This window comes from Primulina tabacum, chromosome 18 (assembly GCF_025594145.1).
Source record: "Primulina tabacum isolate GXHZ01 chromosome 18, ASM2559414v2, whole genome shotgun sequence".
Classification (NCBI taxonomy): Eukaryota; Viridiplantae; Streptophyta; class Magnoliopsida; order Lamiales; family Gesneriaceae; genus Primulina; species Primulina tabacum.
This window is the reverse complement of record NC_134567.1, coordinates 30154447-30269563: the sequence shown is the minus strand read 5'-3', so window position 1 is coordinate 30269563 and position 115117 is coordinate 30154447. Positions and strand designations below refer to the sequence as shown.

General features: G+C 34.3%; 10 protein-coding genes, 1 long non-coding RNA gene and 4 pseudogenes across 14 annotated transcripts; 9 read left to right on the top strand and 6 right to left on the bottom strand.

Moving 5' to 3' along the window:
• Positions 1–9884: 9884 nt before the first annotated feature.
• LOC142533355 (dolichyl-diphosphooligosaccharide--protein glycosyltransferase subunit DAD1) lies at positions 9885–13528 on the top strand. 4 transcript variants are annotated; one of them, XM_075640095.1, is made up of 6 exons: positions 9885–10006; positions 11220–11328; positions 11459–11506; positions 12658–12745; positions 12944–12987; positions 13053–13528. In XM_075640095.1, the coding sequence occupies exons 2-6, from the start codon at positions 11242–11244 to the stop codon at positions 13134–13136; spliced, it is 351 nt and encodes a 116-aa protein (XP_075496210.1). In that variant the 5' UTR covers positions 9885–10006; positions 11220–11241; the 3' UTR covers positions 13137–13528. The 4 variants fall into 4 exon arrangements, with proteins under 4 accessions (XP_075496210.1, XP_075496209.1, XP_075496212.1 ...); XM_075640094.1 differs by having other exon boundaries at positions 9902–10011; XM_075640097.1 differs by having other exon boundaries at positions 9930–9997.
• Positions 13529–14108: 580 nt separating this feature from the next.
• Positions 14109–17826, bottom strand: LOC142532758 (E3 ubiquitin-protein ligase WAV3-like). The gene is made up of 2 exons (XM_075639184.1): positions 17174–17826; positions 14109–16453 (listed from the first exon to the last, which is right to left on the bottom strand). The coding sequence occupies exons 1-2, from the start codon at positions 17402–17404 to the stop codon at positions 14516–14518; spliced, it is 2169 nt and encodes a 722-aa protein (XP_075495299.1). The 5' UTR covers positions 17405–17826; the 3' UTR covers positions 14109–14515.
• A 12620-nt stretch (positions 17827–30446) lies between these two features.
• LOC142533942 (uncharacterized) lies at positions 30447–31187 on the top strand. The gene is made up of 2 exons (XM_075640877.1): positions 30447–30593; positions 30749–31187. Exons 1-2 carry the CDS (start codon positions 30465–30467, stop codon positions 31160–31162), a joined length of 543 nt encoding a protein of 180 aa, XP_075496992.1. The 5' UTR covers positions 30447–30464; the 3' UTR covers positions 31163–31187.
• A 365-nt stretch (positions 31188–31552) lies between these two features.
• Positions 31553–36284, top strand: LOC142533304 (ATPase GET3B-like). The gene is made up of 12 exons (XM_075640030.1): positions 31553–31839; positions 32667–32878; positions 32965–33027; positions 33143–33253; positions 33955–34029; positions 34115–34183; positions 34258–34323; positions 34486–34560; positions 34638–34736; positions 34990–35124; positions 35599–35764; positions 35874–36284. Exons 1-11 carry the CDS (start codon positions 31635–31637, stop codon positions 35734–35736), a joined length of 1248 nt encoding a protein of 415 aa, XP_075496145.1. The 5' UTR covers positions 31553–31634; the 3' UTR covers positions 35737–35764; positions 35874–36284.
• A 456-nt stretch (positions 36285–36740) lies between these two features.
• Positions 36741–43327, bottom strand: LOC142533943 (ABC transporter G family member 24-like). Its single transcript, XM_075640878.1, has 14 exons — positions 42899–43327; positions 42490–42566; positions 41760–42020; positions 41437–41500; positions 41195–41341; positions 41048–41082; positions 40790–40863; positions 39738–40633; positions 39152–39448; positions 38431–38916; positions 38079–38227; positions 37569–37858; positions 37346–37479; positions 36741–37266 (listed from the first exon to the last, which is right to left on the bottom strand). Exons 1-14 carry the CDS (start codon positions 43129–43131, stop codon positions 37110–37112), a joined length of 3300 nt encoding a protein of 1099 aa, XP_075496993.1. The 5' UTR covers positions 43132–43327; the 3' UTR covers positions 36741–37109.
• A 3342-nt stretch (positions 43328–46669) lies between these two features.
• Positions 46670–47878, top strand: LOC142532479 (leucine--tRNA ligase, cytoplasmic-like; annotated as a pseudogene).
• A 148-nt stretch (positions 47879–48026) lies between these two features.
• Positions 48027–48550, top strand: LOC142532478 (leucine--tRNA ligase, cytoplasmic-like; annotated as a pseudogene).
• Positions 48551–52249: 3699 nt separating this feature from the next.
• On the top strand, positions 52250–53831 carry LOC142533077 (uncharacterized). Its single transcript, XM_075639690.1, has 2 exons — positions 52250–52483; positions 52610–53831. The coding sequence occupies exons 1-2, from the start codon at positions 52433–52435 to the stop codon at positions 53153–53155; spliced, it is 597 nt and encodes a 198-aa protein (XP_075495805.1). The 5' UTR covers positions 52250–52432; the 3' UTR covers positions 53156–53831.
• Positions 53832–54225: 394 nt separating this feature from the next.
• On the bottom strand, positions 54226–54666 carry LOC142532476 (S-protein homolog 2-like). Its single transcript, XM_075638767.1, has one exon. It carries the CDS (start codon positions 54664–54666, stop codon positions 54226–54228), a length of 441 nt encoding a protein of 146 aa, XP_075494882.1.
• A 15247-nt stretch (positions 54667–69913) lies between these two features.
• LOC142533181 (zinc finger protein ZAT5-like) lies at positions 69914–70951 on the top strand (annotated as a pseudogene).
• Positions 70952–93827: 22876 nt separating this feature from the next.
• Positions 93828–97329, top strand: LOC142533578 (NAC domain containing protein 50-like). Its single transcript, XM_075640405.1, has 4 exons — positions 93828–94407; positions 95015–95292; positions 95409–95594; positions 96644–97329. The coding sequence occupies exons 1-4, from the start codon at positions 94212–94214 to the stop codon at positions 97157–97159; spliced, it is 1176 nt and encodes a 391-aa protein (XP_075496520.1). The 5' UTR covers positions 93828–94211; the 3' UTR covers positions 97160–97329.
• Positions 97330–97849: 520 nt separating this feature from the next.
• LOC142533579 (histone H2B.1-like) lies at positions 97850–100015 on the top strand (annotated as a pseudogene).
• A 3686-nt stretch (positions 100016–103701) lies between these two features.
• Positions 103702–104417, bottom strand: LOC142532876 (histone H2B.3). Its single transcript, XM_075639402.1, has one exon. The coding sequence runs from the start codon at positions 104370–104372 to the stop codon at positions 103932–103934; it is 441 nt and encodes a 146-aa protein (XP_075495517.1). The 5' UTR covers positions 104373–104417; the 3' UTR covers positions 103702–103931.
• Positions 104418–106498: 2081 nt separating this feature from the next.
• LOC142532475 (uncharacterized) lies at positions 106499–106858 on the bottom strand. Its single transcript, XM_075638766.1, has one exon. It carries the CDS (start codon positions 106856–106858, stop codon positions 106499–106501), a length of 360 nt encoding a protein of 119 aa, XP_075494881.1.
• A 2302-nt stretch (positions 106859–109160) lies between these two features.
• On the bottom strand, positions 109161–112647 carry LOC142533034 (uncharacterized). Its single transcript, XR_012816661.1, has 3 exons — positions 112473–112647; positions 110812–110982; positions 109161–110016 (listed from the first exon to the last, which is right to left on the bottom strand). It is a non-coding gene; the product is annotated as an uncharacterized LOC142533034 (long non-coding RNA).
• Positions 112648–115117: the final 2470 nt, after the last annotated feature.

The following is a 115117-nucleotide window of genomic DNA, read 5'->3' as shown; positions in this document are numbered from 1 at the left end:
TATTAAAGTATTTATTCCATCCCAAGTACTTCAAATATTTAGGCAAATCAATTATTGCTCTACGGACCAGAAGTTGGATGTTTTCGTGATGCATGGTACTCGAAACATTTTCTACCCTCGATGGTTTATTTTATTTGATTTGACACGGATTTCATTTTTATTGTAAAAATTGTATTATTTTTTTATATAAAATATAAAATGCGGCGAGACATAATTGCTTGCTTGTTGGTGGACTCGCAAGTGCAAGTATGTGATAGACAAAAATTGTATTTAATTGTTTGGATAAATTTTAAGTTAATTTAATTGTTAATTTGCTCATATATAATTATACTTGTAAAGAATTTAATTACAAATTCATTATTGAATAATTCCCAATTCAAATATATATCTTTGCCCACTGGATTTATACATGTGTAGCGTTATGTATGCATCATAAAGATTTATTTTTAACTATTATTGACACACGACTTTAACATTTTAGTTAAAAATAATTGAAGCTTTAGGAACTCCTAAATGAGCAAACACAATCGAAAAGAAAACCAAGGATTTGAGTAGCAACAAAAAATATATGCCGGTCCAGAAGTTGAATCGAAAAGAAAAGGATGCAACATTTGGAAATTAGATTATTAAACCAAACACAAATTTTTTTTTAGAAGATTTTACGAATCAATTTTTCGAGACTGATAGCTTATTTTGATCATTCATGTTAAAAATATTACTTATTAATATAAATAAGAGTAGAATTAACTCGTCTTATATCGAGAGTTCACATTATCTATGACTTGTATATATAGGTTTCTTTAAATTAAAATAAATTAAATTAATTTAATATCATATTTCCAGATAAAAATATATTTATCGAGGTGCTGCTTAATGTTAGGACAGATATAACCTCGACAAAAGGATATTAAGACAAAACCACCCTTCCACCACACCAGCATCACTTGAACTCATTCATACCCCATCTCAGATCACATTGATTGCGGCGGTACATATTGCGGCAAGGGTCCCACATGGCACGTTAAGCGCGTCGGTGCGATCTTGTCGTTAGATTAAGACACGTGGTAAGATCCTGATCTCAGCGGGACCCACATCAGAGGGTCGTATTTGATAAAATAAGCAAAATTTTTTATAATTTTTTGTTTAATGTTTGATCAAATAATTTTAAAAACTAATATAAAAATACACGAAAATTAAAATTTACGTAAATTATTTTATATTTCAAATAATATATATTCTATACATAGACATACAACGTATGTACTACTTTCGTTTGTACAATAGAGTAGATATGAAGTGTAGATATCTCTGTTTTATTTTATTTTTTGAATGATTATTTTTATTTTCAGTTTTCACGCATCTTCTGACAGAGTCACATGATATGGAGTTGGGGATCTGAGCCTAACATTCTATTAATTACTTAGATTTTGTCTGTTAAGATAATTTAGTTTACAATATGGTGGTATCGTTTGATTTTATATATTATTTATTTATCTTCTATTGTCACGTTTGTTGTGTCATATTATTTATCTATTTATCAATCATTTATCTTAAATCAGTTATTTAATTCACGTCAATCAAATCATTGAAATGAAATTATAATATTATTTTGAATAAATAATATTATAAATATTTTATTAATATTTAAAAAAAACAAAACGGTAATATAACATTATCCTCAAATTTAATTAAATTAATCAATCAAATCAGATATTACTTATCTTCATACTATTTATCTCATACCACGAACTAAACTATCACAAAAACTCTTGTGAGACGGTCTCACGTATCAATTTTGTGGGCCTAATATCTTATTTGGGTTATTAATTAAAAATATGACTTTTTATGCTAAAAGTATTACTTTTTATTGTGAATATCAATAGGGTTGACCCGTCTCACAAATAAAAATCTTGTAAGACCGTCTCACAAGAGACTTACTCATTGGTAAAAACTTGTGTGAGACGGTCTCATGAGTCGTATTTTGTGAGATAGATCTATTATTTGGGTTATCCATGAAAAATATTATTTTTTATGCTAAGAGTATTACTTTTTATTGTGAATATCGGCAGGGTTGACCCGTCTCATATATAAATATTAATGAGATCGTCTCACAAGAGACCTATTATTTTTTAATTGAGAAAAAAAAAGGGTTTACTCTGATTGTTGTTGAATGGTGGAAAACTGATATCTATATAATTTTTTTAAAATAAAATAATTATCTGTGTACCCCAAATGAAAAAAAATGTTGGAGAAAATGGGTTTGAGGCCCATTAAGCTTCCAAAATTAATCAAGGATTATTCTTCCGATGAAATCCATCACTGACTTGAAATTAGAATCTATATTTCAAGTAGATAATCTTGAAATGTTAATTTGCTCAGAATCGATTTGTTGTAAATGAGAAATTATTTACAAAAGTTAGACAATGAAGGGCAATTAATATGTGTAGGAGGTGGAATGAGACTTCTCCCACATGAGAAGTTTAAGACTTTAATTTCTTCCTTCCATATTATTATGTTTATTGGACTGTTATTATGTTAAAATCAAGTCGTACCAATTCAACCGGGGGTGAGGGAGATGCAACGCACCAACCAAACCCAAGTCCGCCCGCGCCCGAGCAAACGACCCATTGATGGCGCACTTTGCACTTCGGCCATTGGATGAGATCGGATGAACTAGATTGATCTACATTGAGGAAATCAAATTTGGACCATTGGATTAAGATGGACAGTTGAGATCTGATGATATCTAGGGTTGCAACCAAGGGATGTGATCATCTGAAGAGATGCGATCTGGATCGTCCAATTCAAAATGAACGCACCAAATTGATTCTGATAACGTTAGCGGTGACTTACCAAATGAGATACAATCTACACCATCATATCAAGATCTGAAGACATTAAGATATTATACTTTCGATAAAATATTAGATTCAAGATTCAATTGTAACAAACATATATGTTCGTACCACAAAAAATTTATATTTTACTACACAATCAATTATTTATATTTTATATACACCCGTGGAAGTGTAAATAATCGTCATCTATTAGAATGAAAAATGTTCATGTATGAAAAATGCTTGAAAGTTCAATTATATAATATTTTCATATACTTGCAAGATGAATATCATTGCATATTCACCACAAATTAGTTTCTACGACGCTTTTCTTGGTTGTAAGTCACTTGCATACCTCACCCACGGAACTCGAATAATTCACCAAGTTAATACGTATATAAAATTAAGGTTCCGACAAGAGAAATGCCGGTTTATTTTAAATACAAAAAAGTTTAAAATTATACTTTTAAAAAATTCAAACTTTAAGTGTTATTTACTCTATATATATTAACCCATCCCCCCAATAAATTAGTCCCGGTCTACGATGACCGAGCTGGTTTGCTCACATTTCTTTAAAATTTTGTTTTTTTTATCAAATACAAGTCAATATTAATATATTTCCTTGCTTTCTCTATATTTCTACATATTCATGATCTCATCTATTTTTTTTTAAATAAATTGTTTAATATAAACTTCTAAGTCATATTTAATTAAAAGTAAGTAAAAAACTTAATCGAACACCACTAACTTTGTAGGTCTAAAATCTACCTGCAATCACGGGGCAGATAAACCTCTCGCTAGGTCAAGCTGAACTCATGATCATTTAATCTCGCTTTCATTTATTTTACCAACTTAGCACTTAAAAAAAACTTAGTTTCGAAATCAAAGTTCTATTAGCTTGGTTTTTGGAAGCGGTTCTAAAACAATTATTAAAGTTCTATTAGCTTAGTATAATCTATATTATCTATATATAAATAAAAACAAATTTTTTTCCATATTTAAAAAGTTCCCGTCAAAATAATATGCTATAAAAAAGAATTATTTATCAGTATTAATGTATTATCCACGATATTAATAAACATTTGAAAATAAATAAGAAATAAATAGGTAATCAAATGTAAAGTCTTTTTATTTCTTTTTAAATTTCAAATTTGAATTTGATGTTTTTTAAAAATATAAACTACATTTAAGTGTATGCATTGGTTTATATAATTTTATTTAACTTTGATTATGGTTTTGAGTTATTTTTATATATTTAATCTCACTAAATAAAATATAATTTTATGTTTTCAAACTTTTTACAAGAGTGTCATCGTGATTTTTTAGTATATTGTCTATCTGTAAATTATTATTATTATTATTATTATTATTAGTATTATGTATCTTAATCATAATTGAATTTGGTGGTCTCGTTTCCAATTACAGCGTTGAGTTTATTCACTTGTTTACAGATGGAAGCAACATTATTAATGTCGATCGATAACAACTGCTTTATATTTTATTTAAATATTATTTAGAATGAATATTTTTTTTTGGTTGCAATTTCTCTGTAGTTCGATTAATTATTTGTTATGCATGTCGCAATCCACTTATCGGGCAATAAATACTCCAAACTCTAACTCGATCGTTTGCATAATCAATATTTTCATTATTTGGTAAATACAGTCTATCAAGTTTAAAAGCCACTTCAAAATAATGCATGGTAAAGTACAATTCCGAGGTATCAAATTTGACTCGGTATTTCGTGAGACGATCTAATTACAATTTATATTGGTAAGATGGATCATCCTGATTCATATATACATTGAAAAATAACATTTTGATATAAAAATTAAACTTTTTCGTTAGTAGTCGGAAATATGTTTCACAAAATTAACTCATGATACGATCTCACATAAGTTTTTGTTATCCAACAATTTTATCTCACTAATTTCATGTATCCGAGTTAATTATGTTTTTAGCTTCTGAAATTAATTTTACTTGTTAATTAGTAAATATCAAAAGTTAATCGAGTAATTGGAGTCATGATAATAAAATGTAGATATTCTGTAAGATAATCTCTGAATTTATATCTGTATCTATACAATTCCTAATTATTATGAAAAGTGAATTTTTTTGATTAAATGATAAATGAAAATTTTGGATACAAATGACTCAGTATCATGTTAAATATCTTTTTCACAAAATTAACTTGTAAAATGATCTTACAAAAGATTTTAGCATAAAAAATTATTTTTTCTCAAGAAAGATTTTTTTATTAATTTTTTAATACATTTTAAATCGTATTTTTAACTATAGATAGATTTTTTTTATTATTATTATTTTCAAAAAACAAAATCATGTCCATATATATCTATATCTATATCTATACTATATATTAAGGCTGGGCCTAATAGAGACAAAATAGACACCAACTTTTTTTTTTCCATTTTGCCCTTGTGTTATATTAATATTATAATTTTGGTTTTTTTAAAAAAAAAAATTTTAAAAACCTTTTATTTTTATTTTTTAAAATTCCAACAATTCAAATAGCACTTTCGTCCTTCGATATTTATCAAATTTCACTTTAATCTCTCGATAATTGGAGAGTAACTAATATTTATAATCAAAGAATGATCGTTTACAGCAAGGGTTTTGACATGTGCCGCACGTCGGTACCGACACTTGCGCACAACAGAAATATCACCGGCTGAATCAGGTGACAAAGCTTAAATTTTTTTTTTAAAAAAAAACCAAAATTGTAATATTGATATGATATAAGGGCAAAATGGGATATATATATATATTTATTTATTTAATCGATTGTAAAAATAATAAATTAATTTTTTTAAGTAACCTTATTTGTCAAATTAAAATTTAACGCAAAAAGGTAAAAAAAGAGTCGGGAGTAGGCCTCTTGCGAGACGGTCTCACGAATCTTTATATGTGAGACGGGTCAACTTTACCGATACTCACAATAAAAAATAATATTTTTTTATGAATGACTCAAATAAGATATCCGTCTCACAAAATACGGTACGTGAGACCGTCTCATATAACTTTTTGCCAAAAAATCGGATGGTACAACCATGCTTGACAAATTGAGAAAGCTAGGGATGGCAAGGCCAGGAAGGGGAGAGACCCATTTCGTAATCCTCTTGTTGAACAGTGAGATAATATCTCGATGGATAAATTTTTATTTTGTGGAAGCTTTCAAAACATGACAAAAATTTATGTGAGACGGTATAATGAGTCGTATTTGTGAGACGAATCTCTTATTTGAGTCATCCATGAAAAAATATTACTTTTTATGCTAACAGTATTACTTTTTATTGTCATATCAGTAGGATTGATTCGTCTCTCAGATAAAGATCCGTGAGACCGTCTCACAGAGACCTACTCTCAAAACATATATTAAATTTGGTTGAGACATGTCGATTTTTAAATCATCTTTGTTGTACATTGCAAATAAATTGAAACAGTTCTTCGTTAATATAAACAAATCCAAAACAAAACAAAAAAACATTTCAAATCTCTTTTTGACAAATATTTTAAAGTTTATAGAGTGAAAAAATTTAAAATAAGTATTTTTAGATTTTTTTCATTAAAAAGTGTTATCAAACTATAATTTTTCAAAAACAATTGAGAAATGTTATTTGATGTTTTTAGAATAACAAAATTTCTCATCAACTCTAAAAATATTTTAACAGAATAATTGTTCAAATACATATTTATTTTTAAAATACTTTATAAAAAATTTGTTAAAAAAAACAATTTTATAAGAATATTTTATAAATTTTTTTATCCAAACGGAGCTCAAGTCATTGTCTCATTATCGACACAGGAACATGTTCTTTAATTTGTCTAGATTTAGATTGAGTGTAGAAAATCATAATAAACTCGATTTTATTTTAATTATAATTATAATATTTGTATATGTGAATTTTTTTATTTGTATGTATTAGTTAACTATTTAATCTAACCCTAAAATCGTCTATGAAATAGCCCCTTTTAAATGTGTCAGTAAATTTACGTATGAGCTTCAGTCCAATAATATTATATTTAAAATTATAATTTAGTAACTTTATGTGTTAATAACATTATAATATTTAAAAAAAAAAAAAACTAATTATTAAAATATTCGGGTCTGATCGAGAACCCCGTCGAGTAGATAGTATTTTCCCGATCCCTCTCTCAACATTGATCGGGATGAAATCATGAATCTCAAAAATCTAGGTCGTGATATTTTTGAGACAAGAATGAAGTAGGATTTAGGATGGTTCGAGATTTTAGGGGATTTTGCTTCCGATCCCTTGGACTGAAATTAAAAAATTTATAATAATTTTCAAATAAATATAATGCAGTACCCCAATAACATGTAAGAAATTTTTGTAAAACTCAACAAAAATTAATTATAATAAAACCTTAAATAAGTAACAACAATAAATTTTGGATTACATTCGTCACGTCACGTCTCGAGCTAACCTCAAATTCAGGGATCAAATTTTTTATGTCCAACATTTCACATGCACGATAACTGTTATATAAATGATGGAGAATTTCGTGGTCTGTCATTAATATTTTTTCTTAATTATGTTAGAAAAATAATACAAACGCAATTCATAAACCAATTAAGACACCGATTCGTATTGGTCGGATACATGATAAAAAATATATTGTTTTTACATTTTATTCTTGATGATACCCTGTAAGAGCCCGGATCATGGATGACCCGAGATATTAAATGGATTTTCAAAACAGGGTCAATATGCAGAGTGCTTTCTTCAGCAGCCAGGCAGGGAGATGTCCGAGCTCTACTCCACAGGCAACCAGAAGCCCGGGCTTTCATGTAAACTCTCGGATGATTTCTACCCGGGCTATCTCGATAACAGTACCGCACTCGAGTGATTCAGAAGATAAGATATTTTCTCGAAAAACGTACATGACATAATCCTATTGATGTGACATGATTGAATAGTAGTTTCGTGACAGGAAGTCAACATCTAGAATGATCAAGTGGCAAGTATGCACTGAAAACAAGATACTCATCACATTTTTTCCTGTAAATAGCAGGTATACTTCTCATTTAAAAGAGGATTCTGGATCCCTCTCTGGTTTTCTAGAGAATTCACCTACACATATGTTAACACACATATTTACACCAGTAGTCTTTAATTCTGAAAAAGCTACACTGGTTATCATCTTCACCTGCTGACTTAAGCATCGGAGTGACCACGTCGTACACCCCTCCGGCGCCTATTCACGAGTTCATCTCCTTGTCTGCGGGTCACAGTGAAGCTATAGCTCACAGATTCATCTCCTCACTCATTTCCTTAAACAAAACACAAATCAGATCCGATAGATTGCCCCGACTCTGCTCACTCGATTCACCCAGATCGCATCATTGTTCATCGTCTTTCTCGAATTTTAAAATTTTGAAGTTACTTACCCTTATGTTATCCACATAGATCTTTCGATTAAGTTGTGATCGCCTTAATATATATTTTATTATTTCATCTTATGAATCAAGCGGTGCTTAAATATCAAAGAAAATAAAATTGTACGTATTTGAAACTTTTTTATTTAATATTTTTATATAGTTAGGTGTTCATTATCATAATTGATTTATCTTTTAAAAAAAGAATTTATTTTCCGCAAAATATAATAGTATCCAGTACTACATGTGCATGTGATATAATTATTCAAAGGTTGAGTTAATAAATCCAATCATAATGTAAAAACGCACCCGACTTGTTAGACATTTATTTATGCATAATATAAATATAAATGGAATGCATTTACATGAAATAAAATTTAGTTTTTCGATGTAAAAAGAAGAGTTTCCCAATATTTAACGTGAATTAATTTCACATGGGACATTTTGCCCCATACGTGCACGTGGGTTGGTTCGTAAAATAAGGTAAATCGAACTTGCAATGCCGCAAAATGATTTTTGGATTTTTTTGTTCCACGTGGTAAAAATTAAAATGAGTTTATAATAAATTATAAAGATTTCTATAGTAATTTGAATTAATTATTTCGTAAAGCGAATATGAATACGATGTATTTGATATAAAGGGTCATGTTTATTTAAAAGTGAACCAGACACTAAATTCTTTCGAACATTATACACATACAACACAATGTTGAGAGTCGGTTATTTCCCAGATGTTATATTCAAGATCATTGTCCATGTCTCTTGATATATGAGGTAATATAGTTATTCATAAATAGTTTTTCACAATTCTCTTATTTATGCAGAGTTGCAAATATGTCTTTATATGAACAAATATGACGAGCGACACCAGTATCGTTCCATCACTAGTCTTGGATTCGAGTTAATCATATTCACTTCAGAAATGACATCGCAAAGATTCATATTCGAAATCTCTTTAGATATGTCTTCCACGAGATTAGCCTCACGGTTCATTTTCAACTTCTTGAATTAGGAAGACTTGTGATCTAGATCACCACAATTGTAGCACTTACTCGAAAACTTTTTCTTGAACATATATTTCTTAGATCCCAAGTTGGAACCTCCACCCATAAATTTATTTTCCATCGATTTTTGTCTGTGCTCGACAATATTGGCATCAGCCATATCAGGATTGAGAAACCTTCTTAGATACCTTGTTGTTTTCTTCACTACGAAGCCTGACAACCAGTTCCCCCAATTTATCTCCTTTTATTTGTGCTTTAGATAATTTTTGAAATCAATCTAAGCCGGATAAAAGCTTTTCAATGATAGCCGCAATTTGGAAAGTTTCATTCGGCACCATGCCGGATCACTTGAAGTTCCTAAACTTGTCTGATCATCATTTTAGAGTCGAACATCTTGCAGTCCAAGAATCCACCGACTATAAATTTCTAGGCAAATTATATTATATTATATCAATTTATATAACTGTTATAGAATTTGACACTGGAAAATTAAAAAAAAAATATTTTAAATTCATACTCGATCACATATTTTCAATAATAATAATTATTATTACTATTGAAAAGCAACAAGACCATAATAGGCCTAAAGCCCAAAGTAGAATAAATTTTTTTGACCGGGCTGACACACTAAAAGGGCCCAATTAGAAAATTCGTTGTTTACTTCATGATATCCAATTAGAAGTCACTCCCAGTCAAATCTCCCCGGCTAGCTGGTGCGTCGTCCGCCGCTGAGATCTGCCGTACGACTCGTGAGGTCTTTCTTCTTCTAATTTCCCGTTGATTTCAAACTGTAAATGTCGATTACGGGTTAGTGATTAAGAATCGAGGATGGTTTCGGGCTATATGTGTAAATTATACTTCAAAATGGTTTTTATTTGAGTTTTCAAGACTTTGTTTTTCATCTCCGATCCGAGGTGTAGCAATAGATCTCTGATCTCATTTCTCACCCTTCAGTGTTATCTATTTCTGTGTCCTAATATTCAGTGATTCGTTGATTCTTAATATCTTGTGTCTCACTGTTTATGAACGCCCCCACCCCACTGTCTGTTTCGGCTTTTTTATTCACTTGTTGTAGAGTAGGTGGTCGTGGGTTGCAGGGAAAATAATTTATTTCCTTGACTTTTTGGAGATTAATTCTCTCGATTGTTTCATTATTTAGTGAATGCTTGTTGCAATTGATTACTCGAGGTTCTTGCCAGCCTCGGATGAAAGATTGTAGCTTCAGATTTTGTTTTGGACGCTTTGGAGATCGTATGAGATAAATTTAGTTATTTTGACAAACTAAATCCCCCATTGGTTGTCCACGGAAGTTTTATTCTTACAGTCACTACGCGTGGAATTTTCTCTATGATCCCAAATCCACGTTTCCATCTTCCTTTTCTTGCTGTGATATGGTTGCTGTCAATTATTTTTTTATATTTTCTCGTCAAAGCTTATGTATTTACCAAACCTTTAGCTATTTTTCAAGAAAACGTTGATTCCAATCATTCATGGTTACCAACCTCTATAATATTTGGGAAGATAAGGCAGTGATCACAGCGAATAAAATACCTATTTTTTCTCAGAGAAGTAACAATAAGGTATTACTTTAAGCTGCATTGACCTCGATGTAGTTGATATTTAATCCGAGGAAACATGGCTATGATTACATCAAAAGCTTAATGGGTGGGATGTGTATTTGTTGATTGATATTGCCTGTGTCAGTTATTTTGCGCTACACAAGTTTTCAAAAAAGCTATGAAGATTGGACCTTGAGCTAGAGCCACAAAATTGATACTTATGTTGATTAATTTCAAACATAATGATCCAAGCTCGAGCTCATTTAGTCAAACTCCAAATAAAACGTAGCAAGTGATTTATAATTTGAGCTTGAGCCTGATTTTAAGAATGTTAGTAAATTTTTGAATTGACCATATTCTTGACATTCAAAATTCCACATGCCCCATTGTTGCATTCACGCAGATATAAATTAAGAGTGTAGAAGATGGGGAAATCGGCAGCTACAAACGATGCCCGAGCTCTTTTTCGATCTCTTCTATCTGCATACTCAGCTACGCCCGCCAACCTGAAGGTGCTCTCTCTCTCTATATATATATATATCTCTTTTTATAACAATCTGCCTTTACAACGATGTTGTATTTGCATATTTGAATATTTTTATTTAGAGAATCTATGAGTTATAGTACTATAACTATTTACAGATCATCGACATCTACATTGTGTTCGCAGTCGCCACTGCTGTGATTCAGGTGACATTTCGTGTTCGTATATAAATTTATGTCCGGTATTTGAATTTTGAGAAGCTTTATTAAATCTTGTAGATTTCATGACTGACCACCCGTGATTGGAAGTGGTATTTTATTCATGAACTTATTTGTGTCTAGCTTTTCAATCAGTGTTGATTGATAAGGTTGTTACAGCCTCTTGATTTATGATCACCTCAGAAATTGGAGCATCTGTGAGAATTAATCTAAAAGATTTATTCGTGCTGGTGTTTTTGGCAATTTTGTGGTCAAATGGTTAGTAGTGATTAAAAGCCATCACTCAACTGCTCTTCAAGCCATAATCTGACAGTTTCTATAGAGTTTCTCAAATTTGGTAAATTTAGTTGGTGTTTGAAAAAATAATTAATAATGTGGAAAAGTAGAGAAAGTTTGTTTGGTACCAGATGTTATAGTTGCCCAAAACTAATCATATTAATTTTTTAATTTGATGTTCACTGAGTTGTGAGAACTGTTGATTTACTTAGAAAGCAGAATATAGTCTATCTTTTTTGTTAATTTATTAGTCCAAAGGTTTCTTGTATAATTTGGTGTTCGTACCTGACTTAGTAAAATTGCTTGTTTTGAATCCTAATTTGACTATTGGCCTTCAGGTCATAGTTACCTGCTTAATTTTTCATCTCTTGTTTACATTTTTCATGAGATCCCCGATTCCCAACTATGTTTATTGACCCTCTACTGGCATGGCTTGCTAATATTAATACACACAATGGTTACTTTTTCTAGCATAATCTTTGTAAGAAGATTCTTTTGTAGTCCTTGCCTAGCTGGTTTACTTGGCCATGTGGTCTGAAACAAGTCACATTGTCCTTTTTCTGGGATTAAAATTTTTTTTGGATGCAACGTGCTCATATTAGATATAAAAAAAAAAAATCGCTACAACTGGCTCCATGTAAGAAGCGTTGTGTGTGCAACGTAATCATACTAAGGAATCCATCGAAAGAGTCACACGTTAATATCCTTTAATTACATCGTAATATTTGATGTCTGATTCTTCACTTCTGCATTTCCTCATGGAAAACATCGTCATCACATTTCTGTTTATCTGGTTTGTCTATCATTTCCCACTTCCAATAAGGAAGAAAGCCGTCACTCTATTTTGTGGATTCTGATTTTAGGTGGTTTACATGGCTGTTGTCGGATCATTCCCATTCAACTCCTTTCTTTCTGGTGTGCTTTCATGTGTAGGAACTGCAGTCCTTGCCGGTAAGTTGAACTTGCTGCGTCCTTTTTATTGCATTAGATTTACTAGTTTTTGGGTAACCTTGGTGTGTGATTTTGGGACTTGCGTGAATTTACATGGGTCCCCACAGTTCAAATACCAACTCTCCTGCTCCCCATGCTGATACGTATATCAACATTTAAGGAGATGTACAACTGACTGTTGGCATTTTCTGGTAACAGTTAGTCTTCGAATTCAAGTGAACAAAGAAAACAAGGAATTCAAGGTAAAATCTCTCAAGAAACGCTCCTCTTTCATTTCCATTATTTACACTCTGTCTGAAACTTGCAGGATTTACCTCCAGAACGGGCTTTTGCTGATTTTGTACTCTGTAACTTGGTACTTCATCTGGTGATCATGAACTTCCTAGGATAATTATAGGTTCACTGAAATCCCTATACTTTACAGTTGCCTGCAATACTGAGCTAGATTTTCCTACTTATAGTCTGGGAAACGTCTTCCATGGAACGTTTTTCCGATTCTGGATCCATTCTGCCTTTGGTCGGGGACGGTTTTAGTTTTGACTTTACTGAGGATTTTAGAAATATGGAGCGTCATTTCTTATTCGGTGTTCTATTTAACCCTGTACAAGAGAAGGATTAAAATTATATGGCATGTTTTTGTGAAATTTCAAAAATCCCGTCGGCAGGAAAAACTCAGTGGATCAATTTTTTTTCTTTTTTTTGTTCCTCTCTCGAGCATATTTTACCCTGAGTCGGGTTGTGTTGAGCGTTATGTTTTGATAAACAATAGTCGCTTGGACTCAACCAGGGTCTTTATCGACTCTAAATTGTTGAAAACAAAAAGAAAAAAAAAAGTAACAATTACAGTAAATCTTCATGTTTTTAATATTGTACGCATGACAAGTAGAACTATCATTGTCCGTTCATCTCATCAATACGCTTTACATAAAGAGTGATGATTGTGTTGATTCAAATGATTTGCACGAACAAGTAAATATATCATATAAAAATCCAACTACTGGAAACCTCCAGCTGCGGAAGACATGGTTAAGGGCAATTTTTTTTTTTTTTTTATAGAAAACAAAAATTCGATCGGTGTAAACTTTGGAACCCGTCTCTGCGTACACAAGTTGTGGGTACTAATAATCGACTCGGCTGTTTCCTGTCAGCTTATAGCAGAGACACTATTACATTCTTGTATCTATCTTAGCATGCTGTTGATTAGCATTTTCGTGACAATTTGGCTACCATTTGACGGTAGTGAAATTTTTGGGTACTTGTTGATTTTGATGAAATGATTGTTGGATCGTTCGTCTCACTCTCGATCTACACACCGAAATATCATATATTTATCATACAAAAAGCACACTATATTAATTACTAGTATCTTATCAGCTCTTTTTTCAAATCACATTGCAAGGTAAACCATGCAATGACTCACATTGCAGTGTTTCTTATGATCAATACAATGATATGCATCCTCACAAATACCAACTAGAACCCATTTATCTCATAAAACGTATGTCCTTGTATCATCTACATCACACCCCAATGACGACACGACAAACAAAAAAGCTGTGAACTAATTCCCATATTTACCCCAATATATATTACATTCTACAACGTTTATTTCTTTACACAAGTAGAGCACAAAAAGTAAGACGGACAAAAATATCCTTGGTTTCCTACCAGACCCACCCAAAACAAGACCCAAAGAGCCACATATGAGACTAAGAAAAGCCTGACACTTTAGGGATGCTTAGCAGTGATTGACGAACGCTTCCCATGGCATTACCTTGGTTTTGGTTGTGCTGCAAATGACCACGATGGTCGTAGAATCCTTTGGGTCGAAGGGCTAGCCAACAATGTAGCCTGAGAACGAGTAAGCATTTCTACCATTGATGGGGTTTGATAAGCCTGGAGTAGGGTCGAACCATTTGTAGAATCACCTCTAGCTGTTGCTCGTTGCCAGGAATGAGAGCTCAATCCTGACAGAATATATGCCCTTCCTGATGCCTCATACACATGTCTACTAGCCATTCTCTCTTGCATTTCTTTAAGCTCGGCATCAAGAGCAACACACAGCTTGTCTTGAGATTTAGCTGATGCAGTTTCTGACAAAGCTTTTCGGCAGTTCTCAAGCATAGAGACAGCACCAGTCAAATCCCCACTTTCAGCTGCAGTTCGTGCTTGTGCCATTGCTTCTGCCGCTTGGACCCTGTTTTGCTGCCTTTCCACTTCAATTGTGACGTTCTCTTGTATGACAGCTTCAGTTCTCTTGATTCTGACTTCTTCACCTTCCAAGGTCATCATTTCTTTGGTCAAGGGGTCAGTGTACGTACACATTACCCTCAGCAATGATGTTTCGTTGCTTGACACCTCAGCAGGGACATTTATTGAAACGAGAAAGTCTCTCTCCTCATCAGCGCATAGATCTCCGATGTCAATACTTCCAGTATGTTTATTGGGCAACACACGGTGAGGGTAGCTTCCAGCTTTTAGAGAGTCAAGATAGATTCTTGGGTCCACAGAATCTATCTTTACCTGCAAATTTTTTACCAAGACGCTCAAAAGACCACCAATGCACTGTGCAAAAGCATCCTGGATAACCCCTTCAGTTTCGATAAAAGAAAACGTCCCTCCGGTAATCTCAGCAATTGAATGCATTGATGATGCATCATGATCAGCACCAAAGCCAAATGTATGAACTGGAATCTTGAAACCTGAGCTCTCTTCATGGAGAAGAGATGAAGGAAGGAGCAACTCGTAATTTGGTTGATTTTGATTGCCATCGCCATTAGTAACTGTATATGTATCCTGCCCATCAGATAATAGTATTATACTGGCAACTGGGTTCTTTTCTCTTCGGTCTTCCATTATTTTGGCCCCCTTTCTCAAACCGTCAGCAATGTTCGTTCCTCCATTGGCAACCAGAGAATTAACAGCTTGAAGGGCAAGCTGCCGCCCTGTTTCAGACATCCTACGAAGAGGAAATAGGCGTCTAGCCGTTGAAGAGAAGGCAGTGACTGCCAATCTATCACTTGGACCAAGATTCTGAATCACAAAACCCATTGCCCGTTTTAGCAAGGCAAGCTTCGTACCTGCCATACTACCACTAATGTCAAGAACCGTGACAAGATCAACCGAAGCACGAGGTGTGTGAGATATTTGGGGCAAATAAGCATCGTTCTTGCCAAAATTGAGCCAACTATTTGAACAAGGAGCTTTAATATGAACTAAGACGGTAAAGCTTTCAAAAGCACTTGACTGTGGAGCTGCTGGAACTTCTGTGTATGTTTTAATTGACACTTTTGTTAGAACATCACTATATATGGGACGCTTGTTTGATGTGTTTTTCTCAGAAGAATGAATTTCATGATCAAGTGCCTCGTCATCATTGAGGAGTGATGGCTCAAGGGCCTGGAACAATGGCCCAACATGTCGTGTGGAATTGGAACGACGCAGTGGCAACCGGCGGAGAACTGTCATTGCAACATTATTCTGGGGCCAGTCTACTGGATTTACTCTCGCTTTTCCCACCCGTGTGTCTAAGTTGAGGCCTCGTACAGGAATTTCTTTCCACTTTGCTCTGCAGACTGGGCAAATTAGGTTCCCATGTTTCACATTTGAAGCGATGCAGTGAAAGTGAAAGGAATGTGAACATTCCGCAGTAAATATAGCATGGCCATCCCCACGTCTCATTGATGCCAAACATATAGAGCAGGTCTTCTGGAAAGTGGAAAAAAAATTTGGATGAGACCCGTTACGATGAATAAAGGCATTTTATAAACATATCTAAAGAAACAATTACTAATTTCAGTTCCAAATACAATACCAAACAATAGAATCCATTTAGAGAACTGATTTTTAATACACGGATTGTGCAACAACCAGAGGTTGTATCAGATTAACTTCAGATCACGTACAAATCAATGGTGAAGAACAACTAATTGGAACTTCAGAATTCCTTGCTGCTATTCCCAAGATCGAAACTTAAAACATAGGTTTTTAAATATGTCACACAATTCAAAATAACATGACAAAAGACATGATCTTTCTGTCTTTGTTGAAAACCAAATGGTCTTGGACTTGTGTATTATCTCCTGCACAATCACTCGCAACCAACACCGCCTAAATGCAGCAACGTGGAAAAAATCACATAGAAATCAGTCTCGCGAAGGGCTCAAAGACTTCGGTTGACCCAAATTTTCCATTCTTTCAGTTACCTATACGTCAATCTACACAATCCCTCCCATTTAACTACAAATTCTTTATAATATCAGCAATCAAATACAAATACAGCAAGAAACGTAAGACGTTGAGATGTAAACCTCCACCCCAACACACACACACACACACACACACAGAGAGAAAACATACCAACACAAGAATTTACACAATCTTATAAAAAATTAAAGAAACAAAATAATCCACAGAAACTAGCCAAACCTTAGAAGAAGATCTACTCAAGCTCTTGGAAAACCTCAGCCTATTCGAACTTGGCGTAGATGGCGCAGTGGCCCAGTCTCCTGGAGGCGACAGCAAGGCGGCGTCCGACCGCCTCTCAGACGGCGGTGGAAAATCTTCATCATCATCATTGTCAGCTACATGATTTCTCGAACTATAAACACACATATTCAATCCAAGGGCTAGCTTTACTTTCCTCCAATTACTCCCCATTACAAATTATAATAGAATGCACAGCACAACCCAGTAAAACAAGGCAATCCAAGCCCAAAAGTGAAACTTTTCAAGAAAAACGATGACAAAGGCAAGCACCTGAAACGGAATTACCCTAAACAAACACTGAAAATAGAAAATCACAGAAACGAAAGAAATGGCTGGTTCTTAGAATGGGATTCGCCTAAAAAAAGCATTAAAATATAAAATAACTCGAAACGAGGAAGAACAAAAAAAGTGGGTCGAACTTTTCCACGCTTTCTGAAGAAAATAACACCCATGTAGCTATATAACAAAGATCGAAGGGGAGTGGATCTTGGGCTTGCTGGTGATGCAAAAGTAAGGAAAAGCGGCGGGGGGCGCGTGGGGTTGAAGTTGAATAACATCCATATCCAAGAAATGAAATCAACGAGCTGACCTTTGCTGTTTTAGCTTTGTTGCGACTTTTATTTGATTGCGGTGTGTGGACCTGATTTTGACCTTGCATATGCTTTTTCTCTTACAAGTCTCTTTCATTTTAAATTCGTAATTTACAATAAAATTAGATGATGTTATAATTTTTACGAGATCATCTCACGTATAGATTTTACCGAGTTTTTTTTTTTCTCTAACTTTGGTTAACCATTTTTTTAAAAAAAAGACATCCCCAAATACACTTAGAAATGTCATTTTTAAAAATCAAATGGTTGATCAAATTTATTTTCCTAACTTTATCTGATTTTTCTGATACAAATTAAATCACAAGTGCTATGTGTGCTTTGTGGCTTAATATTTTTAATAAGTCTCTTATGACACGATATCACGAATCTTTATCTGTGAAACGAGTCAACCCTACCGATATTCTTAACATAAAAAGTAATACTCTTAACATAAAAAGTAATATTTTTTCATGGATGACCTAAATAAGAGATCCGTCTCATAAAATACGATCCGTGACCGTATCATACAAGTTTGTGGCTTAATATTTTATTGATCGCCCACTTATCTGATTAATATTACATTCCATATCTTCCAAGTGGATTGTGAAATAATTCTACACAAGAAATGCTCACTTTCATCATCACATGGTGGAAAAATGGGTTATATATTTTTTCAAGCTTCATCAGATTTCATTAGTTCGTGACACTAGACGCATTTATGGAGTGAACAGAAAGATTTTTTTTAATCGATTAAATAAATAAATTTAAAATCACAGTATAATTAACAGAGCTTAAATTTTATGATTTTATGTATTTGTATTGTTGAAATTATTTATTGGTTTTGGTCGAAATTTCATTGGAACCATTTTTCTATTTTGTGAAAGTTGCTATGATGGAGTTGCTTCACACGTGCACATCATCACACTAATGACCATTTTCTTTATCGAGTGGTCAAAAGTAATAATGAATATGTTTGTTTTTTCAGTGTAACGTTGTTCACAGAAATTTGTGTGAGACGATCTCACATGTTGTATTTTGTGAGACATATCTCTTATTTGGATAATCCATGAAAATTTATTACTTTTTATGCTAAGAGTATTACTTTTTATTGTAAATATCGGTAGGATTGACCCGTCTCATAGATAAAGATTCGTGAGACCGTCTCACAAGAGACCTACTCCATGTTGTTTACGTTAGACTGGGAAACATGATTCTTTTCTACGTTTGAATCTAGTTACATGTATGAATTAATATAATGTAGTATCAATAGGTGAAGGTGATAAAATTAATAAAATGCTAATGATATTCTGAATCCCAACTCGATCTCGAACTTGAACTCAATCAATTTTTCGGCTTAAAGGATAATATATTAAGTCGAGATTGTAGGATGATCGATTTGAAACAAAAGTTATAGATTGGCTTGGCCAAGTTAAAATTAGCTCTGGCGCAAAAACTTGGTTAATTTTTTGTTTGGCTTATTTGTCAATAAAGATAGCACAATCTTCACCTTCACCGAGAATCGAGTTTCATCACGGAACTCATATTTGATCGAACTATGCCGCACTTGTTAATTCATAATTGTAATATCCGAAGTAAACATCACAATTTATTGATTTAATAACTGTGAGATTAATAATAATTAATGATTTTAAAAAAAATGATATATGACATATTTTGGTCATATGAAGTCTTAATGATTTGAAATTTTCATTCACAAAAAGTTTCAACAGAGAGGTGGAAAGAAAAAGAAAGAACGTGGTTTTGATTTTCTTTTCGATCTTGCGACTTATCGGTTATCCAATTGAAGAACCGACGAATCGCCCATCTAATAGCCATTCGGCTTTAACATTCTTACCGATTGGGTATAGGTAGTTTACGGAAAAATGTTTTCAGTTTTGGGATCGTTGACACGAGGTCTTCGATTTGATGTATAAAGTTTATATTTTTTGTGATGTTTGAAATTCGTTGATTTCTAAAATAAATCCGATAGATTGTTAAATCATACAGAAATTGAATATTGTTGAATATTGTATGATTTTAACAAAGAAAAGAATATTATAATGATGTTGTTTTGAATTATTCCTAATTTATTATAATTAGTGATTCTAATCGTTCAATTGAAACTGGAGAGTTGTTTGTCAGTTATTATTAATTCTGATTATATATTCGAAGTCTACAAAGTATATGCTATCCGTTGATATGAAATTTTTGTAGTTCACAGATGTTTGTATATAGCCTATTATTTGAAGTTAATTGATTAAGGTGTCTTTGATGTTAGTACTGTGAATTAAATACACCGAAATATTAATGGTTGAACGATGAAGATATATAATCGAGTTTTATATTTTGTTGAATTAATTGTCATTGGGTTATTTGATTTTGTGCATATTGAAAGGATATCAAAAAACTTGAAAAAGGTTCACAACCATTCATAAAACAGGCCTTCGGGCATTGGGGTGCAACTTTCTGTGTTCCCTTTTTTGGCCACCCTAGCGCCTCTCTCACTGTCTGGGAACTCCTCGTGCAGCTGTTGGAGTGCTAATTTTTCCTCCAACTTTTCGTTTGGTGTTTTTATATTCTTCTTTGCTTGATTTCAATTCATTAAACCTAAATTTCAACAAACAATTCTTTCCTTGATACCTGAAAGTTGAATGAAATTATGCTGACATATTCAATAAAGTTGATGTGAGAAATAACAATAATGAAATAAAAATCTATTCTATCTATATCTATATAAATATATGAATGTGAATTGTGAATTTATATAAATATCCTTACCTTCATTTTCTTTTTCATATATTCTTTTAATAATAATCATTAATACATTTTTATTTTTAAATTTAAAATTTACATAAATTAATACATGTTTTCTTTTTCATATATTTTTTTAATAATAATCTATATCTATATAAATATATGAATGTGAATTGTGAATCTAAATATATCTACAATTCACATTCGAGATCAAATTCACAGAAAATCACTATCATAATGTTATAAATTGTTAGTATTACGAACATTAAGGTAATAATGAGAAGACGAATAGAGATGAGTGTGATTAAATTAAATTAAATTATTAATAAATATTAAGGTCATATAACACATTTTTTCCCATTTAGAATGTAGATATATTTAGATTACTTATGTATCAACAAAAATACGTGATTGATAGAAAATATTTGTATGTAAGTGATTTAATTGCAAACATTTAAGTTATTTAATCAATTTTCAATATATGATGCTAAATACATATTACTAAATAATATATTATCTATTAATCTATTAAATATATGACTTTCATTTGTGAGCTTACTATTATATTATTTTTTTTGTTTCACAATTTGTCATGTTAATGGTGTTATTTAAGTCATTTTTTATCTTAGTTTAATAAGATCATTAATAGTGTATTTAACTCAATCAAACTAATTTAATTTTAATTACTTAAATTTATACATTGCCAGTCAAATAATAATAGGAAGACAAAGGGAGATGAGTCGGATTGAATAAAAATAAATTATTAATAAATATTTAGTCAATTTTTTATAAATGATGCTAAATAAATATTACTAAATAATATGCTCCATTTGACCATTTTGTATTCTTGCAATGAGAGGATTTTTTTACCCTAGCGTTAACATGTTTGATTGTTATATGTCATTTGTATTGATCATGTAATTGTGTTTGGATTGTTTATGTGATTTGTTTGTTTGCACAAAGAAAAGAGAGAACAAAATCAAATATCCAACAAAAATGGTTATTTTTCAATTTTTTATTGTTGAGATATTTTGTTAATTTTTAAACACATAATGCATGTTTTCTGTTTGCTTAGATTACTTGGTTTGAAGTGACGTAGAAAATATTAAAAAAATTGAAATATTTCTTCGTTTTTACCTTATGTATCAGAATATCAAGAGATAATATTTTTTATTTATTGGGGCAATTGCAATTAGAGGAGTTTTTTTACCATAGCGTTAACATGTTTGATTGTTATATGTCATTTGTATTGATCATGTAATTGTGTTTGGATTGTTTATGTGATTTGTTTGTTTGTACAAAGAAAAGAGAAAACAAAATCAAATATCCAACAAAAATGGTTATTTTTCAATTTTTTATTGTTGAGATATTTTGTTAATTTTTAAACACATAATGCATGTTTTCTGTTTGCTTAGATTACCTGGTTTGAAGTGACGTAGAAAATATTAAAAAAATTGAAATATTTTTTCGTTTTTACCTTATGTCTCAGAATATCAAGATATAATATTTTTTATTTATTGGGGCAAATGTATTTCCAAACTTCTGTCTATAAATCAATATTTAAAATTTTTACGACATTATTATATTTTCTAATCAATTTGTTTTACTTAGATTGATAGAAGGCATTTTAGTTTGAGTTTTTATGTATTTGCTTATATTATTTTTGTAATATTATTTATTATGAAAATAATAGGTGAACTACAAAATTTGGTAGGATCTAAGAGTCCTCTGGTGAACGACAAATATGGATAAATTATTAAAATATATAATATCCAGTAGATTTTTGGCATGCGATTTTGTTCTAATTCAATGATTATGCATGATTCTAAATTTTTATTAAATCACAAGTTAACACATGCCTAATATTTTTCTATGGTTTAAGAAAAATTGTGTGACTTCCTCCAATATTATCTCGATATATTTCGAGGTGACAACAAGATTGTTTTTGTCTCTTTTTTTAGTCAAAGTGTCTAACCAGCTAATTGATAACATATATGATGGTAGCATAGAAAACCCCTCGTCAAATAAATTCACTTAGCCAAATATTGAAATTCAAATAAAATTCTACAATATTTCATCAAATTAATTTTGACTATCATAAAATGCTCATGAAATCTAAATGGTTATATTATTAGATGAGAATCATGAGATATTGAATGAGACAAATACTTTGACATATATTTGAATGATATCTCATATGCATATCTTAATTACATTATTCGCATCTCTTCTCAAGATTTTTAAAATACAATAATTAATTTTATATATCGTTCCACAAGATATAAAATATTATAAAACAAAATATAAACTCGATAGAAGAAAATTTGTTTAGTTTCAATGAATAATATAATATTATGTTCTAAACGCAACAAATGAGATTGAAACTATATCATCCTCATGACATGATGCACGCAATCATTATTTCAAAGCTTCCAAAAAATGACGATCAAGATGACTTTTCTTCAATTGCGTCAAATTAAATGAGGATACAATTCTAAGATATAGTCATTTGAAGAGATTTCAAGTATTTTTCTCACAGTGATTGAGAAATAGTTGTTAAAATTTTATTAACCTTATAGCTATATGTTGATAATATTGATACTAAATATATAAAAATGATATCACAAATATCACAATATTTGAAGAAGGTGCAACATCATTCATTGGTTATGTTGTTGAAGAATATATAAGTTATACATATTTTTAGTCACAAGTGAAAACTTATCACGAGTAAAAGCATTTTTTCTTAAGAGTTATAGGTTGATGATTGTCAAAAGCGGAAAAATCATTTAACAATAAAAAAATAGTCGGGAAAATAAGATTATCAGATAAAAACAATGTAGAAAACAGAAAAAATGGCGTGATAAAGAAGCAAACTACGAGCATGTCAGATCCCCGATAAAGATTGTAAATAACATAATAGATGTTAAAGACGATCAGATACTTGCTGAACATACCAAAATAGTTATATGCATATTATAACAAACTACGACAAAGAGTTGTTGAATTGTTAAAATCAACCAAGAAGCATATTGAAAAATGTGTCAAGTGGATAAGATAATTTATCTGATTCATATACCGTCTATGGTCATGATTTTTTATTTTTTATGGCTTAGTTTGTTTCAGTTGATAAATGTTATTAACCATGTTTTAATTCATTTAAATATTATCAAAATTTCGTACATATATTTTCAACTGTTTAGATTTTTACGTGCAACACACGTACATTTTTCTAGTTCAAATAAAATATATAAAAAATTTCAAATGAAGATTAGACGTTGAAACTTCATAACAAAATGACTTCAATTCGTTTCAGTTGATATAATATATATCTCGTGATATGAGTTCAAATAGGTGTTTGAGTTGGTGGAGTCAATGAATAATTTGTTAATGATCAGAAGTTTAATTATATTATTCATATCAAAATTATTATCGGAATGTCGCACGTAATTTTTCGATCAGTTTACTTGGATAGAACGATTTGCAAATTGTGGTATTAGTAGTTTATTTAATGTACATTAAATAATAACGTCCGCAAATTCCCACATTATAAAAAAGAAAAAATATATTCGGATGAATTTTCGAGAATGTACATAAAAAAAATTGTCCATTTACGTGCGTCGTAAATGGAGAATCTCGAGCAATAACTTGTCATGTTCTCAAGTGCAGAATATGGCACAAATCGAAAACAATTTATTCCTTTCTGGTAAATAAACACATAAATTAGTGGAACGAGTGGGATTCTCTATTCCCACTTTAAGCTTTATTTACTTTTTACTTCCGCAAAGGACAACCTTTTAAAAGGGAAAAATACTCTTATCATTTTAGGGCGAAAATAACTAACTTTAATTTTATTCCCTTTTCCCCACAAAGACAACATCAACTTGTGACTCCTTTTGAGCGCACACGACAGACATCTTGATTGTTTAGTACAAACAATATTATTATTATTATTATGTAATGAGCTAGCTCCCTGAGACAGTCTCACGAATCTTTGTGTGTGAGACGGGTCAATCCTATCGATATTCACAATAAAAAGTAATACTCTTAGCATAAAAAGTAATAATTTTTCATGGATGACGCAAATAAGATATCTGTATCACAAAATACGACCTGTGAGACCGTCTCACATAAGTTTTTGTCTTCTGTAATTTTTCATCACTATATAGTACAAATTAAGCCACGGTATTCTAACATGTGTTAGTGTGTGTGTGTGTTTTTTTTTTTTTTGGTTAATTATATGGTTTCATAGGATAAAAAATAGAAACCCGTCTTCTATAATTACATTTAGATAAATGTATTTTTATTCTTACATTGTAACAATATATAAAATCTTAAATATTTATCTTACTTATTTAGACATTAGATACACAAAATATGATGGATTTCAAATAATTTCATCATCTGATAAGCTTGAAATCAATTCTAATTGTCATGAAATTTTATATAAACATAGAAGAAGTGAATTTGAATTTTATGATATTTATTATATGAAATTACAAAAAATATATTTTAACATATGTGAAATTCATAGATTTGAAATTCGTCGATCTACACATAACTTTATTAATATTTATTGAATGTGGGGGTGTGTGTGATGGGTGTAGAGATCTTTAACAAAGGGAATCGTTTCATAACTCCAACTTTCGGTAAAGGTGTAGGATTGATTCCTTTAAAATTTGACAGACTTTATGGGGCAAGTCAACCAGAAAGCTCACTTTTCCTCTATTTATTCTTCTATTCTTCCCTCAAAATTAAATTGAATATAATTAATATATATATATATATATATATATATATATAGTGTATATATATATATAGTGTATATATATATATAACACTGCTTGACTCAATATTTATTATAATCAACGATTTGTAAGTTTTAAAACTGCCATGATCGATACATATGATAAATTATTATTGCTGGTACACATAATATTGGTATGCAAAAAATGTGGAGACCCATGCTCCTGATTAACGTTTAATGACCAAACAACTAGGATTTATTAATGTAAACAGCGAAAGCGATTAAAATTTTTCCATTTTGGGCCTACAGAAATTTCGGCATGAACTATTCGTAAATAGGACATCCCAAAAATTTCCAAACAACACAAACAACATTTATATACTCGAAATAAAGCCATAACATCAATTCACAACCCTATAGCCGCACTGGCAAGGACTAAACACATATAGAGTCGGCAAGGCTCGATCACACAACTATCAATTCAAAACATCGTAAAAATAACAGTACAGCTACACGGAGCATCTCCCCGGTAAATGTATAACTCCATAATATAGTATATATATATTTGGGAACTCTCAACCATGACTCGACGACTGGGCACCACTACCTGACGCTCCATTAGACGCGCCAAATCCTCCTGGATAACCTGCTATTGCATCAAAAACAACCACAACATAAAAAGAAACGAGGGGTCGGGCCCCAATACGACGAACTAGTAATATTACGACAAATATAACTGACATGAAATAACATCAAGTAAAATGCGATGCAATGCAATGTAATGCAATGCGTGAAAGGTAACAATCGATAACGGATACCAAACGGAGTCCAAATGAATCGCATCAACAACAGTAACAGTGGCCACCCGTGCCAGGAACGTAGCAACGCAACATCAAGTCGCCACTCATCCATGCACGTAGCATCGAGGGTACGGGAGCTACCCGCTCAGCCCTCATGCAAGTCATCATGAGTGCTATTCCTACCCACCCGCTCCATCGATGACGCAACAACTCGATAGATCAATATCAATAGCAATCAAAGGAGTCAAGGCTCGAAATGCTATGCACTAATAGTATCAACTCAAATAAATGCATGAGTGCAATCACGTATTCACAGAAGTACATAAGGCACGCTACAACTCATTACAAAGTACTTAACGTCATTTCATATCAAACTGACTTTAATTTACCACAAAATATCTTAAATATTTCTCGAAACTCCAATCCTGTGGCAAAATTATTTATTGCACATCAATTACTATCTTAGTTAAATAATCAAGGAATTTATCGAAAGTAACTCCAAAATTCACACAAAATTTCCAGAACTTATAATTTCAATTTACAATATCTTAACGGTGTCCGACTAGCGCATGTTCAGCTCAAAAGTCGAAATATCCCAATTTATAAATCTGAAAATTCGAAATTCATTAAACTAAATTCTGAAAAAGTCGATAAATAACTCGAATCGACTCAATAATTCATCTACAATCAATAATACAACGGATATCAATTGTTGGAATTCAAATTATTCAAAATACCCAAAATTTCGAAACCCTAAATACCTCAAGGCTTCGAAGTAAAGCTCTAGGAAACTTAAACCGAGAGTTTCCTCACAAATTCCGGCGAAAACGAGCGGCGGTTTCCGACAGGCTCGAAAAGTATCGTGAGATTTCTGCACAAAATGGGTATCAATGCGTAGCTTGCAACGAGAGCTATCCGAAAATATATTTCATTAAATTTTTCGGCGACCGGAGCGAGTAGAATCGAAGGTCAAAGCTTCGAAATTGAAAGAAGAAAAATGAAGATTTCGGTGCTGGAGATGGATACGGGCAGAGAGAGAGCTTAACGTTTATCCTTTTTATTTTCTTGTTTTTTCACTCTTGCCAATGAGCGTGAATCATATATCAGTGGCCCGCTTCATCACTTCCCCGTGATCTGCCTTGGCTTCATTCAGTCTGTTTCTTGTTAATATCAAATTGGCTTTTATGGTTTGCAAAGTTAGATCCTTAATTTCGATGCTCTCCATGGCCTGAACTACATTAAGCAATGATTCATAGAGATTGAAATCTACACCCCTGCCTAGGCTCTCTCAGTAGAAATTCTCGAGTTTCTTCTCATGATGTCTTGAATAGTGTTGTTTCTCCTTGAGTAACTGTTTTTGGAACCAATGTAAGAGAACTGCAAAGTTGTTGATGGCTCCTAATACTTCGATATCTGAGGCTTTCTCGATTGCATTGAACCAGTCATAGCAACGACAGTTGGTGCTCCAAGGCTGGTGCAAGGACTTGAAGAGTTTTCATCTGTTGTTTCCTCTGATTCTCAATATGACATTTTTATATCAGCCAATTCTTTAAAAGCTCTACAAATGCTTTATGTATTCTGATCCAATCAGAAAAGATTGTTCCTAGCTTTAGAATCTCCGCTTCTAGTTTCCTAGCTGCCCTCATGCTTGAATTGTTGGTCATGCAAGATAATTCAACAATAACTTTTGCCTCCACGCACTACAAGAAAAATACAAATCAACAACACTCATAAGACAACGGTTTTTATTAAAACCGTTGTGTTTTTAACTTTTAACAACGGAACCGTTGTCGCAGCCTAAAAAACCCGCTGATAGACAATGGTTTTATAAAAACCGTTGTCTTTGATGTGTCTACGACAACGGTTTTTAAAAATCGTTGTCTATGAGCGTTTTTTTTTTTGCTACAACAACGGTTTTAACAACTATTGTCTATGAGCGCTTTTTTTAGGTTACAACAACGATTTTTAAAAACCGTTGTCTTTCGGATGGTTTTTTTGGTCTACAACAACGTTTTTTCAAAAACCGTTGTCTATATAAGATTCTGTCAAGGGTCAAAGACAACGGTTTATGTGTAAACCGTTGTCTTTCGATGGTTTTTTAATTACGACAACGGTTTTTTAAAACGTTGTCGTTTTTTAGTGTTTTATTTGGTTAATGACAACGGTTTTTGAAAAAACGTTGTCGTAGTTTATAATTTTTTAAACAAAATCGAGTAAAAGTAGCGACGGTTTCTCATAAACCGTAGCTAACTTTAGCGACGGTTTAAGAACAACCGTCGCTAATTTTAAATCGACGACAGTCTGAGATAAACCATCGCTACATTTAGCGACGGTTTTCAAAATAACTGTCACAAATATAAATTAGCGACAGTTAACAAAACTGTCGCATTGTTAAATTCATGACATTTTAAAAAAACCCGTCGCTTAATTTAGCGACAGTTTCAATAAAAATGTCGCAATTTTAAATTAGCGACGACACACCCGTCGCTAATTTGAATTTTGCGACGGTTATTTATAAATCTGTCGCTAATAGCGACGGATTATATGAACCGTTGCTCATGGCGACGATTTGGATATCTCCGTCGCTTTTAGCGACGATTTATTAGAATACCGTCGCTATTTGCAAATTGCCTATAAATACCGCTTCTTTAGTCATTTCTTCTCACACCAAATTCTTCTCTCTTTAGCTATTTTCAGTTTTAAGTGTAAATTCTAAGTGTAAGATTTTAAATATTATTTTAATTTAAAAAAAGCTATTTTAAGTTTTAAGTTTAAGATTATAAATCTTATTAATTTAGTAAGATTGTAAGTTTTTTTTGTAGGTTTATTAAATTATAAAATTAATTTTTTTTATTTTACGTAAAAATTTAGTGACGGAAAGCATATGATAAACTGTCGCTAAGTAGAGACGGAATTAATATAAACACCATCGCCTATTAGCGACGGAACTTTAGTAACCGTCGCTGATTTGCGACGGACGTCATATTATAAACTGTCTAATAGCGACGGGTTTATAAAAACCGTTGCAAAATTTAGTTTAACAACTAATTTTCAATGCTACGACAACGGTTTTTCACCATCGTCTTTAGACGTCTACAACAACGATTTTTCACCGTTGTCTTTGAGCACACCCTTTAACCACATGGCCTTTAACAATGGTTTTACAAGACCTACGACAACGGTTTTTCACCGTCGTCTTTGACGTCTACGACAACGGTTTTTCACCGTTGTCTTTGAGCACACCCTTTAACCGCAGGGGCTTTAACTACGGTTTTATTTCACCTACGACAACGGTGAAAAACCGTTGTCTTTCGCCCTTTTTTGTAGTGGCGATTACTTGAACTTGCTTCTCGTGGCACTCAAACTATATTTTAAACAGTTGATGCAATCTGGAAATGGATTGAAGAAGAAGAATTTTACTCACAAACAGAATGATGAACGAGTAATAATGGATGCTGACAGTACTATACAACCTTCATCACAGATTGAATATGATTACTTCCTTCTAGTATGACATGAATTACAGCTTATTTCATAAAACGAGTACAGTATTTCTAAAAAGCAACCATTCTATAAGTAATAATGTGATGCCCACTGGTGCACAACCCCTATAATTTCATTTTTACATCTAAATGATCATCTATACTCTATGCCATTTGAAAATCTGCACAATCGATCGACTTAAAGATGGAGTAAGCATGCACTCCCACAGGCACACAAGAAATAGTTTAGTCAATAGGTCAACATTCATTTGTAGTTGCGATCATAGCGAACTTAACATCCATAAGTAGTTGATTAACTTCGAAAGTGAAAAAATATAAAAAGAAACCTATCTTAGATTACCTTCACTCCCTCAAGAAGTTTACTCTCCCAAATGAACAACTTCTCTAGAGTCAACAACACGTTGCATGCTGCATCATTTTTGTATTTATGATCTTCACTGCCAGCGTTTTCTCTCTTTGGTATTGTATAAGCTGGTCTTCTGAACATCCCGCTTGTGCATGAGGAGCCATGGGTATCATTCTCTCATGCTTGATATAGTTTGGTAGTATAGAGATAACTAGTGGTTCAAAAATAATTTTTTTTATTTTTAGCTCAACTCATTCTCTCCTGCCATTCTGTAAGATTGTGAAAATCATTTTTTTTCGAGTATATTTGATAGAATGATGATACAAGCAGTATCAATTGCAACTTATTTTGCTTGTGATGGAATATTATTGATATCTAATTCACAACAAACCTAGTTGTTATTGAGCTGATATCAAGTGTACTTGCTTCATTTACCCTCAGGCATTACTGATTTCAAATGTACCGTAGGTTCAACTGCAAAACCTGAGGATATGTACCGAATCATAGAGCATTTTGCTCTTGGACGAAGGAGGCTTGAGCTTTTTGGTGGGGACCATAACATTCGTTCTGGATGGTTGACAGTTGGCAAAGAATTGTCGTCTTCAAATTTCAATTCTGAGGTATGTTTTTTCCCTATTAAATCAGAAATAGATCTTTCTAGATGTCCTAATCACAAAGTATTGATGCTACATATTTCGTAAACTTGCACCATTTTCTTCCTTGCCATGCTGGAGCTTCTACCGATTACATAACCAGTAGATCTTGGAAATTTCAGGCATATGTCAAGAATTTTGCAGACAAGGATGGAAAATTTTGGGTGGGCTTGGGAGGAAGAAATCCACCCCAGGAGGCACCACACCTTATCCTAATCACCCCAGAAATAGAGTCTCTTCGTCCCAAATCACCGATGAAGAATCAGCAGCAACAGTCATCGGCATCCATCACCTCGACAAACATAAATTCTGGGAACATATGGCCTACTGGAATGTCACCCCAGAATCATAATACGAATCAAGAAATTTATGGCTCGAACGTGCAGTCTGCAGCTCCATGGTCTTCAACGATGGAAATGTTCAAAGGACGAGAAGTCGGCCATCTGCCTTCTGAAGATAAGGCGTTTGACATGTCTGGGTACAACAAATCACTTGGTACACGTAATGGTAACCTTTTAGATTCCGAATTTCACTGAGGAATGAACATGATGTAGCAAACACACATAATTAACATTCTTTCATTCTTTTCTTGGTGTCTCACCTTTTTATCTTTTACCGGAATAAGGTTGATCCGTTTTACAGATAAAGATTCGTGAGATCGTAAGAAAAGTGACCTACTCTAATATGAAAGATATTCTGATATAAGATTTATAAAAAAAAGGAAATTTTCATGCTTCCAAACAAAATGATACCATGAAAAAAAAAAGAAAAAAGAGAGAGAATGGAAATTTTTACTGTAAAAAAAAAAGAGAGAAAAAAAAAGAACGAGAAAAAAATATCATACATCATTTAAGCTAATCTTTGAAACTCAAAAGAAATTATAAAATAATGATAATTTTGGTCTTTAAAAGACCCAAAGGTGAACGGGTCGGGTCACCATAGCAACGGGTTGATCTCTAACATTTACCATCGTCGAGTGTCGACGCATAGTTTTTCGTGACGATTCTAATGGCTTCTTGTTCTTTCACTTCGAATTCCATTGCTAATTACGCAAATCTAAAGCCTGTGACGATTATGATTAGCTATGACTATCGTCATTCTTACTTATTCAAGACACCCCTTTTTACGTCTTTCTCGAAATTCAAGTCCAGTGGTAGCTCCAGCTTTGTGACTATTTCTATTGCCAGAAAGATGCCCCGGGGAAAATTTCAAGGTGAAAATTTATTGTTTTTCAGTTGGATTGTAGATGGGTAGTCGATGAAATTCCAGTTTTGTTGTGTATTGGTAGTGTCTTTTATGTTATAACTTTATGTGTCTTTGTTTCTCTTGCTATATGGAGCAACATTTATATATACGTATATATATTGGATTATCACACACTTGAATGGCCCAAAAAGGCTTTTTGAATTGATGAATACGAGTAGCAACACAGCGAAGAGGTTAAGCCGAGGATGTTAAGGCTGTCCTTGGCTGGAACCATTCGGGGAAGAACTTGGTAGATGGGTCCCCAATGACTCCTAAGTGAGTGGACTACTGAAAGAATACAAAGTCAAAATTGAATTTTTTCAATCCAATTAAGCCAACTAATTTGAAATCACGGATTAAAAATAAATCTATTGTTTCATATCCATTTTTTTGTTACTTGAATTGACGATTCTGCTTAGCAACCCGGACATTTCGTCTTTGTCAAGGGAATTAGTTATGTATTTGGTTAAAATTTACATTATTCTATACAAAATGTGTTTAATGGAAGTAGTTTAGCTTATAAACATGAAGAAGATTGAAAGCTGCAGATAAGTGGATGACAAATGACTAAGTGATTGTATTCCATTTATTTTTATCTGTTAAATCGTTGGAGAGTGTTTTAACTGAGCTAAAGGAGTGTTTGAGAAATCTATTAGATGTGATTCGGTGTAGAAAGTAAAAAGGCTGGAATTGTGAAACGAGGATTAATCTTGGTCAATAATAACTTGCCAGTGTTTCCTTTTTTGGTTAATTGAGGGGGTACAGCCGCTTATCACTTAAATTATCTTTTGGCAGTTAGATCAGTTGCTGCTCCCACAGAATCTGTTGCTGGCTTTGACGAAATGGTCTCTGGAACACAACGCAAATATTACATGCTTGGTGGAAAAGGAGGAGTTGGAAAGACCAGCTGTGCTGCATCACTTGCTGTTAAATTTGCAAATAATGGTCATCCCACCCTAGTTGTTTCAACTGATCCTGCACATTCCTTGAGTGATTCCTTCGCTCAGGTTATAAGTGTCTTCATATTTATTTCAAAACAGTAGGATTTCATCGATGAGGTTTGAATGTGAATTCTTTTGGGCTTCTTTTTCAGGATTTAACTGGAGGGACGTTAGTGCCTGTTGAGGGTCCCAATTCTCCGCTTTTTGCACTTGAGGTGAGAGGGGCAGTTTTTCTCTAGCTATGATAATCTTGATAAACTGCAGTTCTTTTTGAGAAAATCCTTTTAGTCTTGTGCACAATTAGCAAAATTCAATGCATCGCTGTGGCAGATAAACCCTGAAAAAGCAAGGGAAGAATTTCGAAGTGCCAGTCAGAAAAATGGTGGAAGTGGAGTAAAAGATTTCATGGACGGAATGGGGCTTGGTATCATTGCAGACCAGGTAATCCGTGACCCTGGTCAAAATATCTCTTTCTCTGAGTAAATGTTGATCATTAAAGTTATGGAAATTCTGCAATCAGTTTGATGAGCAAGGTATTATATTAATTTGTTTTCATGTGTTTATGCCACTTTGACTAGAACTCTGCCAAGCATCGATGTTCTTTGCGAATGCATTGCTCATCGATGAACTACTTCTGAGTGCTGTTGGAATCGCACCTTTTGAATTTATGGACAAAGCCAATGCCTTTTCCATGTCTTTCATTTTTATCAATCTTACTGGATAAGACTAGTTGTTTCAAGCATTTTATCCAAGTCTATCACTTACGTGGGTTAAAGAAGCATTTAGCTCGAAAAAACGGTTCATATATGTTACTTCAAATAAAAAAGAAAAACAGAAGGTGTTTTATGTTTTTAGATTTAATAATGTAACATAGTTTTTTTTATCTTTAAAGAGAAGCTCAAGAGGAATCTCGAAAAGTCACATTTTCTGATTTTGTTTTTCTAACCGTTTGTTTAAACTTTAAACAATATAAAAATCTGATCCAACTTTAATTGTTTCTAAAGAAAAGCATTTTAGAACAACTTCTACATCAAATGGACTTTTGGTTTGAAGTGTTCTCAAGAACTTGGAAAGGGAAAAATTCCTTGCTTTCATTTCATCCCTCTGGTGGTTTGTTAACTTCACAATTTCTGTGGGAATAGCTTGGGAAACTGAAGCTTGGAGAGTTGCTGGATACACCACCTCCTGGTCTAGATGAAGCTATTGCAATTTCCAAGGCATGTGTTAAATTAGAAAATATTGCTGACTTTGATAGGTATAACACTTTTTTTTAACTGTTGTTAATATAATAAATACTTACAGGTTATTCAATTTCTTGAATCACCAGAGTACAGTATGTTTACTCGAATAGTGTTTGATACTGCCCCCACGGTGAGAGAAACAAGATTTCAGTTCATTTTATTATTCTGATAAAAATCTATTCATGCTCAGCGGCTATGCTACAGGGTCATACATTGCGCCTCTTGTCATTGCCAGACTTTTTGGATGCTTCTATCGGAAAGATTTTGAAGGTAAAACTATTTAGGATGGTAATTGTAATGTATGTAATTTGTACCCAATGGCGAAAAACCTAGATGTGTCTTATAGCATAAAATTTTTTATTAAGCTATTTTTTCCCTCTTTTATTTATCAACTTTTTTACCCTATATTTTTATCGTTCATGCTTGTTACAGTTGAGGCAGAAAATAACTTCAGCTACTTCGGCTATAAAATCTCTCTTTGTCCAGGAAGAAAACCGGCAAGATGCTGTAAGTTCAATTTATTTAAATGCTCCCAACATGCTGTCTATCTTGTTGAATTTCTGATTTCAGCCTTTATTTTCCAGGCTGACAAATTGGAGAAATTAAGGGAGAGAATGATAAAAGTGAGAGAGCTTTTCCGTGATACCAACTCAACAGAGTTTGTCATTGTAACGATTCCTACGGTATTGACAAGTTTGAACACATTCGGAGGTTTTGTACTAATGCTATGAAAATCTATAAAGAATTATGTTAAAACTCTTATCCTACAGAAAGCAAAATCATGTGTTCTCTGAATTTATGGGTAGTGAAACACATTTTTTATAACTGTAAATCTTTTCTAATCAAGGGAGAGGCATGGGTATGAAGCCACGATAGAATATCCCTCCCCTAAATTGTACAGAAAGATAAAAATAAACCAAGGTTACTGTGGTTTAGGTGATGGCCATCAGTGAATCATCAAGATTATGTGCGTCCTTGAAGAAAGAAAGTGTTCCAGTTAAGAGACTGGTTGTTAACCAAATTCTGCCTCCATCTGCCTCTGACTGCAAGTTCTGTGCAATGAAGAGAAAGGTACGAAAACTTTTGAACTTTCTTTTTTACAGTAATCTCTTTGGTAGAAGTCATGCACACTAATGTATGGTTTATTGAATTGAATTTGAGTTTGGCCTTTGTCACTATTCAGTTCAACTGTATTAAAATGTCAACTGTTCTAACAATTTGTCCTTCAGCAACCTCTAACTCATGATTGTAGCTTGACTGATTAGCACAGAATAGTAAATGTGTACGCACTGAAAATTCGTTTGAGAAATTAATTTTTTGTACCTCTAACTTATGATTGTAGCTGGATTGATTAGTACAGAAGGGTAATTGTGTACTCACTGAACGTTCATTTATGAAATTAAACTTGTTTCGTATATTTAGAAAGCCCCTTTTTTGCTTCCCGGGCTTAGGCATGTATTTATGTTATGAAAAATCGCTAGCAACTTGTACTTCTTTCGACCACTTATCTTGTCATATTGAATAAACAATCTACATTTTTTTCAGGATCAAACACGTGCTTTAAATGTGATTCAGAACGATCCAGAGCTCTCTAGCTTGAAACTGATCCAGGCGCCTCTCGTTGATATAGAAATCAGAGGTGTTCCTGCTCTTCGGTTTCTTGGGGAAGCTGTTTGGAAATGAAAACCTCCTGATGCTGACATCTATTTGGGTAGCGTCACTCTTTTCCCTAAGATACATCTAATCACACAATCGTTTCCGAAAATTTAAAATTACATTACTAGATGGGTTACCAGCTCACCATGAAGTATAATTTATAGGGGTGGGATAGCTCATGCTAGAGGTCCCGAATCTCAATCAATATGGCCTTTCAGTACAAAGTCGTTGCACTGTCCCAATTCAATTACCTTGTCAAACCGGAAATGGGCTTGTTGGAAGCATTTGAATCGAGCTTTGGCTCTTGCTTTTGGAAAAACTGCCATGGTGGTACCAGTTTTCGTGCCTCATCATGTTGCTAGGAAGATGAATGTAGTTTTACTTTTAAGCGTTCCATACCGGACAAATTTTCTTCTTCTATGTTTTTATTTTTATTTTTTGAACACAGGAATTTGTAGGACAGATGAGGAAAATAACGTGAATATTCAACTTGTATCTCTTTAGAAGACCGACTGTTGTAATGAATTTGATTGTTCAGTTAGTGTAGTTAATTTCATCTTTAGTTCCGAAGATCACTTTCCTTTTCCTTGGTGATATACTTCAAGCCTTGTGTTTTGTTTTCTGCAACCTTTAGTTTTCCAGGATTGACAACATACTTTTGCTACGTCTATTTGGGTGACGTGGGTGGATTGATACATCATTACCATATTAGCAGTGTATTTTATATTAGAGTTTTATGTGACGATTGTCGGTAAACAACGTGACAAAATTGTCCAGAGGAACCGATTAATACAACAGGGGAATGAAAACACCAAGAAATAAGAAAGAAAGGGTACGTGAGGTGAATCTGATGAGAAATACTCGCTGACTAGCAGATAGTATAGAGTAGATGTAAGAGGTCACAGGAGCACAGTGTGGAAATTTTTAGTAGAGATGAGTAGACAGATTTTGATTTAAAAGTATGAATACTCAAGTGTGATCATCAATTTTGTGTATGTAACGGATAAAACAGAATCGTTCAGGAAAAATAATTCTACACAGAGCCAATCTCAAACATCATAACCTACAAAAATTAACATTTGTACTTTCACAGTGTCATCTATCATAAGCTCATCCATACACGATAGTCGAACAGTTTAGGTACAGTCTCGTGGCTTGGCTTGGGGGGTGTGCTGCTGTTGATAAAGATTGCCTCCAAGTATCAATTTTGTGGCAACCAGTTAATCCATTAATTGAAGCAGTTCGTTTTATTTACACACTGTGTTGTCTCTTAGCATGAATGAACGTTCGTATGCAGGTCTATCAAACTCATCAACATTTGGCTTTTGCAACCAAGGTGGATGTAAATTATTAAACCAAAAAACACTGAAGATCATCCCAGGAATGCTCAATGCTTCGACTCACTTTTTTTGGAGTGTCACCATACCAATGAAAGCGATGGCACGACAGATTAGGCCAGCAAGAATTAGTGTGCATAAACGAAAAATCCAATGATGAACATTGTACCCATACTTGAGTAATGAACCACAACGGGTTAATAGCCACACACCATAGTATCTGAAATTCAAATATACGAGTAAGAAAAGCCAGTCTAAATATCAGAAAATTAAGGACACTAGTACATGTTGCAAATTACCGTTCTGCGTTTGCTATAACAAATGCTTCTAAGGCCCACTTTGGATAACAAAAATCTGCTAAAATTTTCACGAATTTGCTCCCGTTCGACTGAGTCGCGATGAGAGTCAGAACAACAGGAAGTAATACCGAGCACTGCATGAATTAAAAGATTCAAATTCTTCATTCTTATAGAAGATCAAACTATAATGATCATAGTTATTTAGATAAAGCTATCAATTTACCAGCTGAGAGGGACCAGGTTCAAGAAAGATGGCCAGCACATATCCAATACCAGTAACACAGTAAACAAGGCAGAGCAAGACAATGTAGTTATATGTAAAGGTTGATCTTGGATTGCTGAAGAAGTAAAACATTGAGAGATAGACCACAGGTTTTATCAGGGTATTGAATAGGTCGACGGTGTCTTTGGACGAAAAATGGGCCAGGCTGCTAATGCCAGAAGCACTCTCCCTCCAGTATTGTAATTTGTCGAGAGAAAATGATCTTAAAGCTGCGATCTTGCACAACAAAGCTGAAATTTGGCGAGTTAGAAACACCACGAAGCAATAATGGAAAATTACTGACGAAGAAAAGTAGGTGAATGTTGAGCAAGTCATGTCATGAGAAGGAAGCCAACAAACAATTTTGTAGCTTTTGAACCAGGGGACAAGAAAATGCCGACGTTGGTACATAAAAAAGATGAACAATTCATTAAAATAGTACAAGTGAGCCCAAAAATTTAATGAACTTACAAACAGCAATTATTGTATATGTATAAGCACCGAATCCAAAGGTCATATCATTTGCCTCGGTCAGTGATCCCAAGCATGCACCTGCAATTAACAGGATGAGATAATCTACTGCTTGCGTTTTAGCTTCTCGCAGCCGTTGCTTGCCGACCCTGAGATATAATAAGATTAGAAAACTAAATAATGATTTTGTTCGGAAAAAAAGTACATAAATAAAGAATATCAACATATAATAACCCCCAATTATATGACGAACATTTCCCATTTTTGTTTTCGGTTTTCAGCCCCTCTTAAACAGCAACTGAAATTAAGTCAAATGGCATTTCTGATCAAGATCATCTTTGAAATCATGTACCTTCCAAGGAAATACTTGTATTGCACAAAAGTACTTGGGGTTCTTCGATTTGACAAGTCAATCGACCTAAGGAAGTTGTGCCGTATCATGTCACGCTGCCGCTCCACATTGCATTTAACATCTTGCCATACTTCCCCAGCAAACGATTGCTCCTCCGGGACAGAACAAGGAATCTCATGACCACGATCACCATTCAGTGGGGATGTATCAGGTCCTGCATATTTTCTCAGATCTGGGGGCACAGGATAACCATTATGTAGCATCCATCTAACAGGAAGTTCTGTATAACTCACGCCTGAGCTTGAGCTAGTTTTAACCATTCCTTCCAAAATATCGATGAAGTAATCTGGAGGATTAGTACGGTCTGGTATATTGATGCCAAGACTCGAAAAATAATCTTCAACATTTTTTACAGGTCCGTGATAGACAGTGAGACCTCCTCTTGCCAAAAGTATTAAATCATCAAACATCTGGAACAATGTATAGCTGCAAAAAGAAAGTGAAAAGGAAGTATCAATTCAAAGGCTTGTCCTTGAGAAAAATATTAGAATACCATCACATGAAAATTTCGATTTATTGCTATTCATCTAAATGACAATAGTTCTGTAATTTCTAACAATAGGTGCACTCACAAACAAAAATAGCAATGTTTAGCTGCATACATTGGCAATGATCAGCCTTTTTCAAAAGCCCAAAGCATAAAATGGGTAGTTACTGTTACCTTGGTTGATGGACAACCATGCAGATATTAACCCCTTCCAGAGCTTCTCGTCGAAGTGATCTTAGAAGTAGCTGAGATGATGAGCTATCCAACCCCGAAGTTGGTTCATCCAAGAATAATAATGACGGTTCCATTACTAACTCTAGACCAACATTTACTCGTTTTCTCTGACCTCCAGAGATACCACGTTTCTCCACTGTTCCAACTAATGAACCCCGTATTGGCTGTAATCCCAAGGCGTCAATGACACGCTCAACAATAAGAACTTTCTCCGGCTTTTGTAAATCTGCAGACAGTCTTGAAAATTTTAAAATATAAATGCCATTGCATTTTGTGATGAAAAGATTTCATTAGTACAAGGGGGAAATAGGGCAAAAGATCAAGAACCTGAAAAGTTTATAAAGAGTGAATTGTAAGGACAATTATGTTTTCATTCTACTTTGTCACAAACACAGTTCCACATGCACATACCCCACTCTAATATCCAATAAAGGTCTAGATTACAGATCAATTGTCATGTTTTGTTGTTGTCCACAGCCCCTGTCCCCCTGCATCTATAAAATATTCAGTACTAAACATCACGTACCTGCATCTTGCACTAAACCATAGATTCTCTTCCACAGTCAAATTCCCATGCACAATATCATCTTGCGGCACAAAACCAATGATTTTTCTGTATGAATGAATAGATATCGCCTTCCCATTAATGAATATCATTCCGCTTACTGTGCATCCAACTGTTTTTCCTGCAAGAGCTGAAAGAAATGTCGTTTTTCCAGCACCTGATGGGCCCATAATAGCAGTAATACGACCAGGTCTTATCTTCCCTGTAACGGACCTCAAAAGATCTTTATGTTTGCCCTTTAGAGTGACAGTTAAGTCTCTGAAAGAAATCTCAATTAGAGGCCGTTTAATAGGCTCTCTGTTCATTGCCATTGAAATGACACCCGAGAACGTAAGGTCCTTGTCGCGCTGCTGTTGAGCTTTCTCTTTCTCAAGTTGTGCGTAAGCGTACTTGAAAATCTGACTGTGAGTATGAATATCCTTTTCTTTCGAGATTATTTTCTTGCCATTCATTTCTCTTGACTCTAGATCAAAACTCTCAAAACTAGCGGAATCACCTTCAATTTCATATATCATGTTCATAAGATGGACGGGTTCGGTTTTCTTAGCTTGAGATGCAGTAGGTGACAAAGATGGATACAAATCGCACGTAGTTTCACTTTCTGTTTGATTAAAAATTATAACTTGATCAGAATTTGGAATATTCTTCTTCGAAAATCTGCCAGAAAATTGTGACCGAAATTCTTGAGAATGCTTTTTGGCAGCCTCTTTAGCAGCTTTCCACCTCGCACGGGCTCGCGTCTTCTCCCTGACAGTTCTTGCCGCTGCTTCTCTGGATTTGGCGTATCTCCTTTCTCTTGTGGTAAGTATTTGGTCGGAGCAGTTATATATTATGATCAGAAGGGTACTTAGTGCAGCCTGCGACATTAGTTGGTTATAATTTATCAACTATTCCCGCATACATTAAACTAGATACTCAAGATGTGAGTAAAAACACGACGGGTCACATTAGCAACGGATAATACATGTCAAGAAAACTTGGAAACACTGTCAAATTCGAGTTTAATTACTTACAATTAGTATAATACCATACGCATGAATATCTTGACTTGCTGTTTTGGCATTGCATGTAGTCAACTTGAAGCATCCTGACATAGTCGCCATTAAGATGGGTTGAAAGATGTCAGTATAATAAATAATTTTAACAGAGTATCCAGTTAATAATCTATTCCAAATACAAGCTTTTCACGTGCAACAATGGCAAGCCAAGGACAGAGAAAGAGCAAGGAAAGAAAGAGACAATAATATGGTGTGCTTTAACTCGAAACTCACGTTGTTCATCTGTAGAACCCATTGGACAGTAATTTCTGAAAGTTAGAAAACAAGGAAATAAAACGGTGCGGTTAAAATTGAAAGTCTAGAAATATTCAAATAACAAAAAATCGTTTTTTCGACAGTTTTTGAGATATGAATCACTACCCACTGCTGCAAGGCTTTGTCTCAGTACTTGAGGGGCAATAAGAACCCGCCAAACAAAATAACTCATTACTTGAATGAGCATCTGTCCACACATTTGCACCACCACAAGTGTGACTTGAATCTCCTGGAGGTGGTTTGTAAGAATATCTGTAGATTCCTACTAATGAATAAGTTGTGCACATTACATGATGGAAAAACACTAAGTTTAAAGAAGCATCATCACATGTATAAATCGTACTTACGGTGCACACATGCTTGTATTAGGATGGAAGGTTGCAAGTGGACAGTAGGAACCCAATGGACACGCTTCAATTTGGGAAAAATACCGAAATACTTAGGATGTCTTTATCAAATATTGAACGAGAATAAGACTTAAAACCTCAAAACCACAATGCATGAATCACATATATAATACTGATCAATAGTCTTGTGAGGCATACTGTAATAAAAAAAACATTTTTTAACTTTGGAACAGACTCATATAGAACACCCTAAGAAGACTACATGTAGGTTCAAATATAGAACTAACTAAATTTAAAGTTGATAAATTTTCTTGATAACTTACGCATCATGCAAGTGATACCATATGGGCAGAAGAAACCTTCACAGCAAGACTGGCAATTAGACTGCCTCATAGGTATTTGATGAGGGTTCTTAAAGTTGGTAGGCTCGTCAGAGCCAGTGCCACAAGCCCATCCTGGCTCGCAACCAGCAACCCAATGTGTAGAGTTACAGTTCCTATTAGGCTTAATGTGATTCCAACCATGCTTCAAGCTATTAAAGTAAACTTCCATCTCTGCCGCATTACATAATCTTGGAGTAACATCTGTGGTTGAAAAACTAAGAGGTTCAAAGATGGAAGTGCTAAATTAAAAGCTGAATAGATTTGAAACTGTGCAATTTATAAAGGTCATAAATTTAAATATAATCCACATTCGGTGGGGTTTGTCTAATAATTTACTTTGTCTGTAATTCCAATGATCGAATTTCAAAGGTGGTTAGTTATTCCCAGCTGAAAAGATGAAGTCAAACTACAGTAACTTTTAGTCGATTCCATATCAAACTGACTCCAAATTTTGATTCGATTTACGATAATCATGTGTCATGAATACAAACCTACAATGTTAGGATGGAAAACGTTTGGAAAAAAATTTCCAATTTTACTCGCGCACTAACTCGAGATATTTGTAACGAAATCTGGATCATTAAAACAATTTAAGTGAATCCATGGACCCCTGTCCGTGTTTATGACGAGTTTTTCAACAAAACGGGGACATGAACTCGGTACGTATTACCTCCAGTTTTGGCCAGGCAAGCAGCTACAAAACTCAAATCTGAAGAAAAATTAAAAGCCGTGTTCCATTCAGCTTCCCTGCACATGAATATATGATATAAAGTAACATGTTACACATTCTGATCGAATAATTTATCATCTTTAAAACCCGCCATCAACCAATAAAACACCCCAAAAAGCTTTTCTTTTTTTTTTTTAAATTTAAAAAAAGAACATTTTTGCTAGTTTCTGTAATTTTCTCGAAACATGAAAGAAAATTGAGCTATTAAATCTCAATACACGTTTTTTTTTTGTTGTTGTAAATTTCAGCATTTTATGGGAATCCTCCACCGAACACACGCACCAAATATTTCAGGATATATATATATATATATAAAAACAAAGCTGGAAATGAGAGTCGAAACTCCTACGGGTCCTCAATGCAAAAGCTGTAGTCTTGAATAAGTTTACTGGAAAGAATATCAGAGGTCAGATTATTGAGCCCATTGTACGCTAATTGTGTCAACAAATCAAGATTTTCTGGAATGGGTGGACTGAATTCACCCACTTGACAGCGCACAAGCTGCAGGAAATGTGACCGGAGCAGCACAATACAGATAAAGAAAGCAAACAGTGTGGATGAACCCAGCTTCCTTCTACTCATTATTTTGCCAGACTGAACACCACAAACTCGTGGGTGGATCCCAAAGGAGATGGTGCAAATATTGGTTTTTCCGCTGCTTAATATAATGTGTTAGAATCTCTTTGTATACCAGACTGTAACGTGATATTGTCCGGGAGAGTTCTTGAAAGCTGATCGCTTGGAATTGGTTTGCCTACGGTTGGTGTTTCTATATAACGGACTGTACATACATATATTTACACGGTTATAAAATATTTTCCGAACGAATACACGATAGGTTTGGCATGCGATCCTATCTCTTCACGTCGGCACTATTTGATTATTTTATTTTAATTAAAAATTGACTGCATCGTCTATCACTGTTCGTCTCGATTACAAGAGCTAATTATTGATATCTTTCTCTCAATAAATGAACTTCCTGTAATAAATAAAAATCAAATATGTGATATGACTTTAATAAACGTTTTTCGTTTTATCAAAAGTTATAATATGCAGTAATTGTACAATTCAAATTTTTCAAATCGTACAACAGCTCAAACATCATGTTTCAATTGTTCTCTAAGCAAAGACAATTATTGTAACTCAATAAACTCGTTGAATAAGACGAGGCTTTCAAAATTTAAAGTTTATGTCTTTAGAGAATTTAACTAAACAAAAATTTATTTCAAATCTTTATGGTTATAATTTTAACTGGTTAACTTAAATTCACAGCGGGAGCAAACATTGATTAATTATTATTATTATTTTTTAAAGTGTGTTTTCTTCGTAATTGCCAAAGTTGGAGGGAAGGGCGCTATAGAAAAATGAAGTCAAACGGGATTAAGTCTTAGGAAGCGACGACATGCCGGCAACGAGGACAGAAGGCACTTTCTTCTTTCTCTCTTGTGCCGGACGACGATGCTTCAATCTCATACATAAGTTATTTTAATTTCACTACAAAACAAAATTAAATAGCTTTACTTTGAGGAAACGAAAACAAGAATTTTAGTTATGCTCATCACAAAGCAGAGGTGACCTAGGGTCACAAATTACATAATTTCAATTCTTGAAATCTCTTTTTAAATTATTTATCAAAATTTTGGGAGTTTTTTTTTTCCAGATTTACAAGAAATTAGGCATAGAACTCTAACGGTTCAAGGTGGTTGGGATATCCCGACTCGTGGAATCCGGCCGTGGTAGGCCTATGATGAAGTTAATAATCTAGAGTAGGTCTTTGTGAGACGGTCTCACGAATCTTTATCTGTAAGACTGGTCAACCCTACCGATATTTACAATAGAAAGTAATATTCTTAGCATAAAAAATAATATTTTTTTATGTATGACCCAAATAAGAGAGCCGTTTCACTAATTACGATACGTGAGATCGTCACACACAAATTTTTGCCAATAATATATGGACTGAAAATTTGATAATTCATGGATTTAAAATGATTGAATAATATAGTCTTAATCAATTGAAAATATGGAAAATGAAAGTCTAGATCAATTAAAATGATAGTCTCTTTTGTGCCTCCCGACGTCGTCCATATCACACTAACAAGGGGATGTTAACTTGACAATTCGTTCAATCAATTAAAGTGTAATGCTATAATATCCTAATATTGTCTTATTATATCAACATATCATAAGATTTTAAAATTTTGAATTTTGTTATTGGTTTTTTTATTATTTGATTTGATAAAAGCAGCAAATGGCAACGGCCATGTGCCGATGGCCGCCCGAAATTTATGCCAATACGTTAATGAAATTATAATTGAATTTATTAATAAAGTTGACCAAAACTCATAATAAATAATATATATATAATTTTGTTACGTTGTTCACCACTCATATTTATTTTTATGTCTCACCAATGAAATAATACTCATATTGGATGTGATAATATATTAAATTTATATTTCAAACATGCGAATGGCATCTCATTGATGAAAAATCATAGGAAAACCATATATATATATATATATATATATATATATATATATACATATAACAATTGTAATGCTTTGCACGTCTTAGATTTAATATTTTGAAAACTAGGGTAGTATTATATCTTTTTCTTTTTGAGTGGATAGGGGAATGAGAAAGAATGCCCTCTAAAGCATATATAATATCGAAGTCAAGTAATTATATTGGATAATGTTAAACAATTTATTTGAATATATCTTGTATGATAATATTTTTCGATTTTTCTTATGTATTTAATTTTATATTATACATCGGACGATTGAGAAATTAAAATTCAGTATCAAATCATTTTAAGTATTAATGGTGGGGCTAAATCTGAGTTTTCTAGTCCCTCGGTTGCCTGCTTTGGATTGCTGAAACCATGGTTGAGATAAGTTCGATCGTAGAATTTGAGAAGTAAGAAAAAATGCAGAGGTGAGCCTTTGGTTATTCAATTTAATCGATTTTTTTAAAGCTAATCGAACCGAATTTTGTTATGAAAACCGATTTAGTTATTTAAATCGATAATCAAGTTAAGTGATTTTTTTAAATATAAAAAATATGAACGAAATTAATAATTGAAATTTGATATCTACATCATAATAAAAAAAACTATGCCTAAAAAATTGAAAATAACAAAAATTAATACAATATTAATATAAAAATATTATAAATTATATGTAAAGCACGGTAAAAAAATTATTCACGGTTATCAGATTTTTTTTTTTTTTTTGCGAAAACCAATAAACCCAATTGATATTTTCTAGTGGCAGTCAGTACCTCAATTAAAATTTTAATCATGCAACTCAAAATATACAATCATTTAAATATCATGTTTTTTAGTTGCAGAAAGGTTTATTAGAGACTTATAATTGAGAGCCAAGACATCGTCCCAACATATCGGCGAACACAGCAGATCCGTGACTAGGTCTCTTGTGAGACGGTTTCACGGATCTTTATCTGCGAGACGGGTACCAACCGATATTCACAGTAAAAATTAATACTCTTAGTATAAAAAAGTAATATTTTTTCATTGATGACCCAAATAAGAGATCCGTATCACAAATACGACCCGTGAGACCGTCTCACACAAGTTTTTGTCTTTCCTCGACGCTAATTCTCCAGTTAAATGAAATTATTTCTACAATAAAACATTTATTAATTACTACAAAGTATAAGAGGCCATATCACAAAGTTAGATTATTGTATACCGCATCTGAGTATTTTTCCAATGTGATGTGGTTAAATGTTAGTTCTTGGATAATCAAGATATATTTGAACTTCCATAAATTTGATAGAGACTCAAATGATAGGATGATGTTGAAACAAGGGAATAAACACTCTCAATATTAAAAATGAGAGAGACTCACGTTATCTGATCATAAGAAACCGAATAGGTTTTTGACCTCCCAAGGAAAAGTATCACGATTCATTACAGTAAAATTTTCGATTTTGAGTGTTGTATTCCTAAGTTTCATGTCACCATTCTACCATTTCTACATAGATCGCCAAGCCCGGAGTATCCCAACAAAGTTAATTTACATCTTTAACCCTCATCGCCAATTAATCTATTTTTTAATTAACATTTTCTTTACGAAGATGTAAATTAGCATGCATGGATAATCCGAGCAATCTGCGGATAATTGTATTAATGGCGTACATATGCACGCTGCGGATAATAATATTAACAGCGGATAATCTTGAACTTTCAACAGCTTGCAGTTGTGCAGTGTGCAATGAGCGCCGCGGAAATAGAATTTGCGCGCTGCGAAAAACTATTTTTATTGTAGTGGTATCTTGAAGTGTTTATCTTAACAAGAAGGGTTGCTCTAAATTTGGCGTATCAAAACCAGTCCCGTTTTCCAGATAAGCCAACTTGTTTGGTTGAGTCGACTGGTCGAGATCTAACAGGTCTTCCTTTTAAATCTCCTTAGCGTTTTATGATACTATATATACTATGCCCATGTCACAGTTCTCATGAACATGGGCACAGGAGTTGTTGCTAGTGTTCCTAGTGATTCTCCAGATGACTACATGGCCCTCCATTATTTGAAAGCAAAGCCAGGATTAAGAGCAATGCAGAGTGTGAAGGACGATTGGGTAGATCCATTCGAGATCATACCCATCATCCACTACGCTGAAATTGGAGACAAGCCCACGGAGAGAATATGCGTGGAGAAGAAGATCAAGAGTCATAATGAAAGAGAAAAGCTTGACGTTGCCAAGCGAATAGCGTACAAGGGAGGGTTCTATGAAGGAACCATGCTTGTTGGTGAGTTTACTAGAATGAAAGTTCGGGATGCCAGAAGTTTGACAAGGCACAAGCCTTATAAAGCTTCTAGATCAGGGGCTAGCAGTGGCCTATAGAGAGCCTGAAAAAGTAGAAGTGTCAAGATCAGGGAATATATGTGTTGCAACGGTCCTGCTAAGGGACGTAGCCAGAAAATATTTTTATCCTAGGCTGAATGAATCCATAAACAACATTAAATAATATAAATTAAATATATAAAAATTCCTTCACGTGAGATTTCCAACCAGTAGGAGACTAGCAGTCTTTCATCCTCTTGTTTCCATTTTGGGGGATGGTTGTGAAAGAAAACCCTCAGAAATGGGCTAAATATTGGACTAAAAATTGGGCTAAAATTAAAAATACAAAGCTAAAATTTAAAAAAAAAAAACTCAATCCATATTCCTATTAGACCCAAAAAAATAGACCGGGCTAGAGCCCACCCCATCCTTTGGGGTGGCTACGTCGGATTGTTTCACCCTGTCCGTGCAGGCAGTGCCTGCATGGGCAATGAACGGCCCGGATCACTCCACATGAGTGATCAGGGCCCACCTCCATGTAAAAAAAAAAAAAAAATTGACTTGGAAAAATCCGAGCCGTTGGATCGACCCTTGCGGGCACTGCCAGTAGGGGTAGGGTCGAGTAAACCGGCTACGTCCCTGGTCCTGCTGAGTTATCTTTTTGAAACGGTCCAGCTACCACTTATGCAGATTCTATTTTTCTCAATGAGATGAACATAGCCGTTAAGGTGACTGAGAAAAGCTACAGCGAATACATGTTTCGAGAGGTTCTGTAATGTGGCTTCTACGATCTTCAAGCTGCGAGAGATGAATATAGACTTTCTTGCACCTCCGTGAGAATGCATCGTTATTTGTTGAGACGATTTATGGTGTCCAAACTTGACTTGTAGCTCCAATTTGCCCATATTATGCGGAATACGTGTGGAGGGAGCTCTTGAAGAAGGATGGATACGTCATAAAAGCCGGATGACCTGAAGCTGATTCACCAAATCTTTCCCTCAAAAGCGGAAACAAATATTGGCATGATTCAATTGTGTCGATGAGGAAAATTTTGCGGAAAAACGCTCAAAAAAATCCGAGAGTTGGCTTGATATTAGTAAAAGAAGAGTATGATTGGTGGAAAGAGGCATGTTTGAACATACTATGGGCGAAATTTGATCACATAACCAGTGCCGGAGCCAGGATTTGAAATCTACTCGTACTAAATTTTTTTAACAAAAGACAAAACAATCCATCACAATTAAAGTCATAATTATGATACCTGTTCATCGTAGTCTCAAACAGTTTCTCATTAACAAGATTTTCAATATTTTTGTTAAAAAAATTTAACACGTGTAGATTTCAAATCCTGGCTCCGCCACAGGTTGTAACGCCTAAGGTCTGAATATTGAATACACTGAAATCTTTTGTTGTGATAAATGTACTAGAGCAAATTTAGAAAAATTGGAGGTCGTCTTTCTTTTTTTCTTTTTTTATCAAAAAAGTAGAAAGGACCCATGCAGAAATAATGTAAAATGGCATGTGGAAGAGCAACAAGTTGACAAAAGATTTGATTATGATCTAAACCAAATCAATTCATATCTGAACAGCGTAAACCGTGTTGCTGCACGAAACCAAAAAAGGCGACTCGCACCACCCACCATAAACAGACAACACTTGGATTATTAATAATTATTTCAGTTATTCTTTTGCTTTTACGTACCCAAATCGAACTCAATATATTTGGACAATAAATTTTGGGTAGGGTTCAAAAAGTTCTGGTATTGCATGCTTTTTGGTGTTTTAAAATAGAGTTAGGTCTCTCATAAGACGATCTCACGAATTTTTATCTGTGAGATTGGTCAGTCCTACCGATATTCACAATAAAAAGTAATACTCTTAGCATAAAAAATAATACTTTTTCATGGATGACCCAAATAAGATATATGTCTCACAAAATACGACTCGTCAGATCGTCTCACGTCAGATCGTCTCACACAAGTTTTTGTCTTTAAAATATGTATATTTTGGAAATTGAATTGGGAGGTGTAAATTTCAACCACATTTTATTAAAAAAAATCGGTATATATATATATAGAGTGTCGTGTAAAAATGGATCGAAAATAAAAGAAGAGCTTTCAAATTGGTTAAAGGAATAATGGGTTTTTTCCACAAAAACTTTTGTAAGACGATCTCACAAGTTAATGTTGTGAGAAGAATATTTTATTTAAGTGATTCATAAAAAAATATTACTTTTATATCAAAAGTATTACTTATTATTGTAAATATACGTAGAGTTGACTCGTCTCTTAAGAGACCGGCTATTTTTTTTTAAAAAAAAATATTTTAAGTATTCCTCCCAATTCATGCTTAATCTATGCCTTTAATTTTAATAAATGTGATTTATAATGTAGAGTGGCTTGACTTGGTGAAACGTTAATAATTAGTGACAATAGTTATGTCCAACTCGTTTTAATTACATCAATAATGATTGAACTATAATCAAAGTGAATTTTTATGTTTCAAATAATAATTAATTAGTTACCAAAAATCCTTAAATTTATCATTTCCTACGAAAAGGCAATTAAAACGATGTTCTTTCTTGTATTTTAATTTCATCATGTTCAGGTGACAATCATTTTACGGAGCCAACATTCGACGCGGACTCTAAATTTCAAGAAGAAATAAAAACTTGAACTATATATAATAAACATCCTATACATATATTGTATTTCCCAAAATTTCTAACATAAATTTAGTCAAACAAATTTCAAGTAAAATTTATGCACTTTTTAATAATAAGATTTTTAAATCGACCTTTTTCTTTTACGCTATTAAAAGTCAAGATTAGTAATAATTTGTTTCCGCCTGCATTTATACGAGGTAATTGATGGAATTGGAGTATAAAAGATGTTTTGAAATGAGTATATTTGTCGCTTTGGTTTTATAGACGTAAGGGATCAAACCTAAATAATCATTTTGTTGGTGAAAAATAAAGCATAATCGTTTCATGTTTAATCATTTGTGTTTCTTGGATCACATTTTTTCCCCCACATTTGTATCCATCATCCAAATTGAAAAGTGTGTTAAATTTGTAATTTATATTTAAAAAAAATAATTGAAAAACATGATCAATTTTTTATATATTTAAATGAGATGTGACAATTATATAAATGTCATTTAATTTCTGCAACAACCGAAGAATTACTCGTAGCCATGGCAAACTTGGCACTGTTTTTTTAATATTAAAATTTATAAGTTAATTCAATTTTCCTTTTTCCGAGTAATTTAACTCGATTTTTTTTCTTATTTGGAAGGGGATAATTTAACTCGATTTAGTCATAATGTGCGTTGTGCCCCACAAGCACACAAACGCGTGGTGGAGCAGTTTCCATTAGAGTTGGTCAAAATTCAAACTGTTGTTTTATTGTAAATGGACCCTCCCATTAACTAATTCTAACCTCACTTCATTTTAATATTCTTCTTGATTAATCGGACTCCATAAATAGAAGCAATTTGAAAAGCACATAGGATAAACCATAGGAGTTAATTTTATTTTTATTTTTATGGCAGCTGTTATTTTTCGGTGTGTACTCGGTAATTTTTTGTCCAGGACAAGACACTAGCTTAACTAAGTAAACCGTCATTTACAATAACTCGTCCGAGAAAGTATTGGTTATAAGAATCAAACTTCTAACTATTAATCAAACATTAATTTATTTCATCAACTCAGACACTACATGACAATTTTATTTTGGAAGTTGATGTTTACACTTCAATTCTTATTATTTACACTCCATGACACATATTTTACACATATAAAGTGTAGACAACACAAAATAGAATATAAATATCCGATTTTTTTTAATTAACTCTTTTGAATTAATCCACCTAATGTAAATTTAATATAATAAATTGTGTTCCTCCAACGTATATACAATATTCATTTAACCCGTTACGTTGTTTTATTAGTTGTATTAATCCACTCTTCAATTATATTTAATGCAAACTTTATTACACATTTATTATTAATTATAAAAATAAATTTTTTATTTATTTTTCTTTACAAATATATAAATCTGAACTCATATTGTTCTAAATATTCTATCCACCTATTACACACGCACCACACTGATCGATCGTGTAATGATAGAAGGAAATTAGAAAATTAATATATGTACAATTACATGGTGTATTAATATATCCAAGAACAAAAGAATTTCTTCATTGGAAATGAAAATGTTCTAAAAAAATTTGTTTATGCTTGATTACGACGAGACACTCTCCTAGCTTTAGCCAAAAAAAAAAAAAGAAAAAAATTTGAAAAGTTATTTAAAAATTCAACAACAATTTGGGCTAGTTCATCTTTTCTAATTTACAAGTCAACGTAAAATTTTATGTTAAACATGTTACATTTGTTAAAAGGTCTCATTCAAGCTAGAATTCCGAATTAGTGGAATATGTAAGTATTTAATCAATAGTTATGAGTTCGATTCTCACTATCAATACTTTCTTAGACGAGCATGTCACACAAATTAAGTTTGTCATATACGGATTTATCAAGCAAACATAATTTGGAAGGTAATGCGTTAAATCGAGATTCATCAAATACGCACAAAAAGATAACGACTGTGAGTTTCATCGTCATAAAAACAAAGAGACGTCGTCAAAGAAAAAATTTCCAAAGAATTCTTTCTACGAACTCGAATAGTTTGTCATGTATGGTTTTATGTCGATGGGGTGGAATATACAAACACTCTTAACAAGTGCTGGTTACTATATATATAATTATAATTAAGTAAAGGGCACTCAAGCCTCCAACTTTAATTCATATTTCTTGAATCCCTTTCACAGTTAAAAGGTTCAAATTTGTGTACTAAGAATCTAGCAGTATAAAGTTGAGCACTAGCCATACCTGCCCTTTCCATGCTTTTGGCCTTTCCTCAACCATATTTATGTCCCGTATTATTATTACAACCAAATAAAAAGTAAAAGCAAACTACCTCAAAACCTTATAATAAAGAAAGTGTAACTAACAACCTCATTCACATTTTGCTTTTTCTGCTCTGTTTTTGTTCAACTGGAGAAAAAGATGGAAGAACAATGCAGTCCTCTTAATTGGGCTTACTACTGTCAAGAAGCGGTGAGTTGACAATTTCATGAAGAACCCATGTTTTTGGTGTTCATCTGATTACCATTTTCGAGTTTCGATTGGGAGTGTCTGTGTGTAGCTACCCATTCATTTTTGTGCTTTTGTTATGTTCTTTAGGGGATTGAGGAATATCTGTACTCGAGATTGGAGCTAGAGGCGGCTATCCTAAGTGCTCACGAAGATATTTCAAGAAAAGACGACGAAATCCTCCAACTCAAAGACCTGCTGGCAAACATCATCAGAGATAGGGACGAATTCCAAGCACAATGGCAAGCACTTGTGTCGGAGAACCAACTGCTCTCGCAACAACTGCAAATGAAGACGACACAACCACCTTCGAATTGTGCAACCTCGGACGACGAGAACATGTCCTTGTCACCCTCGAATTGTGACGATTCGACAACATTGTCGCCTGCTAAGGTGCCATCATCGTCATCCAGTGACAAGTACTGGCCGTGCGACAAGTCATTGCCACAAAACGGCAAGTTCTTGCAGGCAGTGATGGATGCTGGACCTCTTCTCCACACTCTCCTCCTCGCGGGTCCGCTTCCCCGGTGGCAACATCCGCCGCCGCAGCTCAACTCCACCGACATCCCACCTGTCGCAATCTCCCCTATTAACAGTACCACCTCTCCAACTCCTGCTCAACATTCTTGTCTATGATATCCAGTGTGCGTACCTCCCGTAACCAATTAGCTACAACCACAAAAAAATTGAAGCTTTTATTAGGTACTAATTCAGATCAGAAACAAGTGGGCTAGCTTAATCCACCCCTTTTAGCTTTTAGAGTCGTTTGAATCATTTTTCTACTATAACCAGGTTTTCTTTAAACATATTATGACTTGACTGCACAAGTCCCTCATCTCAATGGAGTTCCTAGGTGGAATCTACTGTGTTTCTACTGCAAAAGGGGGGAATGTTTTGAAAAAAATTTGTAATTGTAGGAATATGTTGTTTTTGTAAATTATTTTAGCTAGATTTACTAATGCTGGTCTGATTTCCCCAGATAATATCAGATTGGTGGGGGATTTAATTTTATATCGAATGCAAATCTTTTCCCTTTACGTAGATTTAGTGTATCTTGGTAGAGTATGATGGTGTAGACCATCGTGTCATCATTTGCAAGATGACTTATTTTGATAGAATTTAAAGTTGTTGCTTTCGTCAAATTGTTTCTTATTTTCTTACTTTGTTTAAAGGTAATGGTCGATTTATTATAATATGGCCTTAACCAAACAACTTAGCTTAAAGATACTAACCAATTTTACTTTACTTGACATTGTACCAACCATCATGCCCTCTGTCTACCACTGGATTTTAATCTGATCATTGCTCCAAACATCTTCTTGCAACGAAGGGACTTCAATTTACTATTGCTACAGTCAGTATCGTTAATTCTGAAAATGTTTCATTACACTTTCATCTCTCCAATTCTTGTAAACCTTTGGAACTTAAATACCAAAAGACTTCTCGTTGATGTTAACGGTACAACTTCATTCTTGTCTGCGAATCTGAAACGCACGCTCAAAAGGAAAGTAAATGGATCGGGTTTTATCTTAAAAAAAACCGGCATATATAACATCAAATTCTTTCTTTAATGTTAAATACCTGCTTACATCACAAGAACTGTTAAAAGAGTGAATGACAGACATACAATCCAACGTTGGACTAGAATGACTGGAAATATACAACACATACGATCTTATTCATTACAAGTAAATGTTTCAAAGTGATCATGCTATATGCGGCGGTTTATTCCAATCATGCATTTTCTTGAAGTTTGTCGGAGGATAACTCCCAGAAAGATACATCCCATCGCTTCGTACTTCCCAATAGCATATATTACCATAACATGAATCCGCGATTTTTGAATTAAAAACGTCGAAACTGGCATCACTCGATCCCCAGAAGAAATGGCAAAAGTAAAGAGTCCTTTTAAAGAACGAATAGCAGAAGTTCCATTCGATATTATTATTTACGGGAATCGTGGAGTTCCATATCTCCTTATTTTTAGCAGCGCAATGGGCTCTCAAATCTGGGGTATTCGGGGGAAGAAGATTGCCGACATGAATGGTGTATTTTGACAGGAATATGGTACAATATCTTTTCTCCTCGAATGCCATTGCTTGGAAGAAATTGGCAATTATGAAGATTATCAGTAATTTGTGCTTCATCGTTGCAATGCTCAAAATGGACCGATGGAAATATATATATATATATATATGTATATGTATTTTGTCTCCAAGATGTTGATTTAAGGTTGCTTTTATAGAGTATGATTGAAATTTTTTGAGAAAATGAAATTTTGATATTTTGAAATAGATTTTAAAATTTTCTATATTATTTCCTTATGAAATTTAAATTTGGTCACCCATCTTCAAAATTTTCAAGCGGATTAAATGTTGAATTATGTTTGACTGCCATTTTTTTTATCTTCCTTTTACATAATTTAAGATATTTAAAAAAATTCTATCAATTATGAAATATAATTTTGTGGATGAGGGAGAGAGATTCTCTCAAATCTCTGACTGGTCGATGATCCAAAACCTATATTTTAAATGTTATTATAATATTTAATCAGGTGAATGTCCATTGTCGTCATAGGATTGTCTTAGTATTTTGAAAATAATAAGAATATCAAAGAATCAAACATAATATTGACAGATTCGAAGCAATTTGAGAATTTAATTATGAAATATGGTCAATTGAAATATCCATTTTAAAATTTTGGCACGAAATTAATAAAATCATAATTAAACACTCTATCGCCACATATGAGTCAGAAGAAACTTAATTTTTTTTAAAAAAAATCGAAAATTCAAAAAAAGATTATTATTTTGAGATTTTTGCATGCATCAACATATTAATTGGATTAAAAATAACTATTCCAAGTGTAAAATTCTTTTGTTAAAATATATAACAATACATTTTAAGTTCAGGTTTATTATGAATATTCTTATTTATGCTCCAATTTATATTATGTACGCTCCACTTTTTCCCAAATTAATAGGAAGATTTAATTTGTTGTTGACAAATAAATTAACACCGTCTTGATTTGCTGCCCAATAGCGCAAACCATTTTCATCTTGAGGATGACCAATTCAATTTGGATCGAATACATCAGAAAAAATGTTTTGTTTCCTCCACCAGATATGGCAGAAGAACAGGGTGGTCAAATTTAATTTCTCACGGAAATGAAAATTAAAATATTCGAATTGCCGTAAGATTATCATGAAATCCTAGATCATCGTCTCCAAATTAACAATATATCTTAATTGGTGGAGTATTCCCGGGGAGATTGTTGACAACGTACGTAGACTTCATATTTATTATATGAAGTGATATTAATTCCAAATTTCAAAAAGAAGTTCTAGTTAGATTATATATAGTAATAACAATATTAATATGAGGTACATGTACTAGGATCATGAAAATGTAAAATTTTCTTCCATTTTAAGGCATTTTTAGTTAAACCAATATATTTTAAATTCTCAATAATTGTAGTAATTTCAAATCCATTATCAAAATGAAATCATACAATCCAAACATATATATAAGTATGTATATAACTCGTATTTATTTTATCAAAACACGATCAGCTGAGCAATGAAGAAACAATAATCTTCATTCTGAAAATTTGAAGTCGATGTTTTGCTTGCTTACTAGCTCTACCAATCATACTTTTTTACCCAATCTCGCGGAGGACTGTACGGTGAAAAGTAGATAGCATTTTCCGTCACTGACCAATTGCATAGTTCATATTCATCGCACAGACGGTCTTTCCATCTTTCTTTAAAAACCTCAATAGATATGTTCTTTGTCTTCCACCAAAGATGACAGAAAAACAGTATGTATGGTTCTTCATAGAAATGAAAATTAAAATTTTGTCCTGTCGTAAGATTATGATACCCAAGATCGGCGTCTCGAGATCGACAATGAACGAGCAATGGCGGACTATCCATGGGGAGTTGGTTTATGATGTAGACTTCATACTTAGAAGTGAAAGAACTTCTCATGAGTTTGTCATCCAAAGACCTTGCATGTACAAGGTTAACCAAAAGCAAAACAAATAGACACTTAAATATCTGTGAATATTTCATGTTGCATGCAGATTTATATATGTTAGTGATCATATATATATATATCTGCAATATTGTAACGAAAATTCAATGCAGATTTATAATCAAAGTAAATATTGTAATCCGGCTATAGTTGAATAATATAAAATTAAACGAGATTTCTAAAATAATTTTTTATGCAAAATACTTAAAAGGTGGATTCGATATAATTATATGTCAAAATTCAGTGAAACATGAAATTTGATAGTTAGATTAAAAGTCTTCCCATAATATTACATCAAAGAATAGATAAAAGATGGATATTAAATTTGACGGATGAGAATAGCTTACGGAAAGAAGTATGAATGGGTTTAATTATGGACGAATCATAGTTATTTATTATTAAAATTAATCAATTCTTTACTCTCATAAAAATATTGGGATGTACAAAAATTTTAATGTTAAATCATGTTATTATTTTAACATGTTCAAATATACATCACTTCAGTTCTGTCAGCTAAACAAAATATAATCAAATGTATAACAAATTTGTAGAATTAATTAATTGGCCATCGAACAAAAGTTGAGTTCTAATTTTAGGACCGATCATTTGTCATTTTACTAAAAGTTATAGTTGTGATAATTGTGTAACTCAAATATTTTAAATAGTAAAACAGCTTAAGGATCATGTTTCAATTGCTCTATTGAACAAATATTGCACCCAACACTACTAGAATTTTTTGTTTTTATTTCGTCATTGGTTATTTCGACGATTATTAATTATGAAGTAGTATATATCAATTAACTTCGGTAATAACACTGGCGAAGAAAAACACATACTTCACTTCTAATTTTTTGTAATATTTTACTTCGACAGAGTAGTTTTGATGGAATTAAAAGTTTAAAAAAATTAAAATTTATATTTAGTGAAGTAAAAAAATGAGTCGTACTTAACTTTTAATTTCTTTTAATTACTTCGTAAAAGATGAACCGATACTTTTAATACGACTCAATAATTGTGAAGTCATTCTTTATTAATTACTTTATTATAATACAAAAAAAATGAAGTCTTTCAAATCTACTACTTCGTCAATAAATGTAAATTGTGAAGTAACAAAATACCAAATATTTCAATAAATAAAAATTATGGTGAAGTTATAGTATATAATTACTTCATCATAGTTTCATAACAACGATGTCGTTCGCACCAATTACTTCAGCAAAATTCAAAATCTTTGAAGTTATAAAAAAACATTTACTTCTTCAATCAATGTAAACTATGTCACTACAAAAAAATTAGGTGTTAGCGATGGATGGGTAATTAAAAATGGAAAATTTTGCGATGGTTGTTTCTGAAACCGTCGCCATTTAAAAAATTGCGATGGTTTTAAATACCGTCGCTAATTAATTGCGAAGGTTTTACTTAAGTTATAAAAGAAGTTATAGTTAGATTATATATGATAAGAACAATATTAATGTGAGGTACATGCACTAGGATCATGAAAATGTAAAATTTTAAAAATTCATTTTCCTTGAGGAAAACTGATGTCTTATGACTCTACTTATAACAAATATATAATTTATTTATTTTTTTGAAAGTTCTTATAACCACATACTTTCTATATGATGATCGAAATTGTGATTTTTTTTAGAAAAAAACAATTTAAAAATAATGTAATGAAATAATATTACTTCCTTTTTAAAATATTATTTAATTGTAACAAAAATATAAAATGACAATTGTTAATTTGAGTGGAATTATATAAATTATATAAATTCAAATCCTGACATCCAAATTGATTTGAATTTAGATGGAATCATTTGATATGAAAGAAGGTTTACCTCAAATAATGTCAAACAAACCCATCGAAATGCAATTTGATGCACCAATTTGAAGAAATGATTTTGATATCAAGTCTTTTCTCACAATATCCACTCAAATTATTTGGTTAATTTTCTAGAATAAGTAAGTCTCCTTTAAGACGGTCTCATAGATCTATTTTCCTCAGACGCGGGGTCAACTCAATTTATATTTGTAATAAAAATTAATATTTTTTTAGCATAAAATACAAAAAAAATTCATGAATCGGGTCGTGTTAGATATTTGTATAACAAAATTGACCCGTCTCGAGACGATCTTACTAGAGTTTTTGTGGATTTTCAAATAAATGGATTTCAAATTTAATTTATTAAATTTTCTTCAATTTTAAGGCATTTTTAGTTAAACGATTATATTTTAAATTCTCAATTATTGTAGTAATTTCAAATCCATCATCAAAATGAAATCATACAATCCAAACATATATATGTATGTATGTATGTATGTATGTATGTATGTATATAACTCGTACTATCGTCATATATTATATCGCACCATTTATTTTATCAAAACACGATCAGCTGAGCAATGAAGAAACATTAAGCTTCATTCTGAAAATTTGAAGTCGATGTTTTGCTTACTAGCTCTACCAATCATACTTTTTTTCCCAATCTTGCGGAGGATTGGAATTAGAAAAGTAGATAGCATCTTCCGTCACTGACCAATTGCATAGTTCATATTCATCGCACAGACGGTCTTTCCATCTTGCATTAAAAACGTCAAAAGCGATGTTCTTTGTCTTCCACCAAAGATGACAGAAAAACAGTGTGTGCGGTTCTTCACAAAAATGAAAATTAAAATTTTGTCCTGTCGTAAGATTATGATACCCAAGATCGTCGTCTCGAGATTGACAGTGGACGAGCAATGGCAGACTATCCATGGGGAGTTGGTTTATGATGTAGACTTCATACTTAGAAGTGAAAAAACATCTCATGAGTTTGTCATCCAAAGACCTTGCATGTACAAGGTTAACCAAAACCAAAATAAATAGATACTTAAATATTTGTGAATATTTCATGGTGCGTGCAGATTTATATATGTTAGTGATCATATATATATTATTCAACTATATATATATATATATATAAATACACTAACGAAAATTTAATGCAGATTTATAATCAAAGTAAATATTGTAATCCGGTTATAGTTGAATAATATAAAATTAAACGAGATTTCTAAAATAAATTTTTTTGCAAAATACTTAAAGGTGGATTCGATATAATAATTATACGTTAAAATTCAGTGAAACATGAAATTTGATAGTTAGATTAAAAGTCTTCCCATAATATTACATCAAAGAATAGATAAAAGATGGATATTAAATTTGACAGATGAGAATAGCTTACGGAAAGAAGTATAAATTGGTTTAATTATGGACGAATCATAGTTATTTATTATTAAAGTTAATTCATTATGTACTCTCATAAAAATATTGGGATGTACAACAAATTTTAATATTAAATCATGTTATTATTTTAACATGTTCAAATATACATCACTTTAGTTCTGTCAATTAAACAAAATATAATCAAATGTATAACAAATTTGTAGAATTAACTGGCCATCGAACAAAAGTTGAGTTGTAATTGTAGGACCGATCATTTGTCATTTCACTAAAAGTTATAGTTGTGATAATTGTGTAATTCAAATATTTTAAATCGTAAAACAACTTAAGGATCATGTTTCAATTGCTCTATTGAACAAATATTGCACCTAACAATCTTTATCTCAATAATTGCAATCAATGATAATTGAATCCGTGACATTGACTCTAATATCAATTATATGACCGAGCGCTTGTCGTTTTACCAATCAAAAGGTATAGATGTTGGTAATAGTGCAACTTAAATTTTTTAAAATCATTAACAGCTCAAACATCATGTTTCAATTATTCTAATAAACGGAGATAAATATTACATTCAAAACCAATAATCAAAATATATTAATGAACGTACTTAAAGTACTTAGATATCAATATATTATATTAAACAAAATAAGATTCGAACTTGACTTGGTTCAATCAACAATTGAAATTAAATAAAATTTGTATATGCACTATCAAATTTTATGGTGCATTTGAAATTATATTTATTAAAGAATAAGTTTATTATTATTAAAAATCAAAATTATGATTAAATCTTAAAAGATAGTTATTATAATATTTAATGTAAAAAAATGTTAGGATTTGAAAACTAACTAATATTTTAGGTAGGGTAATCTTAGCAAATAAGATTAAAAAAATGCGAGTGGAGGCACAATTAACAAATTATGGAGCGTAAATAACACTCTTCTTTATACAAATGATTTAAATTCAAATTCTAACATTTAAAGTGGTGTATTCAATTCAGAGTTTTGACGACTTTTCAATGATTTTTTCAAATGATGAACTTTTATATATTGATAGATTTTTACTGACTTTTACAGAATCTCACAAATTTATAAACAGATTTATGTGGATTCATGTAGAGTTTTTTGCAAGATTTTTATAGACTCTTGTGAATTTTTTTTATAGAATTTTATACATTTTGTACTTAATTATAACATATTATTTTTTATTAATTTTTTTGAACCAATAATTAATTGACATATATAACATATTCAGTTTGAAATAGTTTTTCCATATTTATATTAATAAATAAATTTACTTGTTTAAAAGTTAAATCATTTAATCCTTACATGTGTATATATATGAGTTTGTATACATGTTTGTAAATTTGTAAAAATACATCATTTGATTAATATGTAACCTTGTTTTTGAATTGATAACATACATGTGAAAAAAATATTATTTATCATTGTGTGGATACAATTTTTTATAAAAATATTATAGCTTACATATTAATTGCAAATGCTAAAAATAATTTAAAAAATCATGGTTGTTGCGAGGACTATTCAATTATTAAGAATTAAACGGCATTTTTTTATCAACTTTTATTGTTATTGAATATTACATTAATTTGTATAAATCATAATTTAAAAATCACAAAATCAATTATAGATTTCAAAATTTCCTATGATATTAAAATAAAAAATTATTAAATAAGAATCAGCCAAAAAATTAAAAATTTGAAAGGAAAGATGAAAATATATATGACACATTTCGAAAATTTGAGGGAGTGAGAGATAGATGAGAGGAGAGAAGATAAGATGAGAAGTGATGTGAAATGATAGATAGAGAAATAAATAGCTTGTGTATGAGTTAGAAGTTTTAAAAATCCATCCAAATCTTTGGGTTGAACCTAATACAATTTTTGATAATTTATAGTTGTACCTTATGCTTTAATATTTGTATGTTAATGAATTTCATGAAGTTATTAAACATATATTGAAAATTTGAATACCTCTTGACTTTTATAAAGTTTTTAAAATTCAATGTTGAATACCACTTGACTTTTTAAAACTCTATAAAAATTTATTTTGAATATCACTAGACTTCTATAGAATATGCAAAAGTCTTAATTGAATACATCTAGACTTTTAAAATCTACAAAAGTCATTAAAAATCAATAAATCTCCTATATTGAATACACCTCCCTTAGATCCAAATGGATTGACATTTAGATGGAAAAATTTTGATTTGAACTTTCATACCTGAAAATTATTATTACATCGATCAATTTGATTCAATTGATATCTAAAAATTCCAAGTTTTCATGTCACTAATCCATGGGAAAATTCATTTTTTTTATCTTGTAACTTGCATGTTTTTCATTTTTGTCATATTGTAACACAATTCACAATTTTAAAGTTTACATTTTTTTTCCAAATACTTTATTAATTTTTGTCTGAATGCTGACATAACATCGGACACATTAATAATGTTTGGCGCCATGTCATCATTTAATAATGTTACATCATTATTTTTCAGTGTGTCATCGGCATTCCAATAAAAAAAACTAAAATTGCAATTTTTAATCAGGAATAGTCCAATTTATGGAAAATTAAAATGAACAAGATTTCAAAATATGTTTGTGATAATTGCCCATTATTCCCATGAAATCCAGTGATATGATTTCAAGATTTCAAAATTTCAAAAGAAGTTATAGTTAGATTAAATATGATAAGAACAATATTAATGTGAGGTATATGCACTAGCATCATGAAATTGTAAAATTTTAAAAATTCATTTTCCTTGAGGAAAATTGATGTCTTATGACTCTACTTAAATAAATATATACTTTTTTGTTAATTTTATTATAATCACATACTTTCTATATGATGAAAGTAATTGTGATTTTAAAAAATACAATTTAAAAATAATGTAACGAAATATATTATGACTTCTTTTTAAAATATTATTTAATTGTAACAAAAATATGAATTATATAAATAATTGAAAATTCAAATCCTCGCATCCAAATTTATTTGTATTTAGATGGAATCATTTGATATGAAAGAAGGTTTACCTCAAATAATGTCAAACCAACCCATCGAAATGCAATTTGATGCACCATTTGGAAGAAATGATTTTGATATCAAGTCTTTTCTCACAATATCCACTCAAATTATTTGGTAAATTTTTCTAGAATAAGTAAGTCTCTTTTAATACGGTCTCATGGATCTATTTTCCTCAGACAGATCAACTTAATTCATATTTGTAATGAAAATTAATATTTTTAGCATAAAATATAATATTTTTTCATGAATCAGGTCGGGTTAAATATCTATATCACAAAATTGACCATTCTCGAGACGCTCTTACAAGAGTTTTTGTGAATTTTCAAATAAACAGATTAAAAATTTATTTTATTAAATTTTCTTCCATTTTAAGGCATTTTAAGTTAAACCAATATATTTTAAATTCTCAATTATAGTAGTAATTTAAAATCCATTATCAAAATGAAATCATACAATCCAAACAAATATATATATATATAAAACTCGTATTTATTTTGTCAAAACATGATCAGCTGAGCAATGAAGAAACATTAAGCTTCATTCTGAAATTTTAAATCGATGTTTTGCCTCCACTACCAATCATACTTTTTTCCCAATCTTGCGGAGGATTGGAATTAGAAAAGTAGATAGCATCATCCGCCACTGACCAATAGCATAGATCATTCTCGTCGCACGGATGGTGTTTCCATCTTGCATTAAAAACGTCAAAAGCGATGTTCTTTGACTCCCACCAAATATGACAGAAAAACAGTGTGTGCAATTCTCTACAGAAATGAAAATTAAAATTTTGTTCTGTCGTAAGATTATGATACCCAAGATCGTCATCTCGAGATTGACAACGGAGGAGCAATGGTGGACTATCCATTGGGAGTTGGTTTATGATGTAAACTTCATATTTGTAAGTGAAAAAACATCTGAGTTGTCATCCAAAGACCTTGCATGTACCAGATTAGCCAAAACCAAAGCAAATAGATACTTAAATATATGTGAATATTCCATGATGCCGGTAGATTTATATATAATAATACTATATATATTGATCGTATATATATAGATCTGCAATATTGTAACGAAAATTTAATGCAGATTTATAATCAAAGTAAGTATTGTAATCCGGTTATAGTTGAATCATATAAAATTAGATGAGAGATTTCTAAAATAAGTTTTTATGCAAAATACTTAAAGGTGGATTCGATATAATAGTATGTTAAAATTCAGTGAAACATGAAATTTGATAGTTAATATTACATCAAAGAATAGATAAAAGATGGATATTAAATTTGACAGATGAGAATAGCATGCGGAAAGAAGTATGAATGGGTTTAATTATGAACGAATCATAGTTATTTATTATTAAAATTACTCAATTCTTTACTCTCATAAAAATATTGGGATGTACAAAAATTTTAATGTTAAATCATTTTATTATTTTAACATGTTCAAATATACATCACTTCAGTTCTGTCGGCTAGACAAAATATAGTCAAATGTATAACAAATTGTAGAATTAATTGGCCATCGAACAAAAGTTGAGTCTGTCACGCCCCGAGACCGAGGTTAGTCGACACCGACGTTGTTCCACAATCACATAATCATCAAACAACAAACCTCGTAGCATAGTATAAACCAAAGTCAGTCAGTCTATTATGCATAAACCATAAAAATCATTGTCTTTACAACTTAAATAAAAATATGCGGAAGCGTTTTTACAACTTAAAATAAAATAAAACGTAAAACTTAATTAAACTTCTGCAGTACTTCATCATCATCATCTCCAAAATTGGTCTTGTTCTTCCTCATCTAATTGCTTCTCTGACTTATCTGGGAGGGTAGAGTAAGGGGGTGAGTATTTTGAAAAATACTCACCAAGTGGGAGCCATTCGAGACATATAGCAACATATACATATATTTGAATTCAAATTTTACATAACATATGATAACGAATATTCATACTTCATAATCATACATATATCATCACATATCATACTCGTATAGCATACTCATATAGCGTCATTTCTCATATTGCTCATTATTCCCAGAAATCAAGTGATATTAATTCCAAATTTCAAAAAGAAGTTCTAGTTAGATTATATATAGTAAGAACAATATTAATGTGAGGTACATGTACTAGGATCATGAAAATGTAAAATTTTCTTCCATTTTAAGGCATTTTTAGTTAAACCAATATATTTTAAATTCTCAATAATTGTAGTAATTTCAAATCCATTATCAAAATGAAATCATACAATCCAAACATATATATGTGTATGTATATAACTCGTATTTATTTTATCAAAACATGATCAACTGCGCAATGAAGAAACAATAATCTTCATTCTGAAAATTTGAAGTCGATGTTTTGCTTGCTTACTAGCTCTACCAATCATACTTTTTTACCCAATCTCGCGGAGGACTGTACGGGAAAAAGTAGATAGCATCTTCCGTCACTGACCAATTGCATAGTTCATATTCACCGCACAGACGGTCTTTCCATCTTTCGTTAACCTCAAAAGCGATGTTCTTTGTCTTCCACCAAAGATGACAGAAAAACAGTGTGTACACTGCTTGACAGAAATGAAAATAAAAATTTTGTTCTGTGGTGAGATTATGATAACCAAGATCGTCGTCTCGAGATTGACAATGGACGAGCAATGGCGGACTATCCATGGGGAGTTGGTTTATGATGTGGACTTCATACTTAGAAGTGAAAAAACATCTGAGTTTGTCATCCAAAGACCTTGCATGTACAAGGTTAACCAAAACCAAAACAAATAGATATTTAAATATCTGTGAATATTTCATGCTGCCTGCAGATTAAAAGTCTTCCCATAATATTACATCAAAGAATAGATAAAAGATGGATATTAAATTTGACGGATGAGAATAGCTTGCGGAAAGAAGTATGAATGGGTTTAATTATGGACGAATCATAGTTATTTATTATTAAAATTAATCAATTCTTTAACCTCATAAAAATATTGGGATGTACAAAATTTTGATGTACCAAATCTTATATATATATTTAAAACTTTATATTACGTTTTTTAAAAATATTTTCAATTTTCTAATATTTAATTAAATTATGGTATTATTTTAACATGTTCAAATATACATCATGTCGGTTCCGATATTTGTCGTTTTACTAAAAATTATAGCTTATGATAATTGTGGAACTCAAATCTTTTAAACTGTAAAACATGTTAATAATCACGTTTCAATTCCTCTGCTCATAAGGGACAATTATTGCACTAAACAATCTCTCTCTCAATAATTGCAATCAATGAGAATCGAAATCGTGACATTGACTCTAATATCAATTATATGACAGAGCGCTTGTAAATTTACCAAAAGTTATATCTTGTGGTAATAATGCAACTCAAATCTTTTAAACCGTACAACAGCTCAAACATCATGTTTTAATTGCTTTATTCAAGAAAGATAAATATTACACTCAACACCAATAATCAAAATAAATTATTGAACGTACTTAGATATTAATATATTATATTAAACAAACTAAGGTTCAAACTTGACTTGGTTCAATCAACAATTGAAACTAAATAAAGTTTGTATATGCACTGTCAAATTTTATGGTGCATTTGAAATTATATTTATTTAAAGAATAAATCATAAAATATAATTTTTATAATATTTAATGTAAAACAATGTATGGAAGGATTTAAAAATTAACTAATATTTTAGGTAGGGAAATCTTAGCAAATTAGATTTAAAAAATGTGATCGGAAGTACAATTAACAAATTATGGAGAGTAAATAACACTCTTCTTTATATAAATTATTTAAATTCAAATTCTAATATTTAGATCCAATGGATTGACATTTAGATGAGAAAATTTTGATTTGAACTTTCATACCTGAAAATTATTATTACAACGATGAATTTGATTTAATTGATATATAAAATTTATAAATATTTTACATAGTTTCGACGATATGTAGGTATACTCGTTATTTTAGTATTTGTTTCTTGTTACCCAATTAAAGTTTTTCGATACATAATATTCATATATTTACATCAAATTTCATTTGTTTATAGCAATTTTTGACCCAAAAAGGTCAAGGAATTGGAATAAAAATCATGTTGGGTCATGGAGTTGAAACCAAGTTTTTAATTGAAATATCAAAATATGTTGTGTCATGGAGCTGAAACCGAGTTTTTCCGACGTGAGAACTGAATCATAATTGATCTTTATTGTTAGAGACTAAATCCTGAGTTGTCATATCACTAACCCATGAGAAAATTCAATTTTTGGTCTTGTAACTTGCGTATTTGTTATTTTTTTGTCATATTGTTGGGAAATTCACAATTTTAAAATTTAATTTTTTTTTCCAATCACTTTAGTAATTGTTCTCCTGAATACTTACATAAATCGGACACATTAACAATGTTCGACGTCATGTCATAGTTGGTGTCACATCATCATTTTTTCAGTATGTCAGTACCCCCAATAAAAAAAAATAAAATCGAAATTTTTAATCATGAATAGTCCAATTTACGAAAAATTAAATAAACAAGTACGTGATTAAAACCAAAAACAAAACAAAACAACAAACAAACGCGTTTTTTCTAAGTGCATAGAAATTGCGTGCAGACAAATATTTGACCCAATGATTTACATCATACACGAGAAATATATCGCACAGTTTGTATTATCAAAACATCTGCTAAGCATTGAAACTACAATATTCCTTATTCTGAAATCCTAGCTAGCCACTCCGTTGCCTACCACGAATATGCTTTTACAAAATCATGTGGAGGATTGAATTTAGAAAAGTAAATACCTTCTTCCGCTGCTGCCCAATAACAAAGATAATTATCATCGCACGGACGATGTTTCCAATCTGAATTATAAACATCAAAAGTGATGCTCTTCGTCTCGTGGGAGAGATGACAGAAAAACAGAGTATTATTCCATGCACTTTCACAGAAATGAAAATTGAAATTTTGAGTTAGCGTAGGATTATGGAACCCAAATCGTCGTTTTTAGATTGACAGTGGACGACCAATGGCGGAGTATTTGGGTAGAGCTGGTTAGAGATATAGGCATGATATTTATGAGATAAAAAACAATTGAGCTTGTCGTGGTCTGAGGATCTTGCATGTTCAAGCTGGTTAACCAAAAGCAGAAGAAACAGTACTACTGACGTGTATTTGACCTGTGAAGAATCCATGGTGTGTACCATATGTTGATGATCGCTAGTGATAAACTTCAATCTATAGAGTTGAACATCTGAAAGATTGTAAATAAAATTAATTCAGGCAGATTTATAATAAAGTAAATATTGTAATCCGGTTATAGTTCATTAATAATATAATTTATATGCGAGATTTCTACAATAAGTTTTTATGCAAAGTACGTAATCGATATTGGATTCGATATAATCATATGTCAAAATCTTAGATAAAGTATGCAGTTTAATTTATCCAAGATAATGATTTGAGTAATGCAGCATTCAAAAAACCGTAAGCTGGAAGAAGACATCAGACAAAACACATTTATGAGACAAGGTGTTAGAGGGTGTCCAAGATCGATATAGTCCATGGTCATTACAATATCAGAACAATTTTGTATTATATTCTACTAAAAATATCAATATATTGTGCTCGCTTCATTAAGACGACGACGATGCTAATAATAATGATCGGTGCCATTCAGTAGTGTTTGGTGCTTGATTATCAATTTTTGTTGTCACACTATTGTTTTCCTCGCGTGTTATATATCGGTACTCCAGTAAAAATAAGAACTAAAATAATTATCAGACGAAAACGGTGAATTATCGATCCAATAACATGATAAAAAATTTATTAAAAAAATGCACAAGATTATGGTGTGGATTCTCCAAGATCACTTCATCGAATCTCCAACATGAAGACAACAAAACTCAGAAGTATGTTAGCGAATTTGAAGTCTAAGTCAAGAGATCAAACCTTATACATTATTCTCAATTTTGACAATATTGTATTTTCTAGTCTATCACTTCACTTGCCATTGGATATATCTTTAAACTTCCAATCACTTCACTTGCCATTGGATATATATTTAAACTTCCAAGTTTTCTAATTTTTAAGCGTAATAATTTAGGAAAACTAAGTTCAAGATTTTAAATAGCTTACAAATTTATATTTAAACGTGTTTGGTTACAAAATTTAAACTTGAAATCTTGAATTTTCTTCACAATTTGAATTTTAAGTGTAGAAGCTTATAAAAATTAAATTCAAGATTTAATATCTTGAAAATTCAAAGTTTTAAGCAAATTTTCCTTAGTGTATAGAAATTGCAAACAACTATTTTGCTACACGAGATTTAAAATGTGAAATGACAGGGTTTTTTTCATGGAAGAGGCGAAGAAGAGCGGGCAAGACCTTTGATAATAATTATGTCTAATTTATCTTATTATACTCAAATAAATCATCATATTTATAAATTATATATATATATATATATATATATGAAAATACATCACTTGATTTTTTTTAAGAAATGAAATATATATTTTTTGAAATAAAATATATAAAACAAAATTATAAGAGTTGAAGTAATTGTGTGAATATTTTATGCATAGAAGTGTGGTCGCGGTTGCCCCAAAACAGGACATTCCTTACGTGCACACACATTCTGCTTCAATAATACATATTCTCTTCATTCATGAAAACTTGCATGCCCTCCTCAAAGTCTCCACTCCATTTGACTTACCTCTCTCGTTCCTTCCATTTGTATCGTCAATACACAAAATATATTAGCATATTAATGTACGAGTTCGAATATTTTGATTAGTTTCATTAAAAATTTGATTTTTTAATAAGATGGAAGTAACGGCGCCGCTGTTTTCCAATGTGCATCGGATAAACCTTAAATTTACACCGTAACTTGGGTTATTTGAGATTCAAATAGAAGCTAGTAACGGAATAGAAATGGTCTCGTGCCAGTTACATAGACTATTATAATTCGTTAGTTTTGTGATATCAATAATAGTTGTATACTAAAAAGACATGACTTCTATATTTAGCGTGGGATGGATAGACACAATTGACTTCTCCAAACTGAAAACTCACATTCACTAATTTATTCAAATAACAAGAATCACCACTATCCTCTTCTTCTCCACCTTTCTCTCACACACTGTCTCTGTCTCTCGACCAAATTTTAAAACAACAAACAATTGTAGCATTTTGTGCATGGTGACGGTAGGGAAGAATGGACATGGAGGCTACGGCGGGGCCGCCCATGGATTGTAACAAGGATATCTCTTCCCCTAATATTGCCAAGGGCAAACGTACCAAAAGGTTGAGGTTTCTTTCCCCGATTCCCTTGACCATTAATGCCCCACCATTTCTTGAAGATAACACCAACAACCATCAATATCCCAGCCCTTCGGCAGCCGTCTCAGCCGCTTCCTCGGAGGAGAGCACTACCACGGAGGAGGAAGACACCGCCCGGTGCCTTATCCTCTTAGCTAATGGCCATTTCTCCCCTACCAAACAGCCTCGAGGTCATCTAATTCCCATCGGAGATAACAACAAGAGCAACAAGGTGGCTGCAGACGGCGCCGCGGGTATGTATGCATGCAAGACGTGCGATCGGGTTTTCTCCTCGTTTCAGGCCCTGGGCGGTCACCGGGCCAGCCACAAGAAGCCCAAAAACGAGAATAAATCGTCGTCGACGTCATTATTCATGTCCGATCCAGAGGATTTCCCATCTCCATCGATTTCGTCGTACAAGAGCAGGATGTCTCTTTCCCTGCAACTAAACAGCACCACTAATGCCTCGCCCCGGATTCACGAGTGTTCGTATTGCGGAGCCGAGTTTACATCCGGCCAGGCCCTGGGAGGCCACATGAGAAGACACCGGGCCTCCGGGCCGGTAAGTCCATTATCAAAACCTCCATTAATGCCTACAGTTCATAGCAAAGAATTTGAGTTCGAGCTCGGAATCAAACCCAAAAACGGGTTGTCGTTGGATCTTAATCTTCCGGCACCGGAAGACGAGCATCAACGATGATTTCGCTTTGATTCGAAGCAACAAAAAAGTTCAGAAAGTAGACGGCAGCAGCAGCAGCAGCAATACGAAGCAAAAGGTGTTCGTTTCATCTGAAACTCACAGCATATTGTCGGCAGCCATTATTGTTTTGGAAGGTTCAATCTTTTATTATTTTTTCTCAATGCATTGATCTTCCACGAGACAGCATAAATTCATTAAGACGTGAATTCCATCCACCATGATCAATTCTGTCTTTGTTTTCCCCCTAAATTAAAACGAACTTATTACATTTATTTTATTTGATTCTTTTAATGACAGATATTAATATTTATTTTATGTCCATTTTTCCGATAAATTTGCTTTGTGCTCTTGTGAAGATACATACTGTTTCAATAGTTGCATATATATATATATATATATATATATATAAGATGTTTTAATTGATTTAATTTTTGCTTCTTCGTTTAAAAACAAAAAATCAAGAAACTCCACAATTAAATAGAACTTAATTTATTCCCATAACGAAGACTTAACTGAGTGGACCAAATTTATTGTTGGACAACTAATTATATTTCTACGTTGATCTAAAATACTCATATTTAAATCACATTAGCAATGATTTATTTTTTAAAAACGTGATAAAGTTTGACTAGTACTAATAGTTAATTTTTCGTAGTTTGAAGTTAATCCCCCATTGATAGGTTTCCCCGGGAGCCCAATCTTCCCCATTGTAGCTCGATCACCCCGAGGTCGCCATCTCCGTTCACAAACTCCGTCACAAATGCTAGATAATAAGGGTCAGGAACCCAAATCGATCCTAAGCTGGATATTGGTGTTATACTCACATGGTACCCTGCAAAACCCAAAAGCAATAACTTATTTAGTGCTATATTTTATACTATAGTTAATAACTCATAAACATTTACAAAATATTCCATCACATGTGATATATAAAGAATCTACTTTAAATTTTTTCAAAAAAAAATTATATATATATATTGATGTAGGATTTGCCTTTGATATTGGATGTTGATATTTCCGGTGTCACGAAGTGCTTCGGCTTGTCCAGCACTTGCGATAGATCCGAATGCCTTTCCACTTAAGTCCGACTGATTATTTTCACATTCGGGAGACTGATCTGTTATTGTTACAGTGATTGGATTCCCTGAGAATGCTGTATTTTCCGTGCATTTCACCTGAATTCGGAAATACATACAACCTTGCTTTATTTTAATGAAATGAAAGTTAGGAAAAAAAATGGATTGATTGGGTCGAAATTTGGCTTTGGCTTTTATAGTGTTAAAAAAATTTAAATCATTTCACCTTACCATATATATAAAAAAATCAATTCTAAATTTATGGGACTTATCGTGCAAAAATTAATTTGAAATAATCAATTTGTATATAAATGTTATAACATGATAATTTTAAGTCATTTATTTTATTCTTATTATTGTCGAAATTCTAGGGGTCATCTTTGTTTAAGGGCTTTCAAATCATTATTGCATGTTTTTTAGGCTTACAGTACTGGACTGTGTCTGTATTTTTTTAAGTTGAACAACCCCGCATATTTTTGTAAGTCGATTTTCATTAAACTCTTCCTGCGATGGACAAGCCCGACAATCTGACAATGAAATTGAAATAATTATTTTGATTTCACGTATTTTCCATTTTTATGATTTAATATTATTTAAAAATCATAGTTTATAATTAATATAAAATATATTCTCTTTTGAAAATATCTCTTTAGCTCCAGTTGAAGATTATAGAAATATATTTTCGACTGCATCTAAAAAATAAAATATATTTTAAAATTTTCTCAATGTTCGAAATCATTTAGTTCAAGTCGGCGAGTGCGGCGGGCGGTATTATTTTAAGGTATTAAATAAAATAAATGATTATTTTATTCAAAACAATTGGTAAGATCGTTTCACTTATGAATTTTATGATATATATTTACAATACGATTTGATTCATTAAAAAAATAATTTTTATTTTAAATATAAATCACATTAATTCGTCTCACGAAAATAAACCTCAAAAATCGTCGGGAAGACAGAAAAAGAAGCCCAAAAGAGATTTCTTAACGTTCAGGCAATGTAATACTTTACTTGTACTCATTACTTTTCTTTTTCATTTGTTTATACTTTTTTTGTTTTCTTTTTGCATGTTGACTTACATGCATATTTCACTTTCATAGGTTGTCCCCATGACTTTAGCAATATACTTATTATTTATATTAAAATAATTCCTTTAATTAATATACCAATTATAAAATCTAAGATTAGTAATTATATATTGTCGAAGTGGTTGTTAGGTTAAAATCATCACTCTACGTACCCTTCTTACACACTGGCGTAATCAAGATTTTAGATTAGGGTGTAAAAAAACTTAATAATAATTTCTTGTAGTAAAAAATATAATTTTTTTACTATTTTAATTTTTTTTACTACTAGATTTAAAATATTAATTGGTAAAATAATATAATATGTTAGACGATTACGATGATGATATTAACCACTGAAAATAAATAACTTGGGATTGGTACTTTATTTAAAGAATATGATTTGACCAGAGCCCGATTTTTCTTAAATTTTTGGTCGCTTTTCAAAAAATAAAAAGTTTCCTAAAAAATATCTTTTTATTTCCAATAAAAAAAAATATCTTAACAAAAAAATTTTTGGAGGTAAATTGGTTAAATTTATTTGTATTCAACGTATCTCTATTCAAAATTATTCATAATTTATTAATTAAGCTTAAAATTAATTATGAATATTATCTCCTTAGTTCTTACTTTGATACAATATTTTCAAATGTTTTTAAAACAAAAATTTACTAATATACAAAAATATTATGTAGGACCGAGTCCTTACCGCTTTATCAAAAATTATAGCTGGTGGTAATGGTGCAATTCAAATTTTTAAATCGCACAACAGCTCAAGCATCATGGTTCGATCCCTCAACCAAGCAGGGACAATTATTACATCCAACAGTCTCCCTCCCAATAACTGCACTCCTTGCTATCAATGGGAATCGAACCCATGACATCGGCTCTGATACCAATTGTAGGGCCGAGTGCTTACCGCTTTACCAAAAGTTATGGCCGGTGGTAATGGTGCAACTCAAATCTTGTAAACTGCACAACAACTTAAGCATCATGGTTCGATCGCTTTACCAAGCAAGGACAATTATTGCGCTCAAACACCATGGCTCGATCGCTCACCAAGCAGGAACAATTATTGCACCCAACGTATTATACACAAATGTTAATTAATACAAGTTGCTACATTTTTTTTGTCATTGTTTAAATTATCTTTATGACAAATTATTAAATAATTATATAACAGAAATATAATATTTAAAATATATAATTTATTATACAAGTATATGTGAATAAATTTGTTAATTTTGAAAATAAATCAAAGATTTATTTTATAATAACATATTAAATGATTTTATGGTTAAAAAACCCAATAGTTCGTTTGTGTGCCAGTACTTATAGGATGTGGCAGGGTACGAAGATTAGTCGCATGGGGGGTGAAGTCATTTCGTACGCATCATAAAGTCGTGTTTGGCTGGCTATTAACTATTTCTGGAGAGACGATTTCTTAAAGTTCCACTCCCTTTTTTTGTATATTGTCCATTCTTTTCATTTTTATTAATTAACGTGTTCCTTTTGAATACAAATGTGTTTTTAGATTGATAGTGACGAATTCGAAAATGTTTACTTGATCTTCAATATTGAGAATTACATAAATTGGTTGGTTATCTCACTTATTTCATTCATAAAATGAGTCCACATATTTATAATAATAAGTAATATTTTTTTTGTAACAAAAGTAAAAAAAAGTTATTGGATGACCCAAAAAACCCAATTAACTTATTTGGAAATTAATAATTTTCATGCTTCTCGGGAGCTATTTTTCCTTTTCCCCATATATTGTATATCTTGTTGATACTCACGGGAAATTGAGGGTCCGATCCACGCAAGCGTCACTAATCCAGACACGGGCTTCAAAATTACCCTGGAACTGAAATCACAAATAAGACCGTTAGGAGGGGGCCAGGAGGGTGTCCCGACGTAGCCACTCCGACGCTCAAGTCAGAGACTGAGGATATATGGGGGGAGCAGCTAAGGGCGCTGCTGAAAACAATATAGTGAATTCATTATCATACGCTCAAACCTGTTATTTATAGGAGAATACATGGGCTTGTCATGGGCCAGTCACCTGTGGGCCTCAGAGATGGGCCGGGAGTTTGGGCCGGATCTTGAAAGGTTCATCCATGGGGTATCACCAGTCTCCCCCTCCCAAGTCGAACTGAATCGTAGGTTCAAAGTTCGATTAATTGTGTTGTTCTCGGTCTACCGGGTGCGAGTTGTGCATTTTCTTCCAGCCGTTCGTCACTGCCGCACGCTCGCCCCTCGCCGAGTCGCACTGACGCGACGCTGCCCTCGCCTCAACCGCCAGCCTCGCCAGCACGCTGCTACACCCTCGCCAAGCGCCTCTCACCCTCCTGCCATGCACGCGCAGCCGCGCACACGCTCCTCCTCGCCGAGCACTCCTGCCGGGCGCCCCTGCCGAGCGCGCCTCGCTCGCCCACCGCGCTCCTGCCACGCTCGCCCCCAGTAGCTCGCCCACCATGCACCTGCCCCGTCTGCCACGCTCGCCCACAGCAGCTCGCCCTCACCCCCAGCTCGCCCACCATGCAAGCGTCACTAATCCAGACACGGGCTTCAAAATTACCCTGGAACTGAAATCACAAATAAGACCGTTAGGAGGGGGCCAGGAGGGTGTCCCGACGTAGCCACTCCGACGCTCAAGTCAGAGACTGAGGATATATGGGGGGAGCAGCTAAGGGCGCTGCTGAAAACAATATAGTGAATTCATTATCATACGCTCAAACCTGTTATTTATAGGAGAATACATGGGCTTGTCATGGGCCAGTCACCTGTGGGCCTCAGAGATGGGCCGGGAGTTTGGGCCGGATCTTGAAAGGTTCATCCATGGGGTATCACCAGTCTCCCCCTCCCAAGTCGAACTGAATCGTAGGTTCAAAGTTCGATTAATTGTGTTGTTCTCGGTCTACCGGGTGCGAGTTGTGCATTTTCTTCCAGCCGTTCGTCACTGCCGCACGCTCGCCCCTCGCCGAGTCGCACTGACGCGACGCTGCCCTCGCCTCAACCGCCAGCCTCGCCAGCACGCTGCTACACCCTCGCCAAGCGCCTCTCACCCTCCTGCCATGCACGCGCAGCCGCGCACACGCTCGTCCTCGCCGAGCACTCCTGCCGGGCGCCCCTGCCGAGCGCGCCTCGCTCGCCCACCGCGCTCCTGCCACGCTCGCCCCCAGTAGCTCGCCCACCATGCACCTGCCCCGTCTGCCACGCTCGCCCACAGCAGCTCGCCCTCACCCCCAGCTCGCCCACCATGCGCCTGCCCCGTCTGCCACGCTCGCCCATGGCAGCTCGCCCACCGTGCGCCTGCCCCGTTTGCCACGCTCGCCCACAGCAGCTCGCCCTCACCCCCAGCTCGCCCACCTTGCGCCTGCCCCGTCTGCCACGCTCGCCCACGGCAGCTCGCCCTCACTCCCATCTCGCCCACCGAGCACCTGCCCCGTCTACCACGCTCGCCCACATCAGCCTCGCCCCTAACTCCCTAGCGCGCAGCCTCTCGCCCTAGCACTGCCCTCGTGCTCGCCCAGCCACCACCGCCACACTCGCCCCTCGTAAACCCCGCCCAAGCATGTTGAGATTTTTATTTCGAAGAGGTTACAATAGAGATATTCACTTGTGAATGATTGTTTCTGAAAAAATTATGGGGGCGTTGCCCCACACATCCCCGTAATTTTCGCAGCGGCAACATTGTTCGTTAACGACAAACGAAATAAATTTTTCTAACACAGTATGCCCTCGTCGCCCCCATCTTCAAGGTCCTCCACTAAACTTTTGAAGCAAAATAATTTATACTTCCCCGCGCCCTTGAATCCTCTGCTAAAATAGTCCTTAGCAGGAAAAATAAAAACTTCAACCTCCTCACCCTCTAACTCCTCTGCTAAATCGGGCCTTAACATGAAAAATTAAACTCTCACCTCAGCATCTCATAACTCCTCTGCTAAGCCGGACCTTAGCAGGAAAAATAAAAATTCTTCACTCTAACCCTCTAACTCCTCTGCTTGGTGATACCTTATCAGGAAAATAAAAATTCAACACCTCCACCCTCTAACTCCTCCGCTAAACCGGGCCTTAGCAGAAAATAAAATTCAATGCGCCCACCCTCTAACTCCTCTGCTAGGCGATGCCTTAGCAGGAAAATAAAATCAACATCTCCACCCTCTAACTCCTCTGCTAAGCTGGGTCTTAGCAGGAAAAATCAAACTCTCACCTCATCATCTCATAACTCCTCTGCTAAGCCGGGCCTTAGCAGGAAAATAAAATCAACACCTCCACCCTCTAACTCCTCTGCTAAGCCGGGCCTTAGCAGGAAAATAAAATTCAATGCGCCCACCCTCTAACTCCTCTGCTAGGCGATGCCTTAGCAAGGAAAATAAAATCAACACCTCCACCCTCTAACTCCTATGCGAAGCCGGGCCTTAGCAGGAAAGTAAAATCAACACCTCCACCCTCTAACTCCTCTGCCAAGCCGGGCCTTAGCAGGAAAAATAAAACTCTCACTTCATCATCTCATAACTCCTCTGCTAAGCCGGGCCTTAGCAGGAAAATAAAATCAACGCCTCCACCCTCTAACTCCTCTGCTAAGCCGGGCCTTAGCAGGAAAATAAAATTCAATGCGCCCACCCTCTAACTCCTCTGCTAGGCGATGCCTTAGCAGGAAAATAAAATCAACACCTCCACCCTCTAACTCCTCTGCTAAGACGGGCCTTAGCAGGAAAGTAAAATCCTCTCACCTCATCATCTCATAACTCCTCTGCTAAGCCGGGCCTTAGCAGGAAAATAAAATCAACACCTCCACCCTCTAACTCCTCTTCTAAGCCGGGCCTTAGCAAGAAAATAAAATTCAATGCACCCACCCTCTAACTCCTCTGCTAGGCGATGCCTTAGCAGGAAAATAAAATCAACACCTCCACCCTCTAACTCCTCTGCTAAGCCGGGCCTTATCAGGAAAGTAAAATCAACACCTCCACCCTCTAACTCCTCTGCCAAGCCTGGTCTTAGCAGGAAAAATCAAACTCTCACTTCATCATCTCATAACTTCTCTGCTAAGCCGGGCCTTAGAAGGAAAATAAAATCAATACCTCCACCCTCTAACTCCTCTGCTAAGCCGGGCCTTAGCAGGAAAATAAAATCAACACCTCCACCCTCTAACTCCTCTGCTAAGCCGGGCCTTAGCAGAAAAATAAAATTCAATACGCCCACCCTCTAACTCCTCTGCTAGGCGATGCCTTAGCAGGAAAATAATTATTCTCCACCCTCACCCTCAAACTCCTCTGCTAGGCAACAACTTAGAAGGAAAATAAAATTTTTCTTCTCCCCAACTCTGCTCCTCTGTTAGGCGATGCCTTAGCAGGAAAATAAACACCTCACCCTCTACTCCTCTGCTAGGCGATGCCTTAGCAGGAAAAATTTAACTTTTCTCCCCCCCACTCTTCTCCTCTACTAGGCGCAGCCTAAGTAGGTAAAATAAAATTCATATAATCCTCATAATACAAGAACAACCACGAACTTAATATAAGAACTTGTCTTGATTAAATATCAACTGATAACGTAAGACAAATTTAGGAACGAAATACATCAAAAAATAAGTAAAGATATTCTCTGAGGTGGTAAGCGTTCCCATGCCTCTTTAGAGCATCACCCAGTGCATTCTCCAACTTTCCTCTCAGCTCCTCTTGTACCTCCACAAGACAAAGTTACCCATTTAGAAGCTTCTCCGAATGACTCTACAACTGCAAGACTGAGCTCAATCTTCCATGAGAATGCTCGTGACCTCTCTTTTCTTCTTCCTTCACGATTCTTTCATAACAACGACGTGCGACTTTTTGGTCCCCGCACAGGACTCCAACTCCTCTACCCACAGGAAACTTAAACTTCTGATGATAACTGGAAGCTACTGCTCTAAAATCCTTCAGGGCTGGTCGTCCTAGAATTCCACTATACGCTGACGGGGTATCTACTACAGTGAAGGATATCACCTTTGTTACCCGCCGAGGATCAGTCCCCAAGGATAGGGGAAGAACAATCTGACCCAAAGGCAAGATGACGTGTTCTGCAAACCCATACAGCGGGGTGGATACCGGCTCAAACTCAAATCCTCTCATCTTCATTTGATCTAACGTGCTCTTGAACAAGACGTTCACGGAGCTTCCATTATCAATAAATATTCTCGCCACATCATAATTAGCAATGGTGATCGTTACCACCAAGGCATCGTTATGTGGAGTCACAACGCCTCGGAGGTCTTCCGGCCCAAAGCTGATGACGGGGTCTTGTGGTAAGTCTGCACCCCTAAATATCTCAAAGTTCTTCAACCTTCTCCCATGTGCCTTCCGAGATCGCCCAGAGTCTCCATCAGTAGCACCCCCCGAGATCATATGAATCATTCCTCTCGTAGGGTGGTTATCCTCATTCATTCCCCTCCTCGGTTCCACGAGCTCCTGAGGGACATCTTGACATCCACCTTCCCCTCTCTGCTCACCCATCCTCTGATTTATCCATGGAGGGCCTTGACCACACCTAGGGGGCGAGCGAGACCTTTGTCGACTCCTTAATGAGGATCCTTCTCGTCTATCCCGTGAAGGCAATCTAGCACTGCACCCAACCCTTCGCGACTTCTCCCACCTCCCCGCGGGCTCCCTCACCTCCATCACCTCGTCCCGACTCCTATCTAGGGGAACATGGGATGAGAATTGTCTTCTACTACTAGTTCTGTCTTCCTCTCTTTCCCCTGCACCCCTCTTCCTTCCTCCCTTCTCCGATCCCTCAACTCTACTTCCTCCAGGCCGGCTGTAAAGCCCAAAATAGTATACGTAAAATCCATGCATATATTTAATTTATGAAATTTATTATTTTAATTATTTATGTTTATTTAATGTATGTTAAAATGTTTTCTAGAGTTTTATGTTTCAGGCAATTATTCGAGGCGAGATCGAGGAAAGGAGATATGGACGATTTTTTTTAGTAAATTTTAATGCAGTATTTTATTTAAGATAAGGATGGAGTATTTTAAATAATTTAATTAATTTTAGTAATTTAAGAGCTTAATTATTTAAATGATTAATTGATTTTAAAATTTTAAAGTTGTAGTATTTGTGCATCTTATTTAAATTTAAAATTTATAATGGGGTTAATATGAGATTTATTTTAAATTAGTATGTTAAATGTTTTTAAATAGATTTTTTAGTATATTAAATACATATGTTACAATTGTTTATATATATGTAGGTATATATATATATACACACATATATATCAACACACAAGTACACACACTTTGACTCACACACACACTCACACATTTACACACACATATACACGTACACACACACAACACAAAACACAAAACAAAACATGCTATTAAACTTTTTGACTAAAGAGAAGGTTGTGTTTTTAAAACACTCCTCTCTCAATTTATTTATTTCATTTTCTTCCTTCTTTTTTTTCATTCAACGAGCATATCTCCTCTAAAAATTTCCAGCATATATTTAGTAAGTTTTCTTTGAAGAAATTGAGCTAAGTTCGTCCCGGATCGTCTCCCGTATCATCTCCGCTTCGGTATCGTCGTTTCGGTATTTTTAAATATCAAAAGGCACGTATATTCTGTTCTTGATGCATCGATCTTGTCATATTATGCGTTGTGTTGTTATTTATGCAAAAATTATATGTGTGATGCGTAGAAGTTTGAGCAATCACGTCTAGATAAAGTTTGAAACAATTTTGGATCACAAAATTCACGTTTTTGCTGTTCTGTAAAATACTGCGATTTTTTGGTATTGATTTTGAGAAAACTTTCAACGTAAAAATCGTAAAACTTTTTGATGCCTTCGATTTGATATAAAATTCGAGTTATTTGGATTAAAAACGAGTGAGTTATGGTGTTTTTAGTATGACTGCTATTTTTAGATCCGAAAACTCATGTTTCGCTGTTCTTTCGAAAACTGCGATTTTTTGGTACATATTTTGAGAAAACTTTTAATTACAAAAACGTAGATCTTTTTGATACGTTCGATTTGATATAAAATTCGAGTTATTTGGATTAAAAACGAGTGAGTTATGGAGTTTTTAGTATGACTGCTCAAATCGTGTTTCAAGAAAGTTATGAATTTTAATATGTTCTTGAAGTTTTTATGTTGCAGGCTTTGTTGGGGATCGACGGGTGATCCTTGCTGCATATAAGAAAGTTAGTAATGATGTTTAGAGTATTTTTGAGGTTTTGATTCATGTCGTTAAGAGCTTGAATTATTAAGATGTCGTAAGAAATAAACTTTAATATAAATGACAATATTTTGGGTCGTATGAATTGTAGGGTGATTATAAAAGTTTAGTTCATTGTTATGGTGTCCTAGAATGGTCTCATAGTGATGAATCTTGATGCCTTATGTGTTAATTGGGAGAATAGACATGTCGCAAAATTTTCATAAAATAATTCGTCGAACAGAGCGGACACGGACCCGGACACGGAGGTAGGCACGGTGTCCGTGCTTTCTTATTTCATCACAACAATTTTTAAGCGCACGGACACGGACCATGATACGGACCTAGGGACGGGGTCCGTGTACCTTCAGATTTTAGGTATATTCTTTTATTATTTAAGGTTTGATTTGAGGTTTTATACCATGGTTTAATATGATGTTTTACAGGGTTATGTCATGGGAAATTATAGAATGTTCTAAGAATTTATTTAGCTTGGGATTAAGCATGACATTTACGTTTAAGTTGTACAAGTTAAGTTTATGTATTCATATTAGTATGTTGCAGCAACGACCCGATTGACATCCAACGAATCCCTCAATGCAAAGTAAGTATGTATGACGTGCAAAGAAAATATTTGAAGTTTTTGAGGTATGCTAAATGTCTTGTGACCAAAAGTGAATGGGTTTGGAAGTCGGTGAACGTGGCCGAGGACCTCTCCACCCCGTTAAATTATGAACGGGTTTGAAGTTAAGATTGGAAAGCGTTAAATTATGAACGGGGACCAATCCGCCTGTTAAATTATGAACGGGTTAGATCGTGGTTGTGAAGCGTTAAATTATGAACGTGGATCAACTGGCCTGTTAAATTATGAACATGGATCTCATGTATGTGGTAGTGGATATGTCCATGTCAGCCCAGTACTGTGGTTTGTCTGATCAGGCATTTATTATGTTATGGGTCACTTGCTTTGAAACATCCTCTACGCAAAATGATGAAGTTAAGTATGTTGAAGTATGAAAGCATGTTTAAAGAAAAATTTATGTGATGGCACGTCATATTATGTATGCATGTATGTTCAAAGTTTATGCAAAGCTCAAGTTTATGAAAGTTCAAGTTATTATGCAAGTTCAAGTTTCAAAGTATGTATGTTCAAGTTCAAAGAAGTTTATGAGAGTTCAAAGTTATTATGAAAGTTTAAGTTTCAAGTATATATGTTATATTTTGAAGTTGTATGTGGTTTTATTATGTAATACTCGTTATTCCCAGTTTATACGTGTTGAGTCTTTAGACTCACTAGACTTGAACGATGCAGGTGAGTACGTTGAGGAGGAGACAGGAGGTGGCGACCAAGGGGCAGGCTTGGACTGAGCGGAAGGCTAAACCCGAGGACCACTATGTTTATGTTTTATGAAAACTTTAAAATATTATGTTTTTATGTTGGATGTGAGATGATTTGAAATAAGTACTTTGTTGGAAAATATTAGTTGGGAATGTTGATTTTAATATTATTAAGTTAAATGACAAGTGACGACCGTATGAAATTTTATGTTTAAGAAAATTTTTAATTTTTCCGCAAATTTTGAAGTAGTAAAAGTACGGTACGTTACAGTTGGTATCAGAGCCGACCTCTCTTAGTACGGTGTGGTTCGGGGACGAACCAAGCGGAAGCTGGTGGGCATGTGAGGCCCGGGGCCGAAGAGGCGGGGGGTGATCGCCGGTGCCATCAGTTGCACGGACAATGAGCGGCTCCTGGCAGGCTTCTAGGTGAAGGGAACATGAATGAACCGATCCCACACGAGAATGAGAGGGATTCCGAGACTGTTCAATGTAATGGACTGTACAGTTGAAGAGGGCTTAAAAGATTTGATTTGTACTACTCATATCACGAAGGTGCATCTTTTTTTTGGTAGCTCATCACATAAGAACTCCAAAGTTAAGCGTGCTTGACTTGGGTCAATTTTGGGATGGGTGACCTCCTGGGAAGTTTCTCAGGGTGCGTGTGAGTGAGGACATAAGCACGCTGAAAAGACTCGTCTTGATACAGTGAGGACAGTCGTCGAATCTGGGGCGTTACAGTTGGTATCAGAGCGGTGTTCTTGTAAAGGGTTATGCCTACTTCCAGTCGCAAGAAGCTCATAAGGTCACACCTCAAGTCTGTAAGTTTTAAGTTTTCAAAGATTTATGTTAGTGTAGTATGCATTAAGTTATTATTTTCAGCATGTCCATACTTTTAAGTTCAGTTACGTGAATCCTATGTTATTTATATCATGTTCATATGCATGTTGGGTTTACGTATTGGGTAATTTTAGAACAGTATGGCTCCTAGACGTTTGATTGCCCGTGGAGCTAGGGATGAGGACCGAGAGTCTCGTGATGGGGAAAGAGCCACTCCTCCTCCTCCACCTCCAGATATGCAGGCGCAGATGCTTGCAGCTATGATGCAGTTCTTCGCACAGGTTGCGGGGAATCCAGCTCCAGCAGCAGGAGGTACAGGACCGAGGACTCAACCGGAGGCAGTGTACGAGAGATTTCAGAAGATGAATCCTCAGAAGTTCTCAGGGACTACGAATCCTATGGTGGCGGAAGAGTGGGTTAAGTCTATAGAGGTGATCTTTGAGTATATGGAATTGCAGGATGTGGATCGAGTCCGATGTGCCATTTTTCTCCTAGCAGGGGATGCAAGACGATGGTGGGACAGTGCATCGGTGGCAGTTAATTTGCCTATGTTGTCTTGGGATGGATTCAAAGAGATGTTCTTCGCTAAGTACTTCACTGAGGAGGTACAGGCCCGTTTGACTACGGAATTTATGACACTACGACAGGGAGATAGTAGTGTGGCTGAGTTTGTGAGAAAGTTTGAACAGGGTTGCTACTTTGTGCCACTCATAGCTAATGATGCTCGAGCAAAACTGAGGCATTTCATGGGTGGTTTGCGGCCAGTCTTGCGCCGTGATGTGAGAGTAACTGGCCTTACTACATACGCAGCTGCCGTTTCTGGAGCTCTGGCGGCGGAGCAAGACCAGAGAGACATTGAGACTGATAGGTTGGGCAAGAGGCCCTACCAGACACCACCGCAGCCACAGCATCAGCATCAGCGACCCCAGTACAAGAAACCTTTTCAGGGGCAGCCTGGGAAGAAGCCTTACCAAGGACCACCTAGGGGCAATGGTCCTATCCAGCAGCAGGGGGCGCCTCAGAGGCCCGTTGTTTTCCCAATGTGCCCGAAGTGTAACCGCCAGCATCCAGGACCATGCTTGTATGGATCAGGCAAGTGTTTTAAATTGTGGATCTACGGATCACATGCTGAAGCAGTGTCATCAGTGGAAGCAGCCAACCCAAGGGAGGGTATTCGCCATGCACGCACAGGAGGCGAACCCAGACACTACACTACTGACCGGTAATCATTTCTATTTAAGCTCGGTATTATTTGCCTTGCATGTGGAAATTTTATTTGAGATTATTAGTGTACTAGTAAGATTTTAGATTGACTTGGAATATATTGATTTCAACTATGCTTAAAGTTAATTGCTAGTATTTTGGGATATAAGTTTGGTGTTGTGCTAACATCTCTCAGGAAATATTTTCATAAAGAGATTAGCCACAACTGTACTGATAGATTCAGGAGCCACTCACTCCTTTATATCGGAGACCTTTGCTAATCATTTGGACATCAAGTCCATTGGCCTAGACGTGAACTTTTCAGTGACACTTCCATCAGGGGAAGAGTTGTTAGCCACCAGTGTGGTCAGAGATATTGATCTAGAACTGCAGGGTCACTTGGTGTATGCAGATTTGAATTGCCAATGCCAGAGTTTGATATCATTTTGGGAATGGATTGGTTGACAAAGAATCGAGTTCTTATTGATTTTCAGAAGAGATCAGTGTTGGTCAGACCATTAGGCATGGAGCAGTTTCTATTCGAGCCAGCTAGATGGAGGAATTTTCCTCGCATGATCTCCTGTATACAGGCGAGGAGATTGATTTCCAAAGGGTGTCAGGCTTTCTTGGCCAGTATTGTGTCAGCACCTGATGTAACCACTCCATCTATATCAGATGTTCCAGTAGTCAGAGATTTTCCAGACGTCTTTCCAGATGATGTTGCAGGACTTCCACCGGATAGAGAAGTGGAGTTTTCCATCGATCTCATGCCAGGTACCGTGCCAATCTCTAAGGCACCATACAGATTAGCTCCAGCTGAGATGTTAGAAATCAAGCAACAGATACAGGAGCTTCTGGACAAGGAATTTATTCGCCCAAGTTTCTCACCTTGGGGAGCACCGGTACTATTTGTGAAAAAGAAAGATGGGAGCATGAGGCTTTGCATCGATTACCGTGAGTTAAATAAGGTGACGATCAAGAATAAGTATCCATTGCCTAGAATAGAAGATTTGTTTGATCAATTGCAAGGAGCTACTGTATTTTCTAAGATAAATCTTCGATCAGGATATCATCAATTGAAAGTGAAGGATGCAGATGTCCACAAGACCGCTTTCAGGACCCGGTATGGGCATTACGAGTTCTTAGTGATGCCGTTTGGAGTAACGAATGCTCCAGCTATTTTCATGGATCTAATGAACCGAGTATTCCATCAGTATCTTGATCAGTTTGTCATAGTATTTATTGACGACATCCTCATATACTCGAAGAGCCATGAAGAACATAACCAGCATTTGAGGATAGTCTTACAGATTCTTCAGAGTCGCAAGTTATTTGCGAAATTCAGTAAGTGCGAATTTTGGTTGGAAAAGGTAGCTTTTTTGGGTCATATAGTATCTAGTAGTGGTATCGAGGTGGATCCAGCGAAAGTAGCAACTGTCAAGGAATGGGTTGAACCAAAGAATGCATCTGAGATCCGAAGTTTTCTGGGTTTAGCTGGTTACTACCGTAAGTTCATTCAAGGATTCTCGTCGATAGCAGTGCCACTCACTTCACTTACTAAGAAGAATGCTAAGTTTGAAGAGCTTCGATACTTTGAAGCAAGCTCTTATTTCAGCACCAGTGTTAGCCATGCCATCAGGGCAAGGAGATTTTGTGTTATACACTGATGCATCTAAGCTCGGTTTAGGAGCAGTAATGATGCAACAAGGTCGGGTCATAGCTTATGCTTCCAGACAGTTGAAGGTACATGAGAAAAACTACCCGACACATGATCTTGAGTTAGCAGCCGTTGTTTTTGCATTGAAAATTTGGAGACACTATCTATACGGTGAGAAATGTCAGATTTTCACTGATCACAAGAGTCTCAAATATTTCTTCACACAGAAAGAATTAAATATGAGACAGAGACGTTGGTTAGAACTGGTTAAGGATTACGACTGTGAAATTAGCTATCATCCGGGAAAAGCTAATGTTGTCGCAGACGCATTGAGCAGAAAAGTTGCAGTCATAGCTCATTTATCAGCTCAGAGATCTCTTCAGTATGAGATTCAAAGGTTTGACTTGGAAGTTTATCGCAAGGGCAAAGCTCCTAAGCTGTCTAATATGACAGTCAAATCTTCCTTGCTAGATCGTATTCGAGCAGGACAGTCTTCAGATGAGCAACTACAGAAATGGAGACTAAAAGATGAAGCGAAGGGCAGTGTTCTCTACACAGTGTCAGATGGTATTGTGAGATACAAAGATAGAATGTGGGTGCCTAGTGGTGATTCAATCAGACAGGATATTTTGTCAGAGGCACATGCATCTCCGTATTCTATTCACCCAGGAGGTACCAAGATGTACAAAGACTTGCAAATTTTGTATTGGTGGCCAGGGATGAAACGAGATATCCGCAGATATGTATCAGAATGTCTCACTTGTCAGCAGGTGAAAGCAGAGCATCAGAGACCAGCAGTGATGCTTAAGTCACTTCCCATTCCAGAGTGGAAATGGGAGAATATCACCATGGATTTTGTTGTTGGTTTGCCGAGGTCAGTCAGAGGATCCAATGCCATTTGGGTTATAGTGGATCGACTAACTAAGTCAGCACATTTCTTACCAGTGAAGACGACTTTCTCCATGACGCAGTATGCGGAGCTTTATATAAGGGAGATAATTCGTTTGCATGGGATTCCAGTTTCTATTGTGTCAGACAGGGATCCGAGGTTTACATCGTCCTTCTGGAAAAGTTTACATGCAGCCATGGGGACGAAATTGTTATTCAGTACTGCATTTCACCCTCAGACAGATGGCCAGTCTGAGCGAGTGATTCAGATATTAGAGGATTTGTTGAGAGCTTGTATGATTGATTTTCATGGGACTTGGGAGTCTAAACTACCACTTGTGGAGTTTACCTACAATAACAGTTTTCAATCATCAATAGGTATGGCTCCTTATGAAGCTTTGTATGGACGAAAGTGCAGATCGCCAGTTCATTGGGATGAAGTTGGTGAGAGAGCAGAACTTGGTCCAGAAATAGTTCAGCAGACTGCAGATGTGGTGGTTAAGATTCGTGACAGAATGAAGACCGCCCAGGGTCGTCAGAAGAGTTATGCTGATAAGAGAAGGAGAGATCTTGAATTTGCTGTAGGTGATCATGTATTTGTTAAGATAGCACCTATGAAGGGTGTTATGAGATTTGGGAAGAGAGGTAAGCTGAGTCCGAGATTTATTGGACCGTTCGAGATTCTTGACAGAGTTGGAACACTAGCTTATCGTGTAGCCCTACCGCCGAATATGGCCGGAGTGCACAATGTATTTCACGTTTCGATGTTGAGGAAGTATCTAGCAAATCCTTCGCATGTTCTGAGCCATGAGCCATTGCAGTTGACTCCAGACTTGTCTTATGAGGAAAGACCGATTAAAATTTTAGACAGACAAGAGCGTAGACTTCGAAATAAGACGACTAAGTTAGTCAAAGTCCAGTGGCTGAATCAATCAGTGGAGGAGGCCACTTGGGAAGCTGAAGCAGATATGAGAATCCGCTACCCAGAGTTGTTCGGTAAGACTTAATTTCGAGGACGAAATTTTTATAAGGGGGGAGATATTGTAAAGCCCAAAATAGTATACGTAAAATCCATGCATATATTTAATTTATGAAATTTATTATTTTAATTATTTATGTTTATTTAATGTATGTTAAAATGTTTTCTAAAATTTTATGTTTCAGGCGATTATTCGAGGCGAGATCGAGGAAAGGAGATAGGGACGATTTTTTTTAGTAAATTTTAATGCAGTATTTTATTTAAGATAAGGATGGAGTATTTTAAATAATTTAATTAATTTTAGTAATTTAAGAGCTTAATTATTTAAATGATTAATTGATTTTAAAATTTTAAAGTTGTAGTATTTGTGCATCTTATTTAAATTTAAAATTTATAATGAGGTTAATATGAGATTTATTTTAAATTAGTATGTTAAATGTTTTTAAATAGATTTTTTAGTATATTAAATACATATGTTACAATTGTTTATATATATGTAGGTATATATATATATACACATATATATATCAACACACAAGCACACACACTTTGACTCACACACATACTCACACATTTACACACACATATACACGTACACACACACAACACAAAACACAAAACAAAACATGCTATTAAACTTTTTGACTAAAGAGAAGGTTGTGTTTTTAAAACACTCCTCTCTCAATTTATTTATTTCATTTTTTCCTTCTTTTTTTTCATTCAACGAGCACATCTCCTCTAAAAATTTCCAGCATATATTTAGTAAGTTTTCTTTGAAGAAATTGAGCTAAGTTCGTCCCGGATCGTCTCCCGTATCATCTCCGCTTCGGTATCATCGTTTCGGTATTTTTAAATATCAAAAGACACGTATATTCTGTTCTTGATGCATCGATCTTGTCATATTATGCGTTGTGTTGTTATTTATGCAAAAATTATATGCGTGATGCGTAGAAGTTTGAGCAATCACGTCTAGATCAAGTTTGAAATAATTTTGGATCACCAAATTCACGTTTTTGTTGTTCTGTAAAATACTGCGATTTTTCGATATTGATTTTGAGAAAACTTTCAACGTGAAAATCGTAGAACTTTTCGATGCCTTCGATTTGATATAAAATTCGAGTTATTTGGATTAAAAACGAGTGAGTTATGGTGTTTTTAGTATGACTACTATTTTTAGATCCGAAAACTCATGTTTCGCTGTTCTTTCAAAAACTGCGATTTTTCGGTACATATTTTGAGAAAACATTTAATTACAAAAACGTAGATCTTTTCGATACGTTCGATTTGATATAAAATTCGAGTTATTTGGATTAAAAACGAGTGAGTTATGGAGTTTTTAGTATGACTGCTCAAATCGTGTTTCAAGAAAGTTATGAATTTTAATATGTTCTTGAAGTTTTTATGTTGCAGGCTTTGTTGGGGATCGACGGGTGATCGTTGCTGCATATAAGAAAGTTAGTAATGATGTTTAGAGTATTTTTGAGGTTTTGATTCATGTCGTTAAGAGCTTGAATTATTAAGATCTCGTAAGAAATAAACTTTAATATAAATGACAATATTTTGGGTCGTATGAATTGTAGGGTGATTATAAAAGTTTAGTTCATTGTTATGGTGTCCTAGAATGGTCTCATAGTGATGAATCTTGATGCCTTATGTGTTAATTGGGAGAATAGACATGCCGCAAAATTTTCATAAAATAATTCGTCGAACAGAGCGGACACGGACCCGGACCCGGACACGGAGGTAGGCACGGTGTCCGTGCCTTCTTATTTCATCACAACAATTTTTAAGCGCCTGGACACGGACCATGATACGGACCTAGGGACGGGGTCCGTGTACCTTCAGATTTTAGGTATATTCTTTTATTATTTAAGGTTTGATTTGAGGTTTTATACCATGGTTTAATATGATGTTTTACAGGGTTATGTCATGGGAAATTATAGAATGTTCTAAGAATTTATTTAGCTTGGGATTAAGCATGACATTTACGTTTAAGTTGTACAAGTTAAGTTTATGTATTCATATTAGTATGTTGCAGCAACGACCCGATTGACATCCAACGAATCCCTCAATGCAAAGTAAGTATGTATGACGTGCAAAGAAAATATTTGAAGTTTTTGAGGTATGCTAAATGTCTTGTGACCAAAAGTGAATGGGTTTGGAAGTCGGTGAACGTGGCCGAGGACCTCTCCACCCCGTTAAATTATGAACGGGTTTGAAGTTAAGATTGGAAAGCGTTAAATTATGAACGGGGACCAATCCGCCCGTTAAATTATGAATGGGTTAGATCGTGGTTGTGAAGCGTTAAATTATGAACGTGGATCAACTGGCCTGTTAAATTATGAACAGGGATCTCATGTATGTGGCAGTGGATATGTCCTTGTCAGCCCAGTACTGTGGTTTGTCTGATCAGACATTTATTATGTTATGGGTCACTTGCTTTGAAACATCCTCTACGCAAAATGATGAAGTTAAGTATGTTGAAGTATGAAAGCATGTTTAAAGAAAAGTTTATGTGATGGCACGTCATATTATGTATGCATGTATGTTCAAAGTTTATGCAAAGCTCAAGTTTATGAAAGTTCAAGTTATTATGCAAGTTCAAGTTTCAAAGTATGTATGTTCAAGTTCAAAGAAGTTTATGAGAGTTTAAAGTTATTATGAAAGTTTAAGTTTCAAGTATATATGTTATATTTTGAAGTTGTATGTGGTTTTATTATGTAATACTCGTTATTCCCAGTTTATACGTGTTGAGTCTTTAGACTCACTAGACTTGAACGATGCAGGTGAGTACGTTGAGGAGGAGACATGAGGTGGCGACCAAGGGGCAGGCTTGGACTGAGCGGAAGGCTAAACCCGAGGACCACTATGTTTATGTTTTATGAAAACTTTAAAATATTATGTTTTTATGTTGGATGTGAGATGATTTGAAATAAGTACTTTGTTGGAAAATATTAGTTGGGAATGTTGATTTTAATATTATTAAGTTAAATGACAAGTGACGACCGTATGATATTTTATGTTTAAGAAAATTTTTAATTTTTTCGCAAATTTTGAAGTAGTAAAAGTACGGTACGTTACACCGGCTCTCCATCCTTCTGTACCGTTGGGCATCTTCCAAGTTTACATATTTCTCAGCTCGAGCCAACAGATCATCATCATAGCTCAACGGAGGCTTCTTGACCAGCGACTTGAAAAACTCCCCTCCCCTCAGTCCTTGTGTGAAGGCACTTATCATGATGTCAGGGGTAGCCGCTGGTATTTCCAGCGCTGCACTGTTGAAACGCTGGACAAATTCTTGCAAAGTTTCATTCTCTTGGTGTTTCATCACGAACAAGCTCAAATAATTTTTCTGGTGTCTCTTGCTGCTAGCAAATCGGTGAAAGAAGGCAGCTGAGAAGTCCTCAAAAGAACGTATAGAGCTGGGCTGCAAAGTGTTAAACCACTGCTGGGCTGACCTCACCAACGTGCCCAGAAACACCCTGCACCTGACTCCATCCGAATATTGGTGCAACAGAGCCGCATTCTCAAACCTCCCCAAGTGTTCTTCGAGGTCCGTATGCCCATCATATTCTCCAACGTTTGACTGTCGGAAATTTGGAGGAAGCCCCTCTTCCAAAATGGCGAGGGAAAAAGGACTTCCTTTCTTGGGCGCTGCAGCTCTGTTTCCCAACTGCTGCCTCATCATCTGTATCTCCCTCCACATCTCCTCCATCTCCGGATTCTCCTCACTGGGGAGGGGTCGCATCTCCTCTACCCTACTCTGACTACCCTCCACATTCTCCTCTCGCTCCTGGCGAGCGGCCTGCTCTTCTGCAAACATAGGCTCTTGATTCCTCTTTATGGCCTCATCCACTGTCCGGGTGATAAATTGTCCCAACTGTTATAGGGTCAAGCTCCCCACATTCTCATTGGGACGGGGTTGCTCGACCCTTGTCTCGTGAAGGGGCTGCTCGGTTCTTGTCTCTTGACGAGGTTGTTCATGTCTCGTCTCAAGACGCGATTGTTCCTGTCTTGTCTCAACATGAGATTGTTCGGGTCCCCTCCGAGGACGCGATGATGCTGAGGTAGCTCTTCTACTTCCTTTCTTGCCTACCATCTCTACGCCTCAACTCAAGTGTTCCCACAGACGGCGCCAAGTGATACTCACGGGAAATTGAGGGTCCGATCCACGCAAGCGTCACTAATCCAGACACGGGCTTCAAAATTACCCTGGGCCTGAAATCACAAATAAGACCGTTAGGAGGGGGCCAGGAGGGTGTCCCGGCGTAGCCACTCCGACGCTCAAGTCAGAGACTGAGGATATATGAGGGGAGCAGCTAAGGGCGCTGCTGAAAACAATATAGTGAATTCATTATCATACGCTCAAACCTGGTATTTATAGGAGAATACCTGGGCTTGTCATGTGCCAGTCACCTGTGGGCCTCAGAGATGGGCCGGGAGTTTGGGCCGGATCTTGAAAGGTTCATCCCTGGGGTATCACTTGTGATAAGGCTTTTAGATTTGCTTGAGTTGTGTATCCTACATATTGCATAGATTTGATCGATGAACTTTAATTACATACTAGTGCATCGACATACGCATTGCGTGTTTGTATAATATTTTTTATAATTCATTTGATTTATATTTAAATGAGGATCAAAATATAATTATAAGAAATAGTGAGGGACTACACTGTAATTTTGATATATAAATTAAAAAATAAATTGAAAAATAAAAGAATAAAAAAATGATCTCAGTAAGAATTGAACATATAATCTAAACTCCAAGTAACAATGATTATATCCACTGAACTACATATAACTTACATTAAAATTTTAACATTTTATTAATATATATAATTAATAAAACAGACCATGACACCAAAATTAATTATTCTAAGTACCTCAAACTTAATAAAATAGTCTATTAATTACATATATAAAGAAAATCATTATTGAAATCAGATCCTCGCCAAAAATAGTCCAAAACGAAATGAAACAGCAGAATAAATTAATATTAAAAAAATATCAATTAGAATAGCTTTGTTTGAGTCCACTATCCACAAAGTTAATGAGGGGACAAGACCAACGACACCATTCAAAGTAATTCAAACAGATAGACAATAAATCAATGCAAATCATTTCAATTATTGTAATATGGACTTTAAGTATTACTGATTGGTGGAAGGAAGAGTAAATTTTTGGATGAGATATAAAGAAAAAGTTTTATTCATAATATATTGGATTTTCCAATCATCAAAGAAAGCCGGAATGATATAATTAACATGAAAATCAATTTAATGAAAATCAATTTATACATAAAATATAAGTGATTGTATTTGAAGATAGTGTTTCTTTTTTGGTTTCTTGTATCAGTATTTGTCATGACATATACAATCGACACAAAAAATATTATGAAGTTGTCTTGCAGATCAATTTTGTGAGACAGATTTGATTTGACTCAATTCATGTAAAAATAATAATTTTCATGTAAAAAATATTACTTTTCACGATAGATATCTGGATAAAATAATTTGTATATCCAAACGCAATATTTCTAGACCTCCCAGTTGCTACTGTAGATTCTCGTGCTCGATATGCACCAAATGAAATGTGAGAAATGAGTATAAAGTTGCATTGATTGTTTAGGACCAAATTAAAAAAAGAAAAAAAGAAAAGAAAAAAGAAAGATAAGGCTCTCAAATGAAACAAAACAATGAGAAACAGCTAGATTTACACATATTGGTTCCCTTTTCAAAGTGTGTGCCCCTTTGATTTTCGATTTCCGTGTCAAGCAAGCATCCGCAACACACACCACACACTCTCGTTTCTTAACCAATGGGCAAGACCATTAACCAAACCCCTTAAAAATCTCATCTTTCCCAACACCCATTCACCTTAAATCTTGTGTCAACACCTTTGCTTGCCTTCTAATCTTCTTCTATTTCTTCACTTCTTTCAAACCTAACTTCCTTTGGGGGTGTTTCTTTATTTTTATGTTTCTTGGTTTATTGCACATGGGTTTTTCTTTTCGTGTCGAGGTTTGCTGAGGGGGAGTTCTGAATCACTGGGATTTAAATTTTTTTGTTGGTGGTTTTTGAGGGAATCGTTGTGCTTTTTTGTTGTTGTGGAGATGGGACAGGAGGTGGTTGTGGCGGCGGGGAAAGGGGCGACGGCGCCGACTTCTCTGGCGCCGGGGTTCAGGTTTCATCCGACTGATGAAGAGTTGGTGAGGTATTATTTGAGGAGGAAAGCTTGTGGAAAACCCTTTCGTTTCCAAGCTGTTATTGAAATTGATGTCTACAAATCTGAGCCCTGGGAGCTCGCTGGTAAATGAAATAAATACTTTTGTGTGCTCACGAATGAGATTGCAATTTTGTTTGTTTGTTTCTTTGTTTTGCTATGATTCAATTGTATGTTTGGTTCATCTATTCGATGTTTTAGCGTAAAGTCGCAAACTTTAGTCTTTGGAATTATAATTTAACTGATATATGTTTCTATGATTTATATGTGATATAATTATTGTCAATTTTTGTTGGTGGTGTTAAATAATGTTATGCGTCCCTTTAATACCCCGGTTTGCGTATCATGGCGTTCGTTTGTCTTTTTGGGAAAAAGAAATTTATCTTCAAATGTTATGATAAATTCAATTAGAATTATCGTTCAAAGTAAAATTTTATCCTCCAAAATACTTGACTTGCCTAGCTCAATTAAACTCAGGCACCTGGGTTTATGGTTCTAAATTGCTGGAAAGACAAGTGCAAGAAAATGAGGTTTCTTTAGCATTAAAGAATTGGATAAACATTGAAAAGATTAGATTTGTGTACCATAACGTTTTCTGTATCAATGTTTCTGATTTCATTTTTATTCCTCTTGTTTGAAATGCATGAATAGTTTCTTATCCGCTAATGGATGGCGCGTTTTTTCCTTAAACAGAATATTCGTCTCTGAAGACTAGAGATCAAGAATGGTACTTTTTCAGCCCTGTGGATAGAAAGTATGGTAATGGGTCTCGGTTGAATCGAGCCACTGGCAAAGGATATTGGAAAGCAACTGGGAAGGACCGACCCGTGCGACATAAAAATCAAGCCATAGGAATGAAAAAAACTCTTGTGTTTCATAGTGGGCGTGCTCCTGACGGGAAGAGAACAAATTGGGTAATGCATGAGTATAGGCTTTGTGATATGGAATTGGAAAGGGCTGGAGTTACACAGGTGTGGATGTGGTTTAAGAGATTAATTTCTGTGTTTCTTATTCATGTATATGTATTTCTGATGTATATGTGAAGTTATAAATCCTACAATCATTTCGTTGTTTTGCGGCAAAAAAGGATGCATTTGTGCTCTGTAGAATCTTCCAGAAAAGTGGACTCGGGCCACCAAATGGGGACCGTTATGCCCCTTTTGTTGATGAGGAATGGGATGATGATGCAGTGCTTGTGGTTCCCGGAGGAGATGCTGATGATGATGTGCCCAATGGTGATGAAGTACGAGTTGAGTGCACTGATCTTGGACAGGTTTTTGTTGCCTCTCCTTCCAAATCTATACAATTGAAATTGATTTCGGTAGGTGCTAAATATTATGCCGCATCAAATTTCCTGGACAAGTGGATGGTCTTGTCTGTACTTTGCTCCATCGATCATTAGATTTAATAGTTGCTACGTGTGGATGTGATATGAAAACCTGTATGTGGATTATATATGAAGAACGACACAGACACAAAAAAATTTAAGGGATGCTGTCTATGAGCGCATTTGCCCTTTTTTATTCATTTTCTCGAACGTTAGTTTTGTTGATTCTACTTTGAACACATTTTTTCATGGGGTTTGGGGTTTGCTCGTTCAAAGGATGCTGTCCTTGAGCTTGATTTTGCCGAAAAAGTAAAAAATTCCCTGGGTGGAAGGAGAAATATGTCTTTCTCATTGTTGGGTGGTCAAATCTAGGACCAAGCAGACATGAAAAATATAAAAATGAAAGTCGCTATTGTGAGAATGGGACTTTGTGAAATTTCCCAATCAATTTGCTATGGACATTTGAATATTTTTACGTTCAACAGCTTAATCTCAAGATTGGATCTCGATAGCTCATCCCCGGAAATGTTGTTCTGTAATGATCTCCTTGAACTGATGCAGAATGTAATTGATCCATCTTTTGTCACCCAGGCATGCGGTGGAGACACGTGGTGTTCGACGTTGGAGCACGTGGATAAATTTTGCGACGGATCTCAATTGTTACCTTGAATTTCTGATGAGATATTATTACCATATCGTGCTTCTTTTTGTACAAAATTGCATTTAACACATATCTTGAAATCTTTCTCGCTTATGAATTGCATTGAGTACTTTGACAAGTCTTCGCCTGTATGGAATTCTTAAATGTTGTAGATAAGGAGAAAATATTCCGAGTCTGTTACCGGAGTTCTCATGAAATCGATTATTCTGAGCAGACATCTTAGAATAATTATTATCTGGTCTTTACTGCTGTCGAACTTTACTTTTAAAAGTAATATGATTCAATACTCGATTGATATCAAATTTTAATCTGTTGCGCCCTGTATCTGCTGCAGGATCCTACTCCTCTCATCATGGCACCTCCTCAGATCGAAAATCCAGTGGATTCGCAGAGTCTGACCTTTTTGTGCAAGAGAGAGAGATCCGAAGATCCCAGAGAACTCTCTCTATCCCAGAGCAAAAGATCGAAACACAATGACCCTAACTCGAGCAATGCTAATGGATCGGAAGATTCAACCACAATGGCCCAAGATCCACCAGCAATGATGATGACGACAAATTTTCCCTTAGGACCTTTTGAGTTTCCGCTACTAGAACCCGTAGAGCGCCAACAAAGCCGTTCAGTGATCAACCCACTCGACTCCTCCAACCTCGAGAAATCCGTGCCTCCAGGGTATTTGAAGTTTATCAGCAACCTCGAGAACGAGATCCTGAACGTTTCGATGGAGCGGGAGACGTTGAAGATTGAAGTGATGAGAGCTCAAGCAATGATCAACATTCTTCAATCCCAGGTCGAGTCCTTGACCAAAGATAACGATGATCTGAGACGATGCCTCCCTAGGAGGGGCTAGTTACCCAGCGTTGTAGCTTTAATGCTCATTTCCCTTCTTTCTACTTGGGGAAAGATGAGGCAATGAGCTCAGCTATGTGTAGTAGTTTAGTGTCATCTGAACAAGAATCTGTCGACTATGCTCGTTTTCAACCAGAGTAAAACTCTGAATAAAAATTGATATTCTAAGTATCGATGGTGGGTGATGCATGCTCCTATTTATTAATTAATATGGATTATGACACTCTTGTTATTATTTCTTCAAATCATAACTATACGTATTAATATTTTGTCTTGGTATTAATATGAAGAACGACACAGACACAAAAAAACAATTTTAATATTGTTTTTCGATTATCAACTGGGATTGATTTTTCAAATTGATTTACTCTGTATGTAATTGTTTTGAAAGGTTTAATATTGCTCATTAAAAATCATTTGTTTTTATTTATTTTGTACTCGTATATTTGAGATAACGAATTCCACATGATCCAAGAATATTGTTGTTTTCACTTTTCACTCAGCATTCGATGACAAATATCCTACCGCGGAACCGAACCACAGTACGAAAGCAAAAAATCATTTATTCCCACATAATCTCTATTGTCCGATTGGATCACTCGATCAACGGTGGACACCGCCAATCCGCACCACACGTATTCAACCAATCACAGCCCACCCCCAACTATATAAAATCATTCAAGTCTCGCTCGCTTCTTCATAGTCAAAATCCAGAGTGTTGTTTTCCATTCTTCAATGGCAGCCAAAGCAGACAAGAAACCCGCCGAGAAAAAGCCTGCCTCAGAGAAGAAGCCGGCGGCGGAAAAAGCTCCAACAGCGGGGAAAGCACCGGCGGAGAAGAAGCTCAAGGCAGGCAAGAAACTCCCGAAGGAAGGAGGCGCTGTTGCCGGGGACAAGAAGAAGAGACGCGCGAAGAAGAGCACGGAGACCTACAAGATCTACATCTTCAAAGTGCTGAAGCAGGTGCACCCCGACATCGGGATCTCGAGCAAGGCCATGGGCATAATGAACAGCTTCATCAATGATATTTTCGAGAAATTCGCGCAGGAGGCGTCGCGCCTCGCGAGGTACAACAAGAAGCCGACGATCACTTCCCGGGAGATCCAGACGGCGGTGAGGTTGGTGCTTCCCGGTGAGTTGGCCAAGCACGCCGTTTCTGAAGGGACCAAGGCCGTCACTAAATTCACTAGCTCTTGAAGAAGCGTCTCCGATCCTCTTGTTTTCACTTGATTTTAGCTGTACTGAAATTAAGGGTTTTCCGAATGTAAAATTTGGTTTGTTTTTGTGAGAAATTTCAGTTTAAATGTAGAAAATTGGCTCATTTGTGGAGAAATATCTCGATTATTTAGTCAAAAAGATCTAACGTAATATTGCATATTTACGCTTGAAAGGATTCATGAATTATGATAACAGTAATCTAATTATGTAGATTACATCTTGCTTGATCCTGTGTGCCCTTCGAAAACAAACATCTAAAATATGTTGACATGATCAATCTGTATACTTTTATATGTATCTGTGTGTAGTTCATGCAGCGATGCTTTTATTAGATAATAATAACTAGAATTCATTTGTTTTTTAAAACAAACTTGACTTATTTTTAGAAGCATCATGATTTTATAATGTTGTTTGTTTGACAAATCGGTCTTCGACGGATTTATGATATGTACTTCTTGAAAGCACATTTTAATATATAACTTAAGAGCAAGATTTTTGACATTTATTTAATGGATTTTTTCCAGATAAATAATTTTTTATAAAAAATTGACATATATTTTTGTTATAAGAGTTTTTGTACAAAATTATCAGAAAATTTCTTATTGAAACGTATCGGACAAAAACTTATGTGAGACGGTCTCATTGGTCGTATTTTGTGAGACGGATCTTTTATTTGGGTTATCAATGAAAAATATTACTTTTTATGTTTAGACTATTACTTTTTATTGTGAATATCGTCTCACAAAAGATCCAAACACCACAAGTGACCGATTTAGATTTCAAAAAAAGAGAGAAAACCCGCGGATTGGTGATTAAAAAATTCGCACCAATCAAGTAAAAAATGTGAAACTACGTGTATAATCTCTTCACCGCAGATCAAAGATCCCATCTACGGTTCATATCTGAAATCCGTGTCACCAGAACTAGACCAATCACAACTTATCTCATCCACTATATAACACTTCGACCTCACCTTATAAAATTTCATCGCAATTTAGCAAATTCAGTCCCAACTAATTCACTCAAAATCGAAATGGCAGGCAAGGCCGTGAAGAAACCAGCGGAGAAGAAGCCCGCCGCCGATAAGGCCCCGGCGGAGAAGAATCCCAGGGCGGGGAAAAAGCTCCCCAAGGAAGGTGGTTCCGCCGCCTCAGCCGATAAGAAGAAGAAGCGGACTAAGAAGAGTGTGGAAACCTACAAGATCTACATTTTCAAGGTTTTGAAACAGGTTCACCCAGACATCGGAATCTCTAGCAAGGCCATGGGTATCATGAACAGCTTTATCAACGATATTTTCGAAAAATTGGCGCAAGAGGCGTCTCGTCTCGCTCGTTATAACAAGAAGCCGACGATTACCTCTCGCGAGATCCAAACTGCGGTCAGGTTGGTGCTTCCCGGTGAGCTTGCCAAACACGCGGTTTCCGAAGGGACCAAGGCCGTTACCAAATTCACCAGTTCCTAATCTAAATTACTGATTTGTATGTGATCTGCCTTGAAATTTGAGTTAGGGATCTGGTTGGTAGATGAATTTAGGGTTTCATTGTTAAAATTTATGCAATCGATTTGGAGATCATTGATGAAATGTGTTTCACTTAATCGATTGAGATTACTTGCGCACCAATTGTAATAGCTTGATTTCTCTTAATCGATTGTAATAACTTGTTTCACTTAATCGATTGAGATTACTTAAATGAATTTGTAATAACTTGATTTCTCCATTTGGCGTTGCAGCTCCGATGAATTAGGATTTACTTTTTGTCTGCTGGCATAAATCTTTTTAATTGGTTTGGCATGGACAAAGATTTCGTTCGATATCCCGACTCTAAGAACTGAGTGAGGCAAGCATTACCATTATCAGCAGGATCTAAAACTGAGTTACACGTGAAAACTGTACTTTAATTTTTTCGAGTGGTTTGAACTGTTTTGAACAGAACAACGAGCAGTCCAGCAATTTTGGAGCTATTTTCCCAAAGCAAAGTAAATGCAGCAGCGGTATAATACAACTGAATAAAAGTTAATCGCATTGATTGATCTAAGAACACCCAGGGAAAATATAAAAAGTTGCTCTTTTTCTTTGGTTTGGTTCATAAGATTGCTCCTCTCCGGGTCTCCAACCTTTACATCAATTTTGGTGCAAAGATTGAATTTTGGTGCAAAGATTGACTCCAATGGGAACAAAATAGTGCAGCATTAAAATAAAAATAACTGGACATCAAGATTTACGTGAAAAATTCTTAAAACTAATTTGGGTAAAAACCACGGGCAAAATTAGAAGAATTTCACTATAATATTTTATGGTGTATAACCACTTAATGTGTTTCTAAAAAGAACACACACTATCTTAATACATGAGAACAAACATCTCACGAATATTATAGAACTAAGCACTTTAATGCTATAAGACGAGAGAAAATTCGAAAAAGTTATGATATGAAATGAGGAGAATGAGCTCTATTTATAGCGCTATTTGTCCGTGAAACGCATTTTCTCCTCTGCTTCTTTTTTTATCAAACCCTGCAATTCATAACTTGTTCTTTGAAAATGTTTCAACCTTATGTTCATCCGCTCTCTCAGTCTATTATGTCGATTTGTGAAAACCGATGTGAATTGTATTTTTATGCCATCATATTGAAAAAATGCATCAAATCCACCACTTATATATTCTCCTCCATTGTCAAAACTTAAACACTTGATTTTTTTTTCAGAATCAAGTTCAACCTGCGCATTAAATTCTTTGAAAATCTGAAAAACATCTGATTTTTTCATGATTGGATACACTCAACATCTTTTAGAGAAATCGTTAATGAACGAGACAAAAAATCTCGCTTCTCCCAGAGATACAACCGGTGATTGCCAAACATCCGAACAAATCAGCTCCAATATGCTTTTGCTTATGGCAGTAGAAGTGTCAAACTTTAATATGTGTTGTTTGTTGGTAACACAATGCTCACAAAAAGGGTAGTGACACTTTTGTAAGTTTCGGCAGCAGATTATGTTATGAGGGAATTCTCAACAATCGTTCTGACATATGTCTGGGATTCTTAAGTCATAACACTATTAATTTTTCTCCTGAACCAATTGTTGCAACAGCTAATTCTGCATCTTTGTGTGTTTCTCCCAAATGTACATACAGATTTACAGCAACATTTTCCGCCTTCATAACCACAAGCGCGCCATTCACAATTTTCATGATCACGTTCGTTAAAACCTGATGTCATCCAATTTACCCAAGGACAAAATATTTTTCGTCAGTCTCTTCACATGTCATATCTCATGTATGTGCGAATGGTGTCATCAAGCATTTTTATCTTGATAGTACCGACCACGGTGATTTCCACGTCATGATAATTTCCCATGAATACAGATCCTCCTGAGAATGGTTCATAATATCAAAACATTCTCTTTAAGACGTCATATGACACGTCGTTCCTGAATCCATAATTCATGTGTCACAAAATTTATGCCTACCTTCTACAATTGTTGCTGCTTCACTGAATAATATTTCACCACCTCCTGATGTACTGGCCACATTTTCTTGAGATCGATACTCGTACACTCTTTCTTGAAGCGCCATTTACCGTCATATTTAAAGCAGTAAATATTTTTTTTCTTACTTCTCGACTTTGATCTACTTCGTCTTTGGCTTCGACTTTGATCTACTTCAACTTGACCTCGTATATTTTTGTCAGACTATCCTAGATAACTTTTGCTGTTTTTATCTCATATATACTTCACAATATTTCGTCTATTATAGCCAAGTGTAAATTGTCAACAACATTATCATTCATCTCATTTCATTTTCCATAGTCCGTAATTTCCACCGCTGCATCTCCAATAGCCGCCAAGCAATTCTCATTTCTTAAAATTGCTTGTATCTTTACTTCATATCATAAAATTGTTTCAACTGAACTTTGTTATCTCGTACATGTTTGTCATTATGTGTACAACAATTTAGTAGACTGAACAAAATAATCTCGCCTTAATAAAAAATCTCAAAAAGAACTTTTCTGATATGGAAGATTAGACTAGGGTTTAACTACAGAGCATATTCAAAATTTTAAGAAATTTTAAACCAAGACTATGATATCACATTGTTGATCTCACGTGCGGTAATTTGAGATAATTAATATGAAAATAAAGAATAAATTAGAAACCGAGATTTACGTTGAAAATTCCTAAAAATTATTAGGGTAAAAATCACGGATAAGATGAAAAGAATTTCACTATAATATTTTACGGTGTACAACCGCTCATTGTGTTTCAAAAAAAAATGTTTTCTCCTCTGCTTTCTTTTTCGAACAAACCTTGTCATTCATAACGTGTTCTTTGAAAATGTTTCCACCTCATTTATTATTCAAATTTGTTGACCAGTCAATGTAGCCAATTAACTTTGCGATAGCCTCTACCTCTGTTCTATTTTTTTAAAATAAATATATATTACTTTTATTAGTTATTTTTAATTATAAATATTATTTAAATAATAATATTTTATTATTTGAATAATACGATATCTAAACATAAAAATTTCAAATAATAATTATTAGTTTTCAAATATTTATTTATGTTAATTATTAAAAATTAAAGAATAACTTTATTTAATAATCTGTAAATAATATAAATACAGAAAAAATATTTTTTATATATATAACAATTGAAGTAATGGATTGGAAAGAGATATTGCCTTTAATGCAAAAATCACACAATTTTATTTTAAAATTTATACATCAAAATAGATTTTATAGTGAAAGATGAACTCACAGACATAAAGCCAAAACTTCAACAGTTTATATTTGGATTGGTGAATTGATTTCATTTCAGAAATATTTGGATGAATGGATCTCAAATTAACTCATCTTATTTATATTTATTAAACACTCGATTTAAATAATGACTGGGGCACGGCGACAACCAATATCGGCGCCAACATAAATATTTAAATATCTCAAATAACAAATAATCATCTGTCCCGAGAAGATGTTCAATAAATAAAGCTTGGGACAACAAATTTGGACGGAATATATTTGCAGAAAAAACTTAATAAACTGATTATAAACTCAATGGAACAAGAAAAGGAACGAACAAAAAATTGATCGAAAACTTCAATCAAGAACACTGTCCTTCAGGACCAACATCCAAATCCAAGTAACAAGGAACTTGCTTCCGAGTTATTCATTCAATAATAATTGATAAGTCAACACTATCAACTGGCAAAAATGACTTGAACCCACGATGGAAACAAGAAAAAAGTACTACAGACTTCACGACTAGAATACTACTCAAATAAACATCGCCTAGTTTCTTATAATAACTTACCAAAACCACATATCCTTGAAACATTTATGGATTTGCATTTGTAAAGACTTGGAACAGAAATATTAAACTATATTCAACATAATTTCTGAAAATTACCCAAAGAAAGAGTTCACCGGACAAGTACTGATAAGGAAATCGAGTGACAATACTTGAAGCACTACTGTTTTTCAAACACGCATGTATGCACAAGGAACTTCACAACTCAAAAGGGAATCGAAAACGAAATCCTAGCAACTGTTTCTTCAAGAGCTGGTGAATTTGGTAACGGCCTTCGTGCCCTCGGAAACGGCGTGCTTCGCTAACTCACCGGGTAGAACCAACCTGACGGCGGTCTGGATCTCACGAGAAGTAATCGTCGGCTTCTTGTTGTACCTAGACAGTCGAGACGCCTCCTGCGCCAATTTCTCGAAAATATCGTTGATGAAGCTGTTCATTATCCCCATGGCCTTGCTTGAGATTCCGATGTCAGGGTGCACCTGCTTCAGAACTTTGAAGATGTAGATCTTGTAAGTTTCCACGCTCTTCTTCGTCCGCTTCTTCTTTTTATCACCGGCGGCAGCGCCTTCTTTGGGAAGCTTCTTCCCCACCCGAGGCTTCTTCTCCACCGGGGCCTTTTCCGCCGCAGGGGATTTCTCAACGGCGGGTTTCTTCTCTGCCGGCTTCTTGTCTGCTTTCCCTGGCATTATATCCCTTTTGCTTTTCTTCTCAAATTGATATTTCGCAATTAGATGATGTATAAAAGAGGGGACAGGGAGATTGTTTATATAGAGATGTTAAGGTCTATTGCTATTGATTAATGTAGTATGACGCGGATCGCGGAAGCGTCCGTTGATCAAGGTCCTTCTAACGGTCCAGATTTCACATGAAAATGCGTAAAAAATTTTGGATTGAGAGGCGAAATTTAATGTTGGAATCAATCAGCTTTTGGCTTAATTTTGACCACGTGTTGTGTAATTGGCTTTGGGAGGCTAACGCGCGATTTTTGGATTATTTTTATTTTTTTTTGGTATTTATTAAATTGAGAAAAGAAAACAAATTAAAAATGTGTTGCAATTTTGTTTTCTAAGAAAATACTAATGCACTAAATTGAACTTATGTTGCGGTTGGACGAGAGGATTTTGGTTTGGAAAAGGATTCATTTAAACTGAGATTTATCTCGATTTTTTTAATTTTAATTTGAAATTAGCTTGTGTTATTCGAATTTTAGAAAAACGTCGATGATTTCTAGTAGTTTGGTTTTGTCGGTAATTGAACTTATCCATTAACTGTAACTAATTAATCTGCATATGCGATCGATGTGTGTACATTTTTTTTATCATTATCGATAGATTAAAGTGAAATTTGAAAAATTATGAAGGAATAAATTGATATTTGAATTGTTGAAATAAAAGTTTGTGTTGAAATTAAAAAAAATAAAAAATAAAAGTGTAATATTAGTATCATATAAAGATAAAATTGAAAATAAAAATTGATGTCCTTCTTAAATAATTACTATCATGTCTTCAGACTTCAATTTTAATAAAATAGAATAAATAGAATAGATATCATCAACTAACATTTTTGTCATATTGTAATAAATATAAAAAACATCAACAAAAGGAAGAAAAATCTTAAACATACGTGGTATATGTTGGGACTAGGGTCTAGGGGTAGTCATTTCAAGTAACTAAAAAATAAATCAATTTTACACGTACTTTTTTTTTTTGAAAAAGATTAAAATTATTTTCCATTATAGGCATTTTGATTGTTTATTAAACCTGTCTCACTACATCAAATTTTATTTTATAAATTAACACTCTAAGCAATCAACTCGTAATCGAATAACACATATCTCGTTAATTGAACACATGAATTGCATACATTATTCGTCTACACATACTCTTGTTTGTACGTGTTTTGAGAAATATGCGTGTTCAATAATTAAAAAACACGAAGAGTTAACAGTCATCGAAAAATTTCAATAGTAAGTCACTTTTTTTTAGCATATGCGAGTCACCTTTTAAGTTTGCTTCATTGGGTCAAAATATAGGATACTCTGTTTGGCTTATGATTTAAGCTTTATGCAAGAAAAAAAGAGGGGTTATTCTGATTCCTTGGTCATATATGAATGACTAAACTTAATTACTTTAATCGCAAGTTATCTACCTTTTCAATATATATTTATTAATAATCTTGTGATTAGGATACGTGACAATGAAGCTAATTAAGGTCTCATGAAATAAATTTTCACCTAAACTTACTTATATTAAATTTTTGTTTATTTTTCGAGATATTATAATTTATAAGCACGTGTATAAGAACGTGATAATTTATATATATAAATATTTAATTTGATTGTTTTTCTATGAAAAAATAGAAACACAAAATTTCCTCCAATATATAATTATCTCCATTATAATCAATCATCCGTTTAATATATTACACCGTCGCATTTTTTCATTTTCATTCAATATGAAAAAAGAAGTAATTCTCAAGTTACTAAAACCCCTGAGTTTTGACTTTTTTTAGGCTTTATTTTTAATATATAATACTTACATGTTATGTATAACTGGCAAAACGATCAAGAAACATAACGTATGATTATTCATTTATTAAAAAAAAAAGACGATCGCATGAAAATATAATGCGTATTCGATATTCAATCACTGAAAGGAAAATTCGAAAAATGGATCATCTAAATCAACAAAGGAATAACTAAAAAAATCATACAAACGATTTTCATCTTAATTAAACGTGTAAATGTTTAGGGAAAAAATATATATAAATAAAGAAATATTATCTCAAATCAAACCTGTGTAAATCTTCACACTTAACATGATTTCCTCTTCGTCGATCCACCATTGACGATCATATAATTGACTTCGACGGTGCTGAAAAACGATTCGATCTCTTCTTCGGCAACGGTCTCGAAGAAGTGCAAAGCACGCAGTTTTCTCCTGCATGAATCCTCCACCATCCGCCGTGGCTTCTTGGGCGGCGGCGGACAGCTGAGCGTCGTCGGAATTGTATGGCGAGGAGATCTTGGCGTGTGGCATTCTTCTTCATGATCTACGACGCAGCTATGAGCTGTGGTGTTTTCATCATTTGCAGCAGAAGAATTATTATCAGAATTCTGCTCGTGAATGATTTTGATGAGTGTAGGGAGGCTCAATTCAAGATCTGTGGACATTTTTGATTCTTTGGTCGGTGGGAGGTGAAATTATTCTTTTCTTGATCTTCGTATATATATATATATACACGCACACACATATATAACAAAGTTGATTTAATTAAAAAAATTCAATTAAATTAGAAATTTCAAATAATTTTCAAAATAATCTTTTAGAATAAAATAGTATTGTCTGCATTTTTTAATGATGTGCAACAAATAATATTGATATGAGTAGGTATCTTGCGAGATGGTCTCACGAATTTTATCTGTGAGACGGATCAATCATATCGATATTTACAATAAAAAGTAATATTCTTAGCATAAAATGTGATATTTTTTCATGGATGACCCAAATAAAAGATCTGTCCCACAAAATACGATCAATAAGATCGTCTTACGTGAATTTTTGCCTATTGTTATACTCAACAAATTTACTGTTGAATAAAGGTAAATGTTTTTTTTTAAAATAATTTACTCTTTAAATATATTGTTTAATACGTGTAAAAACACATATGAGGAGTTATTATTAAGGTTTGGAGGTAGAGTGGCGTGCAATGGAAGATAATCGAGAGAGTGAAGAAAAAGGTGAGGGTGATGAGATGTCTTTATTTTTACAACAAATGAACAAACTTTTGTAACATGATGGATGATTCACCCCATTGACATCTCACGAGTCGTATTTTGTGAGACATATATTTTATTTGGGTTTTTCATGAAAAAATATTGTTTGTTATACTAAGAATATGACTTTTTTATTGTGAATATATCGATAGAATTGACTCGTCTCACAAATAAAAATTCGTGAGACCGTCAAGAAACTTACTCTTCTTCTTATTCCACCTTAATTTCACAAACATTCAGCTTTTTATTATCTACATTATGGCTACCATTTTTTCCTTTTTTTATTTAGAAAAAAACATAATAATCACAAATATTTTACCTTAAGTGGAATATTGTTAGCTACACATGTATTGTGTAGAAACTATTTATTTATTTCCAGATCGTGCTAGTGTATGTAGAAACTCAACTCGTAATATTTTTATCGAATGCCCATTGGTACGTAGTTTTATATTATTTGGTTTACCAAATGTTCAACCACCACCACCCCTCTCCAAATTATTCATTTCACGTGAACTGTCTCTTAATTCATTTTCATTAAATTACATAAACTTCGGGCCATACTCAACCACACCAGATATATATGGCCAATTTTCTATTATTATTACTTTTTTTTGGGGGAACAAAATAAGTTTATATATCTTACAAAATATATATACGTTTGTTTCACCTACCTAATTCAATCACTTTATCCATTAATTTTTTTAAAAAAAGATATATAACAAAAATCATCTTAATATATACCATACCGACAAAGAATCAATATGTGTAGACATAATTTATATGTAAGAAGTATAAAACTAACCGTGATGAAAATCCGAAGAATTTGATGGAATGGAATCACTTGCAATGATTAAAAATGAACACATGAAATACAACTAATAAGTAGCACGTGAATTCACTTCCTAAATCACCACCTTTATTCCTTGTCAAGGTTTGCTTAATCATATTTAACTAGAGTATGTCTCTTGTGAGACGGTCTCACGAATCTTTATCTGTGAGACGGGTCAACCCTATCGATATTCACAATAAAAAATAATACCCTTAGCATAAAAATTAATACTTTTTCATGGATGACCCAAATAAGAGATATGTCTCACAAAATACGATCCTTGAGATCGTCTCACACGAATTTTGGTCAATTAATTATATATTTCCAACATCATTTTAATTCTGTCATCTCACTTGTTCTAACATATCTCAAGATTCTTGTGTCAAAAGGAAAATATATCACGACCTCAGATAGAAAATAATTCATGGTTTGGAGCTACGAGAACCAAATTCGATTAATTAATATAATATATTATTTTTTTAGTAAAACTTTTGATTATAAAATCTAAATTAATTACATAAATAACCATCAACTAAAATTTAACAAAAATATTATTAACTCAATATATCATCTCATAAAATATATAGTCTAAAAAATTATTGATTTAATTATATTTCATATTTTTCGATCGATTCAGTTTGGACAAATATAATCCGAAACTGAATCGTGTAAACTTATGTTATAACATTTATATCTGATTTTAAAAAATTGGGGTTTTGGTTAGGTTTTGGTTAGGTTTTGGTTTAGGTTTTATTTCAGTTTCCCATGATTTAAAGGCGATGAATTTCGTATTTCCGAGTCAAATTATGTGATAAAAATATGACACGGAGTAAAAAATGATGGTGAAACTTGTTCGATTTTCGGGGTCACAAAGGGGCAAACTAAAGCATTACGCAGAAGAAACCTTGAAACCTATTCTAACAGCCGAAACATAACAAATCTTATTATTTTCAACTTCCGAAACCTTACCAACGCAGAAGAAACCTTGAAACCTATTCTTTTTCATGTCCTTCTCAATAACCGGAGAATTCGATCTTCCCACAGATGTCATTTTCTCTTGCTGTATTGCTTCTTCCGATGTTTCAGTTGTCTCAAACACATCACCAGATTCTCCATCCATATCATGAATTATGTGAAAAATAGGCCTTGGAGGAAACGTCTCCACCACAACATTAGACTTGATATGAGATGTTACGGCCCGAGATGTTTCTACTTCGTCTCTCTCTTTCTGTCCATCCGGAATCAACATAACTACTGACTCTCAGTATATGTTCACTGTATGAACTCTTCGATTTTTCTCTGTTGACTCTCTCATCGTCACTATTAACATATTGCACGCTACTATGCCTCTGACTTCCCCGTCCACCAAATTTATGGCCTGATGGGAGCCTCCGTACTCTCTTCACTATAGGCTTGATGATGGATGGGACAGAATCAATCACAACAGGATCAAATTCTTGATTTTTTTCACGCACTTCGCTCCCATTAACAGCATTTGCTAATATTGATGGATCTGTTATAGGTTCCATAGATAAATATCCTACTGGCTGCTGTTCGAAAAAACCAGAATGGACGTCATGTTCCTCCACAAGCACTTTAGGTGGAGCTAATACCCTATTTTCTTGAATAATCTCCCGAACAATTTCTCACACGGTATAGAAAGAGCCACCAACTTCTTTGTGCGTAAGATTGAGATGGAAAATTCCCGTTATTCAATTTTTGATACCTGCAAGCGGTTGCAATAAAAACATTGAAGCAAATGTGACAAACCTAAAGGGCATCACATCACGGATATAATAAACTTACACGAGAAGCATCGACATACTCATCCATTTCCACCCCCAAACAAGAATAAAAATACAAGTGGAAAATCCCCATCTATTATTAAATCGAAAAATAGATCTGGCACTTGTCAGTAGATAAAATGGAAGTAAAAAAGGTGACATTTTGAACTAAGACGAGCAAACCTTTATACAAAAACAAAGCATCTCTTGGAGAGAAAATTCAACTTTAGATGCGTACAAGGACAGAGGACTATGCTTTCACGTGAGTTCTAAGCAGGACTGTAAATCAATACAATATCAGATTCATGCTAACAGGCGCAATATCAACTCGAGGCACTCTACTTAGCAGAACTGCAAGAAAAAGTTAACAAAGATAGAATATACGATTCTCTCTCATGCAAGTAAAGCTCTTGCATGCACCAAGAAATCCCCTCTCACTAGTAATGAAATAGATTCGAACTTGTTCGAGCAAAGGAAATTAGTATCAAAAAGATCTAAGCCACCTTCACATTGAACATATTCCATTCAATTGTTGAGAAAGCCTTGACTGAAAAAACCTCAAGCTTATATATGATTATCGAGAAAACTTCTTGTTCCTCATGTAATATGGAGTGCGATGGGAGAAAAAGAGAATATAGAAAGAATTGGATAGAAAATGATATTCGAGCTCTTTCTACATGTATGATTGCAAAGTCTATGAACAAGCTTTAAAAAACCAATAAGCATGGAGAGATTACTTCTTTATGTAAGATTCAACCATATCCTTTCGCTCTTCTTTGGAGCGCCTAATTCGAGACTTCTTTCCCCCAGAGTCATTGCTCGTAGCAAGGGCAAATGCCTGCCCAATCCAGCCACCCTTAATTGCATGCATGGCCTATATAAGTTTTAGCAAGGCCAAAGACCCAAATCTGCAACATGAAGAAAAATGAGAGCACACCAACAAGAGTTTATCTAGGGAATATATCTGTCTGTGTGTATAAAAACATGGCATAAGTGTTTAGCACATAATCTCAAACAGAAACCATAAAGATATTCTTTATGCTGAACATCCATTTTATTGCTAAAGAAATGAGTTAGTTAAATTTCAAATTGACTGCCTTTCAGAGTACAATCGTTGCAAGAGCACGTCTTAACAGAAATTAAGCCACTGGGACCGCTTAGATATGTTCGAACATCAGATAAAGTGCGCATATTTCTTGGGGCGTTGGTGACCTCCCGTAATAAAAGAACACGTTCAATAAAAAAAGACATTATTAATATCACACCGGTTACAATTTTTTACAATAAAAGGTCTAACGAAAGGAGCATAAAGAAGTGAGAAGAATGCAGCTTAAAAGTTTCGCCACCCAGAATACACTAAGCAACACCCTCACATTGCCAAACTCGATAATGTTGAATTAGAATACCAAGAAACAGAGAATGCCAGCAAAGTGTTGCTGTCATCAAGATTTGGGAAGTGGAGGATAAGGCCAATTAAGGGGCAATTCATTAGATTTGAGGTCAAAGATCAAATTTTTGGAAAATCCTGCTTCCAAAAATGACTTCAAGATCGTAAACATTTCAAAATTGAGTAACTTTAAGATCCCGCTGTCCACTCATAAGGTAGATGCGTGCAAAAATGAGAAAAAGGTACGGGAAAATTCAAAGCCATGCAGAATCAGAATCTCCTCAATATCAACCGAATAAGAACAACAAAGTTCGCAAATTTTCCTTGGTAATGTTAATTTCGCCTCATTTTGGCAACCAGCAGCAGAAAACTCGAAGCAAGATCAAGAACGAGTTCAAATGGCTTTACCCGTAATACAAAATTCCAGTTCAAAAGTCACTCGAAGAAACAAAATTTTAATTTTAGTCAACTATCATTAATTCGTTGTTTTTTTTTTTCAATTTTAGTAATTTATAACGTATCAATCACACTTGATATAAACCACTCCAACAGAAAAAAAATTAAAATTACCCAAATTTGTGATATATAGAGATACAACACGATTTTGACAGTATAATACATAAAACTAAAATCGCATAAACAGAAATATACAATACGAAAATTATAAATTCTGCTTTAGATAACATATAGTAGATGTGCTACCGTTGGAAATTATTGCGGATTGAATTATCACCACTAAAAAATAGAAGCTACAAACAAATATCATCCACACAAGTTAATTAAAGACCCAAACAAGGGGAAAAAAGTATTACAGAAAATCCAGAAGTCGTAATTAGATATTAAATGTCACCCTTCAAAGAATCAGTCATACTCCAAGAAACATGATTCATGCATAATTGGAAGAAAAATTGGAAGGAAGTCATGCAAATTAATTAGGATTTACTATTCTACGGATTCCTGAGCAAAATGAGTGGGGATGATGAAATGTCTGTGTGTGTCAAATTATCGTACACTTTCGTGTTGATATACATCTCGCCTAACGTTGGTGGTAGCGGTGCAATTTGTTCGACTAGCGGATGGGTTGCTCATCGGGCCACCTCTAGCTTCGGTGATGGGCGGGTTTGCCTTGCCGGATATGAATTCGGGGGTTGGGACTTGAGACAGGCTAAGTCTAGGTTGGGGGGCCTAAGGCAACTCTTCGGGAAGTGGTGTTGTTTACTTGTTTTGTAGTCTTCAAATTGCAAGTTTGTACTAACATAGTTGAAATCTTTTGACATGTTGTTGTAATATTTTAATTTTTATGACAAACTGGCACTTTAAGCCATGTTTCATGTGTAAAAAGACCAAAAAATGGGTGGAAATTATATAAGTCGAAAAATTTGATAAATATATTTTTTTAAATTTTACATTAAACGTGAAATAAACCTAATTTATGAAATTCAAACAAATACACGTATGACGAGACTTCTAAAGCATGTTGGTCTTATAGTGCAGGCCACTTCCCTTGTCCAATATGCTTTGAGAATTTGGGCTCATGGCCCATTAAAAGCATATTCTTTTTGAGAAAAAAGGAAATAAAATAAAATACTTTTCATTTTTTTTTTAATGCTCAAAAATCAACCCCAAAGTCAAGCTTACATCTTACAACTATCAGAAGGCAACTATCAAAGAGCAGAGCAAATTTCAACGCCTGGTCCACCATCACTCAATTCAAAACTGGCTCAAAATCTAAATATGTTCATTTTATGTGTATATACATTTAAAATAATATGGAATATAATATAAATCTATATTTTTTTATGTGACACCATAAGTATCACGTTTCGATCGGATTATGAATTTTAAAATAAGACAAATTGTAATCCTAAAATGACATAATAGATTATTTAGGATAAGTTTGTTCGTACTTTAGCTATGATAATCGGTTTTAGGATTGGTTGTGAAGATCGAGTTATACCTCTTACCTTTTATTTGTGTCTGATTGCATCTTACTTAACTTGGTGTTTATGTTAAAAATTATATTTATACACTCACATAGCCACCACATTTGACAGAATGGACAGATATTGTATTAGAAGAGATATTGGCCACCACAATGTAAACAAAGGCAGGATAGACATTGACCAAGTATGATACCTACGGTTTGATGATGGGAGCTGATAATTCCATTTACGTATTGTTGGCCCAACTTATACATACAAGTTCATTGGCAAAACAATAAGTATCTCTTTCTCAATTGAAATAAAATACAAAAATAACGAATTCACAATTAGTTGATATCTGAATTAGGGATGTTTCGAGCTCAGTTCGTTTCAGGCAAACATATGCGCGAGCTCGGTTCGAGTTTTTATCACGAGACTCGAGTTTGTCGGCTCATTTTGGATTTATTAGTCTCGCGAATAGCTCGAGCTTGGTTCGTTAATAGATCATTTACCATGTTTAACGAGTCTGTCTGAGCTCGTTTCTAAGCTTGTTAAACAAGCTCGTTTTTAGAAAGCTCGAGCATTCTTACATTCATATAAGAGGATGATCTTTTTTATAGTTTTCGATTGTTATAATTTTATTATATTAATCGATGTGGGACAATATGCAAAGCCAAACAAATTAGCCCAATAAATTAGTCAAGATCAGGCTTGCGAGCTCACGAGCCGAATACCATTAAGTTTGAGATTGGCTCGATAAAATTGTCGAGTGTTTCATCGAGCCGAACTCCGAACAGCATGCGAGCGGCTTGGTTTATTTACATCCGTAATCTGAATGAATCCTATCAATTGTGAAATAGGATTGAAATAGCATCCACATCCCAAACAAGTAAAATTTTGGTCGAAATCTTGATCACCTCCCACACTAACGATCATATTTAGAATTCACGGCATTTGAATAACTAGATGTAAGAAATTTATTAATTTTCATTCAAATTGATACACTTACACATCATGCAAAGTCGTAATGGAATTTACATTCAAAAGTCAGTTCATTTTGTAATAATATCAATAAGGAATCTTTGAGTTTAAATTTTAAAGAATCACCTTTATTTGACTTAGATAACGACCGTCTCTCACTAATTTAATCCACTTGCTAAAAAAGATAATGGGAACAAATACATGGTAAAGAAAATAAGATTTCCTGAATTTCCCTTTTTGAATATGGTATATGTCACCTAACGGATCCACCTGTATTTTTAAAGTAGAGAGATTGATCAATTATGCAACAATTAGTAGCTAAATTCATTTCATAAAATGTTTAATCAATCGATTAAAAAACACTTAATCGGTTAATTACCATTCTCAATATAATTGAGCTAATAATAAATGTTGGTTCCATAATGCCAAAAAGAGATTTTTTAAGAAATATAAAACTTTCTCTTTTTTTTCTAGCAAGAGAAATATATAAACTTTTACTGCCAAAACTAAACGAATGACCCAATGTCCCATGACCTTAGTTGTCTTCGTTGACTAATAGCCATGATCTTCTTATAAATTCATCTATTTTTTTTCACCACAACGTCAACACTATATGAAAAATGACCAAAAAAAACTAATTTACGTGACCAAAACATAAATTTGATCACAATTTGCAATATTATGAATTTAGCATCGACTTCATCTCCATCGAGCTGTCCGCGGATATCCCACTATGATATCCGATTATATAGA

Bases quoted from the DNA above. Each gene is read 5' to 3' on its own strand.
- LOC142532475 (XM_075638766.1), bottom strand. From the start codon at position 106,858: ATGTCCACAGATCTTGAATTGAGCCTCCCTACACTCATCAAAATCATT.
- LOC142533578 (XM_075640405.1), top strand. From the start codon at position 94,212: ATGGGACAGGAGGTGGTTGTGGCGGCGGGGAAAGGGGCGACGGCGCCG. The intron at 94,408-95,014 runs GTAAATGAAATA...TTCCTTAAACAG, and splicing joins TGAGCCCTGGGAGCTCGCTG to AATATTCGTCTCTGAAGACT. The intron at 95,595-96,643 runs GTTTTTGTTGCC...TATCTGCTGCAG, and splicing joins AGTGCACTGATCTTGGACAG to GATCCTACTCCTCTCATCAT.
- LOC142532758 (XM_075639184.1), bottom strand. From the start codon at position 17,404: ATGGGGAGTAATTGGAGGAAAGTAAAGCTAGCCCTTGGATTGAATATG. The intron at 16,454-17,173 runs GTTTGGCTAGTT...TCCACTTTCCAG, and splicing joins TGAGTAGATCTTCTTCTAAG to AAGACCTGCTCTATATGTTT.
- LOC142532476 (XM_075638767.1), bottom strand. From the start codon at position 54,666: ATGAAGCACAAATTACTGATAATCTTCATAATTGCCAATTTCTTCCAA.
- LOC142533304 (XM_075640030.1), top strand. From the start codon at position 31,635: ATGGCTTCTTGTTCTTTCACTTCGAATTCCATTGCTAATTACGCAAAT. The intron at 34,324-34,485 runs GTAAAACTATTT...TGCTTGTTACAG, and splicing joins CTATCGGAAAGATTTTGAAG to TTGAGGCAGAAAATAACTTC. The intron at 35,125-35,598 runs GTACGAAAACTT...CATTTTTTTCAG, and splicing joins TCTGTGCAATGAAGAGAAAG to GATCAAACACGTGCTTTAAA.
- LOC142532876 (XM_075639402.1), bottom strand. From the start codon at position 104,372: ATGCCAGGGAAAGCAGACAAGAAGCCGGCAGAGAAGAAACCCGCCGTT.
- LOC142533942 (XM_075640877.1), top strand. From the start codon at position 30,465: ATGTACCGAATCATAGAGCATTTTGCTCTTGGACGAAGGAGGCTTGAG. The intron at 30,594-30,748 runs GTATGTTTTTTC...TGGAAATTTCAG, and splicing joins CTTCAAATTTCAATTCTGAG to GCATATGTCAAGAATTTTGC.
- LOC142533943 (XM_075640878.1), bottom strand. From the start codon at position 43,131: ATGAGTAGAAGGAAGCTGGGTTCATCCACACTGTTTGCTTTCTTTATC. The intron at 40,864-41,047 runs GTGAGTTTCGAG...CGACTATGTCAG, and splicing joins GGGTTCTACAGATGAACAAC to GATGCTTCAAGTTGACTACA. The intron at 38,917-39,151 runs GTAACAGTAACT...TTCTTTTTGCAG, and splicing joins ATGGTTGTCCATCAACCAAG to CTATACATTGTTCCAGATGT.
- LOC142533355 (XM_075640095.1), top strand. From the start codon at position 11,242: ATGGGGAAATCGGCAGCTACAAACGATGCCCGAGCTCTTTTTCGATCT. The intron at 11,507-12,657 runs GTGACATTTCGT...TTCTGATTTTAG, and splicing joins TCGCCACTGCTGTGATTCAG to GTGGTTTACATGGCTGTTGT. The intron at 12,988-13,052 runs GTAAAATCTCTC...TGAAACTTGCAG, and splicing joins AAGAAAACAAGGAATTCAAG to GATTTACCTCCAGAACGGGC.
- LOC142533077 (XM_075639690.1), top strand. From the start codon at position 52,433: ATGGAAGAACAATGCAGTCCTCTTAATTGGGCTTACTACTGTCAAGAA. The intron at 52,484-52,609 runs GTGAGTTGACAA...TATGTTCTTTAG, and splicing joins CTTACTACTGTCAAGAAGCG to GGGATTGAGGAATATCTGTA.